The sequence below is a fragment of the Rousettus aegyptiacus genome, unplaced genomic scaffold, assembly GCF_014176215.1.
Source record: "Rousettus aegyptiacus isolate mRouAeg1 unplaced genomic scaffold, mRouAeg1.p scaffold_m13_p_15, whole genome shotgun sequence".
Lineage (NCBI taxonomy): Eukaryota > Metazoa > Chordata > Mammalia > Chiroptera > Pteropodidae > Rousettus > Rousettus aegyptiacus.
Window position 1 is genome coordinate 5456970 of NW_023416290.1, and position 144179 is coordinate 5601148.

General features: G+C 39.6%; 1 protein-coding gene across 4 annotated transcripts; it reads right to left on the reverse strand.

Moving 5' to 3' along the window:
- Window positions 1-5439: 5439 nt before the first annotated feature.
- Window positions 5440-88948, reverse strand: HNF4G (hepatocyte nuclear factor 4 gamma). 4 transcript variants are annotated; one of them, XM_016153683.2, is made up of 10 exons: window positions 88931-88948; window positions 24463-24634; window positions 20905-20999; window positions 18226-18332; window positions 16540-16695; window positions 13404-13491; window positions 11372-11524; window positions 11010-11246; window positions 9949-10071; window positions 5440-6577 (listed from the first exon to the last, which is right to left on the reverse strand). In XM_016153683.2, the coding sequence occupies exons 2-10, from the start codon at window positions 24606-24608 to the stop codon at window positions 6456-6458; spliced, it is 1227 nt and encodes a 408-aa protein (XP_016009169.1). In that variant the 5' UTR covers window positions 24609-24634; window positions 88931-88948; the 3' UTR covers window positions 5440-6455. The 4 variants fall into 4 exon arrangements, with proteins under 4 accessions (XP_016009169.1, XP_016009168.1, XP_016009167.1 ...); XM_016153682.2 differs by lacking the exon at window positions 88931-88948 and adding an exon at window positions 59125-61328 and having other exon boundaries at window positions 24463-24637; XM_016153681.2 differs by lacking the exon at window positions 88931-88948 and adding an exon at window positions 27454-28111.
- Between the last annotated feature and the right edge of the window lie 55231 nt (window positions 88949-144179).

The window sequence follows — 144179 nt, forward strand, 5'->3', positions numbered from 1 at the left end:
CGTATTGCCACGTAAAACTCAAACCCCTGAGCTGTGCCCTAGCTATGCGTTTCAAGTGCATCATCAAGTCTGGAACAAGAATTAACCATTTCCTTGCATATCTACCATTCCATTTTCAGCCAGGCATCTCAAATAGTAATAAAATTATGTATTGAAGTAGATATTGTGTAGCCCATTAGAATTATTATATAAATTTTAAAAGCTTTTTGCTACACAATATACAGATGTTTGTTTGTGTCTAGTCGCATTTATAAAATGGTGGGTAGTATATGCTGCTCTCTACTGCAATGCTTTAATAAAATATGAAAATAGCATTGCCATATTGGAGTATTATATTAAAAAGTAATAAGCAATATGTTTAAGAAGTCCTTGTATATATTCAAGTTATGATCAATACCAGATTATGTGGATCACTTTTTAAAGGAGGGCTATAATCTGAGAATTTATTTAATTGGTTAAAAAATAGATTTATTCATCTAAGCTCTTAAAATTCACAGATGGCATTAATTTACAATAAATAGCCTGAAAATGAACCTCACTATTTTTCACAATGATATTTTAAAGAGAAATTCCTCCAAAAATATGTTCTAAGAAACTAAGGAAAAAGATATGTATGTGTTAGTGTCTAATATCTGCATTATATCATAATTTTAAATTAAACGTCCCAATAAACATAATCAGAAATCACTGATTTTTATCTGTGCTTTCAGTCTTCATTGTACCTTTAATATTAGTTGCTAATTTTCTTTCATGTTTGCTAAGCCCCAGATTCCATTATATACACATTTTATAAACTTTCTCAGTTCACTCTTATGATAGCCTGCCTGATTTTACTGCTAGAATTATCCTTTTGTTAGTTTTTTGATTTGTTTTGTTTTGTTTTCTTTAAAGACAGGGTAATTGACAGTCAGGAAGAAACTGAAAATAACTATACAGCTAATGTAAACAAGCCTGTATTAAAATTCTCCTTAATATCACTTTTATTTTAGAATTGCCAAGATATTTTTATTGTAAAATCTTTTCTGTATATTGGTAAAGAAACGATCGAGGTAATTCTATGGCAACTCTATAGAGTAATACTTTAATTATGCTGCTGAAATACTGACAAGTTTTGTGCCTTGTGATGACATCAGAGTTCATTTCAGATTTTTCTTCTATAGATGAAGGAGTCCAACTCTAGACAAAGGTAATTTCTAAATAAACACCACTACACGCTTTGATTTGTGTTTCTGATCTTATTTATCTGCCAGATACCTGCTCATTAGGTCTTTACAATTATATTTAAATTGAATTATTACACAGAGCAAGGGCACTGATGATTTATAAATACAATAATCAATAACACAACATAATTTTATTTCTGTGTTTTACTGTCATTATGTGAGGGTGAATGAGCTTTGCTAATCTTTCTAAATTATCAGTGTATTAAATCCACGTTATTCCATAGCTTAAAAAAAAAAAAAACAAGCAATATTACAACCATATCTACTAACCTGGCTCTGACCCTAACGTTTAATACATGGAGGAGAATGGCTTGTGTGAATTACATTCTGATTAAATAAACACGAAAGGCCTGATTCAAGAAAAAAACCTCTATGTTTTGATGCAGTTTTTGCCTTAGAAAAATATAATACATTTTGTACTGTAAAATATCTTTTAAACAAAGTTTATATTTTACAATATGAAAAATAAGTTGATGAAATCTGTTGTAAAAATATGAGAAAAAAATTGTGTTAATGTAGATGGGAATTAATGATAATGTTTTACGTACTAAAAATAAGTTGTTTTTAAAATTATTTTTATTTAAAATATGATAAACTGATTATCTCATTAAAATAGTTACCATTATCTAAAAATAATCCATTGGATAATAAGTAAATATATTATTTTTACCTTCAGCACATTTTCTTCTTGAGCTTTACAAACAAACAAACAAAATTCATAGTTGTGACCAATCTCTGGTGTAATTTAGAATTCACTACTAGGAATTCTAGGAAATTTTTGAATCTTAGGAATTCAAAATGTAAACCCGGTATTCACTCTAATCGGCAATAATCAATAGAAAAAATATTGAAATAAATTCTATAAATAGAAACATATACAACCAACAGTGAGACACATGAGGAAGTTCTTGATTTTACCTGAGAAGGCTGTAAAATGTTCACGGAAGGGTGGAGATGACATGTTAATTGGAGTATGAACACACCCGCCAGAAGAAATAGCCTCTGAAAAAAGGAGAAGCTGGAAGTCTGTCAAATGATCGCTTACATTACAGAATCCCTAACTATGGTACCATTTCCTAACTCGCAATCGGATCTGGCCAGCTTTTTCATTTAATTGCTTATTTCTATACGTCTGTCATTCAACACCATCAACACATTTAACACTTTTTTCTCCTAATCAATCAGTCTTCAATGTCTTAATTTACTTGGAAATAAATTAAACTCTCAGAAATGTTTCATATTTTGTGTTTCAATGCAAACATTCTTTATTAGATTTTATAAATTTGACTTCTGAGGATATTGTAATTTAATTCTTAAATCTGATTTTGATAAATTTTATTTTTATTGATATTTGTATGGTTGGTTAACCTCATTTTACAATTGTCTAAGATAGTATATAAATATAAATGAATTTCATATGTTATTTCAGGTTGGATTCCCTAGGAATTGGACTCTGAGATTATCATGTAGGACATTTATTACGGAATGCTCTAAGGATCCGCACTCCAAAAGAGAAGATGGAAGCAAATTTTGATAGAGAAGTTAAGCTGTGATGCAGACTCAACAAAGACCGTAGCTTATCCCATAGTGAGCTCTCAAAGAGGGATGGCTCTTCAGAGTTGTTCGGAGCTGGGGGAAGAGGGCGGGGCAACGAGGCTCCTACATTAACCGGTCCTTGGACACAGCTGCATCCAGGTAGGGGTACGGCAATGGATAAGGCGGTTTTCAAATAAAGGTAAATTCCCAGAGATGCCTGCAAGCTGGGGGTTCTTAGCCAGTTGCATTCCAGCAACTGGAGGAATAAGTTCTTCATTCGTCTAGTGAGTCCCTTTTCTGGGAGAAAGTTAAAAGAGGAAGGTGAGTGGAACAGACTAGAAGGCCCACCAATGAAGCTGGTCTTAAGGCTGTAACAGAAAAGCTCATTCTTCTAGTATCCAATCCAGAGTGTCCTCATCTTTGGCTGAACTGCGGTCTCGGTGGCTTACACCGCGGAATGATCCAGAACTTCTTCCCAGGGCTCTTGATTCTTTGATCACCAAGCTCTTTGCAATTATTTAAATAGTAACTACTAAGTAAAGATACTGATTTATTAAGAAATTGGGAAAATGTGGTGGGGGTTGAGAGTTTGTTTATAGATAAGGTCTAAAATTTTTTAATAATTTTAAAAAATGCGATATAAACATATACTTTCAAACTATAGAGGAAGAGACTACATAAAACGGCTTTCATATTTGAGCATCGTTACCAGTACACAGACTTTGGGGGAGAAGGTGATGGCGGGGTGGAGGGGTGCACGTTTTCACTCATGTACTCGAAGCACAATTGTGTTTTCATGTGATGCACACACGTTACCTTGATAAAAGTAAAAACAAAAAAAGTAGCGGTCTTCTATGAAAATAAGACGCGCTGGTCCTCATAATTTAAGAAAGATTGCAAAGAAGCAGCTATAAATGTGAAGAGGTTATATCAGCAATTAAAACGTCTAGGTTAAAAATCTATACATTGTTGAAGCCAGTGGGAATTATATATCTTTATTTCTCTGAGAAAACCAAAAAGCAAGCAAAACTACATAATTAAAGTACAAATGTGAGGATTCTCCCTTCAATCAGTGTGCAAGTCTATGATCGTTTGGTGATGTGCAAATTAATTTTGCTCTGGCCTCTGAAGACCAGTATTCGTGACCTCTATGCAAATTTAACTAAATGACCACCTAAACAATATTATCAGGATCTCTACAATTATAAAATCATTTTTGAACAGTAATGAAACACCTTATTTCAGTTTTTTTTTTCTCAATTTTTATTTAGAATGAAATAACATGGTATCGCCATTTAGAAATATTTTAATCTCACTATAATTTAACATTAAAAAATCTAGTAATTTTGATTTTTGACAATAAATTTATAAAAATAATCTTACATTTATAAAATGAATCATTATTTCACAATAAATTATTCATTTTTATTACCTGAAAAAAGTTTTGTGCTATATAAAAGCAACAACTTTCCTTATCAATATTTTAAACATATCAGTTCATTTCATCCGTTTTTGGCAGTTAAGTATACAAAATATTATATTACAAAGTCCCTGACCATAGTTATTAAAACAATATTGTTAGTTAATAATTTCTAAAACATAACTGTTTAGCAAATATATGCAGATAAGTTAAAGGGCTTACTAATAATGGATTTGTTTTATATTTTAAAGGGTTTTTTTTAATATCTTCTAAGAGAACAACACAATAAACAGAAATTTGCCAATGATATCGCATTTATAAAAATCAAAAAGATTCTTATTCATGAAATAGAGATGTCAGAGTCAATTTTCAAAAAAAAAAATATAAAGTTAAAAAAACTTTTCTCCTCTCTCGCTCTCTGTCTCTAAGATGTATTTTACAATTGCACAAAGGTGGCAGCTCTTGAAAGAATTTATTGATTCTATTAAATCAATGATAGCCTCTAAGTAATCATTTTCCACTTTAAGAGTTCAATTTCGCTTCAAGAGCCAATAAGTTAGTTAACATTTACTGAACCTTTTTATTTGTAGAGTAAGTTGGGATTATGAAATCAAAATCTTAGAAATTTTGAAAGACCATGAAAAAAATCATGTAAATCGGTCTCTTACAGTGTGGGATACTTTTTTATATCATTGATAATTACTCAACCTGTTGTTGCCTGCTTCAGCTAATAAATTACGTGTCAGAGAGAGAGAGAGAGAGGGAGAGGAAGATGTCACTGGTTCACGAAGTAACTCACTATTAATTGTTTTTAATTAAGCTCCAGCTTTAGACGATATCAGAGTTTAGGGCTCCAGTGAACTGTACTCCTCAGTCTAGAATTAGACATTTAGTATATCCCTGGGTTGCTGGATTTTGGAAAATCTGATAAGTTAGCGATTTAAATTTGTTTTTGTTTTTATTGTAACCTATTTGGTGTATCTTTTATTTTCTTTGATTTGTTTACAAGATTTTTCTAGGGGCAAGACTCTTATTAAAAGCATGAAAGTGGTTTCTTGTCATGTTGCCATAATTTGACACTCACTGCTTTACATGACAATATGTGTTACAAGTCACATGACAGATGGTATTCTATCAACATCCAAATATATATATTTAAAAACCACTGTAAGATGCTCACGTTTTTCATCCCAAATATATAATTACTCTCTTAAAAGGCAACCAGATCTGGGGTTAAATATGCCTCTCCCACTTCTTAGGTTTATGAACTTGGGTTATGTTACTTAAACCCTCTAAGCTAAAGATTTCTTTACTTACAAAGAAAGATAATAATACCTCTCTTACAGGGTTGTTGTGAGGATTAAATGAGGCAATGTGTGCGTGACAGATGGCTAATTTGTCTCTCCATATTTGTCTTCCAGAGTTGTGAAGTTTCAGTTGGCGCGAGGCTTTCTGTCTTCTCTCCCAGCCTCCCTGGGAACTAGCTGTGGGCGTGTGACAAGTTCTAGTCGATGAATGACGACTTCTAGACTGTCTTAGGAGAGAGAAATAAACTTCTCTCTTGGTTGAGCCAGTTTGGAGGGTTTCTTTTTACAGTTTAGCCTGCAACCTATCTGCGAAAACTAACAACTTGTATCTTAACATATATCTTCAAATACAGTCAGATTTGAAAGAACATGCAGTCATCCTTGGAATGGCTATTTATATTTTTCTAAACTTAAAATAGCTATATTTAACTGTGAGCCAAAAGGATGCTCCTTAGCCACTGGATATCCATAAGTGATTCTTCACAGATCTATTCCCTGTTCTACAGTAACTGCTTTATTTTTCTAATTTGCAGATTTAAAATTTATTAAAAGCTTGGCTGACTTCGTATCAATCTGGGATTTCTGATCAACCATTCGCGGGCAAAAAGGAACACTTAGTTCTGCATCACATCACAGTAAAGCAGCTATTTACAGATTTAAATTAACATTAAGACGACAAATGAAAGTAGTACATAAGATTCAACTGCTTTAGGTACAGTACAGGAAAAAACATACTATAGAAACATATTGAAACTCAGATAAACAGTGGTTGCAACTGAAGGTTTTAAACAATAGCAATGACAAACAAAATGAGCATATAAACAAGAAACTAGTTTACCAAAACAGCACCATGAAGAAGCCTTGGCTAAGAGTTTGCCAAAAGTATTATCCTGAGATATTTCGAGACCAGTGATTTTTCACATTTGCGCAGTGCCGTTCAGAAGCAAACGTTCAGAAGCAAACACGTCCTCACAACTGCTTTTGTTTGGAGAGAGACTGGTGTGAAATGACGGACGCTTGGTTTGCTGCTATTTTGTATTGTTCTTGTCCAGAGCCTTGTGGTGGGGAAGGGAGAGGGGTTTCGGGAGTTGCTGAAAAAGAACCAGAGAATTGTATGTGATGGCGACTGTCACCCTGACCTATCCCATGAAGTCCTGTATGACACCGATAGGCATCGTTTTATTTTGGATGTGTTTAAACAATCATACACAAATAGTGATTTGTATAACACCTTATCCGTTCACTGACTTACTGTTGCGGATGCTCTCCCAGCCTACCTCTCCAATAGATTTAAACTGGACTAGATCATGCTTAAAAATCTTACGAGTCCCTTTAAGGTATTTCCTTTCTTAATAGCATGTATAAGCATCTGATTCTCTCACCCAGCAGAAAGAAGTTCGTAAAAAGAATTAACAGAACGCTAGTATTTTTTTCAGCTCTTAGAAAATTTTTGCAATAAAAAATGCACATAAACTAAAATATATTTGATTTGGATTTCACTAACACACATTAGATGACATAAAATATGAAGGTAAAATACTTTCCAAGTGCTTTGCAATCTGTTGTAGTTAAAAGCATCTGAAAAACACTGGCTTTGTCACTTCAAAATTATTGTATTATAATTGAACTTGTCCATCCCTACCCCATCAATGCAGAGAGCATGACTAAGTGATGGATAACAGTTAGAGTCTGAATATTTCACTGTCTAGAAAGTACTTCCTCCTACTGCATACGTTTACCATATTATGAAATAACATAGGAGCTATTCTATAATTTTTAAAAACTTGAAATATTTTAGTACTCACATTTATTATTATTCCACATATTTAGCAGAAATAGAAAATATTTGATGACCAGACTGAAGGATTGCAAACTTTATAGATTTTTTTCCCAAAACAGTTTTTTAAAGTTCTAGAAAAACAATTCTATAAAAAAGTGAAAACGGTCCCTTTTTGCCAGGTTTTCCTTAATATAATAACTTTAGTATTATTAAGTACAAATTGACAATGGCTTAGAAACAAATTTTTAGGTAGTTTAATTAACAAAAGAAGAAATAAACTGCTTTAAAAACTTTTTCTGCATATTGAGGATGGATCTGAAATCAACTCTAAAAGACCAAGACAATACGCATGAACTTTAATTTTGGCCTGAGTTATGTGATAAATGTTTTGCTTTGGAAAAAATATAAACTATTCTAAATGAACACAAGCAAAGCAAAACTTCTCTTTACAAATGATTCTTATAAATATTGTGCTGAAAGCGGAAAATAAAAATGGAAACTGTGATGATGTGATTCTAAAAAGATTAGGGTCAACAGATATGCTTTTAAACTACTAGAAAATTAGCATTTAAAAAGTAAACGGCTCAGGCACCAGTAGAATCGTTAAACTTTCTCTTCATTCGGTGCCTGCAATGCTTACTTAATATGTTGTTAATGTGTTTTATTTTCTGGGTTTATAAATAACTGGTCTCGCAACCCCATGGATTTCAATATGGTATCGCCCTTGCCTCTCTGCTTTGGACAACCTATTAAATGAAAATGGTGACATCTGCTTTGCAAGGATGGTCCCAAAATAATGTCCTTCAAGTGTACCGGGACCCACAGGTTAATGGGCCATACTAGTTCTATAATGCGTGTTCTTTTCTAACAGCTTATTTTCTGCCTCTGTCATACACTCAAAGGACTTTGTGTTTCAGACAAAACGTACGCATAGGTCCGCAATGCTTGGCACTAAAGGACAGATGGGTGGTATTCACTGAATTGTTCCACTGCACCAAACATTTGTGTAAAATGACACTGACGACTTAAGGGCTATTATATATTAAATATGTAATACAGGAATGCATAATAATTCATTGCAATAACTCGAGGCATCTCAGTGAGGTAGCTGGCTTAGTGTTCAGAGGTGAGGTGACAGATTAAAGGTAAACCTGGGAATAAATTCACAGGCAATTAATCCTAGATATTTTGTCAAATAGAGATTCTTATCTCCAGACACTATATAGAGGTAGAATTTGTGTTAACTGCAGTCAGATCCCATTAACTTAGCTGCTAACAACCCCTATTAGTTATGTAATCATTTTAGTTCCAGAGAGTTTTTCCAAGTGGGGTTTGCTGTGCATAATTCTGCTATGCATGGCTTTGCGTTATATAGCGCTGGTCCTGCACAAACATGGTTCAAGCTTCGGTTAGGATGGTAACTCAAGATTAAGAGTGAGTCCTGCGTAAACACAAACTGCACTGCTCACTCTTCGGTCTACAAACCATTACCCAAGTAACAGATGTGTCTTGTGATCAGCCACCAATCACACCGCCTCTCTGTCTGTCCGTGACTGTTCCCGGACATATGTGATTCAATTCACACCCGGACCACAAAGTGTGTAGTTTTAGGCGCCTGTCTCCCAGTGACAAATCCATGTGACATTTTGCAAAAATGGACAAATGAAAGAAAATTTGCTAAAAAAAAAAAAAAAGAAAAAGAAAGATTCAAGTGCAGCAAAGGAAGAAAAAGTGATAATGCTGGGAGCGAAATTCAGGTTGAACAAAACGGAGTTATGGATGGGCATGTGGCCACTGCTGTGCGCCGCGTCTCTGACTATGCGGCCAGGCTTCTTCATGAAGGAACAGCTAGCTGTCAACGAAGTGAGGAAACAAGTCGCGTTGCCGAGAACGAAGATGCCACAGAGGAAATGAAACTGGCAAGAACCTTCACATGGAATGGATTCTTGGAGATATTTCAGGACATGAAAATGAAGAGGATAAACTTTTGGAAGCTGATGTAAACTTCCAAAAGAGTAATGCTCATCCAGGCATGGGACATGCTCGCTTCCTCTTGTAAGTGATAAGAAGGGGTGGAAGGCACTGTTCAAACTACTCTTCTTGATTTTTTTACGAAACACGAAAACGTTACTTCTCGGTGTTTCGAATGTTTTAAATGACAGTGTACAAAACAGATATGAGGATTATTATATTTTTCAACCTTCCTACGCATCTATAATGCATAGTTCAGAGAGTTCTTCATGTTTTGACAAGCATTTTTGTTTATTTCTTACTGAGGTATAACTGACATGTAACATTACATGACAGACATTTTTAAAGGTCACACGCAACCATAATTTCCTGTTGAGTATTAAGATTACTTTGCATGGTTGCAGCATGCACAGCCATTTCTATGGGCTGGCCCTCCCCGGCAAAGCTAGAACCGGCTGCATATTCTCTTAGGCTTCAAACCTACGAAACTGAAAGAGTTAGGCACTCACATCTCCATTTGAGGGAACAAAGGCGTGTCTAAGGAGACTAAGCAATTTGCTGAATATCATAATCTCCCACAGCTGAGTCCTGGAGAAGAAATTTTATCCAAATTTTGCAGTTTTGGGGCACTAATAGATTCTTTCCCTAAATTCCCTCTTTCTCTCAGGTAATTAAGACATATCACGGTTGAGAAGCAGCGTGGATACTTACAGATCTGGTCTGTATGAACCAGTGTTGACATGGGACCTAAAAGTATAGTTTGTCCTGTTAATGGATCTTGAGATAAATGTGGATGCATGGGATGATGGAGATGGCTAACGTCACTGGAAGCACCTACGGAAGATAAAAAGATGCTTGCATTAGTGATATTTAATCCGGGATAGCAATTTCACCTTGGAACGAATGTTCTGATTGACAGCATGGATATTGCTATTTTTGCAAAGTGCTTTTTGGGAATTCAAAAATAAATTAATAGAACCACAGCCATTTTAAGGACAATGTCAGCTTTCACTGTACCTTGACTGGATGAATGTTGTATCATATTATGTTGTATATTAATAATGGACCCTGTGCACTGTTTCCTGGAATAATTGCGTTTGCTGCCTGTTGTCAGGGCGATTCCAAGAATCACTTACCTCAAGTTCATAGTATTTGGGGTCACCCTAATAGCATAAACAACTCTTATTTCAGGAAGATATCATTAGGAACACATTAAGCACCAGAAAACTAAAAATAAAATAAAGTGATTTTACAAGGAAATTTAATCTAGATCAGAACATGGAATAAATGCTTTCTTAACTTATTCCTGACATTTAGCGCAGTAATGAAATCTCATTTTCCCTTTTCATTGTGTTCTGTCAATTCATTATTGCAGGAGCAAAATGTTCATTTTCAAGATGTTTACATTTTAAGATGTTGCAATTCTGACATCCTTGAGCTTTTAAAGGAGTAAAGGCATAGGAAAATACAATGCACTTCAAGGAGTACCAAAAATAGGAAATATATTTCTATTTACCATATTGAAGGGCCTGAAAATTGAGGTTAGAGGGACCGTTTGGAGCTAGACGGTGGAGGCTAGTAAGAATGGGGATTTGATTATGTCCGAATGTTTTGTCCCCAGCCAATGGGGTTTGCAGACTTTCTAAATGTAAAAAAAAAAAAAAAAAAAAATGAGCTCGCTACATCATGGACAATAAAAAATTAGTGTCCAACTTATTTTCAAGCACACAGTGTGATGCTAATAAATGAAGTAGCATCTCAAACATACTCACCGCCCAGTAACATCTCTTGAAGCAGGTTGTCGATTTTGACCATCCCAAAAAGTTTCACGAACTGGATCTGCTCAATCATTTGCCAGGTGACGCTCTGCAGGGTGGGCAGCAGCAGAAGCAGCTCCCCGAACCTCCCGCGCGAGTCATACTGCCGGTCGTTGATGTAGTCCTCCAGGCTCAGCTGCACTTGGAAACGCATGTTCTTAATCTTTACTGGGTCGCTCAGCCCTTTCGCGTCTGATAAAGGAGCAAAGAGGACAATCTAAAAACTGAATCTTGCTAGTGTGACAGGAACTGGTCTAATATTACAAATAGCTTCATGTTCACTATAATTATTTTTTAATGGGGCTTTGGAAACAAACCTGGATCGAAAAATACAATCGCCTTCAAACAAGCGTACTCATTGTCATCAATCTGGATTTCCTGAAACGGTCGAACCAGCTCGTCCAGCACCCGATTGGCCACACGGCTGATCTCGACTTCGCAGCTGTTGCGGTGAATGACATAGTTGTTCCCTAGGGAGGAAAATAATCAGATACGCACCCCAAAATTGTCAGATCTTGTTCAAGTTTTTACAGACCAATGTTTTAAACGACATTCCCTAGCAGAGATCAGAAGAGTACTTCCTCTCTCTCAGTAGGGTCAAGTTAGAAAAGCTTAAGAACACTTAAAAGATCAATACAATTGATAACAGGATCACGTGCATTTTAACAGCCTCAGTTACTGGTAATAACAGTGAAGTACAGCCTAATAATAAGCTAATAATTGACAAGAGAGAAACAAAGTATAATGATTAGCTTTCCGCTATGTCAGTTATCTATTAGTGTCTTACTTATTAATGAGCCTAATATAAAACCTAAAGAATCTTTCTGGCTTACGGTGGATTAAAAAATCACGCTCCTTTAGTGTCTAGGTATATGTAAGTGTAACAACGATTGAGACATGATTTTAACAAGCCTTAGTAGATGAGGCTGACTTTTTAAATACTAGCTCGTGTAATCTCATGTGCTGCCTCGTTAAATAGTAAAATCTCTCTTTCTGGGTTTAAGTAGAGATGGAATGATCGCTGTACAAGGAGGAATTTAAGGGAGTTCAGAAACCAGATAGAGAGCTGGACCATCTAATCCCTAAAGACCATTTTAACTTAAAACATCTCTGACATAATATGATGAACATTTAGTAGCTTCTAATATGTTAAAAAAATTAAAAGCTTATTATAGCTCCTAAACTAACAGCTACGTTGCTATTTTATGGTTTCACAAAAAGCAAAATATTCTGAAATCTTTCACTTCAGGCAAAGACAATCTTCAGTGTAGCAACATGTACAAAATGTAGCCTCGCTCTTATGAAAGGTTAGTTTACCTAATTTTTCATGGTGAAACAATTGAGAACTATTAGCGAAAACATTTTGCTTTTTAGGTATATTGTGTTCAGATCTACAGGGGTCCTATGAAGGCAACAGAGTATTTTCTAGAATTTGAGAGCACCGTCTCTGCAGTGACATTAGGTCACTTAAAGTCCTGGCTCTGTCCTTTACTAGTGCTGTGATCTTAGGGAAACTCTGTCTGCCTCTATTTCTTCACCTGCAAAATGGGCTGAAAATAATACCTCCCCATTGGGAGTACTGTGAGGATTAAATAGGAGTGTTGAAATGCATGTATAGCGCTAAGCGCAATGCCTGCCACATAGTACATCCTCGATAAATTTTAGCTATAATTGTATTATGTTCAACTTATTTCTATTTTGGGACAAAATACCTATCGCATGAATAGAATGAACAACTTAGTCATGGTTTCATACAAGCCAGGGAGAGGTGGAGCTAATAAGCATTATGGGATCTTAACTTCTCAACAGGAAACGTAACTTCATAAGACAAAAGCTTTTCCTGTATCTTGTCCTCCCTCACCCCACTTTCCACTCCACCTGCCATCCTACTTCTGCCTCTCCTAGTGGTGTTATTCAACTATCAAGATGTTTCAGGCACTGTTACCAAATTTTTTAAATGGGATTTTGTAGCATATCATGGGCAATGAGATCACAGGAGATACACGTGTTCCTTAAAAAAGCATAAAATAACATATGTTACAATTATTAAATTAACACAGAGGGAGTGTCCTGATGTTTAAATACACCTCAAGATTATGTCTACTGAGCAACAGCTCTCTTTTATACTTAAATCTAAATACACCCTGAACATTTCAATGTGCTCTGAATTTATCTGCAATCAAAGGAAGGAAAAATAGGGCTTGAGTGAGATATGATCAATTAAATCCAATTTGTGGAGTGAGAGGACCATTTGTCAGTGTCTATGAATGCTTGGTACATACAGAACAGATCCTGTGTAAGAATGACACATGCATAATTTCTTTATAAATTAAAAAAAAAAAAACTTACCCAAAAGCAAAATATCTTTATACACCATGGATCTCTTTGTAGCTCCAAGCAGTAAATGCTCCCCGGCATGAGCTCTCAACAGTGCCACCTTGGTGAAAAATTCCAAATTTAACAATTAAATATGAAATAGGATTAAAAAATGGTATCATATGAATCTGATTAACTTAGTGTTCTTTAAGCCTGGGTCTTTTTTCGGTTTGTTAATAAACTATAACATTCACAGAACGTTGCCATCATTAAGCCTTCAACTTTTTTTGAAACTTAGAATATCGGTAATGTGTTACTATTCAAAATTTCTAAAACTAATAAGTCAATACAAAGTCAGCAAAAACAAACAAAACAAACAACAGAATAATTAAGTGTTTGGAATGAAATATAATCCAGCAAACCCAGAGTTCAAATCTGGCTTGGCCACTTGCTACCTATTTAATCGTTTATGTCTGGGATTCATTTGTTTTCACCAATCAAATGGAGATAGTGATAAAAAACTTCAAAGTGTAGACAAAAGGATTAAATTTAAAAAAAAAAATGTATGTAAACATAACCTCTTACACTCACACCAAACAAATCCAAACAAAGCGAGGACTGCGACAGAGTGAAATGGGCATTAGGGTCTGGAATCCAACACATTCGCCATCAATCCTCTACCTCTTTGCACTTAACTCTCAACTGAGCTTCAATGACAGGAAGCATTTCAGTTTTAACACATCAAAGTCATGGTCCTCTACATCATCATCATCTCAGTAAATGGCACCATCATCCAAAATGCTGGTTTATATCCAAAGCAAGACTCCGTTTTGGTTCTTCTCTCACTGTCTAGCAAACCCTGGTACCGTTTCTCCATTGGTACCACTCAGCTCAAGCCTTTGTCATTCTTCCCCTGGCCTCACACCATATACTCTAAAGACCTAACCGGTGTCCCTGCTTCATTCCCAGTCCCTCTGTCCTAAATCCTCCTTGATGGAGCTTCCAAGACGATATTTGTACATTAATAATCACTTACTACCACTCCTCTGCTAGAAATGTTTCACTGATCTCTTATTGTCTTTAGAATAACATCCAAACTCCTTCTCCAAGGCCTCGTAGGTGACGGCTCAATGCCTTGCCCTCCACGCATGTCTTGGATCTCAGCTTGCAACACCCCTTGCTGACTTTTCTCTAGGCGCATTATTTCTCCCTGCCTCGGGGCCTTGGAACATGCTGCTCCTGTGCCTGAATGCTTTCTCCTCAGATACTTCTATGCATAGTCCTTCGTCATTCAGATCTCAGCAAAAATCTTCTCTGACCCTCCAGTTTAAAGTACCTGGTACCACTCCAGCCCAAGGCATTCTCCAACCACTCATCCCGTTCCACTATATAGAACTTAACCCCACCTAGAATCAACTTACTCATGATCTGTGTATTTTTTTTTTATTGTCTGTCTCTCCAAAACAGAATGCAAACTTTATGAGAAGAGTGACAATCTAAATTTTTACTGCTGAATACTCATGGCTCATAAAATTGAACATTAGCCTTAATAAATGTTTGTTTGATGAATTTACTCAGTGAATTTAACTCATCTAGAGCTCGGTTTAAAAAAAAAAAACTGTTAAACGGAGATTATAAAACATATGCCACAGAGGTCTTGAGAGCATTAAGTAAAATAATAACCTAAAATAACATAACTGACAGCTAATTCCACAGTAATTCCGCAGCGCCTTACCCAGAATAGACACATACCAATCCCCCCGTGGCCATTAATGCTATATCGTTAATATCAAAGTCTGAGTTAGTAAATTAAAACTGGTTTTGACAGGTTACTGGATTTCAATTGCCTAATTTTCAAATCTTTGTCTTCAAACATAAGTCAGCAACTTTTAAAGAGGACTGATAATAAAAATATAAAACTGATAAATAACATAAACCTGCTTATATAGCTTGGGGTGAGACAAGTAGGTTTTAGCAATTTGGCATTATTCACTCTGAAATAACCTTCTGTGCCAAGCTATCTTTACGATATGTCAATAACCGTGACTCATACCAGGAAGGCACTGACGGAACATATTAAGAATAATTTCAGACTTCACAGAATTTTTTTTTCCGTCACCAAGTAAAATGCTCTCCTAGAAATGTAACTAACTTCCTATGATCACTTCTTTTTTCTGGTTGTGTAAATATCTTGTCCTTCTTTGACTTTTATATAATCTTCTACCTTTCCCTTTGAGTGTTTCTTTGTTTTTATGTATCAGTGATAAAGAACACTAGTCAAAGGATGTAAAGATATTCTCTGGGTATAATACATATTGTGGTTTATTCAATGTGGGGAGAATTGGAAAATTTCAAACTATTTGCATCTGCAAAATATTACATACTACTTAGATAGAAGGGTTTAAAATGAACCTGAAACTAATAACCTAATCTTCACAGACTAATTAGGAAATTAAATTTCTTAACTATTAATTAAATGTCTTAATGTATGTGTTATAAAGTATAAAAACACATGAATTAGAAAAAGATCATTACAGCTGAATTTTCTCTATTCCTCTGTACATTTCAGAGCACGATTCTATAGACTTTTTTTTTTTGCCAGACATACACTTTTTATACAGCACTGCTCAATAAAATTGACAATATGAATAGCAAAATTTTATATGTTAATTGCATAAAGTGCCCATAGTGGCACCAACACACCCTGTGTGATTTCTGTCCAGGAGCGGTCTGGCATTTCTGAGGAATTTTACACAGCACCTTCGGTAAACATCAAGACAAAAATAGTGTGCCCCTTGCCTCCCATACCTCTGCCCTGCCAATCTTTTGTCTCATGATGGCAGTTACTTATCTGCTTTTGTCCCACACTTAATCCTTTTAAACTCTAAAAGGAAAATGAAAACAGTGTCTTGCTTGACTTCATACAATCAATACATTTTCAAGACCCCTGAAACAGAAGTTGTGCCTCTTGGTAGAACAAGAAGGTGAACAGACGAGAAAACCAATCTTTTGCTCATCAGATAATTTAACCATTGTCAAATAGTAAATCTATTAGGAATAGTAAATATAGTAAATCCATCACAAATATAATTAAAAGAATGCACAAACATGGCAGAATTTAAAAACATGTTTTTTTTTTTAAAGCGTTCGCAACTTCTGTAACTTCTACCTGATCATCCAGCGGTAACTCGCAGAAGGCGGGGATGTATTTCGCCCACTCCACCAGGACGAGGAGCTGCTGTTTCATGGACTCACAGACCTCGCCGATACTTGCAATTTTCTTAACATTTATGTCAGCGCTTGTGCCCGGGCTTGAGGCTGAGATCTGGCACGAAGAAGAACATTATATTAATTTATCACTTAAAATAGTCCTCCGTGTTCTACGACTGCATAAACACCCCTGAAGCGGGCACGACCGCTGTCTCAGTGTCTTGAAAGATACTACATATTTTTAGATTGAGAAAGAAAATACCTATCAGTTCAAGTTCAGTTGAAAACATTCGCTACGTGGCGAGCACATGCACTGGGAGCAGTATCTTATTTTACTGGCCAAATCTATAGAAAAAGTTACCCGACTTTCAGAGAATTTCATAATTCAAAATGACTCTACAAAGAGATAAAAGAGGATTTACATGAAATATGTTCTGTGATTTTATTACTAATTAAGAAAAATGACATTTCCGTTAAGAGATCCCATCTTTAATATGCTGGAAAGGTTATCCGTGGATAAAGTTTACCAGACTGGGGAGAAAAGACTCAGATGAGAAGCCAGCAGAACCGTTTATGTTCTGCTTTGGATGGGAAGTGCTCCAGAATAAAGTCAAGACATCCACCTTTGACCCAGCCGCACTGAAAAGCCCAACATGTAATGACAATGTTAAGAACTATATACAATTTTGAACCATATAAAAATATAAATGGTGTCAAAATGCTTTTCTGCCGAAAAAAAGAATCACTTCCCAAAAGTTCTTACAATTTTTTTTTTTTAATTTTTGAACATTTATGCATGTGGATGTGTTTTTCTGTAGTATGTGTATTTCCTCTTGAAGCCGTTCTCTAAATGCTTTATAGGACCATCAAGCAATCTTCAAGTACTGATGATGATAATGGTGATATTAACTTCATCATATTACCCTTGTATTACCCTTATCAAAAACGAAAGTAGTTGCACTGAGTCATTATAGGACTGGATTAATAATTAGCTATTTCGTAATTTGCTTTATAAGAGAAAAATATTAACATTTCTAATATGCTAAAATGCTAAAATAAACTGTCTTCAGAAGATTTCTTAAGTGATTTCTTTTTATGTCGATAACTTATGACCCACATTTTTCAACTTTAGAACTGGTAATCTCATTCTAGAAACTTAAGACTCTTTCTTCTGTGTTTTTTGAATTCTGGCTTTCCCCCCCTTCGATACCAGTTTCCCTTCAAAACCAGGTGCCAAGGTGAGTTCTTGAGCCCACAAGTCATTTTCAAGGAAGGATGCTCTGATGTTGGGTCTCAACCAAACTCCCTCAAAACTATTATAACGGATTTCACAGATTCAATTAATAATACAAGAAACTGCCCCCAGAAGGCTGTGCTACACATTAAGTGTTTTAAATCAACCTTGTAAATTTTTTTTTTTAGAATCTTTGACTAAAATGCATGTAATTTTTCCATTTAATAAAGAGGAACTTGTCTGGTAGTCAAAATTAAGTCGACCGTCCGGTTAATATTTTCAAATTAAAACTCCTGAATTTGCCTAAGTGTAGTTTACGGTAGTGATGAGCACATTTGACTGAGCCTGGAGTAGTTCAGCCTCCCGCCTGAGTGGGCGTTTGATTCTGCCGAGCGGGGCGGATGCTGGTACCTGGCGAGACCGAACCTCCGCCTGTGCCAGCGTGTTGATGGAGGGGATGTTGCTGCCATCGAACGTGCTTCTTCTCGTGCTTATTCTATCACGTTCATTTTGGACAGCTAGGGGAGAAAAAAATCACAGTATTAATTGGTCAGTTCTTTTCAATATATGTCAGGATATATATGCTTTGAAGTTAAAAAAAAAAGTCAGTATAAAAAGTGAGAAGGGGTGTTTCTATAAGGACTGTGGCTGAAGATATTTTTCATTTTAAACCACTTTTAAAAGTAGAAAGAGCCAGGCCTGTCACTTGAGCTCATAAAATAGTTAGTGCCTTTTGGGACTTCAAGATGGCGTGCAAGTTAGAAAGTGTCGGGTCAGCCAGTTCAGCCACGCTGTATCTTCCTAAGATGGTTTTCCAGTCTCTCAAAGTTAATAAAACCACAAGATAACTAGAGAAGCGCATCGCCTGCGAGATCGACCAGGTCAAAGATAAGAGGGTATTCACTGTTAGAAGACATGAGTCACAGAGTTTGAAACTTCCATTTTCTTTTTCTTCTAAAACACTAGCAAAAATGGAAAAATTTATTTTACTTATGATTTTAAAATTACAGTCTTATGATCTCTTGTGAAGCAATGTCCTTGGGGAAAGTTTACAAACGTTAATACAGCACAAGAAGCAGCATGCGGGGAATCTCGCCTGAGAAGACTGAGGTTTGAACATTACCGTTTTGGAAAGGTGAAGGGATCTCATGGGTTATGTGAAAGGCTTCTCTGAGAGAACAAGGTCTACTTGTTTCAAACGGGAAAGAAAGAACAATGCGCATCCCCAAATTCCTTTTTGAAAACTAAGGTTTAAATACAGAGAAGTGTGAAATATACTTGTATATTTGTCACATAAATATATAAATGTAAAGCAGATGTCAAAGTTGGATTCAAAACTTAGGAGGTAAAATTATCTCTGTTAATCAACAAGAATGAAAAAAAGGCCTATAAATCCTAATTATTTAAGTTAATGTTCGGTTCTGCTGGAAAGATAAGACATTAAACAGTCAACTTTTTAATGAAATTATTCTTCTATTAAAAAATTCACAAATTTCTACTTCAAAATTTACCCAAAACTTACTATTAGATATTAACTCATTAATTTGGAAGAGAAAATACTTGACTTTTGCCTTTAAGCATGAGTAGTCTTTCGGCTGGAATAAATCATTAGCATTTTACTTAAAATTATGTTTACCGGTAGCTTACTCTCCCCTTCTTTTTTTAAAAAAACTAAATTTGTCATTGATTTTTCAGTTTAAACTGATGAAATACATTTGTGGAGATAAAAAATTAAAATGGAAGCCATGTTTTTATTAATTTACATGATCAATCTTTAGAAAAATGATATTTGTAACCTTATGCTATATTTTTTTTACTTAAACTATGTTTATATACATTTCCATCTAAAAGTAATCTTGATATTATGCTATTATTAAAAGTAAGGGAAATAGAACTACTCTTAAACCCAAAAGTCACTTTCTAATCTATTTAGGAAAAAAAAATAAAGTATTATTCCAACTAGTAGAAGATATAATTCTACTATTTTTGAAAATAATTTTATTTCCTGTAAAACAAAGGATATATAGGAATTGATTTGCTTGTACTTTTGTAAGAAATGGATAAAGATGTCTGACAAAGTGTGTAATTAATCCTATAAACTACAAAATATTCTATTAGAAATCAGACATTTTTAAATAGGAAAGTGCTTCTCCTTTAATTTGGTACTCTCGTTTGCCTTCTTTTCTGAGACAAGCGACTTGAATGAAACTAATGGAGTTTTTGTGTCCTCAAAATATTGAGTGACAAAGAAAAATAGCTATGGTCAAGACAGGCTTAATACATCTTACGTTTCTGTAGCACAGAGATGTGATTTAATATTTTTATAGTTTGTGAAATAGTTCTGAAAAGTATCTCTTTGTACGGGATAGGCATAACTTTGAAGCAAAACTGAAAAGCAAAAGATCTTGTAGTTGCTATTCTCTCCAGGCATTTAAACATATTCAACATACTTGTTTCTAAATTAATCATATCTACAGCGCAGGATCATATAATGAGATTATTTCATACATTCAAAATAAAATTAGAATATCTAGTCTACGTCTCTCAACAGAATGTAAGTTCCCTGAGAGGAAGGCTTATTCTATTATTGGAACCTCCACATCCAGAACAGTGTTTGGGAAGTAGTGATGCCCAATAAATATTTGTAAAATAAATAAATGGATGCATAAAAAGTCAATGATAAGTTAATGTTTAGGAAATAAATAAGGACATTCAGTTGTTATTGACAATAAAAATGTGTTTAAAGACACACTTATAATTTTTCCCTATTAATAGATTTTGCCGCTAATCTATGAAAGGAGAAATTGGAATGTGATATAGACCACACTTCTGCTGCCGGGCACAACCCAGCAGTGCAGAGAACGGTGTGTGGTCTCAGTCGTCACGTGACAACTGCCTGCACTGCTTACTAGCTGCGTTCCAACGTTCTTGGGTAATTCTTACACTTAAGGAACCATAGCATAGATTCCTCATTGAAAAAAAAAAAAAAAACTGAGGAAAACCTGAACTTGCGTGAAAACATGATGACTAAGTGAACATGACAACCTTGATCAGTAATGCTAAGCATCGTATCGTGTTGTACAGTATTACCTTCTTTCTTCATTCCCGCTCTAAAACACTTTCTTAATCGACAGTATCTGCATTGATTCCTTTTGTCCTTGTCCACAACGCATTGACGACTGAACCTATAGTAGCAAAAAAAAAAAAGATGTATTAGTTTACAGAAAATTATTTATGAAAAAAAAGCAAATAAGCAGACGAATAGACTTTAAATATGTATGGCCAAAAATGTCCCAATAGAAAGGAGGTATGAGGACAATTAGCTATGGCTTTTCTGCCTCATGATCAGCATGGGCATGAAAATATAAGCCTTACCTCTTGCGCAGTCTTTATAATAAAATAAAACCAAATGAAATCTCACTTTTGCCCAGTGTCTTGGTCATTTCTATCATGAAAGCCAAACCTAATTTAAAAATCTTTGGCATACAAATTTTAATTGCTTATTGCTAAATGTTTTTGGTGTGCTGGAGAATATATCAGAATGTCATTCCTCTGCATGTTCACGCTTTGCTCATTTGAAATATGCTTCGATTAACTTTAAATGGGCCTCGTATCCAATCAACATACCGAGCTACATGTCAAAGGGCAGTCGAGAACAGCACTAACACTAAGTGTGCACAGTTAGCTACCACCTGCTCCCGCCCGGCCTCCACCGAAATGGCTACGATCAGAAACAAACAAACAAACAAACAAACAAACAAACACAGACAATAACAATTGGTGATGAGGATGTGGAAAAAATAGGAACCCTCATACGTTGCTGGTTATAACAGAAAATGCTTCAGCTGCTTAGGAGGAAGTCCGACAGTTTTTTTAAAAAGTTAAACGCACAGTTACCATGATTCGGCAATCCACCTCTAGATGTAAACCCAAAAGAAATGAAATCATATGTTCATACAAACATTTGTAAACAAATGTCCATAGCAGCATTATTCATAATAGCCAAAAGGTAGGGACAACCCAAATGCCTAGTAGCTAGTGAATAAGCAAACTGAGGTACACCCCACAATGGATAGTTACAGGAAGCGAGTACTGATACCTGCTACGACACGCATGGACCTTTGAAACAGTACTCTAAATGAAAAAAGTCAGACACAAAAGGGCACATATTGCAGAAAATTTAAGATACATCGAATGTCCAGAAGAGGCAAATCTACAGAAATAGGAAGTAGACTAACAGTTGCCTCTCACTAGTTGGAGGGAGTTAGGGGGAAAGACAGTGCGGCTTCTTTACAGTGGTGAAAATATTCCAAACTGATTGTAGTGATGGCTGCACAGCTCTATGGACATATAAAAAAACTAACTGTCCACTTAAAAATAAAAGAGTGCATTCTCTGGATTTAGTCCCGAGCTTGATTTCCAGGTCCACCATTCCATCTCCACAGAACTTGGGAATGCTATTTAACTCCTCCCCACCCCCTTCACCCCTATTAATTTACAATCATTAAGACAGGGAGGACTTGCCATAAAGGGTTAAGACCTTGGGGTAAATATTAATCACATATTAAGCAATAACATCTCTTCGCAATTCTAGCCTAAAATTACCCATATGTATGATGTGTTCCGGATTATTTATAATTGGTTATTAATAATAAGAATAAAAAAACATATTTTGTGATCTATACAGGAAAATATTTCTTCTATAAAACAAAGGTGGCCGCTTAAAATTGAATGATCATAAAACCTACTGGAATGGAGCAGGAAGGTACACGTCGGGGGCAGGGAAGAGCAAGATTCATTGGGAACGCACAGCTGAGACTCAGGAGAGCGGACCCGGTTACCGATAAGCACGACAGAACACGTCCAATTAACACTGAATTTCTACAAAAATGGGGAAACCTTATTAGGCTCCTACTGTGTAGAACATCCTGGTGTAGGGATTAAACGGAGGACTTTTACCTGTCTCCTCTGTTCACAGAACGTATACCTTAATAGAACGCACATGCAAGTTTACGAATAGCCACAATGCATCTCATGATGGGAGAAGCATTGAGCCGGTCATTTAAAGTGCTTTCAGAGAAAACGCCCACCTCCCCTGTGATGGATCAGATAGAGTGGCAATGAAATTTGTAAATCTAACAAAACGGACAAATTTGAGACCAGCACAGCTTGATCTTAACAAAACCTTTAGGCCCCTCAACTGGCATCAGGATCCTAACTTTTTCAAACAGAACATTATGGCCGTTGCCTAATAGCGCAGGACGTAAGGAAGGCTGAGGGGACGGCAGGACCCCCGATGGGAAGGAGGGAGCAGTTAACTGCGCGGGTCCTTGGAGCAGCTTCTAAATTTCCCAAAGTGGCTCTGTGAACGCTCCTTTCCTACTTTTCCCAGGCAGGTGGACATCCTGACAGCCCTTTGCGCTGATATTCTGTGATTCTTGAAACTTTTTGTTGGGCTGAGTTGTTTGGATCATCGTTTTCACACACGTGTACTCCACTTTAAACAGAATGCGTGGCTTAAGTGTCACTTACGTGTTATTTTGTATTTCTTTTAGTTGATAGTTTTGGAAATCTACTTGATCTACTTTTCACCTTTAGAGTGTTGATGCGTATAAAAGCAAGACCCATCTAAATATTATTTTTTGTTTACCGAGAAGGTTTTAAAGTGAATGATTTACACTTTTTGACCTACTAAGCTTTCCTGGAAAAATTACTAGGAACACTAGTTAGATATTTGGGGTTACATGTTAACTTTTTTCGACACCTCTAGAAATGGAATGGGATCATGCTGGAACAGAGTTAAGTTCTTCCCAAATACATATCCTGTTCCTAAAACAACATAGTGTTCCTAAAACCTTACATATTCCTTTCATTGACAGAACAAACACAGATATTTTTCTGTTATAATTAATCACTTTGAATAGCCCATATTTAACATAGATATAATATGCATTTAATAACTGTCATTTGAATATTCAATGTGGAGTTTCTAACTCTAAACTGTGCTGTGTTGCTGACTAGATTTTTTTTTGGAAAACAAACAAACAAACAAACAAAACTGCCTACTAGAAATGTAGGGCACCTACAATGTAAGTAAATAAGTTTTAGATAAAACATTAAATTCAATGGTGAAATTGTGGCATGAGAACTACATTTAAAATCCTAGGGTTGAAAATGTAATTTCATTCATTAGCATCAACACGTTACCAAAATCATCTGCACTATTTTAGAAGAAAAATCAATATGCAGAAAAATGCATGCACTGTGAAATCATCTCAACACAGCTTTAAATATGTCTATTGGTATATGAACATGTGATAAAGCAATAAAGAAACGCAAGGCTGAAAGACAGTAAGTTTCAGACAGTAGTTACCTCTGAGAGAGGTGACAGGAGGTGTCACCACGTTGAGTGTTAAGGATGTGGAGATTTTTATGTGCATTTTATAAGTCTGAATGTTTCATAAAGAGAACCACCTCGTGAATGCGTCCTGCCTACACACCCACACATCGTCACTCGTAATGTAGCTCACAGACTCGGTTCTCAGAGTCACGGAAATGTGAAAGCTCTGAATTTTATTCCCTTCCTTCGGGCACGCCATTTTGAAGCACCTCCAGGGATACCTTTCCTAAAAGGAACATGTCCAGTACCTGCAGGAATAGACGTGACTCTTGCGTATGCTGCGTCTGAAGAAGCCCTTGCACCCGTCACAGCTGGAGGCTCCATAGTGCTTGCCTGTCGCTCGGTCCCCGCAGATGGCACACAGACAGTTGACGCCGTTGTCTGCGGTATTCATACTTGTCGTCTCTGGGGCAGAACTATCTGCTAAAGGAAGAAAAAGAAAAAAGGAGGGTAGCGTCTTTCTGCCTTAAATCGCCCTCCCAAATATCCGTGGGCTTGCGAGGGCCCGTCCCTGGGCTTCAGGGAGGCCCAGGCCACCGCTCTCCGGTTAGTCGCTCGTCGCTTCTGCCAGCGTCCACTCCAATGTCCCCTTTCATGCATCGGACAATCACACTTTGGGGCACTTTAGGCTTGGTCCGCCAACTACGCTCTTTCCCAAAGGCCGCTCACCCTGTCTCATGACACTTAATATCAACCGTGTGATTGAAATCCCCCCGTTGAACTCTAGTCTTGATGTCGCCCATGGCTACTGGTCCGAAATGCCCAGGTACCTAGATGGAATCGATGTATAAAAGCAGCTCTGAGTTCTTCCTCCAGTTCGCCATGCCAGTCGGTGGTGCCACCCCGGGCCCTGGGGACAGTGGCCTGTGAGCAGTCACTGGGTTGTAGCCAACCCAACGGTGAAGTCCACATTGAAAATATTTATCGAATCCATAACTTCTCACGTTTTCACTGTGGCCACCCTTATCCCGCCGGCAATGCCCCTGCAGCCACAGCACCCTACTTTCTTCCCTTCTTTCGCATTGTACCCCTGCAGCTTACGACCCCAAAGCCCCAGAGTGCTCCTGGCCTAAGGAAGTGACATCCGTCAGCCTTCTGCATCAAACATTAGCTATACGTACACCTCGCCTTGGGTGCTGACGCCCTCCCCCCTCCCCCTTCCCACTACATGGCGCTACTGCTACTATTTCTCTGTCCCGGTCACAACTCTCAACAATGTCACCTTTTTTTTTTTTTTTTTTTTTTTTTTTTTGCGCTCGAAGTCTGTTCCCGTCTCAGAGCCTTTATATTTGCTGTTCCTTCTCCCCGGAAGGAAAATTCGTCCTCAGGAATTTCATCCGGCTAGCTCTCTCCAGTTTCTGCTCCAATCTCACATGTTTCTGTGAAAAGTCTTCTGAACACACTTCTAAAAGGTCACCTCCCATCTGCCTTCCAAGTAGAACCTAGAACCTTGCTTATTTTTTTTAAATAACTGCTTCATTGTCTAAAATTATATTCTGTATTAGTTTGCTCACTTGTGATCCATATTTATCCATGAATACAGACTTCATGATGTCAGAAAACTTATCTGTCTTATTCACCCCTCTGCCTTCCAGCTCTAAGAACTATGCCTGGCGTGGAGTAGGCATCTAACATATAGCTTTGAAGTCAGAAGCTTAAAAAGACCTACGAAGATATTTTTACTTAAATATTTCTTAAATGAGTTAATGTTCATTATATCTTTAAAAATCTGTATATACTCAAAATATTGAATATGTAAAATAACATTTAAAATTTTTAATTTATCATAAATTATCTAATGTAAACATAACAGTTCACAATTATATCTCCAATATAACAAAAGATAAAATTAAAGATTGTCATGTCTCAATTACATTCTGTTACTGCACATATATTCTACTTATTAATACTTCTGTGTAGACAGGTATTATCATGTAAAATTTTATAAAGTTTAAAAAAACCTTAAAGAGAATACGCTTAAGGTTAATCATGTGACACTAGAATTTAAATCTAAGAATTTCCCTTTTGTTACACACACAAAATAGATTAGAAACACAGCAATTAGAAGTGTTAAGGATTTGCTGCATGCTGACAGATTATATGGAAATATGAAAAAAATTCAAGTCTTGATTTAAGTTTAATATCATACTTATATAAAATATTATTATATGAAAACAAGTTAAACATCACTTTGGAAACTCAGTTGTTTTAGTAAATATTTATGGTAAACATGTCCCTACTATTTAGCAATCTCGTCTAAAAAAATCATAATTACATTAAGATAAATACTCTATCGAATACCTCTAATCAAATCTAAACATAAGGAATCAAAATAGTGACTTCCTAAAATTTGCACTATTGGTTCATTTTTACTATCTTTGTGCTAAAATGTCAGAATTCACTTCTGACAATTAAAAAAACTTGTCCTACTAATAATGCAGCATCACAGACTATTATGATACTTTGTGTACAGGATCCATTGTAATTCTGAAAACACACACATCATTTCCCAAGGTATACATTATTAGTTTAATTTAGGAGTTCTACCAATTATACCTAATCTTGGACAATATTTTTACTTAAAAAAATAAATTTAAAGTCAATATTGAACTGTATTATATAAAGACATGAATCCTAAACAATTCATCTCATTTAAAGTTAAAATGTTGTCGTAGATAAATACCAAGAGCTTTGTGAGGCTAAACGTTAGTCTGTCGAGTGGGGCTATAACATAAACCTTTATTTCCTTTCATATTTGTGTTCAGTATAAAAACCTGCCTGTAATCTTCAAAGCAGTTTCTCATCACCAGCAATTCAGAGCTGGACTAATAAGAAGAAAAGGTACCGGTAGACCTCTCCCGTGTCCTTTGGAATCTCTGTTCCATACGTCATTTTAAATACTGCATAGGAAATATGCTTTACAGCCCATCTGCTAATATTACTTATTACTGTGATTTCCAGTAAATAAAATCACTGCTGAAACTACTCTTTTTTCCTAACAGGCCCATGACAGAATTCTGAGGTTACTTCATTACACATAACTAGGCTTTTTCTATCTCAAACATAAAATAGACATAACGCAATTAATTTAAATTTTGTGACAAAGTGCAAAAGCTCAGATTTGTGGCCTTGAAAGCAAGACCCGAATTTTCCAGCAATAAAACACGGGGAAGCTCATTCTTACCTCTCCCACGAAACTTACTTATGCTTTTCATATTTCCAAGCAGATGAGAACTCACCATTTGCATTATACAGGATCTGCATAGTTTCAAACTCCAATGTTGTATATGTCGGGTCCAAAACTTCACTGTAATTTGCCATGTCCATGTCCAGTATCGGTTCCGATACCCTCATCATTGATTGAGAAACACACATACAAGTCCACCACCACAGGCCCAGAGTGTGTGGTGGCTGTTTGGCTTTCAATCTGGGAGTGAGAACTCAAAGTTAATTGTAACTGAGTGACTTATGTGCTGTAGTGGGAGGGGCTGCAGAACTGTAAACTCCCTCAGCAGGCCATATTCTGCTTCTTTTTCTTTTATGGCAGACGAAAGCAATTCCTTGTGATAATCTTGGAATGCTTCGTGGAATCACCTTATCTGAAGTGCTTAGTGGACTAACACGATTTCCTAAATTGATTTCCAGTAGACAATAAATGATGTCATTAAGAGGATTAGAAATAGAAAAGAGAATCTCTCAGGTTTTAAACTGTAATTATAACATGATCTATCCCACTTAAGGAGCCGAAATCATATACCGCACATTCTAAAAGGTGGGACTTGATTGTTATAAATTTAATAAGTCAAGACTGTAAGTTAACCCCTAACTTATCAAGGAGTATGAATTAGTAGTTATTAAATAGTCATGGGGATTTAGAGCATAGCATAAGGTAATCTCAAGAAAGAGATTTTTTAAAAAGTCAATGATTTATATTAATCACTGTTACTGTGTAGTTGAACGAAGAAAAACATATGATAAAATACATTTATATATATATTTAAAAAAACCCTGTCAATTTATGAGTCTGTGACCCTTGGATATTTGTAAACTTTCCAACAGCGGAAGTGTAATTGCTAGTATGTCGTAGACATTAGAAAAATAATTGTGACATGAATAAAATTTCATTTCTTTTGACATCTGATGCTTTTTACACTCTAGGTATTACCGGAAATAAAATTACCCAGCGTGTGGGGATCTACACAACACCATCATCAGCCTTCTAATATCTAACATCCATATAGCAAGGGATATCTTTTATGAGTACATGCAACAAGGCACATTTAGAAGAGCGCATTAAATGATTTCATTTTACTTCTGAGAATATGCTTATTGATTTTATTTTATAAGAAAGAACTCCACCCACATTTCATTAAAAAGTCAGAATTTCATTGTCCACATTTTGTTAAAGATTACTATAAAGTAATATTTTTTATTGAATTTCTTAAAATCATAAAACTGGTGAATAACGTATTGTACAAATTATTTTATTTTTCATCTGGGAAGGCTGGTCTCTTAAACTCAAAACCACGTGAAGAACAGCAGAGAAAATAGCAGTGAGTTACGTTAGCAGCAGATTCACTAAATCAGTGATCATCGGAACAGCCTCCCTGCCTTCACATCCTGTAGCACTCTTAATTTGGAAGGATTATGTTTGGGGGATAAATTGTAGGGACTGATTTTCTATAGCGAATGCTCACTGGAATTATTCAGCTTTTGGAGAAGTGAGCAGCAAGCAAATCCAATGGCTTTCATTTGCATGAAGTGGTTCTCATTTGTGGTAAACTGACACAGACGTGTTTCCTGTGTGAACCAATGGGAGTGTCCCAACAGAAGGAGAAGGAAAGAAAAGGTAGAGAACCATTCATTCATAAGACTGCAAAACACTCAGAAAAATGAGGAATCTGGAGTCTCCCGTTTATTCGCAAGGGATATGTTCTAAGATCTCCAGTGGATGCCTGAAATGTGGTTAGTACTGAACCTATATGCACCATGTTTTTCTTACACATATATACCTGTGATAAAGTTTAATTTCTAAATTAGGTGCAGTAAGAGATTACCAACAATAACTAATAAAATAAGACAATTATAACGAGATATAGTAATAAAAGTTATATGAATGGCTTTTGGTCCATTATCAAGTAAGACAAAGGTTACTTGAATACATACAGATCCACTTAGCCTCAGTTTAGTTTTTTTTCTCAAAGAAATTGAAAAATATAGCAGACGTCCTCATTTCTTAAATTTTAGGATTGGTAATTTACTGAACTGATTAAGCCCATAAAATAGAAAATCATAAAAATGGTATATTCATGTTTAATAGTGTATTTGAATTAAATATGTTTAATTGCTACTGTTTCATTGGATAACCAAGAATTTTTGAGTAAGAATCCACTGCTTAAGATTTTTTTATTAATTTTTAAAAATAAATCCCATACAATGCCTTTGATTTCTAGTATTTTTTAAATAGAGAACAAAGTCAAAGCTATCTGTAAAGCAACTGGAATGTAGAAGCCTGTTAGAATTTTATGTTTTTTTCAAAATAGTTTGTATATTTTAATCAATTTATTTTTATCCACTTCCAAAGTGTTTCCCTTGTTTGTTATAAGGAAAAATTTCTTTTAACACTTATGTTTCATTGGATTATGCAATGAACTAAATAATGAAATGAAAGAACACAAATGAATGGCGCTAACACACTAGGTAAGAAACATAAGTGACCCTTGATAACTAAGTGAAGGTGGTCAGATGGGCAGGGGACATCGCAGTGCTATTCGCAACAGCCAAGATGGAAACAATACAAATTTCCATCAGTAAATAACTGGATAAGAAATATGTGGTATATGGTGGAATACTATTCAGCCTTAAAAAGGAGTGAACGACTAATACATGCCACAACATGGCTGAACCTGAAAAGCATCATGCTAAGTAAAATGAGTCCGTCACAGAAAGACAGTACTGCGTAAGTCTCCACATATATGAGAAACCTAAAGTGGTCAAACTCATAAACTCAGAGAGGGGTAGTGGCTGCCAGGAGCCAGAGGGAGGGAGATGGGGGGGTTACTAATCACAGGGCATAAAATTCCAGTTAAGCAAGATGAATACTCTGTGAAAATCGCTGTACAACATTGACCACTCGGCAACAACGTTTTATACACTTCAAAATTTGCCGAAAGGGAAGATCTCGTGTTAAATGATCTTACCAAAACAAAATAAACTAAAAACATATTTATGAAGAACTGAACTCTATCATAGAAAATGTAATCAGGGAAATGTAAAATATAGCAAAAAAACGTGACTGCTATTTAAGGAAGTGAATTCGTACGTTCCACAGAGTCGAGAGCCTGAGTTACTCCAGGGAGTGGGCTAAGTGGGGATTGTTAGCGTTTCTCCTGAATTGATTTTAACATGAGAAAACTGTAGTTAAAAATTAATTTATATTCTATGTCCAATCCCCCCCTCTCTACTTCTAAAATTAATCCGGCTAAATGCAGAATGTTTTCATTTGCTTAAAGGGGAGTAGAGAAGGACAATGAAGAGAACGAGAAAGAAAAAAAAGAAAAGACAAAAAAGAAGAAAATGTCACAGTGAAACAATTTGAGTCATGGCGACTTTTGAATTTTTAACTGTGAATCATAACCAAAGCAAGTGTCACACTCCTTAGTATCTTTGGTGTTTTCTGTTCAATACTGATTGTGAAATTTTCGTAATTTAGTAAATTTGATTTTTAGAAACATGTCCATGGCACAGTTGAACAAAATAAAATTATACAATTGATCTGTATAAACCTTAGATATGTGAAATAATTAAGGTATTTGTTTACAAATTTTCAAATTTAAAACTTTTAAATTTCAAATTTCAAATTCAGTTATTTTCAGAAAGGAAAAATGGATACCACCCAGGAAGTTTTTTCATTATTACTTCAATTACTTTCTTATGAGTAAATTCATTTAGGCAACATTAGACTAAAAATTTAAGTAGGTATAAAAAAAACTGTATTAATTTTATGCCTAGATGACATAGAACCAATTACCCTTCAATAAATGGGACTTAATGTTACTAACCCCTATATTCAACATAAATTTGAGTACTTTTAAGTTCTCTTCTAAAGGTTTCATTGGGAAAAACATCAAACATTCATGCTAATTCTTAAGACAGTAATTTGTAATAAGTAGCATACATATTTTAAAGTGAAATATGTAAATGTTAGCTATGCTCGAAAATATAAATATATATCATAAACTGTGATCTACTGACACTCTCTCTCAATAGAAGTCACTTTGTAGTATCCGTCTGTAAACTGAGCAAGAAGCTACTGCTCCTGCGTGTGATCTCGTGGTTTGCAGGCCAACGCAGACCTTCTCAGGACTAGTCAGGTCAAATACCCTAGGGAGACAGACAGTACTATCTGCAGATAAAAGGTAGATTTTAAATAGCATGACTAGTGTTACTGAAAAATATCTCTCTCAGAGCAATGGTTTTCTAAATCGGGATATAAAATATAATATTTAAATTTCTTTAGAGCAACATAATGAAAAATGAAAACGTAGTGTTTGGGAAAAAAAACTCAATTCACTACTGACTATTTGAGATAGTAAAAACATTTCTTTCTATCTTATCTGCAAGACTATTAAGCCTGTTAAATTGTTCTACACTTTATATTTGATTTAATCATGTCTTCATAGCGTGATTTAAAACAGAAAACAGGCTAATAAAAATCAAGGTTATTTTCCTAAAAGACTTTTTCATGAAAATAATTTGGAACGCTAATATCAATATTAAAACACTTTATTTTAAAGTTACAGTTAATAAAATTTGTTCTTAAATGTATTCCTTAGAGGTTACTTTTCATTACCAAAAATACATACTAATCCCAAAAGCAAATTAGCAGTTTCTCTTGTTCCTGTATTTCTAGTTATAGAAAGAAATGCAAATCCAAAACTAAGAAAGAATAGAAACTGTATTATAATTCAATCAGTTGCTGTTCGGATAGACAAACGGATTACGCAGCACACAGCAGAGATCTAAATGGAACCAAGAAACTACTCTGAATAAAAGTTTAGAGGTGATAGGAGAAATCTGCATATATTTAATTTACCTTCAAGGTCAGTTGCCTTGTGATTTGAAACAGACTCTCCTTTTCAGAAGATAAGGAGCTGATTAGCACTAAATTATTAACTGGAATATAGATATAGTGGTAGGGAAAATTTAAAAAAAAGTCTGGATATGAGGAACATGTTAGGATTCCACAGTCACTATTTCTGCATTTGATTTTACAATGGGCATTATCATCGTTGCCACAGCCAACTCAGCAAAATCAGTCAGAATATTTAAGATTGTGGCGGCTCTCCGATAGGCAAGTTGCTGCATGTTGTAAAATGAAAGGAAGTTACCAGTGTCTATTTCAAATATGGTCTGAAGAGGTGATAATGTTTAATGGAAACAGCAACAGTTTTACTACGTTGAGTGCACTGCCACATTTGAACATTTTGAACAGGTATATTATAGCGACTGCTAAACTTTAGCATCTGGGAACCAAATGCATACATACATGTATACATACTACAGCATGTATACAAAAGTTATTTTTTCTTCATTTCGAAAATGTAGTAATAGATTACATGCACAATCATATACTCAATAACTTCCCGACACCTCTCCTGAAAGTTTTTTCATATGCATAGAAAGAATAACGTATTAATGATATTTAATTTAGATAAAACTAAATAATATTTGTGTTCCATTTAATAAAGGTAGGTATATGGTAATCTCAATTGAAATGTTAAATATTTCACCTCTTCAGAAAAATTTCTTTTTGAAAAAAGCAATGTTGATTACTTTTTCACAAATACGATAATATTTCTTTTAGAAGAAAAATATAAGACAACATTTAATAGCAAACAAATATTAACGTGAACTAAACATTAAGGTAAGGTCATGGTTTTTGGCAATGTGCTAAGTTTCAAAATTAAAGTAACACCAGGTCTGACAACTCAATAATTTGGACTTAGTGCCCAACTTACACACCAGGCTGGGGACTCAAACTCTGCTGCCTATCAGAATCATCTGGGGGAACTTTTAAAGACCCCAAGGTCCAAGTTACATCAGATACCAATTAAATTAGAATGTCTGGGGGTGAGGGTCAGGTATCAACGTTTTAATAACCTTTAGGTGAATCCAGTGTGTGCAGCAAAGTGTAGAAACCACTGCTGTAAGCTCTAAATTATTGATTTTAAACGCTCTATTCATTATTATGTGCCTAGAGCCTAGAATATTGTCTCCACATGGTTGACACTCCACAAATACTTATTGAATGTGTAAATAAAATACATATGCAAATAATTAAGTTCAACAGAATACATTTATGTTGCGTTCATAAGTATATTTTGTATGCGAAACACATTTCTAGTCACTGAGAATTTCTATAAGAACAGAGAAATCCCTGCCCTCATGAAACTTACACTCAAATGATAATAATAATGGCAATAATTTATATTTCTATAAAGAAATGGATAATTGAACCGCTATCCTTCCTCTGAATCCATAAAACCAGACTGAGAAATAGAATTAATGTCTCACATATTTAGACTTTGAAACAGCAAATTTACTGGTTTACAGGTGGACCGAAAGAGTTATAAACCCTCAGGCTCTCTGATTCCTCACGTTCTGTCTGAAGTTACTGTTTTTCCTCTGGCATTTCAGTGGGAAGTGGCTAAAAATTCTGAATTAACAAATATTGGGCTGCTTGCTCTCAGGAGAAGTACAGGGTGAGGTTTCTATGAGCCTCTGGTCACATTTTCATTGGCCAGTCAATGTGCGACCTTGTTTTACGTGGGTTTCTGTTTACAAACCCCTCGTTCAATACACATGTTGTTGACTCGTTAATGTCGAAGCCACGGGGACAGCGCTGTAAGCGGGGAAGCGGGTGTGAGGCGAGTGTTTTTGCTGTAAAGCAGCACAAACCTTCCCGCAATCAACAATACTGGGCTGTATTTCAGTACCACAGATGGGGCCATTTCAAACAGCAAAATCACCAACAAAAAGCATAAAAATGAGGAAAACATGGCACTAAATATGCTGTGACAAGGACACGTGTGTCCAAGCTAAAACAGGAAGGCGGAGGCCACCCGTTTGACCTCAATGGGGACAGTCCCCTCACGCAGCTAAAACTTCGCCACAGCAGATCCACACATGGCTGACCACAAAGCACCTCGAAAACCGATCCGGGGTTAGAAATAAACTTTATAAGTAGGCAAATTCGCAAACGTGGAACCTGAAAATAGTGAGGACCCACTATGCATACATGTATGCATTACTACTCAGGTTTTTGATATGCAATAAAAAGGAAGCTATTCATTGGCTGTGTGACATATTAACTTTATCCTCAAGCAAAGAAAATTTTCTGAGAATTACAGTCTTTTGTAGTCTTTCAAATATATACATATTTTTAAATCTCCTATGCTAATTTGTTAAGTCACTGCCGATCTGTAAAAAGCTACATGAATAGATTTTTGTGATTAGTATTTGGGTTTTAAATATAAAGAAAAAATTGATATATATATATTGACAAATCCATTCTCTTTGTCCATATTTGTTGCATCAAGATCCAAATGTTTATAAGTCATTTTATTTGATATGGGAAACCAAACGATAACTTTTTAGTTCCAGGTCCATAAAAGTAAAAACCTATTTTTAAATCTTTAATTTAAAAACAAAACATAAAAAACTTTCAGCCAGGAATTTCACTGTAATATTGGATTCTGATATTAAGAGGGATGTTTGTTAGGGTGAACACTGTTCCACTCACATAAATTAGGGCAAGTTAATTTTTCAATGATAAATATGTATCATGATAAAAGATATTGTGTACGTCTCACTGTTAACTGTCCAGTTATGGTTAAAAAATAAAATGAAACAGAAAACAAGAGAAGAGAAAAGAAAGAAAAAGAAAAGAAAAAGAGAAAAGAACAATCAGGTTTGAAATATGGACTTCTGGAAAAGTTTAAGCAAGCCATGAACAAATTAAATTTAAATAAATTTGATATTTTTTTGTATCAAAATGCTAGGACTAAAAAAATTGTTTGCTCAAGTGTTAAGAATGAATCAGAATAATTTTTATGGTATAAGTACTATTATCTTAAATTAAAATGAGTAAAAATTAATACTAAGTAGGAAAAACTATACAGTAAAACTTACAGGAGCCGATCTGTTTTTCATAGGGCTTAAGCTTATACAATTTTGAGTGGCCTCTTTAAGAGGAATAAATTACTAGAGACACACTGCCAAGGTCCCATCTAGGGCCCAAAGGAGGCTCGTATAACTGATGCCTCTGAATTTAAGTTTCATTAGCTCCACATCTAATCTACCTCTGACTTACCAAATATGGTAACTGTTCAGATTTTAAATTATATTATCCTAATTCCTCCTTTAGCTGTGTGGCCACTCCCTTTTATTCATCTTCCTTATCTATCCCATAAATGTTCATTATTTAATTTGCTATCCCTCCCCCCACCCCGCCTTTGGAATCTCATACGTTTAAAATTACTATCACTATTTAGAAATGCAATTCCAAATTTTTATTACAGTGATTACTTCACTGCAAAACATAATTTTACATCCTTATTATTGATTAATCCTTTTCCCCCTAAAATGCTTTCATGTCATATAAAGTAAAACTTCTACCCAATAATATAAGTGGGGACCAAAACATTCAATCTTTTTACCGTGAGGTTAATAAAATGACCCAGGTAAGCCAATAGAACTCGTTGGCTTAGAGGTGAATGTCAGGTGGCTCAATTCATCTTCCCAGGTTTTATATAGACAATTAAACTCATTTACCTACAGCAAACCAAAGAGCTTGCTGTTCTGATTTCTCTAAATGTATCATGGTATACAAATATATATATAAAATTGTTGAGAAGATGTATAAGTTCTTAACAATTATAGCAACCAAGTCATACCTATTCACCTTGACCTATTCATTGTTATCCCTACCTATTAATTCCCACAGTGCATTTCCTCATTCAAGGTGAACTCACTTCCTGTGTGGACCACTGCCACAGCCTCCCAGTCTTTTCACTTCCTCCTTCCTCTTCTCCATTCAGGTCATCATGTGTACTCTATTCTGTATATGGGCTACAGTTCCTGAAACACTTATGTTCTAATGCTATCATTCCTACTCCAACAACATAAAAAGCATACAGCTTGTGGACATTAATACATAGAGCAGGGTTTTGAAACTACTCGTGATACAAATTGATCAAGACAACCATTTTAATCAAACAGACTGATCCTGTAATTTCTTGAGTCTTTGCTAAGTCTGAGGGAAATGAGGTTGGGCATGAAATTAGTAAATGTTTTCAATTGACTTAAGTGACCTTTTACTATGTGTTCCAAATTCACAGCGGTTCCTTCCAGAGTTATAATCTTACCTTGTTATTCATATTCCTTATTGTTAATTTTTATAGTGCATATATTACACATACAATTCTATTTAATAAATATATTAATAGAGAGTCGACCTATGTGAATTGCGTGTTCGCAGTAGATCTTTAAAAGGTACTCAGATCTCCGTGCTCAAATTCTAATCTGTGGATACATGGGAGTGTAGAGTTGTGAAACTTTATCAAGCTATACACTTATGATATGTGTACTTTTCTTTATCTATATTATACTTCAATAAAGAGTCTAAAAAATAATCTGCCATAAGATTGTATCTTAAGGAAGTATCACTATTTCTAGCAACTCAAGGTGGCCCATATAAAGTGTCTTCTGTTAAACGTTTTCATTATACGACACACACCAGTACACCAAGGATGTTCTTAGAGAACTAACGATTATTGATATTTCTATAAAAAATATTAAAAAATGAATACAGTTATGTTTTTCTGGTCCGTTATAATCAATGTAAGTGGTAATACAATGTCTTGGTAAGCTTTTCATTAAATTTAATATTCTCTTCAGTTTTACGGACTTAGGGGAGGTTCTAAAAAATTCATTAAATCTCTTTACCCAAAAAAAGTTTCAACAGTTCACCCCTTCCATCTATGTGTGTGAACTCCGCTACCGCACACACCACCTGCTCACGCTCACCAGCTCAACATACACGGAGAAGAGCCACAGACACTCCTCTCCTTCATTCAGTGTTTATCGCTAGGATCCAAAGTGTCGAAACAGTTAGCTTAATATATATTTAGCAATGGGATCCATGTGTTTTGTTAGTATAATTATGGAAAGAAGAAAATGAAATTAATGATTTAAATTTTTTTTGCAGGAAGCGGCCATCGAAGCAGTGGGATTTACTTAGAAAAGGGGCTACTCAGAAAGCCCGTTGGAAAAGGACAGAAATATAATGTTCGAGCTCCTTGATTCTAGAGACTGATCCAGCATTTGGGAAAAACATGAAGGAGAAGAAATTGACCATCCCGTGGATTCAGGGAAGTCACTTTCTATGCCTTTGGGACGTTTGCAGAGAGTGAGGATGCAAAACGTTCTTTCTGGTTCCGAAAGCTTTGCTTTTTCTTTCGCGTCCTCTGTCTTGCGGTGTGCTTATGTTCATTTTGCCCAGCTAATTAAAGGCATACGGCAGCACTTCTGTTCTGTGGGCATGGCATCGTTCCAGCTGCACATTAACTTACACGAAACATCGCTCTTGAAATACCACTTCACCCAAATTAGGCGGCACATTAGGAAAATCATCCAACTATAGCACTAGTCTCAGTGAGGGGTGATTTTTGCCCCCAATGGGACATCTGAAAATGCCCGGAGACACTTTTGGTTGTGACAACGAAGAAAGAGGAGTGGCGATGGTATCTAGTAGGTACAGGCCAGGGATGCTGCAAACATTTTACAAAGACAGAGTACTCACGCAGAGCAAGTTACCTGGGTCACAGGCCAACAGTGCTGAGGTCGAGAAACCTTGACCTACAGTATGGTAAACCTCAGTCATGTGTCCTCATTGAAAATTCAATGTATTTTAAATGACAGTCAATAGTGGTAATACGTTTACGTGTTCTGAAAATTATAAGAGCCGACTATGATAATATGCTCGAGCCTTTTGGAAATTAGATACAAGTGTTTAATCATTAGGCATTTATTTATTTAAAAGTTATTATAAAACAAATGTTCGTATAAACATATTCTGGTATACCTGAAGCTATTTAGACACAATATCTTAAATATCATCATAACCCCAATATCTCCTCAGTCAGGCAGTAATATGCACATAAAATGTTTGATAATTCATGAACTAACATATTAGCATAACAATTGTAATTCCTCTGGGCAAAATGTTGTACGGAGATATCTAACAAATACAGTTTTTTGTTTGTTTGTTTGTTTGTTTGTTGACTGAAAAAGAGCTTTATAGTCTCCAAAGTGAATTATGGTAACAAAGTACTGGTGAGGAAAACATAGGACAGTATAAGATACGGAGTGAACTATATATACAACAGACATTTCAAAAGACAACTTTCATTCAAAAGATAATGACTACATTTGTTAATGTCATTAATACTACACTCATAATACACACTTTGAATGTTCTGTTTGTATGCTTCCGCAACGGGACTTTCAGCCCTATAGTCACCTCTACTCAGCTCTTTATGTGAGATCTTTTCTGTTTTAGCTGTCAGTTCTTACCCTGTTAAGGTTGGCAACCTTGTCTTCTCTCATGATTGCAATTATATATATATAATTCATATATAGTATTCATAAATCTAATTCATATATCTAATTCATATATATACACGTTAATAAACATATGCTGATATATAGATATAGATAGGAAAAGCAATAGAAAAAGAGACAGAGACAAAGAGATATTGAAAACTATAAGACATACATGAAAGAAATTGAAGACATGCTCATAGACTGGAAGTATTAAGATCGTTAAAATGTTCATATTATCCAAAGCAACCTACAGATTCAATGCAATCTCTATCAAAATTCCAATGGCATTTTTCACAGAAATAGAATGAAGAACTCTAAAATTTGCATGGAACCATGAAAGACCCAGAACAGCCAAAGCAAGCCTGAGAAGGAAGAACAAGGCTGGAGGCATCATGCTCCCTGATTTCAAACTACATTGCAAATCTACAGTAATCAAAACAATATGGTTTTGGCATAAACACAGACACGTAGATCAACAGAACAGAGAGCCCGGAAATAAACACAGGCATAAATATGTGGTCAATTAATTTATGACAAAGCAGCAGGGGACATACAACGGGGAAAGCGCAACGTGTGAGCCAGTTCCATCACGAAGTCTAAGCTTGGAATTGGAAAGGAGGTCAAAGGCAATGATAATCTAGTAATCAAGACATTTGCTATCTTGTGGGAATTAAGGGATAGAATAATGAGGCAGCTTTGTTAATTATTTTCTCTGATGAGGTTACCTATTTTCCCCATGTATATTTAAATATTAATCAGAGATTCACTTTAGTACAGTATTATTCAAAAGGATAAAATGAGAGAAGAGTTCAAGTAGAAGATAAACAGTCACTTAAAATGGGAAAAAGTTCCCCACTTATTAAACTTAGTATTTAATGATTACCAAAGCTGCTTGTAAGTTTTATGATAGATTTTATTCTTGCTATCTTGTAAACTGAACTTTATGTTTATGAAAATATTTTAGTATTTGTTTGAATTTTTCAAATTCAGATTCTTGTAAAAATCATTAAATCCTATATTTTTAGACCTACTATTTAACTTGTAGGCTATACAGTTTTTAGTAGAGCAGAAGATTAGTATACTGTAGTAGAGAAAACAAAAACCGTACTTGTCTATAACATAAGGATGATCTGAAATTACTTACATAATCACTTGTAGAAGCACCCCCAGGTTTTTAATACATAAAACACTTTCATTTTTATTGAGAGAAAAATTACTAAACTAATCAATTTTAAAAGCGCAATTTTAGCTTCCAGAATGTTAAACTCTGGGGATGGATTTTCCTAATTAAAAAATAAATAAATAAAATGAGTGGCGTTAGTTATTACAGACTGCCAAGGGTCATGCCACTTAAATCATTGAGTAGTAAGTGAGTTAATAATTCAGAGTCCATGTATCTACAAAATGTTTAAAATGTAACTACGAGTTACATGGATTCATCAGATTCTTCCTCAGATGATTTTTAAACTAGATGAAAAAGTGGCAAGAATCTTCAAATATGTATGTTTACAACTTTTGTATCATTACTTTTTACAATTCCTGCATTCTAGAGCTTGCAAGACAGGACAGTAAAATTGACTCAAAAGACTACAAGATAAAAACAATGTTCTTACATACTTTGTTTTAACCCTGTGCACATTTTGGTGAAAGAATATAATTTTAAGACACTGAGTTGTAGGGGCTCCAAACTTTTGAAACCTTTGTACTGTTTATATTATGCTGGAAAAAAGGTTAAAGAATGAAATAGAGAAGCCAGCTCACGGTGGACCATAAACAACCCCAAATTCATCTGGAAATTCCAAACATGTGTTTGGAGGCGGGAAATGTGTAGCATGAATCAGAAAGGCACAGCCGGCCTGGATCTGTGAGACATTGCAGGCTAATGCTTCACCTGCCGCTGAAGAAACAGAGGTTAAGCAATTAAGGAAAGTTCACCAAGTTAGCAGAAGAATCGGGTTTAGAAATCAGTAACTACACCAAACGTTTAGCAGGTAAAAGTAGTACCCACTCTCAAAAACTAACCTATTTTCAGAGAACATTAGCACAGAAAAACAAAGCAAACTTCTCGAAGCCTAAACCCTGAAAAACTACTGATAAGACCTTCTGAAAAGAAAATTTCTCAGTGATAGTCAGAGGAAGTGTTAAGAGTTGAATATATTCCAGATTCTAGTAGAAATTTCTCTAAAAGCCTACATTCGTGGGCGGAATTATGAAATATCTACACTCTTTTCCCTCACGAACTAACAAATATAATAAGTAAAATTTAAAATACAACATGATAGAAGTCAGTCTCGAACTAGCTTCCATAATTCATAATTCATTGTAGAAGATCCCAGAGTTACTTATGTATAAGTAATGAGACCATGTTAATTTGTAATAAAAACATCAAGAACCTAGTAAGCAAATCGTCATCAGCAGAACATAAATATACAATTTAAACAAAGGAAAGTATCAATAGAAACTAACATATGGGAATGTCATAGTCCAGATTTGGTAATAATCAAAAGATATAATCATAAAATATAATTTTATGCTTAGTAAATGAGTTTATTTTATAAATAACATTATATGCTGCAGATAGCCTATATCATTTGTACAAAGCTGATAACAATGTAAATTGTTCTCTCCCTAAATGTGTATTTTATGTGTATATATACATGTATGTGTACGTATTTGTATCTATTAAGTGCTATTTACACGCTTATAACTTTTGGCCTAGTGAATCTTCTTGAGATTTAATAACCAGAACTTTAAAAGCAGAAATACTATTGTTTAATATAAAGGTCAAAGCTATATTTTCTTTTTCCTTTCCTGATCATGCCCAGAATTTTACTGGCTTTTAGGATTACAGAGACAACGTATTCTGAAAAAAATCTACAATGTCTTTAGAGCATCTGGAACTTTGTGTTGCCTGCCTTTCGACCAGTTGTCATCCATAGCGAAGAATTATAGCTTGTGATGGTGTGATCTGTCCATATGTGGCACACTCCCGCGGACACACCCAGAGCTGTCAGCAATTCTTTGCGCTATGACTAAGGAACTCCACCCTTGTGTGTCCCATTCAAAAATTCATTGCAAAATTCAAGACCTTAAGAGTTTCTATAGGCGCAACAGCAATCAGTTGTAACATAAAAGAAACAATCGTCAAACTCCGAAGTATTAAAAGAAAGGAATTACAGTACACACAAGGACTGTAGCACGTCTGCTTCTCCTGGCCCCATGAAGAGGAGGCTCCGACCTAGAGCAGCAGCCACTGAAAGAATATCTTGACAGCATCTCTCACTGGAAGGCAAAAACTCTGTACGTTACGACTACTGTTAGAAATAAAAATATTATAGCATTTAATAGATGATTACTCTTTGCCAGACCCTGGATTATGTTACGTTTCATCTTATTTAATACTTGCAGTAGCTCTGTAGGTGACCACCATTTTTATCTTTATTTTCCAAAGAGAAAACTGAGGCTTAGAGAGTTTGAGTAATTGACTACAATGCAACTGACAATACCCAACACAAACGTAGGGCTATCTGATGTTTAACTCTGTACTCTTAACCAATGCCCTCCTTATCACAGAAAATTTCTTTAACTATTTGAGAATTATTTACCTACAAAGTCTTCCACGAGGAAAGTAATCTCCCTTTCTCTGGAGGTCCCCGATTGCCCATCATAGTGCAATCACTGGTATTTTTGAGTTATTTTGTATCTGTCTAGAGAAAACCTATCCATGTAAAACTTGTATGTGGTTAAGTGTGTTTGTGCACTTTTAAAATACAAATAAATCATAATATACAACATTTCCCATGAAAGTCTTTGCTTGACAATGTATCCAGAATACATTTCCTTATCCTCATAGAATGGGTGACCACTCTCTGACAGACAGTTAGGTTGTCTCCAGGGGTTGGCTTTTACAGACAATGTTACCATGAACATCTTGCACAGGTCCCTGTGAGTCTTTCTAGAGACAGTATCCCTGAATCAACAGGCATAGGCTATTTTTTTGTTCCTTTTTGAGAGATAAGGTCAAATGACATCAAAATGATAATAATTTACACATACACTAACACTATATGGTAATAGAATACCTGTTTTCCTATAACCTCATCAATGCCAAATATTAACAGGCATTTTTATTTTTGCTAAACTGAACAGTAGAAATATCACATTGTTATTTACACTGTATTTTTAAAAAATATTTTAGAGACCAGGCATTTTATGTTTAAAAGTTTATTTTTTCCTTTGAGGTACATGCTAATACTGGTTGCTACTTTATTGGATCATAAAAGCTCTTCATATGTTAAAATTAATATTTATCTTAAATATGTTATAAATTTCCATTTGTCCTGAGATTTGTTTTTAATTTCACATAGTCAAATTTTATTATCGGTTGTGTCCATATATTTTACTCTGTTTATACAGGTATTCTCACTAGGATAAGAGAAAAAATAGTCTGTTGATCTCTCTCATTCTTTCTTAAAACTTTTATACTATTATTTTATATTTAAAACTTACTTTATCTGGGATATATTTTGACAATATATGAAGTATGAGTAGAATTTTAATTTTTTTCTCTGATTTAATATTGGTCTATCACCTACGCATATGTATTGAAGAACTTATCTTTTAGCAATCATTTGATATAGTCCCCATGTGAAAAAAAAAAAGTGTGTTTAGACTCTGTCTCATCTTACCATGTACCAAATAGTACTAATTCTTAATTATTATAGTTTTATGTTTTAAAATCTGACAGTATCTATTATTCTTCCAGAACGAGATATTTAATTATAAATACGTATTTAACTATATTGTAAATATACATGTAACTCTATACATAAACAGTAAATATATATTTATTTATAATTCAGTGGCTTTAATAACGCTCAAACGACGGGACGACCAGCATTGCTCACTTCGGAACGTTTCCACCGCCCCCTGAAAAACCCACACTCCCAGCTGGCCTCTAAGCATCGCCCATCTGCGTTTTTCCTCGATGAGATTTCCCCATCCTGCATCTTTCATACGGATGGAATTATACAACGTTGTGCGTGTGTATGTGTGCACGTCTTGTCCCTTTCCCTCAGCATAACGTTTTCGTGATTCAGCCATGTTACGGCAATTACCAGTACTTCACTCCTTTTATGGTTGAACAATATTCTGTCGCATAGGCATATCTTGTTTATCCATTCATCGGCTGATGGAAATTTGGATTGGTTCTACCTTTTGCCCATTACGAATAATGCTGCTATGAACGGTGGTATAAAATTATTTTGTGTGAACATATATTTTCAATTCTCTTGGGTATACCCTGATAGCAGAATTGTTGGATCATACAGCAACTCTATGTTTAACTTTTTGAGAAACTGCCAGACTTTCCCCCTAGGTAGCTGCAACAATTTTCCATTCCATCCAGCAACGTGTATGAGGTTTCGACTTTTCCGCATCCTTCCCAAATTGTCACAGTAGGTGCGAAGTCTTATCTCATTGTTGTTCTAAATTGTATTCCCCATACATACATATATCTTCCTTGCAGAAATACCTATTCAAATCCCTTGCCCACTTGTAATTTGGTTATGTATCGTTATTATTGTAAAGTAAAAGTTATTTTTATATTCTGGATACTAGACCCTTATCAGATATGTAATTTGAAAATTTTATCTCCCATTCTATGGGTTGTCTCCTCACTTTCTTGATAGTGTTTTTTGAAGTTCAAAGATGTTTAACTTTGGTAAACCCCCAAATTACCTTTTTTGTTGTTGGTTATGCTTTTTCTGTCATATCTGAAATTCGACTGCCTAATCCTAGGTTATGTGAGATAAAGCTATGTTTTCTTCTAAGATTTTTATAGTTTTGGCTCTGACAGGCCATTGATCATTCTGAGTTCACTTTTGTTCGCAGTGTTAGGCAAGGATCCATAGTATGAGACAATATGTTTCTCTTGTGTGCCTTTTTTTAGAGTTGTGTATTAGTACTCTGACATAAAGGATTATATGATAGAATTTAAGGATTCTGTGTGGTTCCCAAATATCCTGGTGTTTGCCTGCAGTATTAACACTTTCAATTTCTTTTTTTAATTTCCAGCAAGGTCTCTATTAATCTGTATATTATATTAATCATATTATAGTATGTTTTCAAAGTCTGTATATTTCTTGAAAAATTTATAACTGAAAATGAAGACACCAAGATAATATTAAACATCATTTAAGTTTAGTTTCCAAATTGATTTGACATATCACAGCCTAACAATCTCTCTTCAATAAAAAAAAAATTTTCCCAAAGAATCCTATGAATAAATTCAAATGTAGAATAACAAAAGCTAGTAACACAGAAATATCTGTAGAGATTCTTTCAGTACTGTAAAGAAAATGAGAATATCTAGGAACGATCAGAGAGCATCCAGGATGAAAACAGACTTGATAATAGGAATTAAGATGAAATAAAGATTTTCTGCCCTGAATTTAGAATGATGTGCTCCTCTTCGATAGCTATGGGAGAAAACACTATCTTTTCTGCGTTGAGTTATTTATTAGCTATATCATTCACTGAGATTTACACCTCTTTTAACTTCTCTATTATGCCCAGCGGTTAGGACTTCCTTCTACACAAAGTCGGACGTGATACCTGCTGCATGAGTAAGTTTTAACAACACCCAAACACAAACACATTTCTTTCTGCCAGTAGAGAGAACAGACTTTGTTTTAAAACAGCTCTTCTATGTATCCGAGGACCTTTGGATACACAAATACACAGCTCTGTTCGGGTCCTGGTTATTAAACCCTTCTCACCCACATGGCATTGTCACTCCCAGTCAACTCTAGTGGGAAGCGAGCAAAAAGACGTGGGTGTTACTGAGCCACGCTCGTCCGAATCAGAGTCACTGGAGCCCAGGATGTGTACTTGCCATGACAACCAATCACGAACAGCCAACGAGGCGTTCGGTTATAACCGATTGAATAAAGTTCTTTATTTGCTTTTGCACTTTCTGTCAGCTCTTGTCCAGTGGGGCACTCCTAACCCTTCCATTTTGGCACTGTCCAACTAGACCTGATTTCTGCTCAAATAAACTCGTAAACGTTTGAATATGTCTCAGTTGATCTTCTAACAAAATACCTGGCATAGATATATTGGTGTTTTTACACATGTTTTATGATTCACATATATGCGAATGTATTGTGCGTGTGAGTGTCTATATACACATACAACTTAATCACATTCCAATCTGTTTCCTCATGCGTCTCTGGCAGACAGTCAGTCTGCAGGTCGCCACCTGCTTTTAGTGTCGAAACAACCTTGTTCTGAGAACCGCCCACTCTGAGCTTCAGAAAGAGAACAGGCAGGGACTGCTCAGGATGGGTGGTTCCTCTCTCACGTTTCCTCCACGGAGATCCGCCTCATGGCGTATCACTCAAAGCTGGAAATGTCTTTCTGACCTTCCTCATGTGCTTCCTCTGAGGACAAAGTGAGCCACTGCGTGAGGTCAGCTGGGACTGAAAGAAAATTAGCGGACATCAGTGCAACTTGGGACCGATCACGTGACCTCACGCAGGCTTTGGTTCTCTACAAGATGAGGATAATAAGGCTCATCTCTGAAAACCGTGTTAAGGAATAAATGAGATAAATTTATGTGAAAGCTTTACGTGATCTATGAAGTCACGTGGTAAAAGTTGGTTATTATTAGGTGTGAGTGGCGCATATATGTAAAATGTTGCACAAACGTAGAAGGTTACCACGAAGCTCTAATTTAGTGCTAGAATGTGCACTTTACCTGAAAATACACTCTGTTTTCACCAGCTTCGCAGTTCTCCTTTTAGTCTTTCATTGTGTGGCTACCAAAGGGACAGTAAAAGAATCGTCCTTTCGGCTGGATGGCGAGTTTTACAGAAAACGCTTCTTTAGCCTGATAGGATGATACCTAATCTCAGAGGCTAGTGAGAGCGATTCAGATTTTCAATGCCGAAACGGTTTAGAAAGGGAAGAAACAAGTAGGTGCGAATAACAGGGAGAGATTGTGGGGGGCAGGACGTGGTACCTCATCCGGGCCTTGAAATACTGGACGGACGTTTAGAAACAAGAAGACTATGAAAACAGGTAAAGAGAACTCATTTTAAAGACAATTTCCCTTAGCAGGCAGAGAAAAAGTGAAACAAGGTTATATGTGTGTGTACACACACACGCACATACACACACACACACACACACACACACACACACACACACACATTGGCATAAAGCAGCAGACAAGAAGATGTTTGCACTGGAGCAGACCTTGCCCGGAGAGGAAGCACTGAAAAGGGCTTGACGTGTAAGGCCTTGATGGCCTCGCTGGCTAAAGCTACTTGCTGGACTTCGGTCATGTCTTGTCACCGACTTGCTGGCTTCCTCTACTTATAAGTCTTCGTAATGGACCTAAACCTTTGTCTTCTACCAGATTTGAATTTCCTTTTTCATTGAGAATTACAGTGATCTGAGAAATATGTTTTTGTGCTCCTCAAATGTCTGTTATTAGAAAAAATTTCCTATGAGATGCTCTGGTTTTAACACTTGATTATTAACTGCTTATTATTCTCCTTATTCTCAACATGTAATAATTGACATTATATAAAAATATAATCATAAAACTAAATCTTTTAGTAAAAATATACATCATTAATGTCTCTATATTATCACATTCTTCCAATAACCTTTTGGGTAGGTAGTTTATTATTATTATCATTTCTTTTTATAGATGGAAAAAAAAACCCTGCTCTTTGCAAGGACTAAGTTGCTTTTCTCAAGTCACAGAGGTCATAAATGGCAGCAATGGGATTTTCAAACTATAAGGGGCACTCCGCTAACCCTGGCCCTGATTCACAAAGCATGTATGGGTCCTGAGCTGATCTGTGTAGACAGCCAGGGGCGGGGGGATGTCAGAGGGGGAGAAATTCATATTACGAGGCTCGGACCTATTCCTGTCGCGTAGTTTCCTATGTGTGTGTAGTTGCAGCGAGCTAAAAGTAGGCAGCCGCAATCTTCGAAGTGCCCGTTTACTGGCCATGAAGCGCATTTTTATTATCTAAATTATAAACATTAAAAAAGCATATGGTTCACAAAATAAAAGAAAATTTAAGGGAGGAGAATAATTCAGGAAAGAAATTTGTAGTTTTTTTTCCAGAACAATGACTCTGCTACATCAGTACGAGTGAATTAAATTCTGTTCTGATAAACAATTTTTATTAATACACACTGTTTGCTCCATCATTAAACACATGTCCTTCAAGCACTTGAAACTTTTTAGTTTGAAAACGTGCTGATTAATTGGAACTGCCAGCCTGTCTAGCACACAGTCCAGAGGACATGCATATAAGCCTCCGTGACATGTTGTAAGCAGTCCATCAGAAATAAGGACAGCAAAAGCACGATCATGTGATGGGTCAAACAGATCATATCTGCAAAGTGAAACAGGCAAGAAAGGCCGTGGTCAGTAGACATGCTGAGACATTTCGTTGCATAGGAGACCTCAGCAATCACAAGCAAGACAGGATGAATGAAAAGAGGTCTTTACCAGGCTTCCAAGTGATAAATGATCTACAAGGTAGTTTGGAAGCCTCAGCGGCGGCCACTCACAACGCTGTGGTGGCGAAAGGAGTCTGTATTTGTAGAGAAGAGTAGAATCGACACAAAGAGTAAGCTGTCGGTTTTTCCTATACTGTCAATATCTCGGACAGGCTGCCTTCACTGGTGCTTCTGCGGAAACAATTTCCAAAAGTATACTAGTGAGTGACAAGCAGCATGGATTAAACGGTTTACTTTAATCCCCTAACTGCGAGTTCAAAGACCAATAGCCCAAAAGGAATCCTAGAGGGCCTGAGGACAAAGCAACCTATAATAACAGTGGGATTTCGGAATGGTTTATACTTAAGAAAACCCTAGCGCCACAGCCAGTTCCATCCAGAACAAGAAAAACGAGAAGTGGCCACGACAGACTTAGACTATCTGGCTACCAGGAGGATCATTCACCATATTGAGAGATCTGATTATAGAGATTTATTGGTCAACTTTCCCGTTTGTAAGTCATCAGATAAAATGGTGATTTGATCTTGGAACACCAATGAGCAGTCTTAACTCCCTTTTCATTTGGAACTAAGTGATAAAGATCTAGTAAAAACTTTTCAAGTGTGTCTTGTAAAAACACAGTTTCAGCACTAATAATTAGACGTAAGAAGTACTTATCTCGTTAAATCAGAAGGTAATAAAATTACATTGACTGTAAGCTCAGAGCAACAGGCAGGCTCAGGGACAGTGCAGCAGAAAATCGTGCCGTTTGGAGCCATCGGGGGAGGTTAGCAAAGCTGACTCCCCACCTCCATTGCTATGCGACCTCGATCTTTTAAATGAGAAGATGAGTTCAGTTTATCTCTAGCCCCTTCCCACAACAACGAGTCTACAATTACAAACTTTAATCGTTGTTCTCCCTCTGCAGTCAGTTGATCATCTGTGAGATGTTGAGGTGTGTGAACATTTGTCCTTTAATCGAAAAGCACTAAAACTATTGGAACAAAGATATATACACAAGAATAAGTTTATTTTTACAGTTAAGATTCTGCCCACTTACTTGATATATAACTTTGGCCAATTTTTTCAAAGATTTAGTTTCTCTATCCACAATATTTAAAAAATGGTCCCCTACTTCATAAATTATTTGTGGGGTCTCAATGATTCTGCATGAAAAGTTCTCAGCACAGTGCTTTACATTCATTCATTCATTCATTCATCATTTCTTCAACGAATGTTCATTCTATGTCCCAGTTTCGCTGCCAGGCAGTGAGCAAACAAGGTTGACACAGTTACTGCTCGAATAGAGCTTACAGTCTATTGAGGAAGGCAGACCTTCACAGCGTGCCATAAGGTGGTGGATTATAATCACTGTAAGTATCGCAAAGGAAAATTAGGGTGTTGCAAGAACATATAACTAACCGGGGGACATACCTGGGCTGAAGTGACCCTGAGGATCAGCAAATGCTGTGGTGAGAAAGTAACCTTTAATCTGGAACCTGAAGGAACAGCAGCCAGGCTCGGAGGTGGGCCCAGAGAATCCCCGAGAGGGCCCCGAGACAGGCAACAGCTTTACGCGCGGGAGTGATCGGGCTCAAAACTCAGAGATGTTGCCATAACTGTGATCATACGCATCACATGTATGTATGTCCTGCTCTTTTCAAGCACCATTATCCTGTGAGCATTCTTCCACGTTGTTAAAAAACACGATTTGTAATGGCTGTTGAATGCTCATCACAATAATACACTTTACCATGCTCCAATTTCATCATTTGGTATGATTCTAATTTCTATTTTAAGATATGCTGAGATGAAAATGTAGATTTATTTGAGATTACTTTGTCATAACGACATATTGGGTCAAGGAAAACAAATATTATCAATTTTCCAAAATTTCATATCACTAAAAGAGTAAAAATTTACATTCTGGCCATTGAGTCTTTCTTAACTTTATGTTTGAGTCTTTAATAATATCTGTAATAACAATGATAATACAATGAGGTATTTTATATGGAAGTGTCATCTGTATAGCAAATTGTACTAAGAGGTTATTCATTAATGATGTTAATTATCATTGACCAAGTATATTAACACAGAGATAATAGTTCTAAGCAAATATAACTAATAATATGTATTCCTATCTCACAATTAGCCTGTTTAATCCTGGAGTGGATTTTATTATGATACTTTTTTAAGGAAATTATCTGGTATAGACTTAGTTTTTAAAATATCTGCTTTGTATTTAAATACTATCGTTTTCTTAGTTTTAAAGAGCATAGAACTCTCATTAAATAAGCCCACTTTCAGATCAATGACATTGAACCTCAGTGAAAAGTTACACAGGCCCTATGCTTTTTAGGGGGAAAGAAGATGAGTAACCTGAACAATTTAGACTGTGAGCCTCTTGGTGAGAAGCAGGGGGCAGTGTAACAAAGGCTGAGGACGGAAAGGGCAGACTTAGGAGTCTGAGAAGGAAGCAGAAACTGCCCTGGGCAGAACAGGTGGATGGTTGTTTTTGAAGGAGAGAAGACTCTCTGCTTTTTAGCTAAAAGAACCGTCAAAAAGAAAAGGTTCTGAGTAGCACAGAGAACTCTGGGACATCAAAACCACTTACACAACTCCGTTTGTGTGGGAAAGAGAAAGTAACTTCTGAACTGCCATTAAAATAAAATTAGGGAAATTTTTTTTGTCTGAGCTATTTGAAATAAATGAATCGATATTTACATCAAAACTTGTTAGAAACGGTCGATTTCATATTTATTTGAATAAAATGTAACATGATAAGCAATCGATTTCCTCATAATTGAAAAGCTATCACTTTATCATGAACATGTCATTCCAAACTTTATTTTCAGATGCCTGTGCAAGTTCAGTTCACATGTCATTATGTCCAGAGGTGTCCAATCCTCGCTCCCGATCGCCCAGTCACTACTGAATACTGTTATTTAATCATAAGCAGAATAAGCGATTCGATTAAAAATTTAACTAGAATATAAAAAGTTAATTGGGAATTACTTCGAACAGGAACCAATAATAAGATGATGGTTTAAATCTGTTATAGAGACTGTTCTGTTATACAGAGAATTAAAATATAAGTATTTCAAGTTTTGTTTGTATAGTTTAAAAATCAAACATGTTTCAGATGGGAATAAGGAAGTGTGATCACCTGCAGAGGAAATTTTTTTAAATATAAATGTGTCAGTATTCTAGTATATTCTGGTGTATTTAGTGAGCACTAAAGGAATAGCAACTACAAGAAAAAAGGCTCTAATATAAATTATCTTTCAAGATTAACACAAGAAGTTCACATTAAAGGCCTCCCAAATCTCCAGATGAGACTTGATTTTCTAAGCGCCCGGCTAATCTGTCTCTTACATCACTATAGAACTGAGAAGTGGTCCCTAACTTCCCACTTGTCCTGCAAGATGTTTCAATTGTGCCGCGAAGCATCAATATGTATTCCTGTCTTATGAGGTTAAGAGCAAAAGATTTTGCCCTTGAAGATGACCCACTTACAATGAGAGCATCTTGAGGACAATGTCACACTGCTTCTGATATTATTTGGTTTTTATTTCTGAATGCTTCCAAGAGTTAAAAACTTATCACACAAAAAATTGGATGTCTCAATTTGTATTGAAATAGAGTAGTGATATTGATTGTAAATTTCCTTGTGGAAAGTCTCTAGGACCCTCCTTAAGACTGTGTCCCCTGTTGAATAAATACGTGTGCTCCTGGGAGTGAGTGCCATGGCCCTGCCATTATCTTCCATTCATGCCCCTATCTCACTAGCCTTTGTAGGAATCGGAAGTGGCAACTCTTTACGTACCTATAACCGTAACAGAATGAAGAACAGGTAAGTGCCTCATTAACAAGACTAACGTACTATTATTAAAATTCCAAGAAAGGAGAGTTTTTTCCTGGCTTCATAAGTCTATTTATCACAGAAATGGCCACAGTGTTGGGCCTCAAAAAACAAGTAGAGCTGGGACTGGTAAAAACGGACAGATGAGCGTTCCGTGAAAATTCTGGAGTTCAAGGGGTCATTCGTGTGTCTGATTCTAGCACAGGAATTTGGAAAGAAGAAATGGATGCTAAAATGTTACAGGTGGAAGGAATTCCAGGGGTCATCTAGTCCAGGGTTTTTCAAAGCTTTACCTTATGGAAGCGCTTTCACAGTAGATTTCAAGCATACTACCAATACGTAACATACAAAGTCGGAGCTATTCAGGAGATCGAAGCACTCCCAGTTTGTAAGATTTGGCAGAGCTCTGCTTGAAAACGCATGACCTAATCCCATCCTCTGACGAGAACACGAGTCTCAGGGCAATGAAGTTACTGACTCAAGGTCATTGGAGACCCAGAGTCCTTTACTTACTTGCAGAAATACGTGCAATACCACGAATCACTTCATCTATATTTTCCAGCAAGGTTCAGGAGAAATACGGTAAAATGATTCAGATAGCAAACTTCAATATGAAGAAATTAATAATGGTAGCTGAATTTTGTTTCATTTTAAATGTTATCTTGGTTTTACTGATAAAGATGATTTTTAATGTACAAATGAAAATCAGAAGACATGTAGTTGCTTATCAAAATGCTGTCACGCTGTAAGAGTTGACACTTTCATCATTCGACATACAAAGTTCCATCAAGACTACAGATGTATAATCAAAATGCTGCGTCCTGCCCCATGGAGTGAAGATGATTTTCCCCAAATTGGAATTTCATTTCACTGTGCCGATTGGATATTTTTCAGTTAGCCTATTAAACCTTTGTGTTATAATTAATTCTTGTTATTTTTTTATTATTTAATAATAAACTAAAAATGTCCTTATAGATCACAAAAATAAGCAAATTATTAACTATTAGGCAATTAAGTATGTATTCAATAAGAATTACATTGTTTTTCATTGTATGGGATTTTTCAAAAATAAAACTTTTTATACACTCCGAAATCTAAAATTTAGGAATTGAAAAGAATATTATTTTCATTTTTTTCAACTTATTATGAAATATTCCTTTACATCCATGGTAGTTAAACGAATAGAGACCATTCGTCTTATTGCCTCTCGTTATCCAGTTTCCAGTAAACAAAACGTTCACTCAACAAATAGTCACACACAGCATATTTCTTTATACGAAACACACACGCACACTAAAAAATACTCAAAACAAGTGACACGCCTCATTAGTGACGCAGCTCTGGTGTCATTTTCTAGGCTGGGTTTATCTCTATTTACTGTGCCGTAAGCGTATAGTTAACTCTAAAGACAGTCTCCCCAAGTTCAACTTCTGGCTCCATCCCATACTAGCTTTGTGACTTCAGTGAAACATACCTAAATTCTTTTTGCCTCAACTACCCTATATTTCAAAATGAAATAATATCTACATATCACTGAGGAGTAAATATGTTAATAGATGTGAACTGCTTAACGTAGTGACAGGCGTTTGTAAAATACTCGATAAATAAGAGTTATTATTAGTTTAAAACGATAAACAGATGAAGGATTCACACACATTCTTTTTTCAAAGGTAGAAGAAAATCCAGATAGTTTTATATTCCACTGGACTATAAAACTAAAAATAATGTTTTTTTTTTTAAACCATCTTAAATAATTGCTTAAATCATCATAAATGATAGATCCTTGCTTTCCTGGAGGGAGAAAAACTTCTGAATTTCTGACAACACTTGAAATTTTATCTTCAGGGTACTGGAGAAGTGCGTACCCACAGAGGAGCTGCTAAAACACAGACCTCTCCTAAGGACAGAGAGCTCCATTCCATGCAATCTGCACTCGAAAATTGCATTAGTAGCAAAATATGCAAGCCATAAAAGATCTGACTTGCATCGAATGCTGCCCATTTTTTAGGTGCATGAGTCTGCTGACTGTGCAAAGAGAATCATTTCTATTTCTCCAGGTAAAGCAATCATTTACCTTCACTAGCATGCAAAGCTAGGGAATATAATCTAAGAGGCCAATCTATTCTTTTAAATTTAATTTAATCTTTTAATTAAAGTATAGTTGACATTCAATATTATGTTAGTTTCAGGAGCACAACATAGTGATTCTCCATTAAGATACCTTACGATCATAGCCAGAAGTCTAATAACCGTCTCAGGGGTGACTTAGAGAGTTACGTTTGAAAGAAGAATACAGTTGCTTAAGAGATACTGAGGGCCGGTTCTATGCCAGGCATTTTGCAAAGCTGTTTTCTCATTTAAGCCCAACCAGATCCTCTATGGTGATGTGGGACTGGCCCCAGTTTTATAGATGAGAAATCTGAGACTTAAAAAGGTACAGTAACTTGAGCAGAGAAAAGTACTACCGAGAAGACCAAGATTCTAACCTAAATTTATCTTACACAAGTGCATTCTCAGCTCACTGCATCATGTGTGGGAACTCCAGAGGCTAACGAGTCCCTTTCTCTGATGTTTAGAGTGGACTCATAGTTCTTGTGTTCTCAGACCAGCATCCAGCTCTTCCTTTGTTATAAATTTTACTGTTTTCACTGTAAGAAAAACATTTGTTTAAAAAATTCTACTGTATAAGACCGGATTTTGGAATCCACATAATTTCTATTATGTTTTAGGACTATAGAATGCCTGCGGAAGCACTATTAAAGCTCTCACATCCAAGATTTCCCTTAAAAGGTTCTCACCCTTCTGTGCCCAGAATCATCAAAATAAATAGATGTAAGCTCATGAATCATAACTTGATTTAGTAATTTTAATAATGGAGCAAAAGGTAATAATAATAATAAAAAACGCAAGGTCTAGCAGAATAATGAGCCCTGGATATTGGTTTCATTTCACATGGACATAAATTCTATTTAGAATATTTACGTATTCAAAAAATAGTATGTAAATATCCTACCACTCTCTCTACAAGACACTCTCTCATGTCCGCATCCGTTGGCTTTCTGCTCCCTGCTCACGTGTTTCTAACCTTGGTCACGTAGAAATGAACTGTTCTTCAGCTTCCGTACACATAAAGAGACTTGAAGGATTTGCTTCTAAATATACAGAGTTCAACAGGCAATGGTATTTCTTTCTCTGGAGTGTGATTTTAATAAATATTTTATCGCTAAAAGTCCACGGTCCAAAAAATTAACCTGAGCATCCTTTCAAAATTTAGAGGTGGGTTTTTACTCAGGGGAACCCATGCATATATTAAGTCAAACAGTTTCCTTCTTAATTTTATGATAAGGTACAAAATAAACCAAAATATTGAAGACACTAGAAGCTAAACCAGCAAATGCTACCAACTGCAGTGAAGGCGCTATCAGTAAAGCTGACAAGACATTGATGAAACAAGCAGATTAGGGGGTCTAATCAATTCTAAAGCGAAATACTACGTCTTTAATTTTCTTTTGCAATAGGTAAGTGAGCCAAATCATTCACCACTACATTAAATAAAACTTTCATGCTTCGTTTTCAAACTAAATCTACTCGCGACTATTGGGAGTCTTAACACTTAGGTGGGCGGCCCTGACTCCTCACTCCTGAGGCTTCCTTCTGTGGAACTGCAGGTGTCTTTGGACTTCACCCGACTTCACCCGACCCAGTTGTTTACCTGGCTCTAGAGGAGGGGAAGGGACTTACCTGGCTGGCAAATTGGGGAAGACTAAACTGGGACTCACGGCCACACCCAGGCCTGTCTCCCTCGGGAAGCAGCTGCCTGCAAGTTCCCGCAGAAGGTTCCACAGAAAAAGAGGCCTACTTTCTGAATTCTCAGTAAACTATGGCATGAAGAAATTACAGTATATGCAAACACAAAACGAAGACAAATTTTCAAAATTGTGCTTCATTACGTTCTCTCTTCACAAATGCTAAAACATGCAACCGTGTTAATTCAGCCAAGAACTTCATCCCAACGAGTGTAAAAGGCAACCTCAGTCTGACAGTGACATTGACAGTACGACGTGCACTCGAACGCAGAAGTTAGACAATTTGCATTAGAAATCGAAAGTCAAAAATTCACATGCGAGTTGCCGGTTACATGCACCTAACATATGATATTTACTTCCTCCTCTGTGATATCGATCGTAGTCCTATGGTTTACTGTAAATGAAAGAATAAGATTCGGAACTGGGCATTTTCTTCTTAGCACTTTAAAATGAAAACAACAAATGAATAAATTTTTAAAAACCTCACTGAAGCTGTGGGTTTCCAGTGCCATCAATATGACTGATCCATGAGCCATAAGTGGGTCATAAAATGAGAAAGCTCAATAAAATAATCATAACCTCGCATGTTTGTTTAGTTCTGAGACTTAATGATGGACCTTTGTACCTGGCCGTGCCTAGATACAGTTTCGTTACACTCGCACGCACACACGCACAAACACACAAACACACACACACACACATGTTTATGCCTGCGCTTGGTCTCTTCCTTATGTAAACTCATAAACGTGTGTTCATGGGACATGTCTAATGCTGTCAGAACTCCCCTTTAATAAACAACAAAGAGCCATTATTTTTCTTTTCCAAATAAATAACGTAAGCAATGGCCTTTTTATTTAAATTATAATTATTTATAATTCTTGACCTATGAAATTCTTCTGAATGGCAGACAAACCGAAATCAGAAAGAAACGGTCAACTTATGGAAACACATTTCAACCGTTTTTAATGATATTTCTAGCTTTAGAACTTGTGTCATCATTATTAAGTTCATTTTAAGTAGCTTTACGGACATTTTGGATTTCAAAAATCCAAAATTTCCATAAAATACTCATCTTCTTTCTAACTTTTTAACTTACATGTAACATGGAGAATGCTCAAAGTTATATAATATCTCATGTGACATTAGTGTATTCGACAAATTTACCCTTCCTAGGCAAACTCTTTAGAACGTTGATGTCTTTGAGTCATCTCTTGGCTACGTCTCCGGGCTTGTCTATCGACCCTCCCTAGCCAACCGCAGAGATTGACTCCTCCTTATCTTATCGAAAACCTTCTTCTAACTCTATTACCCGACTTTTTGAGTTAATTTTTCCTCCTCAGATAGCAGTTCTAAGAATTGTTTGCTATGTGGGCTCCATTTCGCCATCACCCACTCATCCTTTTTCCCCTCTTTCTGCCACGGTCATGCCAAGAAACTTTTTCTCCACCAGCTGTCACCGGTCAAGACCACAGCTTCTCCAGCCTGTGCTGCCTCGCTCACAGAGACCCCTGTCCACTGTCCCCAGCTCCAGCACAACGTATCCTCTCCTGACGGATTGATCTTTTTACAACGTAGTTTGGTTAAATCTTTTTACTTACAGGATGGAGACAGGAGAGGGTAAAGAGAAATCCTAGTAATTCCTGAATAGCTGAAAAATCAAATGGAACGCTCCTTCTTTGGTTAAACTTTATCTTGATCTCTCTATTCTTTCACTTTGATTCAGCAAAACTGTTAAAGTCACTATTCTCCCACAAATTATCCCAGGTCTGCCTCAAACTTGACTATTCCTTTTGTCTAAAAACCGTGACCTACAGTGAGACATGCATGTTAAATTGTGACCAAGTATCCATGTGAGCCTAATTATACATGTGTTTTATGTCAGTATCACTTATGAGTCTAAACAATTTTCATGTGTTAAAGAGAAAATCGCAGGCCCAAAATAGTGTCACTTGTGCCAAAAATCCATAACAGCAAACCTAGATTTAATACCTGATCTAATCACAGTTCAACTTCTCCCGGAAATATAATCATAATCAACCAGTCTGGAATTTTCTGATCCAGCACCAGTGAGGTCATCTGTCACGTGGGCCCTCTTCATCACCGGGCCCCCAATACACGCATGCGTGCGCGCGCGCGCGCACACACACACACACACACACACACACACTTTCTCTCTCTCTCTATTTCTCTCTCTCTCTCCCTCCCTCTCTCTGTCTCTTCATCTCCTGCCTCTCTGTTTCTCTGTCTGTCTCTGTCTCTCTCGCTCTCTCCATAGAAAGAAGAGGCAGTCTGCATGATAAAAACCCTTCCAGGTCCTTCCCCACAAAAAAATGTCTCAGCCCCAAAATAATCCCTCATTTTCTTTTGGTAATGTCTCCCTTCTTCCTAAAAAAGCCTCAATTCTACACAACCTCTACGACTGCCCTTCTAGTCACTAGATTCATGAATCACTTAACAAAGTCAATTAGATCTTCAAATTTACTTCATTGAAACTTGTTTTTGAACACGTTATGACACTTTGTAACTTTTTATATGTAAATCGTTATCCATTAAAATTATTTCATAAACCAATAACGAAGAGAAACCCATAGTTTAAACGCCCTGACCTAAATTATCAAAATCCTTGCACTTTTTTCTAAACTTGATTTGATTATATACTTAAGCCATTCATTCATTCGTATTATGAAAAAAGATGAGTGATAACCCCCATTGCAAGTCAGGCATTTCTCTGTGTACTTGGGATAAAATGCCGAGGCACAAACGAGTCCACGTCCTCCTGGAGTTCACAGTGCTCGTCCCTAAAAGACAAAGATCACCCAGCTCCTCTGCTCTTGAAGTCTTTACCTATTCCGGCCATTTCACAGGTTGATCATACTACTGTATACGTCTCATCTTCTATTTCTCAATTCCATCTCCACAAACAGAGTGTAACATCCTTCAGGAGAGGAATCTTAACCAGACGTGCGTGTACTCTGTGCCTTCACTTAGCAAGGGGAACGACAGGGTAAAGGCCAAAAACAACTGAGTTCCATCCGGAGCTCAACACTTACCAGCTCTGCAAGCTCAGGCCAGTCACTCGACGTCTTTCAAATTCAGCTTCCTCATCTGCAAAATGAGAGGGATCGACTGCATCAGCGGTTTTCAAATCCTATTGCACAAAGTTTTTAGGATTTGGAGGAGGTTCCGAAGCATGACAGTAAGTGGTCTTCACTCAGAAGTGGGAGACAGAGGCTTAGGTCCCCTTCTGCAGGGTCGATTGGAGCTTACGATTTTGTTAGGAAAAAAAAAAAAAAGAAGAGTCTCGAGGCTAAGAAAATTTGTTAATGACTAAATCTCAAGATTCTGCAATCGCATGCTCCATCTTTCTCTGCCATATGAGATTGAGGTGGAGAAAAAACAATAAGGTAGGAAGAGGGAGGAAAGAGGTCTAGAAGGAGGACGGGAGGACAAAGAAAAACTATTTTTAACAGAGCATACATTATACTATGTTTCAAGAACTGTGTTTAGGATCAGTGTATATGTTACCTTATTTTTTCTATTCAGCGACTCACACGATGGATTATTGGGCCATTTTTCATGAGGGAAATGAAGTTCAGAAAGGTTAGATAACTTCATCAAATGCCCAAGTAAGAAGCAGTGAGGCTTCTGTTACCTTTCCATTATCCCAAGCTTCCTTTAAAAGATGCTAACGTGGATATTATATTTATTTTGTTTTGTTTTCATTTTCCTCATTTTTGACAGACTTAATCCTCATCACTTTGAGAAGTATACTTCAGCACTATTCTTATTTGCCAATTAGGAAACCAAGATTCAGAGCAAGGAAAGTGATCTGCCCAATGACAACGTAACCCAATGGGGCAAAGATGGAAAAAAAATATCTAAATTCATATTCCGTGCTCTTTCCATATACCAAATTGCCTTCTTTAAGAGCACAGAGAAACAATAAGAGGTGAGGAGGCAGAAGGTATGGAATGGGTGGGGAATTATAATAATTCCATTGCTTATTTAAGAGGACTAGTGAGTCAAATGAGATCATTTAGTGGAAAGCACCTTGAAAAATCTGAACTACTCAATCAATACAAGTTGTTACTATTAACTAATTTAACGGTGTGCACTGAAGATGACATTTTATATTTTTGTAAAATTCCATGCGGTAATTGCAAATAGAAAAGAGCTATACAATGAATTCACTGCTTAGACGTACTCTAGAAAGTCATATGAAAAGGAGGACAATCTGACTCTCTTGAGATTACGCTACAGGAGTTGGTTACTTACGCCTGCTCTCTGTTCATGATATACAGTCCCCGACTGGCAGTAGAATAATTCAAATATTCAATTTTTCTTGGATTTCATCACAAACTCAATCAAAAGGATGAAAGTCAGTATTTCAATATCCTTGCACCCTGTGAGGAATAATAGCGTGCTCTACTACCCGGACTCTTCAAGCATTTTTTATTTTGATTGTCTCCCCATTACGGTGAGAGGCTGTCAGAACTTTACTGGGAAGATCATCCAAACAAACGAGAACATTATTAAGGGTCCAGCAGCGCAGTAACTCACTGAATGTATGAGTGATTAAAAGCCACACAGTTGTGACAAGGGCCATAAGGAGATCAGACAAAGGAGTTATATGTCTTTAAAAGAAGAAATGTAAAAAAAAAAAAAAAAAAAAGGAAGACTAGAATGATTTAACCCCTTGAGTCCTTTACTGGTACGAATGAAGGCTGCAACATCATTTGATCAATATTCAAAGCCTTCTGTGACTAGATTCCTTACGGCAAATAATTTCCAAAGGACAAAACAGTGGAAAACAGGATTAACACTGAATTACAGCATAACTATTGCCTTGTCATGGTGCCGGCATCCCAAAAATCGATGTTTAACATAACAAGAAGCCCCGACATTGGTAAAATCCTACCACTTTCAGAATTTATCATTGACTATAGTTACATTTTTTTGGTGCACTGAATCATTTGGGCTCAGAAATATACTCCCATTTCATCTAATATTCAAAAAACTATTAATTAAATGCTACCCATTTGCCAGGCTTTCCACTGTTCACTGAAAACAGGATATAAACTGAGAACAGATGCTCCTTGGAGAAATGAGCAATGTGGGGTAAAAGAGAAATGGCTTAATTTTTACATAAAAAAAGTAATTGGAAAAAAAATGCCTACACCATATTGTTAAATAAACCGACCTTTAAAAAAAAATTATGCCTAAATGTTAACAGTATTCTCTCAAGCAGATATTACTCACTATCGACTTTACTTTCTTCTTTATATATGTTATCTGGTTTTTATAAAGACTTTTGAATAATTTTATAACCAAAAGTAAGGAATCCAAGAAAGAAATTCTTTAATGGATATTTAGGTAGAGTCCCAAGAGGACCCCAGAAGATCACTGAGTCTGTGAGTCTGCCAAGGCTTGAGGGCACAGGTGAAGTCCGAATGGCTCTGCAAGGTGATTTGATGGTTACTAAGAGGAGGAAGAGCAGATGACAGCCCAGCAGTGAGAGAGTCATCTAGAAGAGCAAAAAGGTTTGAAGTCAGCATTCCATAGAGCTTGAGCGGTGGATGGGGCAGAGCGGGAGGAAGCCGGATACTCCCTAGCAGAGAAAGCCCCGAGGCCAAGGTGTAAAGGGCATTGGATGCCATCCTAAAGGCATCGGATTTTATCCCGCAGTTTGAGGGAGCCAGGGCCCTACCAGAGGTGTTTAAAAAAAAAAAAAAACTGTGGCTTTCTATAAAATTATAATCTACTTGTTAAACTATATACAGATATATGCAGAAAACCCCAAATTGAAGATGTCAGTAGAGGGATAGATAACGTTCATGAATTATATAATCTCATAAATCGATGTTTTCAACACTTTGCAAAGTAATCAATGAAGTTATAGTATTTCCAATAAAAACCCAAGCTTGATTTTTAGTAAATATTAATAAGCTCATTCTAAACATCCATATGATATTCAGAAGAGTAAGAATAGCCAAGACCATCTGAAGAAAATATTTTATTTGCTTTTATGCATGTATTGTATATTTTATAGTTTAAAAAATAATATAAATAATTATAGAACTGGAAAGAGATCTTAGAGATTAAATATCTAATAAGCAAAACATAAAATGTACCAAAAGCCTAAAAAACAAGCAATGAAAATATTTATTATGTAAAGAGCAAAAGTGGAAAATGACTAAAAATAATAAAAGAGACAAAGAAAACTAATCTAGGAGGTCCAACTAATAGAAATGAGAATGAGAAAATAAAAACAAGGAAATGACAAAGAAAAAATCATCAAAGAAAAAAACTATAAAATATCTCCAAACTACAGTGAAATATAAGTTTCAAAACTGAACAGGCCCCAAGACAATAAGGGAAAAAAGGCCCACACTCATATCCTTTTGAAATGTTGTGATACTGCACACTGTGAGCTTTTTAAGAATATGTAGAGCTCCATGGAGGAAGTTTCCAGGGGGAAAAAATCTGAGACAGCATAAGCTTTAGAAGGGGAAAAAAATGAGGATAAGGTAACAGCAAATTTAATGCAGGAAACAAAAAGAAACACAATTTGAAATTTCAGGATAAAAGCAAACCTGCATTAAAAGCCGAGGCCAAGATATAAAGCAGATGTAAATATGAAATGACTTCAAGCAAACTGAGTTAAAAAATAAGCAAAAACAAAGGACATTCTTTGTAACATAGTGACCTTCTGCTCCCCGCAAGCATGTCTTAGGTTTCCTAAGGCAGACCTGTCTCAAAGAATACAGCACACCACGCGACTCAGCACTAGACAATATTTGTGAAACGCCAACATTGTTTATAAGTTTCCAACTTTTAGAGTCAACGTATTAAAAAAAAAAAAAGAAGACTTGGTGGTGGTTATAAAAAGAATGTAAATATGTAAATACAAGCAAGCTCGACGACACAGAAATAAAAGTTTATTGACCAAAAGTAAGCCAAAGGAGGAAGGAAACATTCAGAAAATGAGTATGAATATTAATAACTTGTCTTAGAAAGTAAAGAAGACAGATCTGTCGAAAAAGAGAAATGAACTTGTAACTGCGTTATTTCGAGTTCGTGAATGTCATCAATACAAGAACAAAACTAAAGACAGTGTCAAAAACTAAAAGGAAGGGCAGGGAAAGTTGGGGAGAGAAGCGGAACTGGTCCTCAGCTTCCACGGCAGGAGCCGAGGATCTCATTTTAAAGTTGACGAGAATGTGATCGAGAATTACAGAGAAGCATTTTGAAGAAAAAGAATTAAAAACCAGCAGTTGATAGTTGCTCCCAAAAATCTGACGAGAGTGAAGAAATGATAAGGCAGAGATGGTACCTTTCATTACAGCTCTCCTATAACATAAAATTGTGAATTGTTTGAAAAACAAATTCTAAAAGAATGACACAGGATCCATTTTGCATAAAACAACTAGTTGTACACTTATAAGATCAATGAACAACAAAGAAACCATGACTTAATAAACTAAGTACCTAAAATAGAATGAGAAAAAGCTAACGAATTAATTCAAATGCTCAAATTTAATCCTGTAAGAAAAAAAAACAAGCAAGCAGGCATTGAATACCAGAGAGGAAAAAAAGAAAGAATATTGCGAATAAAGATACGGCCTATGGAATGTTTAACATATTTAGAAAATAAACGGTTTTTGCAAGTTTATTATCAGACAGTATTTGTGACATGTGAATGCAACATGTAATATTTTAACTGCCCGCTCTTTGTGATTTTCTAAAAATGAGGAAGAAGGAACAAGCATTTATTGAACATCAGTAATATGTGTTTAAGTATGTTTTCATTTGTTCTAAGGAATAAATTTTGGTATAATTTGCCACTATATCAATGCTAAAGAAATAGCCCTAAGAGATTCATGAGTTTAGGAAATGGTGGAGTAAAAATTTTTTTGGATTCAAACTACTTCTATTATATTATACTACTACAATCATTTTTGTGATCACTAGACCAATATTATAATCCACAAGATCAATGGTCACAAAAATAATTATAGTAGTATAATCATTTTATACTATTTTATATTTTATAATATAGTTACAGGAGACCAATAATTTGATTCAAATTAAGTCAAAATATTAATTTAAAAATATAATACTATACTATGTTTACCACTTAGCTTTGGTTGTAGGAAAAAAAAAAATAGCCTCCCAAAGGTGTCCTAACCCGTGGAAGCTGTGACTATGCTACCTTTAATGGCAAAAGTGACCGTGAAGACATGATAAAGTTAAGAATCTTAACATGGGGAAATCATCCTGGATAATCTGGGTGGGCCCAATGCAATCAAAAGGATCTGTAAAAGATGGAACAGGAAGTCCGAAGAGTCGGAAGAGGACATAGGATGACAGAGAGGGACAGGATTGTTAGCTTTGAAGGTGGAAGAAGGGGCCATGGACCAGGGAGTGGAGGACGCGGGACAGGCTGGGGATGGCTTCTCCCTCAGGTCTCCAGAGGACTACAGCTCTGCCGACACCCTGAATTTAACCCAGTGAGACTTTTTTGGACTTGTGACCTCCAGTGCTATAAAATAATAAGTCCGTGTTACTTCAAGCCTCTCAGTTCGTAGGAATCTAACATAGAATCTGCCTCAGAACCAGAAAGATCTGGGCTCAAGTCTTGTTTCTGCTATGTGCTTTTGAGCAAGATTCCTGATCTCAATGAGCCTGTGCTTTCTTTATCTGCAACTGTGAAATTATAAAAACATCTATTTGAGGAAGTGTGATCATTTGTCTACAGTTAGAGTTCATTAAAGGGTAGATATTATTATCGAGCCCCAAATGCAGAAGAAAATGAAAACAAAACTTGTAAGAAAAAGAAGGTTAAGATTGTGTTTTGCTTCCAAACCCCTCAAAGTTCACGAGCCAGTGATTCTTCATAACGTACTGGCTACAAGTTGAAATATGAAGGTGCAAAATGGCTCCAATATTGAAACCACTTCATGATTTGAGCTCATTCTCTCCACTTCTTTAATATCCAGCGTCTTTGGGGAAGAGGCAATATCCTTGACTGGCTATAAATTTATGAGTGTAGTTGCTTTTATGGCCCTGAATGTAATAGAACCTAAGTAAATACTGATAAGTTCTCTATTCTTCTGAGATGTTTCCACCCACAGAATATTGTCCCATCACTGGAAATCCCCACAGTTTTGATAAGAACTAAGGCAAGAACTCTTTTATATATAACACTTGTCAATTAGAATCAGAACAGCATTCATCATTTTCATTGGAAAGGCTGTGTGGTTTTTTTTCTTTAAAGAAAAAAAAAACCTACTTGAAGTCTGTACAATGAAATTTTACCCTTATTGTCTTCTGAGAACCTTTGGCTGGTTTGGGAAGCTACTGTTGGCTTTCAAGCTTATTTTTCTCAAACACTCTTTAACATGGTTTGCGTTTATAGATTAAGTGGTAAACTCAATTAAAGGAGATAAATATTTTCTGTCACCACAGTCTCCCCACATAAGTGGACTGTTTTTGAAAAGCGATGTCTACCTTTCGGCACAGGGCCAGGCACTGTCTCATTAACTAGGTCCGTAGGGAATGAGATTAGCTCTTTCAGACCACTTAGCTAGCAGTCATTTTCAGGAATTTTCTGTGTATCTAGAGAGATTTTTTTTTCCCCTTCAGATGCCATGTATTGATCTGGGCTTTCCACGCACAGGGTCATGGCATGGCATGAGTCACTCAGTACCTAGGAGGCCACACAAGCAGGCGGAGGCCACACGAACATTTTATCTCAAGGAGAAGCACGATCACTCCAAAGAGCGTGACATGGGACAAAGGAAAAATACTTCACTGCATAACTCCATCCTTTTCGCCGGGTACGGCTTCTCGTTAAAATGTGCCTCACTTCAAACCATGTTGTTTTAAGTTGACTCTTGAGGGAACCATTACTGATACTGACCAAAAGAAGATCATGTAGCTCTTCCTGTGGTCCTTTCGCTTTGGCCTGAGCAAGCTTTTGCTTTGGGTGTTTCTCATCTGGCACATGATGATGAGTTGCAGACATCATCAAATGGAAAAGTCCCTGCATCTGAAGCTAGTAGATGCTCATTGAATACTTACAGAGTTTCATATACGAATATGACTATTTACATATAGTATGTGCACGCACACTTACAGATAAGCTCACGGTCCAAAAACGGGGAGCTTTTCTAGACTACTAGCACTCTGAACACAAGTGCCTATCCACGCTCACATCACACCATCAGTGTCTGGGTCACTCCAATAGACAGGAGGTGTGATGGACAGAATGTCTGTGTCCCACCCTGCTTCCAATTCTTATGTTTTAACCCTAATCCCAACGTGATGGTGTTGGAAGGTGGGGCCTTTGGCAGGTGACTAGCTCATGAGGGTGGGGCCCTCATGAATGGCATCAGTGACCTATGAAGAGACCAGAGAATTACCTAGTTCTCCTCCTGCTTGTGAGGACACTCGAGACATCAGCTATTTGCAACCCAGAAGAAGGCTCTCGCCAGAACCTGACCACGCTGGCGCCGTGATCCTGGACTTCTGGCCTCCAGGTCTATGAAAAATAAATTGCTGTCTAAGCCACTCAGTCTGTGGTAATTTGCTAGAGCAGTCTGGAGTAAGATGGACGTTTGAATAAACATGCGTATGATTAAATGCATAAATGAACAAACACTTCCTGAATGAACACATACATGAATTAGTTACTCCTTTTACACAATGACATAGCAGAGTTTACCTCTCTGCTAATATGAAGCCAAAGTACACATCCACTTATAAACACAGCTACACGAGCGATATTACGAAGTCAGGACCTGAATATTTTATTATCTAGGATCTTATCACCTGACAAATCAACTACCTGATTTTATGTTGCTATCGATTTCCAGATCATATTTTATATAGTTTGTTTAGCACAGAGAAATCAGAATAGTTTTCTACATAATGAGAAAAATTCGGGTACAAGTTTAAAATTCTGCAGGTAACTAAGCTCCTTATTCTACACAGGTCACAGTGATCTCTCCCACCGAAGAACTCATGACACTTAAAGGATATCACACTGACAAGGGATGTAGTCATACATGCTACAAGACACGTTTGGTATTATTATTTAGCCTGCGTTCTAATCAATTTTATATGTATTACTTATCTAACTACTATGAAGCTTCTTCCTATTAGGGAATCTGAGTTCTCTTTATATAATTCCGTCCTGCTTGGAGGGTGCAAAAGATAGATCGATAAATGGATGGTATCTAGATAGACATCGAGACATCCACCTAGGTAGACAGAGACAAAGATAGATATAGATAGACAGACATTTGTTAATGAATGTCAAATAAACGTAGTTATGATAAGTGAATTAAAAATGGGAAAAATAAAAAATGTGTAGTATTTCATATTGTTGTATTCTGAATATAATTATAATAGCTTGTTCGTAACCTCCACCGCCTTAGTTACAAACTACTACTTTCCCTTCAAAACATACGTTTTAAGATAATCATCTTTTTTTCATTAATATATCCATTAAGTAGTAAAGTATCAGAAAGTCATTCGGAAAAAGAAAATAGAGCAAGAATCATCATTATTCTCTTTAGCTTTTGCTTTTGATTTCAAAACATACGTGAGATAAATACTGTGTCCTTTGACTCGATTAGGATGTCGAAGCAACGTGAACCCCGCCCCCGGAAGGCCGACCTGTGAGCGTGTGAATGCACGTGTGTCTGTATTTTGGTAAGGATAACCACTCTGTCAGTCTGCACACTGCACTCATCATAAACCCATTTTGATAATTCTCCCAGAAGGATAACCTAATTTCCACAGCAATAATAGCCAAGTTTTTACTTTCGTCAAATTTTTGACTCTCTATTGAGCAACACTGCCCTATCAGCTACCTGACCCATGGTCACTTTCCGATCACTTAAGTAGTCATCTTATTTGAGGCTCTGGAATCCAGCCCGGTGAGGATGCTCAGGGCCCAGCACCTCAGGTGTGTTATCTCCTACCTCGCCAACATCGCTTTTCAATCACCTTTCAGCTATAGGGGCTCCTTCCCACACCCCCTCCCAGCAAACTGGGCACTGACTCCATCAGGTCCTAGAGCCTGCCACCTCACCTCCAGGGGGCTCAGTCCTATACCACGGCAATGCTCACATGAGGACCTGTCCCTTTGCTGAGCAAGACCTAAGCGGCCGTCGGGCCCAAATTATCCCGAGTAAAACCTAGGAAAATGGCGTTAGCCACACAGACCCGGGTTTTAACTCTGGCTCTGCTACTTGTTATCTCATTCTGAATGACTTCAGTTTCATTTAGAAAACAGTCCTAGAAAAATTTACCTCAGTGCTACGGAGAGGGCAGGCCTAAGGTGTATGGCTTACAGTGGGCACGAACCTGCCTCCCATCTTAAGGCCAAGATGGGGTCATATAAAGCTACTTGACAGATCATGGGGACCCGCTTGTACTAAAAGTGGGCAGGGGGTCAGGGGGCTAATGCACATCTTCACCTCACTTTCTCACAGGTACCTAAGAGATATGGCTCTTCCTCAGGAAAACCGAGTCCCTTGGGTTCCCTCACGAGGGGCCTATAGGACAGTCTAGCACCAGAATATGGAGCTGTGGGATGTGTTCTGAATTCTCCAGCTATTTGGTAAATGACTACACTATTTAATTAGTCAATGGCACTATTCTGGATATGTCAAAGACTTGGCAAATATTTAAACTCATTAAACTCATTTATTCTACACGGCTTTGCTGTAGAGTGTTAATTGTATCATCTTCAGAAGATCGGGAATAGATACAGTTACCGTACTAGTAAAAACTATATTTCTTATACTTTCTAAGGAAATAGCAGAGTCAATTATTTCTGATCCACTTTTTAATAAAAGAAATTAGGCCTAAAAATAGCCCAGATAAGAAACAACATCAAATATAAATTTGAAATGAAAACTAAATAATCTAATAAAACAAAGAAAGAATTACATTTTTCAAGGGACTATGCTTTCTGGAATATGAAATAGGAAATTTAAAAAAAATCAGGTATACAAATCAGCAAACACTTATATCATCCCTATAAATCTCTTCTTGACTAACCATCCTTAAATATTTTAAATCTTAGGTGCCCAATGCATTAAAAATTAACTCTGTACTTTTTTATTTATTTCTTCAGCCATAATACAAGTATTACACAATTTTGAATGATTCACATGAGATCTTATACAGAGAATGAGATCTCAGAAGTGAAGAAAATGAGCTTTTTAAATACATGAGGCTCTGAACAGGTTTATAAAATTTTGTGTACTTCTGGACAAGCAGGTCTCACAGAAGGAACTATAAAATAGCTCCCATATCCACTTTGTTAATTATGTTCATAAGGTGGTAAAGTTCATACAATTCATAGTAACCAGCTGTTTAAAATACCTAGTTCTGTCCAGTTACTAGTCTATTCGATGAAGACTTTTATTTTTTGCTTTTGTTTTGGTTTTGTTTGGTTAGTTTTTTAAAGGCGATCTGATTAAATCGGTCTTCATACAGAAAATATGCACACTGCAACTACTAATATTTTAAAAGCAGCAGAAGTAACTTATAAAGGAAGTTGTGTTAACAGTGCATTATAGTTATTTTAAAAACATCTTTTCAACATCCTACTGGAAAATATAGAGGTAGTTATCATTTCTATGAGCTTTTTAAAGTGATTTCACTAATCCAATGACATTGTGGATGTGTCTACGAAAATCCAACACAGAACTTAAATAATTTATCAAGACAAATGTTAGTAGAACATTTTCTTTAATTACATGCACATTTCAGTTTGCTATACTTTAATCTGAATTATCCAGAAAAATTATAGCTCTCCATGTTCATGCATAACAGGAAACACTAGGTCGTAACAATTGATTTAATTGTTCTCTGGAGCATTTAATTGTTCTCTGAACGTTACTCACCACATTGATTCTCATTGTTGGGTATGTGTGTAACTAAAGATATCAACATTTTATGAAACATTTTAAAATTATTAATCCCTTCCTATCCATCCAGAAGCAATGTGACTACCTAAAAATAAATAAAATATCTCTGAATCGAGACAGATAAAGAGCTTTATGAAATATAACATCAAGTTTAAAAATGTCCATAAATGGGAGGTGAACACACAGTGTAAGTATATATGTGCCTTACTGTCAAAGTGTACAGCGGAAACTTATTGGATTTCGTTAACCAACGTCACCATAAAAAATTAATTAATTAGTTAAAAAGGATACCAAAAAAAATAAAATAAAAATAAAAAAGTTCATAAATATTATGTTCTCAAAAACTATATTATGTGTCCTCAGAAAGAGTACAGTATTCATTTCTTAGGAAGTCAATTTCTCCCCAAAACTCAGAGTTAGTGTTTTATTGCTTTGGGGTTTGATACACCTACTTCGGAAGATGAATTATTTGGTTAGTTTTTGATGGAACAGAAAAATGCATTTAAGGAATGTGTTATTTGCACAAAAGCAATAGTGTGGGAGCCATAGGGAGAGAGGGGCACAAAAAACTTACATTTCATTTTTCACATACGATTGACATTCTTATGTCATTCCTTCCAAAACGTTAACATTTATAGTCATATACATATATTAGGAGTTTTCTAAACATCCTGATTCTTAATAGTAGCATTTTCTTACACGATTCCTGTCAGTCAAACAAACAAACAAACAAACAGAAAAACAAGTGTTTAGTGATGCCATAGACCAGGTGCCCTTCTAAGCACTGGGGATAAAGCAGTGGATAGAGCAGTGGATAAAGAGGACAAAGTCCCTGCCTTCGTGGACCTCATTCTTGCGAGCCAGACAGGCACCGTAAAAATATATAGCAGAAAGTCAGAGACTGCTAAGTACAAGGAAGAGAAATGAAAGGAGATGGGACGGGGGCGTGGCTCCGGGCCGTTTCTGACGTGGCTGATCAAAGAAGCCTCCCCAAGGACTCGCCACGTGGGAAGAGCGCGGGCGAGTAACTGGGGAGACAGAGCTCAGCAGCAGCAGCACCGGCATAGCAGCGATCTCCATGTTTTCTGGAAGCTTCCGGTCGGCCAGTGTGACTGCAGGACAAGGGAGCGAGCAGCTGCAGTTCTTAGGAGGTACTAGGAGATGTACTAGATGGTTTACGTCCTCAGCGCCATTCTATGCGATATATGTTATTTTCCTCATTTTGCAAAACAAAACATACAACATTGCGAGCAGAAATATGAAATAACTCGCCCACTATTGAGGCTGTTCAAGGACCTAACTGCAGGAGGCCCGGGTCAACGTCACTGGTGCCCACGCGACTCTGCTTCCAGCCAGAAACAGCACAGACGCCACCCACCACCCTGCGTCACGGGCCGGGCGGCAGGTCGGAGAACGGCCTGGTATGGAGAACCGAGAGTCCAGGCTAAATTGGCCTGGCACTATTGCCACCCAGCTGGGTGACGGTGGGCACACTTAATCTCTTCAAATTTACTTAATGGAATAATTCGTTTCCTCAGTAATTCATCCTGCATATCTATTTCAATATAGACTAAGCAATGTGATCAAGAATTATAACACATGAGAATCAACCGTGCCTGCAAGAATTCCTCATTCTAGTGGAAAGCGAACCTATGGGCATAGCCTTCGAGATAATCAAAATCCAATAAACAGGTAGCAAAAGTGCCATGGAAACATAAAGTCGGGAACAATACTGTCCGGCCATCAGTTTTCTTTAAAATTAGGGAATGAAGTGGCGTGATCACACTGGGCCTTCCTCACCTCCAATATTATTTTATTCCAAGTGTCAGTCACTGAGTAACTTCTATGCAGCCCGTGAGAAATCAATGTTGTATAAATTCCCATCATAAAGTCTAATACTTTTTTTTGGCAGACATAAGGCTACACTAGCTTCCTCCTCCTCTCCTTCCTATAATGATCCCTGTAATTCTAAATTATTTTTCTAATAAGTCACATATTCAAAAATCTTCGCAGGCCATGAAATTGTTCATTAATAACAATAGTAATATATAAAAAGAATTTAACTTAAGGATATAAGCACTGGCTAGTATCCAAAAATGAAACATGTGCATAAGGAAACTTGACACGGACTCCATTTTCTTCTAACATTTTCAAAATAAAGTCAGGTTTTCACAGTATGATTTTAGAGGAAATAAACTCAAACTCAGACTCCTAGAACCGGTGACAGGCATCTTCCCTAACAAAAACTGTAGATACTTTGCATTCACAAATTTAGCTTTTGAGGATTTGCATAAGCCCAGGAATAAGAAAGGGCTTGACTTCTGATAAGTTATATGCTGAGACTCACAAAATGAAACTCTAGATAAGTGACTAAACTGTAGAAGGTCACTGACCTAGAGGGTGAACTGAGCTGACCCCGGCAACTGCATTTTGAAGCAGCTTTGTCTTTCTCTCTGAAGTATGACATCCCTCTTGCGGAATTAAACACGTATTTCTCAACTACAGTACTGAAAAAATAAAGAGAACATGCAGAATTCTAAGAAATGACAATTTTAGATGAATTAGTAAATAAAATGCTGAATGTCAGCTTGGATCTATGACATAAACTTACCAATGTTACATATGGAAACAAGAAAAATCAGTTTCCACAGTCTCCGCCCTCTTCAAAATGGAATAATATATCATACGAATGAAACTTTATAATGTCACTGTTCCAACAGAGGCTATCACTAAAATCAAATATTGTTCCAACATACATGCTTTGTTAACAGGGGTTTGTGATTACTTCCTAATTATTGAATAACAAATCTTACATGTGACCATTAATATTAAATTTGACTGGTTATATAATTAACCCTTGTTACAGTGATCAAGTATCCAGGTTCGCACAAGGGAGTGACAGATTTTTACTGTTGCCCAATCACAATTAATAATAGCAACCACTGAGGTCTCAAAAGTTTTCTAGCTTGGACAATAAATTATATGTGGAATATTACCACCTGTCTCAAAATTTAAAATAGCGTGATAAAGAATAACTAAATTTATTATCAGAGGACATAAAAGGAAAAAAGTTAGAATTCACATATTTTGAAATAATATTTGGTGAGTCATTGTGAATGCTTTGTGTGGACTGATGTACGCTAATTTCAACTAAAATTGGAAGCTCAATTAAATAAGCTGAAATCTTATTGGTGCTGTGACAGAAACTAAAATGAATAGGACGTCAGAGATATGCTCTTTCTGAGCAGAAATTAAAACTAAAAGAAAAATAAGGTGGCCTATCAACAGGCATTTAGGACCAAAAGCTAGCCGCATAGAAATATAGAAGCAGCCACACAGAAGAACATTCGTATGCTAGATAAATCCGATCATTATTTAAGTGAGTAACATGCCTACATAAAATGGAATCTATCAAAATTTACCTGATTTAATCAGTTTTTCTAAAAATGTTCATTCTTGATTAACCATATTAACTATTATAAGTAATACTAAAAAACTACAGGCTTGACTGTTAGTTGTTTTAAAGTATCATGATATTTGAATGTGAACGAAATGTATTCCATCACATAGCCCCCCAATCCTACAATATTTGCCATCTGCCCTTTACAAAAAAAAAGTGTCCAATGCTACCCTAGGAAATGGCAAAGCAACAAGATAGAAATGACCCGAGTTCTCATCTGACCACGTGAAACACAAATATCACCCAACCGACACCAGAGACTTGGACGGCATCTGTGGGAAAGGAACAGACTTCTGTCTTATCCAGGCAACTCTTTGGGACCATTTGCTACAAGCAGGATACTTTTCATCCTAATGGCCCAAGAAAACTGAGTTTTTATAAAATCATGCTACTTAAGTTTGTCATTTTCATTGAAGTTTGATAAATTTTTTTGAATTCATGGGTTCTTTGTATGGTAGGGGTTTAAACCTAAGTCTGTAATGTTTATGGAAAACAATGTCCAGAGGTGGTGTTCGATTTTTATGTTATGTTTATATATAATTTTACAATATTGACTTCCTCTTACAGATTCTCATTGATTTACATTTATCAAGTTTTCCTTGTTCCAAGATCAGATGGATATTTGTTCTTTTTCTGGGTGTTGTATTATCTTTATATTTCATTCATAATTTTTCATTCTAAATGGCATCCATACGGCAGTACTTTTCGAATAGCTTCTCCATCAGTGTATTATAATAACATATATGATAACTATATGTTCAGATTTATATCATATAATCATGTATTATAAATTTATAAACATTCATATCTGTTTCATAGCTTTTATATTGTTCTATTGCTGTATTCCTTTTTTCTTAGATCAGTGTGGTAACACTTTAATTATTATAGCTGTAGAATTCAATCAATATTCAGTGCAGAAGGTCGCCCTTGTTCATTTACATTTAGTTTCTAACTTTAGAGGGAGTAGGGAATGAGAGGGGGATGCTTTTTAAAATTTTACTTTGTCAAGTCGTAAATCTAAAATAAATTTATTTAATTAAGTAATCACAACTACAGAGAAAGAGTAACAGATAAATATTCATAACACAGGTGAAAAAATACACTATAATATTTTGTGTACCACATGCTCTCATTTTCAAAAGCGAACTTGCAAAAATATCTAATTCACAGAATTCTTCACTGGAGTGGGGCTAAGAAATAATTTTTGTCCACTAATGTATAACACTAGACTTTTAATATGTTCTCTCATATAGTTTCTGAAATAATTCTAATAAGTTCTTAATACTATTTTTATTTTCATTTTAGTTACTGGAAAAGTGGATAAATAATGCAATTAAGTGATCTGATTAAAACCCTGAGGTCACTAAGTAGCAGACCCTGAGATTCACCACCCCTAATCTCTGTCGTGATTTTCCGTTATGGTGACCGGAGTGTTTGTCCTCTGATGGGACTGACCAATTCAGTGAATGTGGACATTTTATACCTTTTTTATCCCAAAACACCCTAAGAACAAGGTTTTTTATGTTGTCATGATCGGATCCCTATATTGAAACTCAGTGTAAAATAATGGCCTGTCTCCCATGGGCCTTAATTTTTGAATTTTATTTTGTTTATCATCTTTGTGATCGGAAGTAGACCAAATACATCTACTCACGTGGACTCGAAGCTCCATAATCCTGGGTCTTCCCTGTCAATAATGTCTTCCTCGTTACATCTTTTTACAAGTCTTTCAGAAAAGTCCTTTTTTTCTAAGTCCTGCAAATTTGTAATTTTAGCAATTGTACTACAAAACCTCTGATGTATATAAAATATAAATAAGTTTATATATAAAATAAAATTTAATACTTTTTCAGTTAATTATAATAATGAAATGAAGGCCGTGGGTAACTTTCCTTGATTGAATCCTTACTTCTAGAGTAAATTAATATCCTATGCTAACAATTCCATATATTTCTTTGACTTTTACCACATATCTAGGATTTAATGACAACAAAGTGCCATTTAGTTGTTTCTGTTTGGGTCTCTATGTAAATGAGAATAGTATCATAATGTAGTCTTCTTTGACTTTTTTTTTCACTGAACATTGTAGAAGTGATTTATATACTCTTTGCTTTATAAGAAATCATCATGTGGACATACCACAACAAATTTATCCATTCCACTACCGATTGACATTTGCGGTACTTCCGGTTTTTGCTTTTACAAAGAGTGCTGCTGTAAATTTCTGGTGTATGTTTCCAGGCGCATACATCAACACGTGGTTTGTGGACCCAAGCCAGTTCACAGACCATTTGTTATAAGTACAGGGTAAGGACAGAAACGGAGGGTCATCATTTAGGAGCCTTAATAGTCTTTGGACTTTGCTGCACTATCCAAGCTCACAATCACTGAACTCATTTCGTTTAACAGGGCTTCCCCAGTTTGATGATGTAAATTCAACTGGTGAGTCACAAAACAACAAAAACCACGTGCGACTACACGTGATAGGACCACATGATTGTTTCAAGATTAGATTGGTAACCGTAATACAGAAGTGAATAAATACCGGATAAAATGAACACAAACAGATTTTATAAATATCTGTACGTTATGCGAATCGACTACATCATGTCGCCTGCCGCGCTGTCTCATGGTGCCCCATAATTCTCATTCAATAAGCCTAGAATCATGGTAATCACTGAATGAATGTACCTTTACTCTATCTGAAAGCTCTACGAATACAAGGATGTTACCTAACATACTGATGTCTCCAAAGAACAGTTTACTTTATTTTTAATTGTGAAGTATAGAAGAAAGGGAAGCGCGTACAAGATAAATATTACTGAGTGAAACTCTGAGAAACACGACGCAAGTGAAGAAGAGAACACTGTGCGCGAAGCCCCATCGAGCCTCCCTAACCGCACGGCCACCTGCCAGGTACGCACCAAAAGCGTTAATGTGAGATTCCGATCATTATCCCCCTTCTTCCCTGGGGATAATATCCATGTATTATGTAAAAAGCATGTTGATTTTTTTAGTTTTTGAAATTAAATAAAGGGAAACATATTCAATATATTCTTCTGTGATTTGTTTCGTTCACTCGATTTTGTTTCTAAGACTCAGCCACGTCGAAAGTGAGCTCCTAGTTCATTCATTCCTACTACAGTATACTACCCCATTGTATGAAAGAAAGTACTGCTGTGTCTGTTTACCACTGACGACATTGGGGCTGCCTGATTTCTGCTCTCGGTGTTGCTGCATCTGACTCTTCATGTACACGTGCAAGAGCGCGACAGAACAATCAGCTAGGAAAACAACCGCTGGCCCGAGGCGCTGCTCACATCTTCGAAGTTCATCACAATTAGTAAAGTATAAATTATTTTCTATACTATGCATTTATAGGAGTATTGTTAAATTTTCGTTTATTTCCTACTTTTTTCTCAATATAGCCCTACTGTTATCTAAATCAAACTTAAAAAAAATTACCTATTTCTTTAATATAGTCATTCATTCAACAAATATGTATCGGGGCACCCATTAGGTAGGTATCAGGTACTATGTGAGAAGCTAAACTATTCTTAACTTTTTATAACCTCACAGCGACGGTTATTTAGCGTCTGAATGCTTCCTCGATGCTCAACACCGCCGCTCACTCACTGGTCTTCAGAAGGTTTTAGGAACCAGAGCGAGAGCGCGAGGGAAAACGTGCCTGCCATGCGGGACATTGAAGTGTCCTCAAGCAATCACTCATCGCCTCGCTCTCGTGTGATAACAAACACCTTTAAATCGTCACTCGAAACATGTTTTTTCAAAAGTAAAATCACTTAAATAATAATGTGAAAAAAGAACACACAGATTCTAAATGTTTAAAGCGGACTTGTGTCTTGCTTTAAAAATAAGTCATCGCATTTCTCTCTCACGCTATCCTGACCCCCTGGCCTGGAAATGCCTCTGGACGATGGAGTTTTAATAAGTGACTTTAATACTCCAAAGCATTCAAACAAACATTAACACAGTTGGATCAGTGTCAGGAACTTCCACAGACTTACACAATCACTTTCACTTCCCATTCACTCTTTTTACTTTATATCCTTTTATCTTCCAATACATAAAAATTGCAAAAATGGAAAAACTGCAACTCCACGATACTACTAAGCTTCAAATCGTGGCTATAATTTGGGTGTCCCAGAGAGAAAACATTTATTGCTGTCACACCCTAACAAATAAAAGCTGCTTAATGACTATGCAGGAAAGCCTGTGTAGGCGGAATTTTCTGTGCTCACTTCCTGGTTCAGAGGCATTAGAGAGAATATAAAAGAATCACCTGAATCATTTAAAGGACATTTGGTCATAAGGTGAGCAGAAGATTTAATTTACAAGAACAGCTATGAAAATAGCTCGGTTCTTTAAAACTTATTGTTCTCATTACCTGCCTTAAATAAAAAATATGTTTTCAAAATCATGCTCATTAATACATGGTAAAGCTCAAGATTTGTGTTTGGGGTGTTCATGGGTGCTGTGCTTACCTAAACTATTTACATGAACTCTACATGAAACTTAGTGCCAAGGTGTAGCTTCACTGGGCTCGTTAACATAAATAAACACCTACCTGTCAGTTGACAGTGTGAAGTAATCACAAAGTGCCTTGGGGAACATAACAAGACAAGTGAACATAACAAGACTAGGACGACTTGACAGCATGGGCGAAACCCACGAATGGAAGTAAAGGTGTTTATAGCCAAATAGTAATAATGGTCAAATGTCAACTATATCTCAGTAACAAACAGTGATAATAATAAAAGTTTAACCATTTAGGAACATATTTGTGTGAACTAATAGTTACATAGTTTCATTTACAACAAATTCACACAGAAAGAAAGGGCATTATTGAAGGCAGATGGAACTTAAGTTTCACCATAAATGAGTTTTTAGACTTAACTCTGTTACCGCCTTCCTAAGTTACTTATTCTCTCTCTTTTATATGATGGATACAATATTCTTAGCAATTTACAATATTGAATATTTCTACTGGTATTTTAAATAGATTTTAAACCTTAACAGAGAAAATACTCGCTAAACATATGTATCTTCTATAATCCAGTAATTCGACTCGGGAATATAGTCAGCAGAAATGAGGACTCAGGTCCAACAAAAGACAGTAAGACATGTTCGAGGCAGCTTTATTTGTAATAGTCCCAAACATGAAAGTAACTCAAATGTCTTTCTACAATAGAGTTGGTAAATTAATTATTATATATTCATCCAACGTCAAACAACAATGAAGGAGAACAAGCTACTAATACATACACAAACACAGTCAAATAGGCAAATTTAACTTGTGTCAGAGTAGGAGCCCAATAGTATTTTGGGGGGAACTGGTAATACTCTATTTTAGGTGGCAATGGTTACATTTTACATGTGCAAAATTTGGGGTATATGGTTAAAAATAGCTACAACTCAATGAAAAAAATTCTTCAGTTAAAAACAAACATCAGTATGTATCAAAAGCTAGAAAAGACTAACTCATTGACTTACTAATTTAACTCTAGAAATTAATATTAGAGAAATAATGTTTTTAAAAGCTATATTCATGCACAGACATCCATTACAAAATTATGACTAGGAAACAATTAAAATAACCTGTACAACAACAGGAAAATGGTTAAGTAGGTTGTGTTATTTCAATTTACTGAAAATTTTATGTGATATTACAAAGATAATTTGTAAAATTACTCTTAAAAGAAAAAATTTTAAATCAATAATCAGTGAAAAATTCCAAAAATTAAGTGAATAAACGTAAAACAGAGGCATGCCCACAAACACACATATAAAAGAGACTGGGCAAAAATGTACAGAAAGGAAGCATGTTTGGACCAAATAGTGGGTAATTTAATTTTTATTTAAGAAAATTCCTCAAACGTTGTTATAATTCTGCTCTGATCATTAAGCACAGGTATAAATATATTGAGAGTTTCAAGAACTAATTAATATGAAATATGACTAAAGGGAAGATCTAACAAAAAGAAGAGGGGTTATACTTTTGGACAAAGTCCATGGCATAAAAGAAACATGGGGAAAGCCAAGAGCTCTGAATTATGTGAAGTGAAAAACTTCTAGATGAAAAATTCAAATAGATGTGTATTGGGGTATAAACTCATAGAACAGGAGGTCAAGGAAGGATGTATCATGCTTTAAAAGGACAAGTTAAGGCAGCTAAACCTCATAGAGGAGAATAAAATGTAGCAGCTAAGTGTTCTAGAATATCATTGCTGCTAACTAGCTGAGTAACCTCTATCTGTAAATAATAATAATAATAATAATAATAATAATAATAATAAAAAGCCATTGGGTTATTTCGAGGACTAAATTAGGTAATGCAGGTAAAGCATTTAGAGGAATGCCTGCCAATAGTAAGTGCTCAGTAAATACTACCTAATGCAACAAGAAAATAAAAGCTTGCAGAGAATGTAAAGAGGAAAGATTATTTCACTTGATTTTTTCCCTAAGTTTAGCCTTTTAAAAAATTTTAACATCATTACTTTATACTTAGTTTGACAATATTTATCACATCACTCAGAAATTTAACATTAATTTTCCCCAGTATTCATAAAGGCCTGGTTCACACCATTGCAACTTTGTGGAAATTCCATGCGATGTAGTAGTTGTTATAAACATTATTCTTCTATCTAAATAGTTGTATTTATTTCCACATGAGCGTCAAAGCTGGTTTTAAGAGTTGGAACTTGGTGGTGGTATAATGGCCAGAAAAGCTGACATATGACATGGGTGAAGAATGTTGGATTTTGGTTGAGCATTCACTCAACAGAGCGGCTATTCCCGCCTCAGGAAAAGCCTATCGTCTTGACCTCGACCTTCCTCCCCACTCCTCAAAGCAAAACAGGTAAGACACAAGGCAGAGTCACCAGGGAGCTGTGTCCCCTCACCTCAGGGGCATTTAACGATCTCTCGATTTCTCGTTCTGAAATTCGTCACTTGGTTTTCTCGTTCCTCCCCCTCTCTTGCTCCTTTTTTCTCCAAATGAAACGCAATACCATAATGAATGGAGAGGTAACCTCTTCCCTCCACTACTGACTGCCCAGCCTGCAAACCAAGAAATAAACAAAAACGGTGGTTTCCAGGGTGGGCATCACCAGCCACGGCAGAAGAGGAACGGTGGCGCTCAGGCCCCCCGGATGAGCGCTGTGCTGAGTGCGGGTGGGCGAGCTACGCGGGTCCCGGCAGTGAGCTGGAAAAGCGGCTGTCGGCCCCACCGCCGCTGACCTCCTGAATCAAAAACAAAACCTCCCGGGCGAGGCCCAGGGACCCGCACATCACTTACGGATGCCACGTCCCTGGAAACCGCCTCACTCGTAAACAAGCAGCGGGTCTAGCGACACTATCCACTCGCCCATGTAAACTAACCCTTCAACCCTGTTTATCTTCAGACATAATTAAGAGAGACAGGATAGGTTTCTCGTTCTCATAAATGTGAAAAAAATATATATATGTTTTCCTATAAATTTATTAAAACGTCTTTGAAAATGGTATGGTGATGTAGCTCATCTAAAAAATGAATTCGGAGTTAGAGTGTCACAAAATTAAATCGAAAATCATCCCAGACCATGAGAGTGGGATAGATTGAGTCTCATCGGAATAATGTTTAGATCTGCACTGACCCACGAGGGAGCCACTAGCCGTATGTGGCTTCTGAGAGCCTGAACTGTGACGAGTATGAATTTGAGAAGTGCTACAAGCGTAAAAAATGCACCAGTTTCTGAAGGCTTACTATGCAAGACAAGGTAAACAGCCCATCAATAATGTTTATGTTTATATTAATTATACATTGAAATGATTATACTTTGGATATACTGGATTAAATAAACAGATTATTAAAATTACTTTCCCTCGTTCTTGTCTACTTGCAAGGTGGATAGCTTAAATCTCAAAAAAAGGGACTCGTGGGGCTGATTATCTTCCTATTGCAAAAGTGATGCTTTAGAGTCCTAAATTAGCAGTTAGTGATAATTAGGTCTTAATCCAAACCAAAAAAAAAATATATGAAATATAAGTTTTCGAGTTATGTATAGAATAAAGAACGTGTCAGTCATCTTTTCTTACTTTATTAAATATTTAGCAGCCTGATTTCCTTTCTCCTTTGATCCCTGGTCTTTTGTCCTGTTCCTCTCTGCTATGTCCCCTCGCCGCCTTCCCCCACCCAGCTCCTGCCGCTGAGACCTCCCAGCCAGCTGGTCCAGTGTGATTATCTTCAATCGACAATAATGTGCAAGAGGCAATTCACAAATCACAGGAAACTCCTTGAAACCCTCTCTGTGGAAGTGACATTTAGACTGAGACCCAAAGGCAGAAGATACTCATGTGATGCTGACATGGGAGAAAGTGTTTGAAGGGGTATCAAACGCAAAGGAGAATGGCCTTCGGATGATAAATTATGGCTTTTTTTGCAGAACTAAGACAACTTGGATGTGGCTAGAACCTAGGGAGTCAGGGCTGGGTGCAAGAGGTAAGAGTTAGAGAGACGAGGGCGAGGCCAGAGCACCCAATGCCTCAGAGGCCAGGATAGAGTCGGCTTGATTCCTGGTGCAGTGGGAAACCTCCTGGGAGGGTTCAAGCGGGCGGACAACATGCCTTCATTCACGTGTAAAGGAGATCGCCCTCGAAGAGGACAGTTCGGAGACCGGAGCAGTGCGCAGACTGCTGCAGTCGCCCGGGCGCGTGCAGCTATCGCGGCTGGGGTCACGACGCAGCGGCGGCGGCGGCGAGGACAACGGGAAACGCCACGCGGCTCATCTGAAGGAAATACTGAGAGACCTCCATCTCCCTGACGAATCGGACTGGTGTGTAAGGAAAAGACAGACACGAAAGGCAACCCCTGGCTATTGCGGAAAAAAAAAAAAAAAATTTAAAAATATCTGTTTCCAATATCATAAAAAGAAGTTAACCATCTTTGAGGAAAAAAAGATATTTCCATTTACTAAGCAACTGCCAGGTCTCAGAAAATCATGCTGAGATTTCGTTGTCCAATTTAAGATTCTTGGGAACCCTAGGAAAGTAGGTAGTATTATCCTAGAGCAAAGATGGCCAAATCTAAGCTCAGAGAAGTTACATTACTTACCAAGAGTCACAGTAGCTCAGTCTACCAGTCCCCTCTGCCTTAAATGCTTACACGTGGCACACCACACCAATGCTGATCATTCTCTCTAAATCAATGAACTACCATTCCTAAGCTATGTATTGCAAGATGACTAAAGACAGGACACAGCCAACCTTTCACAATTTTAAAACAGGCTCACGGGAGTGAGCACACCGTTCCAAAGGCCCATGATTTACAATCACATTGTTAGTAAGATTAAAGTGTTTGTAAGAGTGAATCAGGGAGTTTTCACTGCCCTCAGAGTTGTTAGGATTCTACTTGAGAATCTCCGAAACAATCTGTTTAATGCTTGACTTCAAATGCAGAAACTGCCCTTTGTGCCTCGAAGGCCTGTGTGTGGGTCTCTCTCTCTCCACCAGGGGAGAGAGGATGCAGTCATGGACAGCATCCCTCAGAACCAGTCTGACATTTTCGCACTTTCGCCATCAGCTTGAATGGGGCTTTGCTGTATGTCTCCTTCTCCTTAATTCAAGAGATACACAGTTTAGCAGTCTCTGAGTTACTATATATATTCCTGGGTACATTCAACATGTCTTACTCAAACTTCGTTAGGCTTCAGCTCAACTTGGCATTGCTCTTTAACGTCTGATGGTCTCGATGACTCAGACAAATGTACCTGCAGAACTTGCCTCGACTGCGACTTAATCAAAACACTGCACCTTTTAATCAAAGGCCGACATGGGGAAATGGTAGGATGTACACACGTAGCAGACAGTAGAAATAATTATTTTAAATAACAGAACTATCTCTCGATTATTCATGGAATATTCTTCTTTCTGTGTATTATGCAATGACAGCAGATGATATCCTGAAGCCACAACAATTTTTGCCATTTGTCCTAGCCAAAAAGATTGGTCAAAAGGATGTATGCATTATGCCGACAGCCAAGGGTGATGGGGGCGAGTGTTAGAGCATGGGGCAGGAGGAGCTTTGCAGAGGTCAACATAAATGATTTTAGTTTTGGCCGAGTTGATGTATAGCATAAAACAAATATATACTTGAACCATAGGAAGATTTTAACACGTAAGATTGTAACGACACTAAACCACTTTATAGTTACCCTGCTTTTAGGAGCTGAATTGTGCCTCCCTTCCCCTCTGCCCCAAACTTTCTACACTGCGGTCCTAAGCACAAGGAGCTCAGAATGCGGCGGTATTTGGCAATAGGGCCTTCAGAGAGTAATTACAGTAAAATGAGGTCATGTGGGTGGGCCCGAACCTACAAAGACTGGTGTCCTTAAAAGAAGAGATTAGGATACAGACACTCACAGAGGGACCACAAGGAGAAGAGTCCAGGAGGAGGTGGCCATTTACAAGCCATGCCTTTCGAATCGTAAGCCTTGCTTCCCAAAAAGTTTCATTATTAAATTAAGAAACTTTTTCAATGAATTCCTATCCATGACTCCTGAAGAGAAGACAGCAATATATACACATTTGTAATTAACTCAATATCCAAAATGTTTCGATTCATTGGGTTAAAGTAGGTAAAAATTATCAAACTTGATACCATAAGCATCAAGTTTTATTTCATCAAACATGCAACTATTATGAGTTTTATTCCTGATTTGATAAATTAGTTTCAATTAAAAGATCCAGTTCAGTGTTTTACAATCTATTCTAACCTCTCAGAAGGCAAACTACCACATTGTTTATACATGAAATATCAGATAAGTTATTTTATCCTAATAGATACTCAAGCGAGTCCAGTGAAATCATTCACATGCTTTATATAAATAACTGACAGCACACACACACAAAAAATTAGAAAAATAAAATTATCTTATTTCATTTTAAAAGATATCGTGAAAACTGAAATGAGATTAATTGAGTAACGCCTTTATACTGAAGTTATTAGAAGAGGAAGCTACATGCTCAGGAGCTGAACGGCCTCAGTGAGCACCGAACGCTCGCACTGACTAATGGTCTCAACTCGGCGTTTAACCTCTGTGCCTTGGTTTGCTCATCTGCACAATGGAGCTGGTAGCAGTTTATATCTTAGAGAGTTAGTGTAAGGATCAAACGATTTATGTGAAGCGCCGAGTGCCTAGCACACACGAAGCACTTAATAAATGTTAACTAGTCATGGTAGTCAGAGATAGCAATAGGAGCAGTGTGTGTATATATGTTTATGTACATATGTGCGTATATACACATGTGTATGTGTATATATATACATGTATGTGTGTGCATAAAACCCACAGAAAGAGATGGATATATAAAAATACTAACTTAATAAAGAAGACTCAAGTGAGCGATCTCAGTATTTATTAAGTGCATCTGCCTCGTGCCAGCCTCTGTGCTGGGCACTTTAAATGCCATCTGATCAAAGTCCCACGACACGCCATACCCATGAGCGAGGCGGGCTCAGGTCAGTTGGCTGACGTGGCCAAGTCCCTACAGGTATGAATCACATTTTTTGACTCCAATGCCTCTTCCATTGCCTCAAACTAAGTAATATCAACTTGATGAGAAAGATTTTGCAAATGTTTTAAAAGACGCTCTTGTAATCCGGGGTAATGTGAGAAAATCGCAGATCCCCCTCTAAATTTGTACAAAGACACTGCATAACACTCACCAGCTCTAAAGTGATTTTGAAACGATCGCACAAAAGATATACAATGAATGAATCTCGATATAATTCGCAGTAGAATACGGTACGATGCCGTGAATGTGAAATTCTGGAAAATGTGAACTCATTTGCAGGGGCAGAAAGCTGAGCAGGAGTTGTCTCCGGAGAGGAGGGCCGGGGTGGGGTCCACACAGGAGCCCGAGGGAACTGTCGCTCTGACATCACTGCCTTCGCCTTGGTGACGTTTCCAAAGTACGGACCCGTGACAAAACTTTTTGAATTGTGTTTAAAACACGTGCGGTTTATTGCACGTCAATCGTACGTCCAAAAAAAAAATTTTTTTTTTAAGAATATAAGCACTGACACATACAATGAGGTGGCTGAATTTCAAAGTTATTATGCTCAATGAAAAAAAAGACACAAAAGGCTACACCCTCTACGATTCTGTTTATATGTCATTCTACAAAAGACAGTGCCGGGGAGAAACCGCGTGGGCGGTGGCCTGGGGCGCGGCGGAGGGGCGGAGGGGCTGGCGGATGAAGGGCGTGGGGACGCTTGCTGGGGGTGAGAACACGTGCTCGGTCCTCGTGTGGTGACGCTCGCACACCTGCACACATCTGTCAGACTCACCGACGTGGATTTTACTCAATGCAAATCAGACCTCAATATAATGAGCTCGGTGCCATTATATCTCCATATCAATACATTATAACACCGCTGAATTAAAAATAAAGAATTCATATGTCATCTCTCGTGTAACCCTCTGCTAGGTTTCTAGACTCTTTCTCCAGTACTCAGCATTTGTACTTCTCACAGTGAGTAATAATTATTTTATTCATATCCCCAATCAGACATGAAAACCTTGAGAGAATTGCTTCTCATCATCCCCAATTCAGAATGTAGTTCTTGAAAATTAGGTCCCCAACAAATGCTTTAATTCTATTATTGGTATTTCACGATCCTTCTCCGTTACAATTACTTATTCATTCAGTGAACAAATCCTCATTCAACTTCAGCTAAAAGCCCAACCAAAGAATTGGGCGGGAATAATAAAATCCGTGCCCTCAGGGGGCTAACAGTTAAGCCTGTGAGAACAATCATCAGTCATGTGACCACAATGTGCGATGAAGTCGGTAAGTATCACGACAGAGAAAGGACAAGATACAATTAAATTGTTCCCCTGGGTCAGGAGATCAGGAAAGATTTCAAAGGTGACATGTGAGCAAAGACCTGCAGGATAAGTGGCAGTTGGCTAGAATGATGGAGCAAAGAGATGGAGGTGGTGGCGGCCGATGTTCCAAACAGCAGAAGCGGCACTTTTGCCAGCACAAAGCATTTGAGGAACTGAAAGAGATTCATTCCAGCTGAAGGTTTAAGTGAGGGATCTCAGGCAGGGAACGGTGGAGCTTGGAGTAGAAGTTACGACCAAGTCATGTGGAGCCCAGTGATGTGAAGACACTTGGGCTTCGTGATAACGGTGGTAAGCGGTTAGGAGGTTGTTGTAAATGGAGGAAAAAAGAAAATGTGGTGCTTTTTACAAGCTCAGAATAAGACAGTATTTTGAAATACACCTAATTCCTTTTCTACGTTATTATATTTTTAAAGCCAAATTCTCAAACTCTCCAAGTCAGATATTCCAGGACTGGTTTATATAATTTCCAAATATTAAACTCCAACAGTGAAAAATCCGATTTGCGACATTCGGATGGGCGACATCCTAATCACGTCATTACGGTCTAGTGACGGCAGGAGCATGGTCGGCATGCTGTGGGGACTCAGGAAGGATCCTGGCGATATTTTTCAAATTTAAAGTGAAAACCTCCTGAAGCCAGCAATTCTCCTCTGAGAACCAATATTCCGCAGGACCCCTGCAAAGGTAATGTCCACGTATATTCATGGCATCACTGCTTGTAACGATAAGAAACTGGAAAGTCCACCTGGATATTCTCGGGAATACTGGCTGGCCACATTGGGTAGATACACTGAACAAAAAAAATGAATCTTCATATAGTGACAGAGAAATATTTGAAAGCGTCTAAATAAAAATAAATTTTAGAATGCTGGTCTATGAACCATTACCCAATTGTTTGAAACAGTTAAAGAAAAATCCCTGTGGTTATAAACATGGAGTGACTCAAACCCCATCACCTGTGCAGTGGACCAGGGAAGAGGTTCACTTTACTATAATTTTCGTGTTGCCTTATAAGCAAGTAGTACTTTTTTAGAATTCATAGAAATAACAGAAATTTTCAAAAGAAACAGGGAACTCAAAAATAAATAATTATTATTTGCATGCAGGTGCTAAGGAAAATTAGCCACCCCCAAAGTTAATTCACGCTGCCCATGTGCTTCTAATCACCATCTCCAGAATAAGCAGCTTTGTGACATGTTGACAGACACACTTCAGAAGGGTTGCGCTGCCTTCACCGTGCACGCTGAGAAAAATTCCTCACCTGCAGGCCTATGAGTGGAGCTGAGAAGAAATGGAAGGAGAACCGATTTCCATTCCACTTCGAAAAGTGAAAAATGAGTAGTTACCACCGCCCTCCACCTCTGTCCCCCAAATGGTAGCGGGGAGCTGCCCAACCCCACACTGGGCCACTTCAAAGGCACAGTAACAAGACTTGACTGATAGCGGTGCACAGACGATGAAAGCAGAGGGAGGTGTGGCGAGAGGGTGGGGACAGTGGGATCATCACGCAAAAATGGGGAGAGCCGGAGAGGAAGACTGTTTTAATGGGGAACAACTGCTGGTGAAGAGAGAGAACGTGTAAGTGAGATGAGCAGAAAAGCGGGAGGAAGTAACACAACAAAAACAGGAAACGACGCTCAGCGAGGTGCTGCGTTGTTTCAGGACCTCCCACTAAGGCAGGCCTCTGTGCCCCACAGTCTGGCCCCCTGTCATCTGAGGACTGGCTGGAGACGGCGTGGTGGAGGGCAGCCGCTGACGGTTCCGGGCAAGCCTTGGAAGCTCTGAGTACCTACCAGGTGTGAAGTCGAAGACCTTATCACATGCTGGCTCATCCCGTTAGACCTGGGACGATGACTGCTTAACGAGCACGTTGTTTAAAGCAGCTTCCAAAAGACATTTCTTCTCAGAGGAAGCTAAGTGGTTTAATTCGATATATATATATCAAATTACATATACATATATATGTATATGTATATATGTGTATATATGTGTATATGTGTATATGTGTGTATATATGTGTATATATATACACATATATACACACATATATATGTGTATATACACACACACACATTTATGTACACGTAAGTGAATATATCTATAGTTTTATGTAGTTTTGTAAATATGTATATACATTTAGGTTTTCGTATAGCCTCCCCAGCCACAGGAGACGCCCGCTCCGACAGAAGCTGCGACGAAGCGCAGGCCTTGGGGTGATGCCCCAGGACCCAGGCCCCGGCCACAAAAACTCGGTGGTCCGCAGACATCCAGACGCCCTAGCCTCGCCCCGGGGCACAGAAGACGCCAGCGAAGCCCGGCTGAGACCGGGCAACCACGTGACCCGCCGCCACACGCCAAAGCTTTTCCCTCCCGAGCAAACCCGACTTCTGCTGCTCGCAGCCCGGCCGCGCGGCGCGCATGCCCCGCGGCGCTTCCTTCGTCCCTGCGCCCCGGCCGCGGGAGGCCTCGGGGGGCCTCGGGGGGCCTCGGGCGGGGCGCGTCCCGCGCGGGCGCCCCCACCCCCTGCGCCACTCACCTGCGCGCGGCGGCTCCCGCGTGGCACTCAGCGGCGCGGCGGCCGCCGCATCTCGGGGGCGCGGGTCCCCCGCGCGCCCCGCGGCCGCGTCGCGGGCTGCAGCTCGCGTCTCCGGCCCGGGAAGGCGCCGCGGCGGGCGGCGGGCGAGCGGCCGGGCGCGCCGGGCGGGGAGGCCCGGGCCGTGCGGGGTGTTTGTTTGTTTGTTCCCCCCGATCCCTCGCAGAGCCCTCGGACCATATGCCGCGCGGCGAGAATATGGGCTTTGCCCAATGGCGACAAGACAGCGGCCTGACTCTCACGGCCGGATCGATTTACTAAACAAACTGAGACGTGGGTGGGGACGTTAAACAGTAACCAGCAGCCGGGATGGAACCGAAAGCGGCGGGGCCGGGCGGCCGGCGGCCCAGCCCCGGCCTCCGCGACCGCGGGGCCTCCCAGGGGTCGCGAGGCGACGACCGCCACGCGCCCCGCGCCCGAAGGTCCCCGCCAGGGCGAGGCGCCGCGCGGCCCGACCACCGCGCTCGCCGCTCCCCCGCCCCCGCGGGGCCCGCGCCCGGTGCCGCCCGCGACCTGGAGCCCAGCGCGGTCCCCGAGACGCGGCCCCGGCGCCTCCCCCGCCCGGGGCGCGCTGCGACCGGAGCGGGGCCCGCCCTGGGGCCGTGCGTCTGGGTGAGCGCGGGCTGCCGACCCCAGGACGCACCCAGGGCTCCAAGCCAGTGAGGTCCGGCAAAGGGCCGCAAGGGGCACTAAAGGGGATTAAACAGGTTACTAGGCGCAGCGCTGCGGCCGCGACCACTTCATGACAGCGCACCCGGGCCCCTGGGGTTCACTTCTGCCGCGACGCTCGTGGCCGCCTTGCTCTCCGAGAGTGTGCTCCGGGAAGAAGAGGGAGACCGGTTCCCCATCGCGGCCCAGGGAGCCACCTGAGGCCCCGGGCGTTGGGCACCCCTGGCCGCACGCGTCCTCTCTCGCTCCCAAATCCCCGGCACCTTCTCGTTTGGAGAAACGATGCTCAGACTCTTCGCGTTGGGCTGCCCACCTGGGTCAGGCTTTTTGTTAACCAAGCAATATGGTCCGAAGCTGTGGCTCTACAAAACATCTCAACAATTTTACTTCGTGGTTTCGGGAATGGATGACTTTAGGTCAAACAATTACCTTCACCAGATAGACGGTTTTTCTTTCCAACCTGGGGATTGGCGGTTACTTTAAGGCTGTAATAAACAATGCCGGGGAGATCAAAGGACGAGGTTCTTTTTGTTTGTTTGTTTCTTCTTTCTTTTTCTTTTCAGATCGGGTTTGCTAAACTTTGTTTCCTCCTTCTGAATCTCTTGCCGAAAGGCTCTTTTAAAAACAAGTACTTGGTTCTTTTAGAAATCAGAACAAAGAGATCACAAACTATTTTCTTTGAATCGACCTTCTTGAGCAAAACACAGTCTTCGGGTGCTCGGCGCCACGTGGTCCGCACACGGTGTCCCGAAAGCGGCCTCAGTCCGCGTCGGGAACTGTCCACACGGAGCTGAGGCGGAAGCGTAAGAATTAACGGGTCGTGTTGATTACGCAAATCTTTCACAGCTGTATTTTTAAGGATCAGCTGTGCACATTCTCTAAATATATGTCCTGATACGTGGACAGTGAAGGTTGTCCTATCACATGCCCAAATGTAAGAATACAGTTCCCATGAAACGCCGAAAGCCTGAGGACGGATTCTGGGTCCCCTTTTCGCGGAAGCTTTAACGCCACCTGACACCTGCTCTCCCACCAGATGCTGCAATTCAACGGTTCGTTTCACCGTTAACCCGTGATGTCAGTGGGTTCGGTTTCGCACGATGAATGCCTCATCGCCGGGCGGTAGAGACGCTGATCTACGAGGAAAAGATCAACACGTGTTCTGCGTTCAGAACCATTTCGACACCACAGATACACAGAACCTTCGTCGGGGAAATGGATCACCACGAGGATTTTGACTAACGACGGCCGTACCTTCGAGGAAGTAGTTAAATTCTATTGAGGCTTAGCTATTATGTCAAAGGAGCGCCGGATTTGTCGAATTCAGGAAAATCTCCACGAGTTTACGTCACCCTACCCACCCCGCGGGGCACGCGGCACGAAGGGAGTGGCTTCCACCGGCTAGATAAACAAACGAGCGGCGTTAAGAGGAAATAGCCGGGCTGCGGCTTGGCAGTTTTTACTAGGTCGGCCAGTGCCCGGTGACCACTTTCCACGGCGTCCCGTACACACTGCTCCCGAGGCTAATTCATTGCGCGTCTCCACGGCACGAGGCTGGGACTCCGGGAACGAGGAGCGCCGTGCGCGCCTGGCCCCTGCCGCGTGGGGCTGCGGCGAGCGGACCGCGCGGTGGAAAGACGTCGGGATAATCCGAGGGGGGGGGGTCCTCGGGACCTACGAAGTTCTGTTTCAATGGCTGGCGTTCAGGCGGAACCATACGCAGACGCACTTACGTCGCAGCTGGCCTTTCCACCTAACTAGAAAACGTGGCATCGGCAAAACGCCCTCGACTTCACTCGCCTGTGACGTGTCCCTTTTAGCCTGTGATTTCCTCTCCGCTTCGACCGCCTTTTTCGCATCATTTTTTCCCTCCCCTTCCCAGCGCCAGCAGAGCGTCTTGACGGGACTCGAGGTTCTTCCACGGGCGGGGCCGATGCTGTCGGTGACCAGCCGTGGCCTCGGGTCGCCCCGGGGGTGGGGCGGGCGCGCGGAACCTCGAGGGAAAAGGTCTCCCGACTTCGGCGTCCAGGACGGCGTGCGCGACGGCAGTGCCACGTCCCTCGCCCTGTCCCCGAAGCCGTCCCCAGCCGCGAGCGGCACCCGCCCTCGGCCTGCGCCGGCGCGCCGCCTCTGCGCACCTGCGGGGCTCGGGGACCTGGCGTCGCGGTCGCCTGTGCCGCTGGGCGCGCGCGCCTTGACCACGCGCGAGGAATCAATAATAACAGGGAAGAAAAACTCATGCGGTTCTCCACCTGCCGGTCCTTTCTGGATTTGGGTAAAGCCCAGGGACCCCGTCCACGCCCCTCGGGTGTAAAGGGCCTCGGGCGGGAAGCGGCGCCGGGGACGCGGGTGAAATCCAGAGCCTGGAGCTGCGCTGAGCGCGTCCCCAGCTCAAGCGCTGGGGCTGTGTTTGACCCGGGGGGCGAAGCCGCCCGGGGACAGCGGCCTCCGCCGGAATTTCAAAAACCCCCTGGAGGCCGCTGGAGGCTTTCTGCGTCGGGAGCGCAGACCCGGGTCCAGGCCCCGCGGCTGCGGGCGGGGGAAGGGCTCCGCCAGCTGGGTGGGGCGGCGGCGGGGCGGGAACGGCCCGCGGGCTCCCCGGCCTAGAGCGCGGGCCGGGCGCTTGCGCTCCCTAGCGCTGCCCAAAGCGGGGCGCAGACCGCCGCGCTTCGGGGCTGCGGGCTCCGGCCCCTGGGAAGGGGAAGGGGAAGGGGCCGCCGAGCCAGCGCGTCTCCGCAGACCCTTTACAGAGCTACCAGCAAGGTCTGCCCCTCGGAGCCCGGGGCTTTGGTACCCTCGTCTGCCAAAAGTGTGGCCTGATCTGCCACACTTGTCACGCGGCGTCCACCTTTAATGCCTTGAATTTCACGTGGATGAACACATGGTGGAAGAACAGGCATCGTGGAAATAGATCCCTTCACTGCGCGGGAGGGATTGACTGGTGACCCCCCCCCATGCTCCCTCCCTCTCCCCACCCCACCCCGCCCGCAGCACCAACACCATGTAGATCCCTTAAAGCGATATCCAGACCCTTGTCGGTATCTTTGGGGCAGTCAGGGGCTTAAAAACACTTGTGAAAAGCTGCAGGCATGGCCCTCAGGACTAGGCACTCTGCTGGCCACACACTGACCTGTATAAAAATTAGTCTTTATGCCCAAGTCACAGATCAGGAACACCCAGAGTAAGCCCATGAGAATGAGGCCACAGCAATGTCCCCAAACTATGTTACTTAGCAATATAAATGTAAAGCTAAGATTGCAAATTGAGCGTTCAAATTGAAATTGCTTAGCGTATGTTATGCATCTGGCCTACACACACACACACACACACACACACACACACACACGGAACATTCGGTAATTCTCAATGTCAACGTTAAGGTTCTTGTGCCAAAAAAGCAAACTGCTGGGCTGGATTTCTTTCCCCCCATCCCCCTCTCTTTGTAGATTTCCTGCTGAAGTATTGATTGTCGAGGTCTATGCAAGATTTGCAAACTTTTACAGTCGTTTATGGTGCATGCAATAAAAAAAGAGGTGATATGAGCATGCTAGTTCAAGGTATAATGCAAAGATGTATTTGGTGCCCTTGGCAACTATCTGTGGGACCTGTTTGTCTTTGCGGAGCACGCCCTTCTCCGCAATGAACCCCTCTGTAACAAAGACTGACCCTTTACATTGCAGAGCCGCGGCCCCTCAATGCAGAGGCACAAGTGTTCAAACCAGAAAATTCAGTTTGTTCAACCTCATTTGAAATCAGGAGGAAAAAACATTCTAATCCAAACTGCAGAGAAAAATAAAAGAAACAGAACCTTTTTAAAGTTTCCTACTTCCCTACTATCTCCTATCATAAAGAGAACAAAAAAAAAAAAAAGGAAATTGATTACCAAGTTACAGTGTAATCTCTAACTGCTCCTGGCATAACAGGGAGCCACAGGACCTTCCACTGTGAGAAAACAAAAGGACTGAGATTTCACAGAGACAACGCACCATTTCAGATCATACGTTCTCAAAGGGGAAGAAATACTATCTTTGACCTTTTACAGGAAAACACATGGCTAGTTAAGTACAGGTTTGTTGCTAGATTTTTTTTAAAAAAAAAAAAACAACAATATTTCAATAAAGAAAATACGCAAGCAGGCTGTTGTTTTAGTCTGTAATTGTAGACAGGACCAAAAGCCTTATGAGAAACCCTATACCCCTTTACCAGTTTTACAAGTTCTTCTTCTTCTTTTTTTTTTTTAAGGTTATGTGTAGGAGATTGAGAGGGAAGAATGAGAAAGAGACTCATACCTAAAATTTCCTACTTTGAACCAAATCGGTTTTCTCATCTAGTGCTGCAAGTAAGAATAGCCCACACATCGCTTCCGAAAGGCGTTCAGAATCCTACACCTGCCATCTAGTGGGCATGAGAGAAAATGCTGATTCTAGACGTCCTTAAAAGACTGGGTCTTTAGCTGTTTTCTTATTTACAAACCAAGATGAGCTTAAGAAATGAAAAAGAAAGCGTAGCTTTAAAGCTAAAGGAAAGGAAATAAACAGTTACATCAGGGAATTTATGACATAATCATTCAATTTTACTCCATTTATTTTTGTTTTTAATAATTACGGTTACTGATCTTTGCTGAGATGATCAATTTATCCTTATACTCGTTCTTCTGCATATATAATCTTCACATTGATTTTATGCCGTTTGTTTTCTTTTGGATTAAACTCATTATCAGTTTTGGAACCAGTTATTATTCAAATTTTTTAAAATTTTAAAGGAGCTAATAAGCGTCCATTTCCTATCTGGACTCTTAAAATAGCCACAAAAAGCCATCCTCCATTTTTCAAGACAGAGAGAGAAAAGAAAGGAAGAAAAAAGAGAAACAGAGACTATGGAGTTAATTATACACCTACTTTTGATGCCTTGTTATAAATATCATCCTCCAAAAACTGACTTCATCAAATATCAAAAAACAAATAGGTTAAAATCTGCTTGATTATGGCAACTCAAACTACATTTCCTTGAAGTTCAATTATAAAGTATTGAGCATATTGATGAATGAAATAGTCATCAAAAAATCATCACCATATTTTAATGATAGCTGACTTTTGGGGGGGTTTGCTTACAATGTGCCAGGCATTGTTTTAAGGACTTTCAGTCAGTTAGTACATTGAGTATTTAAAGAAACCTTAGGAGATTTGTATTTTTAATACCATTTCATAAGTAGAGAAGCTGAGGATTAGAATTATGGAGCTAGTAAGTGTAGAAAAAAGAGGCAAAAAGTGACCATTGCAATTCATGTCATGGGATGAAATAGAGGTGAGATATATCCACAAGAAACATTTGTTTGAATGTTTGAATCTGGTCTGCAAAATATCAGACATCCAAATAAAAACCAGTTAATTTCCACTCATTGTAAAAATCAAGTACTAAGAAAAATATACAGTCATAAGTAAATACATTCATTTACCTCATCTGTTTAGTATGATTTTTTGGCAGATATCAGGCAAACTATTACTATAGATTTGTCCTGCAGTCTTTGCCCACTTGTATTTTAATTTCAAGTAACTAAAATGCTAAGTCAAACGGTCCTTGAAAAGCCCTCCAAAATACTGCTGTAGATTAATCCCTGAACCGAAGGGGCCCATCAGCTCAATTATCTTGCCGCCTTGCTTCATTCTAAATTCAAATGTCATTTCCTAAACAACATGCACATACATTCTGAACATATTTTTATCTTCTCTGATTATACAAGATATTATTCTCTTTTCAGGGCAGCCAGCTGATAAATCTGAGCTAGTTCAAGAGATAAATCATCACAATTAAACATATTCAAATTCTCTCTATATTGCTATGCCATGAGAACAAGTTTTCACTTCTAGAAGCACATTGATAATTTCAGAAACTATAGGGAAATAATCAGTTTTTGACCTAAGGTTTTTTTGTTTTTGTTTTTTTTTTCATCTATAACATTTGAAATATTAATCATGAAGTGGCACTGTATTATGTAGGTATGAATTTAAGAGCAGTGAATGCTTGCAAAAGCGGACAGCAGCTGAGTGAGGATTTCTGCCACGGTCGAATCCTGACAAGTGATGTCACCAGTTCGGCCTGCCTGATCTCGCACACACCTCCAGTCGAGACCAGATGTCAGATAAAAGCCCCCAACTACAGCAGTTAGGCCCTCTGTATCTCCCTGTGTCCACGTAGAACCAAGTGCATCTTCCCTTCTCAGGAGGAAATACTGACGCTCTCACCGGAAGCGACTCCCGATTAAGGTAAATCCCTCCACCTGTGTTCTTGATCCCACCCTTCCTTCCTATGCCTGGCCTTGTTCTATCTATTACTTCTTTTTCTTGTATTTTCAAACCTTCCCTCTCCAGTGGCTTCCACCCTGCAGGCTATAAGAATGTTCAAGTCTTACCAACAAACTAAAAAATATATGTATTTTTTAAAGCACCTGAATTTGTTCTCCCTACCCCGTCTCCTTCTGCTGTTACCCTATTTTTTGTCCTTTGCAGCCAAGAGTCAAGAGCCGAGGCAATTCCCAGTCTCTGTGGCAACGCCTCCATCCCTCCTCTGCCTACCCAGAGCTTTCCTCGTTTCCTCCCCAAACTCTGCTCTTGGGAAGGGCCTCAGTGGCATACTGGTTGGCGATCCAAAGAGCCCAGGTCCGGCTCTTGTATTAATTAAGTCTATGTCTAACCCTCTTAAATGGTAGTTGATCCGGATTTCTCACCACTTTGCTCTAACCATCCTGTAAACACTGATATTCTCTACGCATCTCCTCTTAGACATTTTCCTTCTCGCTCTGTGTGCTCTTCGTGGGTGATCCTGGGAACACGAATAACGTTCCCCACCACAGTGCTGGCTGTTGCTTCCTTAAATTATATTCAGACTCAGACCCTTCTCTTAAGTATCAGAACTGCAGGAGCTTGGCATGCCAGCCGCCTTCTAAACAATGTCTCTCTTCACATGCACTTCAAGTTCAATATTTCTGACATCCACCTGTTAGCTTCCTCCTTCCTCTTCTTTTTAGATTAATTAATGGCACCATGATTCACCAGGCACCTAATCCAGCAACACAGGAGCCGTCAGCAACTCCACTTTTTCCATTACCCTGAGTGAGTATTTCAGTTCATCTGCGCCCGTGGGGTAAAGGAAGGGTTTTATTTTTCTCACATGACGAAAAGTCTGCAGGGAAGTAGTTCCCACCCAGTAGGGCAGATAAGCAGTGCTGTCAGGGTTCAAGCTCTTTCTGCCTCTGTCCCGTACCCTTTGTGTGGGATTCTCATCCCGGGCACAGGATGCTTCCTTTATTTTGTTTGCATTCCAGGCAGGAATGGGAAGGAAGAGCTAAGGGCCGAAGGAGCGTGCCTACGGTTGCAGTCACCTCCCTTTGGACTCCATCACTCTCAAACGCCAATCAGCAATTCATGTTTATGCCGCGTCGGCCAGAACTGAATCACAAAATTGCCGTTTGCAACTACGCATAATAGGAAGGCATCGTAGGTAGCCAGGTATATTTGGGGTCTTATTAATAAGAACATATTAGTAAATTGGATTTTGCTGTATAACAAGCTGCCTCAAAACTCAGTGGTTTAAGACAACAATTATTATGTCCCGCGGGTCTTCGTGGGGGCAGCTCTGAATGGCTCGGCTGAGGCTGGATGATGTGCAATGTCGTCATGCTCAGGTCTGGGCCCTCAGCTGAGATGGCTGGGCTTCCCTCTCTCCCCACATGACTTCTCCTCCTCCAGGAAGTGAAGGCTTCTTCCCATGGTGGTCTTGGGCTTCCCAGAGGCAAGAGAAGGCAAGCCTCAATGCACTAGCACTTTTTAAGCGTCTGTTTATCTGACGTTTGTCAATGTCCCCTCGGTCAGAACATGCACGTGGCCAAGCCAAGATTCGAGGGGTGGGGAGAGAGATTTTACTTCCCGATGGGAGGTGCCACAGTTACAATGCTTACAAAGATGGGAGAAACTTATGGCCATTTCTTCCCAATCTATTACATTAAGAAAGGTCAGGAGAATAGGTGTTGGGTGGGCGACAGCTGTGACTCCCTAATCGCATGTATTTAACCCTATTTAACCTGTCAGCGTATTCTTTAATAATACTTAAAAGAGAAAAGTCTGTCCATTCTAAGCACCCCCTTAACTTTCTAATTCCCTGGCTCCGATCCTTAATTAACTTTTCACATCCAGGATTGTTAAACTTTCTTGGGTTTGAATCACTTTGAAAATCTGATCAAAAGTATGGACTATTTGTGTCCCATCGAAATTCACAGATTGAAGCCCTCACCCCCAGTGTGACGGCATCTGGAGATGGGAACTCTAAGGACACAGCAAATAAGATTAAAGGAGGTCAGAAGGGCGGGGCCCTGCCCCAAAAGGGTTGATGTCCTTATGTCCTCATGGGATGAGACACTGTTCTCACGCGGCATTTGTTGATGAGAACAGAGCAAGAATTTGGTCGTCTCGTAAGCGAGGAAAGGAGCTCTCGCCAGAAACAAAGTTTGCCGACACCTCGAAACAAAGTTTGGATCCCAGTCCCATTAATGAAATGAGAGGCTGGCTCTGTTCCTGCCTCCGGGTGCTTGACACGGAACACTCCGAAGCCCCTTTCCTCACCAATGAGCTGGGCTTCTCAGCGTGTAGACAGAGGCGTGTGTTCACGGGCAAAGAGGTAACCTCGTCAGCATTCAGGATGAGCGCTACTGGAAGGACGGACACACAGACGTGCTGGTGAACGTAACTGCTGGGAAGGGGCGGGGAGGACAGGTATTTAACTCCTAACCAAGCAGGGGAAGACAGAGGAGCAAACACCTTCTCCTCTTCGAGGGTCGCTTCTTCATCTCGTTGATGGTTTCTCTCGCTGTGCAAAAGCTTATTAGTTTGATGTAGCCCTGCTTGTTTATTTTTGCTTCTGTGACCCTTGTCTTTGGAGTCAGATCCAAAAATTATCACCAATATAGTCAAGGAGCTCACCGCTTATGTTTTCTTCTAGTTTTATGATTTCAAGTCTTACACTCGAGTCTTTAATTTGTGTGCATGTTGTAAGGTAGTAGCCTACTTTCATTCTTTTGCATGTGGCTGTCCAGTTAGCCCAGCGACATTTATTGAAAAGACTGTCTTTTCTCCCCTGTACATTCTTCCCTCCAGTGTCATAAATTAATTGACAATATGTTCATAGGTTTAGTTTTGAGCCCTCTGTTCTACACCCTTGATCTGTGTGTTGGTTTTTATGCCAATACCATACTTTTTAAATTATTATTACTTTAGCTGGGTAAGCTACTTTGAAATCAGGGAGCATGAGGCCTCTAACTTTATTCTTCTTTCTCGAGATTGCTTTGGCTTTTCAAGTTCTTTTGTAGTTCCATACAAATTTTAGAATATTTTTGTTCTATTTCTCTGAAAAAAAGCCATTGGAATCTTGCTAGAGATTGCATTAAATCTATAAATCTTTGGGTAGTATGAATATTTTAGCAATACTGATTCTTCTAATCCATGCGCATGGATTATTTTTCCATTTATTCGTGTCTTCTTCAATTGCTTTCAACAATGTTTTGTAGTTTTCAGTAAACAGGTCTTTCGATTACTTGGTTAAATGTTTTCTGAGGTATTTTATCATTTTTGGTGCAATTCTAAATAGGATCATTTTCTTAATTTGTCTTTCTGATAGTTCATTGTTCACGTATAAAAATGCAACGGTATTTTGCATATTGATTTTGCATCCTGCAACTTTACTATATTCGCTTTTTATGTCTAATAGTTTTTAGTGGAGCTTTTAGGATTTTGCAAACATAAAATCATGTTGTCCACAAATAGAGACCATTTTACTTCTTCCTTTTCAATCTGGATGCCTTTTATGCCTTTTGTTTGCCTAATTGCTCTGGGCAGGACCTACTGCCCCTGCTACCTTGAAAAGAAGTGGCGGGAGTGGGGTCATCTTTGTTTCGTTCCTGATTTTAGAGGAAAAGCTTTTGAGTTTTCATCACTGTGATGTTAGCTTCGAGTCTGTCATATATGGACTTTATTATATCGAGGTGCTTTCCTTCGATACCCATTTTATTGAGAGTTTTTAAAACAACTGAATGCCGTATCTTTTCAAATGCTTTTTCCTGTATCTATTGATATGATCATCTGAATTGCTTCCTTCGTTTTGTTTATGTGGTGCATCATGCTGATTGATTTGCAGGTGTGGAACTTTCATTGCATCCCCAGAATCAACCCCACTAGACCACGGCATATGATGCTTTTACTGTGCTGTGGAACTTGGTTTGCTAATATGTCGCTGAGGATTTGTGTAACTGTGTTTGTCAGGGAGACTGGCCTGTAGCTTTCTTTTTTTGTTGTGTCCTTGCTTGGTTTTGGTTATCAGGGAGATGTTGGCTTTCTAAAATAAGTCTGAAAGCATTACTTCCTCTTTAATATTTTGGAAGAATTTTAAAAGGACAGATATTAAATCTTCTTGGAATGTTTGGTAGAATTCACCTGTGAAGCCATCTGGTCTTGGGTTTTCATTTGTTGGGAGGTTTCAATCTGTTCACCATTCACTGGTGTATTTGGATTTTCTATTTCCTCCTTATTCAGTCTTGGAAGGCTGTACATTTCTAGAAACAGATCCATTTCTTCTAGGTTGTCAAATTTGCTGGTGTATAATTGTTCATAACACTCTCTTATGATCCTCTATATTTCTTAGGTATTAATTATAAATTCTCCTCTTTCATTTCTGATTTTATTTGAGCCCTCTCTCTTTTTTCTTGGGTCTAGCTAAAGGTTTGCCAATTTGTTTATCTTTCCAAAAAAAAAAAAAAGACAGCTCTTGGTTTCATTGATCTTTTCCGTTGTCTTTTAATCTCTATTTCACTTATTTCCACTCTGATCTTTATGATTTCCTTCCCCTTGCTAACTTGGCATTTTGTTCTTTTTCTAGGTTCTTTAGGGCACCACAGGGGGCTTCTGGGGCTCTCTCTGGGGATGGAGGCGCAGGTGGGCACCGTTTTTGCTCGCTCTCGCCATCTACCTTGCTATCACTGGCAGGTGCACCCCCGTCCTCTGCTCCCCCAAGGCCCTGCTGAAGCCGGTGGGTGCTCACAGTCCATACCACGTTTGCAGATTGAACACCTGGAGGGTCTTGCATTTCTGGGCCCCTTGGGATCAGAACAATGGGAGAGACAGTGCTTGGCAGGCTACCGTCCCCAGGGCAGGGTGCAGACAGCAGACAGAAACATGTCCCAGTGAAGGGCGTCCAGGAAGTGTTTGGTAAGCTGTTGGTTATAGCCACTGGGCAGATTCCACACCGAGCTACCCAGAGCGCCAGGAAACACGTTCAGAAAGCAGATGTTACAAACAACGTTTGGCTCTTGGCTATATTTGACGAGATAATACAAGAAAAAGATGATTTTTTAAAAAACTGATTTACATGTAGAAGTGAACAGGAACAGAAAAATCGAGGAGACTTATTAAAATATGTCCTAACCTGGCAGCGAGGCCGTCGTCCCGGCCGGCAGAGGAAGGAGAGGTAACCCGTGTATTTCCAGGCCGGGACATTTAATTGCTGCACATGCGTTTTCCCCTCTAGAAGGGCGGCGGCAGGGCTCCTGCGGCCCGGGGCCTGAAGCGAGGACTTCCGAGCAGAGAGCGGCTGGCGACACGCGAAGTGTCCCGCGTGGACACGGAGTAAACGCGGCTTCAAGTCCTAAGAAGTTCACCCTCTGAGCATGACTCGGCCTAGAGGTTTTTGAACACATCGTGCGTGAGAATTTCCTGCAAGGTTTGTTAAAGCGGACTGGGGGCCTCGCCCTGTGACCTTCCGCCTGGGCAGGCAGGTCCGGGGTGCTGCCCGATAACGCGCATGTCCGAGAAGTTCCCCGGGGACGCTGACGCCTGCTGTCCACTCTCGGAGAACCGGATCTAACCGACCCTGGCCTACGCCAGTATCAACTCTAATACGCTTCTGCGGCCTGTGTCGCTATGAGCATGACATAGTTTAAGGACAAGCATAATAGAGGTCACTGTTCTGCACAATGGGCCATCTAGTCAGCTCCTAAACAATCGGAAAATTGCTTTTCTCATCAACGGAAATGGAGAATATTCCCATGTGTGCTCTAAAGAGCAGACAATATACTGACTCAGCAGTCAAGGTATATTCAGGGAAAGACAATACTTTGGGACCACGCGAATAAAAAAGAAAGCGTTAATAGCTATGTCAGCACTGAGAGAGCAGAATCTACTCCCGTTAGTTCAAGGGTGAGTTGATTTAGTACAGCGTAGTAAATAGCTAATAAAAATGTTAAGAAAGGCGAAGAAACACGTGTTAGGGACCTTGTCTGTCCTGCTCACTGCCGTCTCTGCTCTCGGCAAGTAACTGGTCCTGAACACGTAGTTTTGATTGAACAAGGCCAGGAATTCGCCTCACTCTGCTCTCTGCGCCTCATTGTCAGCAAACGCGTGTGGGTGATATTTGGGTGTAACCGACAACTGCTCAGCATGAAGTTTTTTGACTGAGGTCACTCGTATTCACTCTGTGTCTGTGAGGGTGAGAGGCGAGTTACGACGGGCTCCTGGGTGTCCTTGTAAAGTCACTCACATGTGAGCTGAGAGATACGTGGATGACTTTACAGCAGCGGTCCATTGCTGGGTTTATCTGGAGCCACCCGGCAGAGCCACCAAATAAGCCATGTCTTAAAACTGGTGTATTTTTGCCAAACTGTACCCTTCAAATAGATTACTGTCAATTACGCATCAATGAAGCTGATTCAAAAAGTACAAAAAATACTGGCCTTTTTGGTTTTTCAGGGAGATCCTGAAAATTAAGTGGAAGTAAAGAACTAATCAGATACTAGTAAAAGAGGTTTCTATTCATCCTACAAAAATCTCGTAATAAAATTTTTTCTGTTCTGGTAGCTGAGTCTCTGTGGCCTAATCTCCTTCTCCCCTCTGTAATTCTTGTGATCATATGATACTTCACTTAACGAAGGACAAAGTCAAATGTAAGCTTGTATTCAGGAGTAAAGTAGAACAGCTATTTTTATAGCTGAACATTAATTTAAAAAAAAAAAAAAAAAAAAAAAACTCTAGCAACCAGGTATTGGAAACGTAAATCATTAAGGGGGAAAGAGTTAAAAGCAGTATCGTTGTTATTAGGTCCATTTTTAAGCGGCACTAAACCAATAAATGTGGGAAAGCACACATTTGCTTAATCCTCTTTATTCAGGTGAGTAAGCCTGTTCATGGAAGTGTCACGTCCTACCAAGCGCTGTCCTTGTATCAGGCGCTATTCAGTACAGATATCTGCTCGTTTCTCTGTTAACATCGCTAGAGCATAAATTGGTAATTGTGTGGTAACTATGCAATTAACTCATGTCACCACTGTACCTTTTCATTAGCGTCACTAAGAGTAGCATTACCCTCTCGGTGACCTCAGCATAAGTGATAACATCCTTAGCTGTTAAAGTGAAAAAAAAAATTAAGTGACTTCAGTCCTGCGCAGGGTGACGGAGTGACAGCCCTGGAGACGGAAGCCCTTCTCATCGCACGGGGCACAGACAGTGAAAAAGCAAGAGCCTCTCCAAGCCGCCTCATTAGTGCCGCTCACCTCTTTTCCCCAAGAACAGAAGGTGCCTCACTTCCTCCTGTCCTTGCTGAGATGACTTGCAAAGTTACCCATCGAGTCTGCGATCTTCCCCGGGAAGGTTAGTGGCCGTGATCGCCCTCCCACTGTCCCTGGGCCACTTGTCCCCTTTCCGGAAGGGACTCTTGCTAACGAATACACCTGGCGTGTCCGTCCCGAAAGCACGACTTTGGGAATCCTTGTGGCTTCTCATTTATTAAGAGTCTACTTGAGATATAAACAAAAACTATTAAGCGTTAAATTCCTTTCACAGAAAACTCCTTCTGACATTTAACTTGGTCAGGTTTTTGCTCTTTAGGTTTGTGTTCTTGCTGAAAATCACATTGAAAACTATAAATTCAATGGTGTAGCCTTTCTTGAACGATAAACGTTGAACAAGGAAACATATTGGAGAATGGCGGGTATCTTACTGATTAAAAGCAGGGGCTCGAAAATCAGAATCACCTGGATTCGGGTCCAGGTGCTCACACTGCATTTCACAGGCGCGTAGGTGTTAGACAATGCTCCCCTGAGGGGCACTCTTTTATCTGAGAGACGAAAGAGAATTCGAGTCACCAGGCCCAGAGGACAACGGGTCTGGACAGAGAGACTGGAAACTGGCATGTGAAAAGGCCTTATCGTGGGGGGCTGCTCAGCACACCCATGGTTTCTAAGCAAATGTGTGTCTATGTGTGTGTGTGTGTGTGTGTGTGTGTGTGGTGTGCGAATGTGAACAGGGAGAAGTGGGGAATGTCGTAGGACTTGAATAAAATTTGTGCTTTTGACAAATTATGCCAGTTGCATTATAGTTTACAGAGAGGACAAGAATCTACGTGGCAGATCAGTTCAAAGGCTATTTCAAGATTTCAGGCAAGAAATGTGAGCAGTCTTTCCGACAGCGTCGGCAGTGGAGACGGCGAGGCGGCTGCAGCCTCCAGAGCTATTTAGGAGGCAAACCGATGGGACAGGTGTTGGGCAGGGAGCGAGGGAGGGCCATGGGGATGCCAGGTTTCGGCTCATAGAACTGGATGGTTCTTTACTCACACGAAGGATGCTAAAGAAAAACAGGTTTGTGTGAGAAGGCCTGAAATTCATCAAGGTGATCTTGAGATCGCTAAGAGTAGACCACAAGCCCAAGGCACCTTGCACCCACTGTTTTTAGTAACTTGTCTCCACTTTGCCCCTTCCCACCCATTTTCCATAGTGAGGTCAGAGTCATCTTACAAAAACCCAGATTAGATTACACTTTTCCGGAGCTTAAAATCCTGAAATGATTTCTTGCTGCACTTGATTTAAAAAAATAATAATAAAAAAGACTCTTAAAAGCCTGCCTGCCCAGGTCCCTGCTGCTTCTGCTGGCGTTAGATTATTATTCGTTACACCTCCTCTACACGAGCCTTTCAGCGTCTCGAAAGCATCATGGTCCGCAGCCCACATGCTCCGCCACCTCAGCTTATCTGTCTTCCACTCATCCTTCGGTTATCAGCTCAGACTCCTTCAAGAAAGTCCTTTCTTTGATATGTTCTCCTAGCCCTTCAACTTTTCTTTGAAGGTCTTTACGAAAGCTTTTCTTTGGGTTGGTAGGATATCATGGTTTAGCAAAAAAAAAAAAAAAAGAATTTTGCTGATTGGATTAAGTTCAGGGCCCCGAAATGGGGAGATAATCCTGGATTCTGACTTGGTAGAAAGTCATGGGTCCCAAAAGTGGATAAACTTTTCTAGCTGTGGTCAGAGGGGTGGTGACAGAAGCAGGATCAAGGAGATTCTGCATCGCCGATGGACGAAGAGGGACAAAAGGCAAGAGTGTCGGCGGCCTCGAGAAGCTGGAAAGGAACCTGGCCCTGGTGCCCTCGATGCCGGCCCAGTGAGGCGGTGCGAGCCTTCTGCCCTGCTGAACTACAAGAAGATAAACGTGCGCTGTGGTAACACATTACAGCGAGAGCAGGACACCCGCACAGGTGCAATTCTGAATCACGTTGTATGACAACTGACCCCAGGTATGTTTCCAGTCCATAGGTTTCTAATTTAGGAATCACACTGTTTTACCATGATGCCGAGTCTCATGAAAATATAGTATTTCGAAACAGCAATACGAACAAAAAGATCTTCGATTCTGACCTTGACTGAATTCACAGTAGCATTCCTGACATCAAATGTTTCACTTCAGGACAAGTAAAACCTTCGAAGCTCTACATCGATCCCATTAACTGTACGAAGAATGTTTTCTTTTCTTTTTAACTATTTCAATCTGCAATTGGTTGACTTCACGGATATAGGCCCAGCGGGCAGATACAGAAAATATAATTATACCCTGCCATTTTATCCAAAGAATTTAAGGTAAACTCTAAGAGTATCCAAACCGTTCTGGCCTGAATGGTGTAAGAAGAGAAACATCTGGCCCCCTGATTATCTTGACGATATCTTTGCAGGAGCGAGCAGAGGACCCATTCTTTCCTCTCCGCGGATTATACACTTCTGGCGGCATAGAGTCACCCGTCTGTTGAGGGCTCAGGACTCTGACATTAACCTTCATTTTTCCAGACATCAAGGAAGATAGTAAAGACCTGACATCTATAACAGGACACGTCAGAATGCATCTTTAGCAGACATTACGCCTTTTTCATGAACTACCTTCACAGCACGAACAAGATCTGTCCTGACGGAAGTTCTGAAGCCCCCTTTCTGCGTCTTCACTAGCCACAAACATTAGCTAAAAGAGTGTGTGTTCAGAGGTATGGTCAGTACTACAAAGATTTAAGGAGACGTAGAAGGCATGTCCCTTTCGGTAGAAAAATCTAGAACCTAACTGACATAGCCTAGACATATTTACAAGGCCCGACTAAGGAAAGAAACATTCCATTATTCTGTGATTTCAAAGGAATGACCACATTTCTACTTCGTGGCCGTACAAAAACAAGTAAGCAGAGCAGGGTGGGTGTAAGGGGAGGCTGGAATTCCACAGATCGCCAGGATTGAAAGGGAGGGGCAGAGCCTGTGCCTGGAGTGAGGGCTAAGGTTTGGGGAGACAGAGGAAAGAAAAGCAATTCTGACTCAGCCACCAACACACATGTATTTTCCTCTTCTCTGTCACTGATTGATATAAACTGTTTCAATTCAATATTCTTACATCATCATGCCCAGAGCTCACCTTTTCTGGATGATATCAGAACATCCTCACCTCCAACTCCTCCCCCCCCCCAACACACACACGTTTGGGGCCTACTTCCCAGAACCCTGAGGGTTCCGGCAGGGGAAGATGGCCGGCCAGGCCAGGTCTTCAGCACCAGCCTAGCTCGTCCTCCAGCCAACGAGAGGGGCACATCTGACAGTGTCATGCCCTCTGGTCGTGATGTCCAAGAGGCGGAGATGGGACCCGAACTGGAACGAGCAGAGTCCTCCCTTCCTTGAACTTATACGTTGCAGCTGAAACAGCTCTTTCCTCCGGGATCATAAGCTGTTAAGATATAAACCCAGACAAGTTCCCCACTGCACATAGGTACCTGGGTCGGAAATGCAAAAAGAGAAGTCTGGACTAGCGATGGCGGTGGATACGCAGAGAGCGCTGGGGAGAAGAATTAAGACGGAGTGTTAATGCCGTTTGAATTCCAGACTCCAGCTTATGCTACTGAAACACACCCCACGCCTGTCTTTCTACGGTTTGGTTATTCTCAGTTGGACTTCTATTACTTGCACCTGAAAATTTCCTAAGACAGGATTCAAGATACGTCAGAGTTATAGAACGAGATGGCATACGTAACAAAATTATATAATTAAAAGTCGGTAAATGTTCATAGAAATGATAGACATGTGTTAGACCAAGTGATAAAAGGAGGATTCATGGAGTGCTGAATCCTAATCGGGATTCTGAACGGGAGAAGAGTTCTGATTGGTAAAGAGGAAAGAAAAAATTCTCTCTATATGTAAGTGCTTAACCAAAGATGTTGAGATGGAAAGACTATCTGAAATACACACACACACACACACACACACACACACACACACACTTCAACTACACACGTAATCTTTGACTAAGAAGTGTTCGTTCATTTTGTCATATTACCTGAAAATCCATTAATTTGAGATAATAAGTCTTTTAAAAATACTCAGGCTTTCGGAAGGTTATTAATCTTTGTACTACAGTATAAATTAATGTGATTACATAAATTCCTCTTACGATACAACTGACATCAATTAAGTTGAAGGAATGGGTGTTTTTCAGAAAGAGGCAAGAAGCCAAGAAAAACCATAACATTCTTGACGAAGAAAAAGAAGGGAGAATTCACCCCAACAATTATCAACACTTATGCTAAAGCTGCATTAATCGAGAGTGAAGGATTTGTACAGCAATGGAAAAATAAGCGCTCACACCTGGCATTATCCATTGAGTTAAACATAGTCATCTTTTTAAACTTTGGATAAACTGAATTCTCTCCATTGTTTTATTACACTTCACTTCCTTGATTGAATCAACATTATGTTGTGTTTATTATGGATGCAGATAAATGGCACTCTTCTTAGGACGTAGAGTGAATGCGAGAGACTCTCGCTTCCATGGTAACAACAAAAAACACTAACAAAATAAAAATCACGATTTTCTATGCCACGAGCAAAGCACAGTGGCCATGAGGAAGGTTCAACGAATTCGAAACAGAATAAGCCCCCCACGTGAGCAGAGAACCATGGTGCCAGCTCCCATTACTGGGAAGAAGAGTGGACAGAGAGAAGGCCAGCCAAAGGAGGAGAATAAGAAGTAATCATTTAGGCCTTAGACTACAGGGTGGACTGGAGACATGAAATAGAATCTGAAACAAGTCGCCCTGACAATTCTCTCCTGTCCTTTCCCAGTGCAAACCTGAATTTTACCCCACCCCTCACACACACACACACACACACACACACACACACACACACACAGTGGCTGGACTTTATTGAAATTAAAAACTTCTGCTGCATAAAAGACATGTTCAAGAGAATGAGAAGATAAGCCGCAGATGTGAGAAACTATTTGCAAAAGAATCATTTGATAAAGGACTATTATGGAAAAAATACAAAGAATCCTGAAAACTCAACAATAAGAAATCAAATACCCAATTAAAAAATGGACCAGAGACCTTAATGGACACGTCACCAGGGAAGATGCACAGATGGCATGTATGCACGTGATAAAATGCTCCACGTCATACGTCATCGGGGAAATGCCCATTAAAACAACAACGAGATACTACGACAGAACTATTAGAATAGCCAAAATCAAACTGACAACATTAAATGCCGACACGGATGTGGAGCGAAGGAAACATTTATTTATTATTATGCTGATGGGGATAAAAAATGGTGCAACCACTTTGGAAGGCAGTTGAGCAGTTTCTCACAAAACTAAACATGCTCTTACATAGGATCCAGCAATTGCAACTTCCAAAGAAGCTGAAAACTTATGTCCAGACAAAACCCTGCACACAGATGTTTACAGCAGCTTTATTCATAACTGTCTAAATTTGGAAGCAACTGAGATGCCCTTCAGTTGGAGAGGTAACAAGCTGGTATACATTCAGACAGTAGAACAGTATTCAGCTCTAAAAAGCAATGAACTATCAAGCCACGAACAACTGAGTGAAAGAAGCCAGTCTGAAAAGGCTACATAGGATATGATTCCAACCATTCCAGAAGAGACAAAACCGGAGAGTCAGGTCAGCGGTTGCCAGTGGTGAGGGCGGGGAGTCGGGGGGCGAATGTGTAAAGCACAGAGGATTTTTAGGGTGATGAAAATACTCAGTATGATACTATAACGATGGATACACGTCATCACACGCTTGTGGGAACTCACAGAACGTACAACGCCAGGAGTGAACCCTGACATAAACTACAGACTTGGGGTGATCATGAAGCGTCAGTGCAGGTACGTCAATTACGACGAACACCGCGCTCTGTTGGGGGTGCTGATCGCGGGGAGGAGATGCACGTGCGTGGGCAAGGGGTACACAGGAAGTCCCTGTGCCTTCCTCTCACGATTTTACCATGAGCATTTTATCAATTGCCGTAAAAATAGTCCTTAAAAAATAATGTTTCCATATTTTTCTCAGCTTGAAGAGAACAAATTTGCACTTAGAAGTCAGGAATTGAGGAAACAAATCTTGATCATTTTAGTTCTTTTACTTCTACCCTAATGATTTTAAAAGTCCTGAGTTTTAATGAGAACCTATTTGCATTAACATTTCTAGACTGAAATGCTGAAATTGAAAAATAAGCGTTGATTGTTTTAATGTTTTCTTTGGTCATCAGATTGACTGTCTTCTGAAACGACATCTTTACCTAACTAAAACTTTGTATATTGCTTCTATAAGCTTTATTGACTGAAAAATTCACTGTTCATAAAATTGGCAATGAACTCTTACAGGATGAAAATATTACACATTTAAAAATCAATTCTAAGCAGGCTCTTCACCTGGGTGATATGTGTAGACAAGCCTCTGTACTAAAGCGAATGTTAAGTCAAATCTCATATGCAATAATGCAACAAAGGCCTAGCAAAATGCTCTGTTACCAATAACAGCATTGTGTTATGCAAACGCATTGCTAACCTCACACACCTGCCTTCTGAAAAACGCTTACATTTGAATATATGAACGTAAGAATACTGTCGCCCTTTGGGAAAAATATACCACATGGACTATTTTTCATAGCTTTTAATGTATATTTCTTTCCTTTTCTTTTTTTTTTACACAGACATGTAGCAAAAAAACAATCCCCTTGCAAATTTACACATTTGTTTTGTCTCTGCCAACAAAACCTCACTAAGAGTATCTATGACATTTTTCATTTCATTGTGGCCATATTGGATTGTAAACTTTGTTTTTATTTTACTGCTTAGAAACAGCTACATTGGAAAGAAACCCTTTAGAACTAACTATATAATTTTTTTCTAATTTTTTATAGGTTAGTGAAATTTAACAATGTTAGCATATGCTTATGTATTATTAATCAGATACTGTTTATGTTATTTATAAAACTTGAGCTATGCTTTTCATATGATTACAAAGCTTGGCATTTAATAATATATATATAATTTTATGTTTGTGTATATATATAATATATATATATATTGGTTAAATATATGTAGTGGTTAAAAGGTCCTATATATGTATGAATAATACATATGGGTATTTATACAAAGATTACCCATAATTATCCAACTTTAAGTGCTTACTCTATGTGGGGCTGATATTTTAGAAAAGCTGTTATCTCGAAAATGTAATGAAAACATGATTTACAATAAATAGCAAAAGGAAATTATATATTTACTAGTATCGGAATGGGAAAAGCTTATACTTTACAGAAAAATATAAAAGCAAACCTAAATAAAAATATTTTAGATAATCTTTAGAGTCATGCAAATATTAACTTAGTATAAGAATTATTTCTCTAATATACCAGTGTTTAAATAAAAGTGATGGGAAGATTTAGATGTATTTCCCTAAATAGCCACCAGATGGCTATATGGGCCCTTTCTTGATTTTGAATATTAGTTTTGGGGATTCCCCCCTCCCCTACAAAAGTAAAGATTTAAGCAATTCCTAACATAATTTTTCAAGAGCTTTGAAATAACTGAAGTGTGATGATATAATGGATATAAATCCCGTGATGTGTGTATTATTGTTTCTTCTGATTTTAGTATAAGAATTCAAGACAAATATGAATTTGAAAGGATTCAAATATGATGAATTCCAAATAGCAGAACTTTAAATATTTAAATATTTTGCTGTCTTCCAGTCTAAAGTCTTGATTTTACATGTTAGTATCTTGAGATCTAAAAGATATGCATTTTCCATCTTTTGGGCTTTATTTTCACTTGCGAAGTAAAGCCTAATTCAAATGTGCGATTGGAAAAAGGACAGAAAATTACTGTAAAAGGGCAATAAAAAATAATAGGTTTACTCCTTTAAATTATTCATAAAATTATATTTAGCCAAGTGCTGAAATTTTCCCTTTGCTTTTATTTTGTCAGTACATTTACAGAAAAAATTGGCAAAATAAAAGAAAGTCTAAAACATTTTTTAAATGATTAAATCTTACCAGGATGTTTTGCTCTGGAACACAATTGTCCTAAAAATAACTAGTTTTATCCCGACATAAAAATAACTAAAAGAAGGGAATGCAATTCAGTCAAGTATCAGTATTTAACACAATCAATTCTTAAAAAGTGTTTTATGATATTCCTTAATTTAGCACATCTTTATTTTCCAAAAATAACATTCGTTTGATAGAATTTTTCTGAACTATTCCCAAAACGTTTTCATTAGTTTTGCTTATGGTTTTGGGAATATCTTTACATTTCTATAAAACTGTGTTTAACATTGTAACCAACGATCCTGAAATGACTTGGCATGACTGACGTTTACCCTCCTTTCTGTGAGAGAGCAGAGTTGAGCATGCTCGCAGTTATGAGATTTTACTCGGAACAAACAAGTTGCCTTGTCCCTCAGGAACGGTGACTGTTTGCCTGGGACTGTTAATACTACCTTGCTACAGATCCACAGCAAAGAACGGACGCAGAGCTTGGGGGTGCCAAGAAATGTCTGGGGGCTGCCACTTCAGCAGGGGCCGAATATACACGTTAAAATGCGGTATGGTTTAATTTCCATATCCCATCTCATCTTGCTGTCAAACACCCTTTCTCATTGACTGAGATGAGGAAGAGCAAAACCAAAGAAAACCTTAATCTCGGTACGCCAATATTTATTCTTGCTGTTAGTGACGTTGAGACGGCCATTTCAAATTTCTTCGCATCTAGAAGGGTCTTCGCTCTCCCTTTTCTTTATCAAAAAGTTATGATACAAAGGGCACCTATCCTCCTGCTTGCGGGGAAAAGTTTTCTGGCTGTCCTACTGTTTTCTCAGTCTACGGCGATGTCCTTGGTACTTTCGCAACCCTGAGTACCCTGCGATAGTGCCACTGTACATCCTGGCCCACCAGGCTTCTCACGGCCTCTGTGCCCCGCAGCTAAGCCCTGGGCAATCTCTACGGCGCGCCACACAGGCGGTGGGGAACTGGCCCGCGCTGCTCGGAGACTGGAAATCTCCGTCACAGCTTTGCTGAATCATGATGTCGTGAGGAGCCCGTGATGCTGTCTCCTCTCGGCTTTCCAAACGCGACGCCAAGCACGAAGAATGTCCCTGCGTTCAGCTTCTCCGTCGCCTTCCAGAAAGTCCTCTCTCCTCTTTCAGGGCTGAGTGGTTCAAAGAAGGGAAAGCTGTTTACGCATCTTGACACCATCTCCTCCAAGTCCTCCTACCTCGCCCCGAGACCAAGGAATTGTTCTTGTTCCTTAGAATTGCGAGAACTTTTCTTACATTATTCCATCCTCTCTTCTATCTATGGTTTTATAGGAAAACCCTATGCTCAGACTCTCAAGCTTTGCTCTACCTTTGCAATGGGAAGGTTTGCGAACTGAAAAAATGTTTTTCTTTCTCCTTCCTTTACTCTCTCTCTCTCTCTCTCTCTCTCTCTCTCTCTCTCTCTCTCTCCATCTCTCTTTCCTTTCCTTTTTTTTTCAAATAATTTTTTCTTTCAACAAAGCCTAATGGTCAAAACTTTCATTTCTCTATGAAAGTATATTTTAAAAGTATAAGACTCAAAGTTCAGGAATAAACACTTTGAGACGTAAAGAATTGATCAAATCAATAGGGAGATATGGAAAACCAGAATCTGTAGTGGGGGAAAAGACTGGTTCACTATCTCACATGTACTGTTACTGGTTCATCATTAAGACTAAGTGGTAAAAATTCTCGCACTCCGTCAGCGTGTTCCTGGTATTTCGCCGTAATTCTCAGCAATAAGCGCTGAAGTGGGATAAAATTTGCATGTGAATGCCACGGACTTCGCTGCCGGCCCACCTGGCAGGCCGTCTCACGGTCTCGCGTAAACGCTCACTCATACGCTCACGCACATGTCCATTCATTCATCAACTGCCAGGTGAGGAGGAAAAAGAACAGCAAAAACCACCACCCGACCCCACTTTGGTACCGCGCCGCGGTGTTTAACGACATTTCCAAGACGTTGAAAGAGGAAAATCGGGGCGTCGGTTTAATGGTTAATTTTCTCATGATGCAGTTAACTTGAGAGAATCCTCTGAGAAAGAAATTGGGTCTGCTGCACTTGTCGTTCCTCTTATGGTCGAAAAAAAAAAGAGAGAGAGCATAATAAAAAGACATGATTTTGACCTCGTGTCGGCCTAGTTTGGCAGCTCTAATTAAATAATGACTGTACCCAATATCTTACAGAATAAATCCCTTTTATAACAAATGCCCTTTTGATGGAGAAACCGCACTGTTTGTGCGCCACAGAGAAATTTTAAGGCTTATTTTGGGTTCATGCCAGGGTAGACAGAGGCTGAAGCTCCTTGTCCTTTCCTTTTTGCCAAGGAATCGGACTAGATCTATTCCGCATCTGGCTCTTACAAATTTATTCTACTGTAAATTTTATGCGGTTTTCAAGGACAAAATCCCATCCAGTGACATTCTGGAACAAAAAAGGAAGATTCTGGATTTATGGTTGTGTGGTGACTAGATTTTAACAATCTGTAGAGGAAGAAGCCTTATTGTGAGGGAAGCCAAATTTAAAACTGAAATGTTCCAAAAAGTTGTCAACAGTTCATTTAAGGAAACATTAAAGAAACATCTTACTCTTGAAATTTAATTTTGACCCAGTTTATAAAAGTTGTAAACTCAGAGTATTTCTGCTTTAGTTAAGGAAGATTTTTTTTTGGAAACCTGAGTTTATCTCTATAATTTAATGTATAGAACTATACATTTTTAGATGTATTAATATATCAAATGTATTAAATGTGACTATGTTAAAGGTAAGTTTGTTTGGATAGGAATTTCAAACTCGGTAGTTTCTAAAACTTTTACAGTGATAAAAAGGAATAGAAGAAATTTCAACAATCACCAAAAAACCCTTTTGAAAAATGCAGACTCTAATCTTTCGAGCATCTTTCATTTTCTTGTGATAATTAAAAGCAAAAAAATGGGCAGTTTATAGGTGTGCTCCTTGCCACAATAAACACTTCGATGTCACCAGTGAGTGTTTATAAATTAAGCTCACGAGATGTTAGCAGCCCCTCACGTGGTACTCTGTTTAATAACGTCATATACTATCCCCAAGCCCTTTATAATTGACAAAACTACTTCATGCGTTTTATCTTATTTGGTCTTCTTATGATGTTGTAGGCAGGCTGGCCTTTTTAAGTAAATCACAAGAATTAAGTACCAACTAAACAGTAGAAAAACCAGGATACACCCAAATACAGGATTTCTGATTTCAAAATTTTTTTGCAAGTACTTAATTTTCCCTTTGTTAGAAACACATCACTCTTATTTACGAATGTGTCTTTTTTCTTTCTACTCAATGTTACACCACCAAGAGGCCACATCGGTGTGAAGAGTTTAGCTGTTTTTAATGTGCCTCTTCTTGGCCCTTAACCACTCCCATTCATCTCCAATTAGTCTCTCCCACGAATGTCATCTCTAGGTATAGAAGGTAGGAAATGTATCTCGAAGATTTTTGGTTTCCGTTCTGCATGCAAGGAGCTTAGAAGTCACCATTCCATCCTAAAAATAAGGAAAAAGCTAAACAGACTGAAAAAGTAACAACTCATCTTGATCCATAAGAGGATGGAGGACACGGGGCAAACACTGGGGAGACGGACAAGTGGACAAGGGGAGCCACGGCCTGTGGGAGTCGCCAGCAGAAGCTGCCACCTGCGACAGTGCAGCGGGAAGAAAATAACAACCTGCAGTTGACAAATTGCTGGAGGCTCGATCGGGACAACTCTTACAGTTAGAATCTCTGGGGGGCCCAGCTGGGTAAAGGGGATCACATCTTTGTGAGCTTTAACTATACTGGAGCCTGACCAGGTTCATGGTGGTTATCAGAGAACAATCCACCCACCCCCCACCCCAACTCGCTTTAGGATAGGGGAGGGAAAGAGGAATCATTTGGTTACTTGCCAGAGCACTAAGTTCTTAGCAGTCTCTGCCCTTAGGGGAGACTAGTCAGCCTGAGCCTAACCCTCTGAGATGTTTTCAGAGCCTGACTGCCTGGGGGAAGGGATGGTCCCAATTCCAGCCCACTCCAGCCACCCTATTTTCCTAAGGGGTGTGTGGGGAGGGGCAAGGGGGGGGGGGGGGGGGGGGGTAGGGAGTCAGCGACAGAGCAACAGGTAAACTTTAGAATAGAATCTAAAAGATTAAGACTATTAAAAATAATTATATTATATCAAAGAAGGAATGACGGATTAAAGGGAAAAAATTTAAAAAGACAAAAGTAGAAAGATAATTTTGCTTTAAAAGTGAAAATATTATGTAAAGAACAAAGTAGTTTAAAAGTACCACATACAGACTCTCCAATGCTAACTCAGAGCATGACCTTCCCATGAATTTCACTGTCGTAAGCAATATTTTGAAAAACATAAATGTCTATTTCTCTTTTCCTTTATAGGTGACCTTCGTCTTGGCAAGCCTGAGGTGTTCGTCCACCCACCTGGCAGAGGTAAGTAGAAACAGAGGAGCATTATAGCTCCTGAGGAAGGAATGCAATTATGGTCGGCTTTTGAAATGGAAAACAGAATTCTCCAGCTAGACTGCTACCTAGAAGGAGGATTTCTCCGTGTCTTTTTCTCCCCTCCCGGTTTAGCAGTCAGTAGGGAAACCAGAAGATCACAGCTCCCCGAGTGGCCCACAGGGTGGAGAATTTGCATCTTTTGTCCCTGACAGCTGGGCTAGTTCCAGGCAGTTAAGAGGGTGTGACAAGAAAGAAGAGAGGAAATCCCCACCTGAGTGTCTGGCCTCAGGAAAGGCAAGACAGAGACGCGGGAGAGGAAAGAAGACATTTCTCCTCTTTATCCTGACGTCCTGACACAGAGTCCTGTGCTGGGTACGGTGAAGGACGTCATGCAAGCAGAGATCTTGTCCTAGCTTCTTGTGTGGGTCCTAGGAAGAGGCCATATTTCAGGCTTCTTCCAGCACAGGTCGGGGACTAGCTGTTCAGTTCCTGAAAGAGAGTGAATTCCTCCCAGGACTGTTTTAATGACCAGGTCAGAGTAGCACTTAGCTAGATTGGCCTTTTTTCCTTCCACTGGCAAGTGGGGTGGAAGGGAAGGAAGAAAGCCCAATTACTCAGAAACTAAATGAAAGATATTCTATTAATGTTCTGCATATTTGAATACTGAAGTGGGATTCTGGTCGACCCAGAAGACTGGCCAAGGTGGTCAGACATCACCTGGGAGAGAAGGGAACAGAAAGAACCCGGTCAGATAAGGAGGGAGGGATGTTCCTGTTAAACTGACTGAGTGGGGTTCTTGCTAAAACTGAATTTTCAAGGAAACGCAAAGAGGGGCCCAGGAGAGCTTCCCCGGGGCCTGACTCCTCTGGTCAAGCGAAGAATCTTTGTCAGAAACCTATATTCATACATATATATTACAATTACGGAATTACTACACTGTTCTACTTCCAACACTGAAATGAAACTAAAGTTCTAAGAGATTAATGCCTTCTGTCGGAAGAATTTTCTTTCAGTATGATACCCTTAAGCGACACACAAGTCATAATAACAAAATGTCTTCAGTACGTCTTAATTTTAAAGTTACTCTATTTCAGTTGTTTTTATTTTCCTGTAGTCATAAAGAATTGAGGACAAAGACAATACTGTTTTCTACAGTTTTATTTTTTTCCAGATTGGGGGATCTTATACTTCAGGAAACAAAATAAAATTTTCTCTTAGTAGTTTTAATATGATTTCCCTTACAAGTCTCCAGATCAAGTCTGAAAAAATCTCTGTAAAAAATAATAAAGCCAAAAGCATTTTACACTTATGGAAGTTTCCATAAAAAATTACCAGAGTCAATTTGATTCGAGATATTGAGGGTGCAAGGGGAGAAAACATCTGAGATTGTAAATTATACTGGAGAAAAGTTACAATGGAGAAAATTCTGGTTTTCTAAATATACGAAAATAAAATAAAGACCTACGATGCGGAATTGGGAAGAATTCCGGGAATGAAGGAGGCTGTTCCCACGTTCCTTTGTGGAGCATCGCTTTTCACGTGGCAGGTATTTAAAGCGTGTTTCCTGAATGCATCCGTCATCCCTGAGAACACCTGGAAAGGCCGGCCCGACGCATCCACCTGGAGACGCGTCCACCTGGAGACGGGGCCGCGGCACCTCTGAACGGAGCAGCGGTTCCATTTCCTCCGGGTCACTCACTGCCCTTCACCTTCGTCCCGGCTTCCCCGGGAACGTCTTCAGCCGGGCGGACGATCTGAGATGATCTGACCGCGGACGGCTCCGTGTCGCAGAGGGGCCGACGCAGGGGTCCGGCCCCCCGCAACTGCTCGTGGCCTCGCCCCCCGCTGGGCTGCGCGTTCAGTTCTGGAGTCTGGATTTCAAAGTATCTGCCAACAACAAATTGACAGTACAACAGGCCTTTGGATTTTTTCCTTCTTAAGTTATATTTTTTTGTATGTACTAGTTATATTTTTTAAAGAATTTTCACTCTTCTCAAAATGTATCCTAAATGAAATTATTTGAGGCCACATAGAAGGAAGTCAGCGACAAGATGGTCATACGTATTCTATTTTATTTTGGCTCCTGTTTTTCCTCAGGAATAGTTCCTGATACAGTTATGTATGAATTATTGTACTGAAATTTTAATTAGGATGTCTTCCCTGATTGCCTCCATTTGTTAATTGGAGACGGTCTATAGTTTGGGGTAGAAAACAAAACAAAACAAAAAACTGTTCTGAATTCTAGCGCTCTTCTGTAAAAGCTGGGGCTCGGGCAAGTCAACAGACCTCCCTGAGTTTTTGTTTCCTTATTTCTATGATGAGAATGATGTGATTAAAGGAGGCATCGTGTCCAGGGACTTTGAGTCTCTATTTAGACCAGTGTCACCCTCTCCAGCTGCTCGCTTCTAACTGGGAGAATGCGGGCTGCTCTTTCTTATTCTGTCACCAGCTCACGGCTCGGTTCTCAGGAATTACGCGCCGTCGACTAATTCCAGGATCCCACCTAAGACTACCAGAAAACTTATTTTAAATGAATCGCTGCTATCACTGGGCTCTTAGTTCTTTTAATAAAACGCTGTCCTCAGGCCAACTTCTAGGCATGAGGAAACTGGTTTGGCTTTATACAGCTTATACTGAGACGTGGCATCGGAATCCTCTTTGTGATTTTCTTGCTTTATGGCCAGACTAAAAATCCATTCCTTTTAGATTTTACCTAATTTTCCTAGAAGACCACGAACTTGTTTAAAGGAGTTAGGGTGCACCCTAAAGCTGCTGAACTTGACCACTAAACCTGAAGTCAGAGAATGGCCCGGAAGAGCCGCCTGCACTGACCTCGGAAGCCACTCTGCTGTCTTTCCTCCTGTCGCTGCTCTGGGGCAGAGGTCTCAGTCTGAGCGTACCTTTTCTTGCTCTTGGATTTTGGATGAATAAGGTCAGATGCACGTGAACAGCCAATATCATGGACTGAGTACTCAAACCAAGAACCAGGAAAACCTGGACACGGCCCTGGCGGCGGGAATCGGGACTCGTCCAGACGCCTGCGCCCAGCAGTGGGAGCTGCAGTCCACGTCCTGACACTCGTGATGTGTTCAACAGCCCTCGGCGAAACAGACCTACCAACCCTGCAGTTAGTTTTCAGTACTGATCCAGTTCACCTGTGGCCATGTAGCCAGTACTTGGGAAAACATCTCCCTGGGGATGGGAGTTCAGGGTCACAGAATATTTAAAAACAAAAATGATGAATTTCCATAGGCTTTTGTTTCAACAGTCTTGATATTGAACTAATTCTGATTTTGATTCTAACAGCTATTTTGGAATATAACAGAAAGTCTGCTATGTGCGTATTAAAATGGCTGGTGAGACATAAAGTTTGTTCTGCTCATTCAAATATAAACTGTGCCCCCATTACGGCTGGCCGCTGTAGTAAGCGTTGGGGATGTAATGAATGAATCGCCATAAGAAAAAAAAAAAAAAAAGACAGACTGCCCACATGCAGCATGTTTTCTGGTGACGGGGCGTCTGTGGTCCAACAGAGATGCACTTAGCATCTGTGTGTCTCAGAAGAGCATCGAAGACCTTTGAGAAGGCTGGCTGACCTTCTTGATTGAAATCCAAGTCATTATGATCATTCCCAATATATTACAGGTTTCATTTAAAAACGTATTATGAATTCAATACCCTTGTATATGTTTTATTCTTTTTCTAGCCATTCATACTTTAAACATTTATGAAAACTTTTCTTGTGACAATGAGCTTAACCGTCATTTATTTTCAAAGGATGCTTCATGTGTAGAGTGCAGGAGAGTTTGATGAGCACGTCGGCGTTTACCCTATAGACCCTATTACATCCTGGTAGCACATCTTTCTGAACTTTAAAACACGGTGAGACAATATTAGGCAACATTACAGGTCATACAGCAGGCAATCCGATAAGTAAACATGTTCAGTAGTCGAAACCAAATCAAGGCGAATCTTGCATACCTGTACGATGTGGCATGCTATTTCCGATTCCTCCATTGATTTTTTTTTTAAAAAAGGTACTTTTAAAAGTATTGTGGGGCTGGATCACAGATTATGTTTTTGAAGAGTGTGTTATTTTTCAATTTATAGACTATTGTTAATGAAAAACTGTGGCTGACGGATTAATAGTATAAATATGCCATTTTGGAAATGGTTGGACTCAGAATAACTAATAAGTGAGAGTACAGCAATTTCGAAAATGTAGTTTTTATAATGATTTTTAAAAATGTGTAAATTATTTAATACTGCTTCCCATGAACAGTTCTTAATTTCACCCCTTAAAAATTGAATACTCTATGTGTAAAATAACGAATTACATTTTATTTCTTAAATATTATTTTTAAGAAGTTGAAATGATATAAATGAGAAAATCACATGTTAGCAGCACATTTAAAATACCAGAGATCTCAGAATTTAGTGCCCTAAAATACTCAGGATTTAATATAAAAAGAAATGAAAAAACATTGATAAAGAACCCACAGATTTATCCAGATGCAAACAACTCATATTCTCGCATACCAACATTACATTAATCTACTCACATACTCTATCTACACAGACCTCAGGAGCTCAAGGACGTCAAGGCTTGTAAAGGGTTTAAAATCTTTGTGTGAAAACAACCCCGATCAGCATATAATCACAGAAATCGAACACTTGGATTAATGACTCAAAAACAAGTGACTTTAACAGGCTGGTGTTCTTGGCCTCGTCCCTTGAGTTTTACAGAATCACAGGCGAACTGAGGGGTGAGGGAGGGGATACCAAGACCTGCGAACAAACACGAATGAACATGAGCCGCTACACGGAACACAGCGCACACAGCAGCTGACTGCGTCACTCCGAGGTCACGGCTCTCGGCGTGCCCTCCGGACCGCTCACAGCAGAGGCTCACAGCAGACGGCCTTCTTCCTCAGCGTGACCTCGGTCACCACCCCAGAAGTCTGGCTCCATCTCCACTCTGCTCAGTCCCCACTGCCTGGTGCCAGGCCTGGTCCCCGCTCTGCTCGCAGGCCAGAGATCTGCCTTGTCCCCTGAGCGCGATGGTGGTGTGCGCTGCCCCACGCTGCCAGGTGATGGCTCTCATGATTAACACGGCTGCGAATGTGACATGAAGCTGGACCTCCCCGTCCGCACACCCTGCCTTCCTCAAAACCCTAAGCAAATGACGCTCCGACCTCTCTCCTGCCTCTCCATGTCCTGCTTGTCCAGGCCTAGAGCGAGCTCAGATCCACACACGGGCCTGTTCCACAGCCGCCCTCGGATCGCTGCCATTTTTTCGGTTCGGCGACCATGCTGGCTGATGGACGCAGGTCTCCCTCCTCTGACGCCGCGCCCGCTGGGTGAGGCGCCACGTGGGCGCCCTGCGCGGCGACACGGAGCAGCGCAGCTCCGCGGGGCCCTCTCTGCGGTCCCCGTGCCACCGCGGGACGCCTGTCCCTTCGCCTCTGGCCAGGCGGCACCATCAGGTGGCATAACTCCCCACGTCATTCGGCGGTTGTCTGCAGCTCTCCTCTTAACCCTGAAACAAGAATTTTACCTTCGCTTTTCTGTTTGTCCTCCAGTCCCAGGGGAAGATAAGTGGTTTGTTTGTTTGTTTGTTTGTTTAATTTATTTTTATCTTAACGATGCTACTTATGCTCACAGTCAGTTGCCTCCTTTGCCTTGGCACTTGGGTCCCCAAAACTGTCAACTTCTTGTTCTGTATCACCCCTCAACCTAAAAATAGTCTCACGTTCTCGTCTTAAAAAATTACTTTTTCTTTCCATGTGTTTCTGTGCATTCAAGGCACAGCATCTCGGGGCGGGGCACAGTATCACCCTCCTGGCTCCCACTCACTCCTCAGGCTTTTAAAACATGGTTTCCATATCCCGTTAACACTACCTCTTCACAGTTGCCAGTGACCACGCAAATGACCAAAGCCACCAACCTTATTTTTCGTTCATGCTTCATTCCCGTTCTTTAGCAGCTAATATTGTCCGGCACCCAGTGCTTTGCAGAATCTCATTCAGCCCTAAGTCATTCACCTAACAACATCTGTTGAGGCCCAGCGTGCGGCCGACCCGGTCCAGGTGCTGTGGTCACACAGGTGAGCATGACAGACTCCAAACCTGCCTTCGCGGAGCAGATGTTGGTTCCGGAGACGAGTTACCATTTCCACCTTCGTATTTGTTCCACACCAGAGACCCTGACGCGGCCACCTGGCGCCCGGCCCCTCAGAGGTGTGGGTTCACTCCGCGGGGCTCGTCTTCGGAATTCCTGAGGAACCGGCACCACCTGGACAGCACCTCTCCTTAGAGGCGGTGGCCGCAGCCCCAGGGGAACCCTGCTCCCAGTCGTTCCCGTTTGTTCCATTAGCCCTACTGCTGCTGCTTGAAATTGCTGTCGCTGTGAAATTTCCATTTTGTTCGTGTTTTTTGCCTTTGTGGTCCTCCAGTACTGATTTGACCAATTTCCTATATTAAAGTCACTCAATTAAAATAACTGGTGTAATCACTTTTCCTGACCAGACCCTGACCGACACATTTCCTTAGTTTCCTTCTTACACCAAACATTTAGCTGAAAATATTTCATGGGCCTTTCTTCATACTGAATCTTTAAGAGATTCTTGTTTTATATATATATTTTTTACTCAAATAAAAACTCACTTCGAACCAACTAAACTAGGATCCGAGAGCCTGAAATATTCAAGACACTGCGCTAGATTGAAATTATGTCATCGTCTTACTTATTTCACATAGATGGTTCGATTTTCTCATTCACACGCCGGCAGAGCAAAAACGGGCTCCGTTCTAAGGATCATCTTCGTGCCGATGCACTTCAGAGCCCGCGGCTTTTGCTACCTCCTCCCTCCACGCCTCCTCTCGACCAGGCTGTTTGCAGGAGGAGGGAACGGGATGGAGAACTGGAAAGGGGACTGTTAACTTGTGAAAAGGAAGCAACAGCAGTTCCAGAATTGGACGAGGAAAATTTGCAGGCCCAGACGGCAAAAAGAAAGGAGGTTAAAACTGAGACGTCGGCAACATTATGCAGAAGGAACACTGGCACTCGCTAGAAGCTTCGAAAATCTAATGCCAGTTGAAAGGCAGTGGGTACACTGGGCCTTTTAGGAAGTAGAGCAGACACGTATCACACCCTTTGTTTGAGATGAATGAACGCTCGAGCTGCTAGATTTCAACGAACTGAAAGATCCATTATTTGTGGAATGCGTTTAAGAATTCCTAAGAGTGCTGGATCAACAGGATCTGGCATAACTTATTATATTCCAGCTGACAGAGTGAAGAATAAAGACAATTCTGTATAAGGGTCACATGAAAAAGGAAGTCATGTGTAAAAGAAATTGGATCTTATTTTTTCCTGATCTCTAGCCAAACATTCAGTTAAGAAGTGAACTTTTCTTCCAGCAAAGAAATGTGCTCGCCAGGAATGTGGAGGTGAGCTATCTTATGCCAGGCCAAACTGGGAATGAATTATAAAGCGAAACTTTATAATTTTTGGGGGGAAACCAGGTCGACTAAAGATCTGATGCAAAATATTAAAAGAAATTGAGTTCAGGAAGATCTGGATTCTAACTTAATCTCAGAGGGAATTCAAGAACTTTGTGGTTTCCTTCTTTTTGTGAATCAAAATTGATAGCTCTTTATTTGTAGTAAGAAAATCACGTGTTTCTGAAGTTTGTATGTTTTGTGGGGGTTTTAAATCATTATTTCATTTAAACGGCAGCAGATGGTGCATTTAATTTATGACAGTTCTATGTGTCAGGTGGAACAATGCTATCGTTTGGATGTTTCTGTAGCATCATCAACAATTGTATTGGTGCAAGTCAGCATCACAGGGAAAAAATTATCAAAGATGGTGATCAAGCACAATGGTGCTATTCATTGATGCCAGCAGTAAAAATTACAGAAAAAAAAATATATTCATAATATGAATGCGGAACAATGCGAAGTAATTTTACGTTTCTTAAATGAAACGAATAAAGGGAAAAAAATCCAGCTATGCTCAAAGAAGGATACAATCACTGTCATTCGATACTTGTTTGTAATAGTCATTCATTTGTGATTGGCTGGCACTAAATTCTCTTGAAACAAGTAAAGCATTTCTGGTAAGAGTATAAGCTAAGGCAGACAATATATTTTTAAAATATTTAAAAACATAAAGAATTTTACAGTATAATTTATAAAAATAAAAACGCAGTGTTGTTTGACCAACATAATGTGTGAAAAATAATTATTGCTCCTTTCCCCCACATTTTGTGAAGTGAGGACGCTAATATCAGTCTATCGTTAGACTAGTTTTTATAAAATTGTTGCACCACATTTCATTGCATGAAATTATTGTATAAATCTAGGCTTTAATAAGAAAGGATGGGTGTTAGCTTATAAACCAATCTTTAGTATAAATTTTAGATTAATTTTTCAGTGTACAAAGTTTGCATCTCTATAGCAGAAGACAAAGGTCCTCTAGTATACTTCCCTCAAAACTACATGCCAATCAGCATTTTGTAAGTACTTTTTGTGCAAAGTAACACAAATGCAGATGAAATGCCATTAGAACTGTTTCTTGATCTCAAGAATATTTGGATGCAGTAGAACTTTGTTTAAAACAATGATTGTCAAAAACCACAACGGCATACCTTGACTCCAGTAAGAGAAAATAAAAGCTGGACCATTTTCAGGGTTTCTTCCACTTGGTATTTTGGAAGTTTCTGTTGGTTCTTCTGGTTAAAGTGCTCATGATATTTGAGGTGAGAGTGTGAATAGAAAGGTACTAAGAAATTATAACAGAGATGGAAACCATTCAGCAATGTTTACTCAAAAACACCATATGCAAAATGTCATAAAATTGGGAATTAAATTATAGCCAATAACTAGTATGTATGAAAATCTAATAGGAAAGTGGCACAGAAGGAAGCCGATTAACTAGTATAGGAGTTCAGAGACTAACAAAAGTTTGTATTTCCTGAAAGAAACAGGGAAGGAGAGATAAACGAGAGGTGTGGTTGGTAGGACAAGGTCTAAGTGGCCCCTGCCTCTGACACTCAACGCCCTTATGCAACCATGTCCCCTGAGGGACGCTCGCCGACGGGCAGAATGCTCCACAGGTGACCGGATGTTACCAAATGACACCAGCTTCCATCTCTGTCAGATCTCTCCTGCTCTGACCCTCGCTTGCCCTGTTGGAAGCTGCACTGTGTAGCGGCAGGGGACTGAGGCCGCCTCCAATCGAAAGCCAGTGAGAACATCAGGTGTCAGTCAACAGTCCACAGGGGGCTCAATCCTGCCAACAAGCACACGAGTGAGCTGGTATGTGGCTTCTCTTCCCAGCTGAGCCCTGAGAGACCTGAACCCTGGTCAATGCTCTGATTGCAGGTTAGTGAGCGACACTAACTAAGACTGAGGCGTCCATCTAAATCACGCCCGGACTCCCGATGCAAGAAACTGTGGGATAATAAATGTTAGTTGTTTTAAGCTGCTAAGCTTTGGAGTAATTTCGTCATATAACCATAAGTAACTACTGTAAGAGCCATGAAAAAGAGAAGAAAAATTCAGGTAAGCGGACTTTAGGAAAAGAAGAGATATTAAGATGAATTCCTAGTGGAAGAAATAGCATAAGAAATGCATAGAGCTAGGATATGTCATGGTGTATTTGGAAAATAGCAATTATTTGCATTTTGGGGAGTAAAATGTACATGCAGATTTTGTAGAGTTTAGAATTTCAATGCAGATGGTCCAGAAAGTCAAAGTTAGAATTATGTTTTATCTAACAGAATTAGATACACGAGGGGAACAAAGCGGAACTCTAGGACGTCTTCTGGGAGTAACGTGTAAGATGAATTAAAAGGAAAGACTTACAAAATGTACCACTGAAAGACTACGTAATAGTACAGGAAAAAAGTAATGGAACAAAGATGTGGGAGATTAAGATAAAGGAAGAATTGACAGGATTTTTTTAAAAAATCAACTGACTATTTGGGAGTCTTGAGGAAAGAGATAAGATGCCTATAATGGATTAAATCTCGGAATACAGGGAAGATAGTGAAGCAACGTGTGAGAAATACGAACTTCAGGAGGAGAAGCATCATTAGAGATGAAAAGGACAAGTTTTGTTTTCTGACCTTTCAAGGCGAGATAGCAATGACACGCTGTGGCTGGTGACCCTTTTAAGACAGAACGTTCGTGCAGGGTTATATTTAAGGGTGTGTGAAAAGGTCCCAGTCAGAATTTAGACAGAACTTGAAAAAGACCCACATCGAGGACCTGAATGAAAATGGATAAAAGACCCAGAGTGAAAAGGGCATGACTGGAAAAAAGCGGTCGGTACGAACCCAGATGCAGACAAGTTCTGACACAAACAGGACATCAAAACCAGGTGTTTTAGGCCCAAAACAATGCAATGCCAAATTTCTCAGCCGTTCAAAAAGAAAATGCAGAAAAGCTGCCACATAATCCCTACATTTTGAGAATCTGCACGCGGGCTTTTGTTAATTTTTATTGTGTCTTTCACAACAAACCAATTATAATAAACATAAGTAGCGAACTAAGTTACTTGTCACATCCTTTTCTTTTTTTAAAAGGAAGTATCTTTAAAAGATAATTACATAGATTTTTAGAGTCCTTTATGGTAAATAAACTTTAAATATCAGCTCTAGATTTATGTATTTACTTAAGAAATGTGTATCTCCCATATCCTATATGTAAAAGTGTTGGGGCATCACAGTATATAAGATAAATATAATTCTCACCCACGGGGAGCTTACATTTTGACAGTTTCTGAGAAAATTATGAGGCTTAACTGTATGCTCCCCTGTGAAGGGCATGCAGCCAGCTGCAGCAAACTGTGCCAGGGCTCACTCCGGCATGAGAGCCACTTGAATGCCCTGTATTTGTCGGGGTGGGGGGGAAGACCGTGGATGCTTTTAAATCCACTGGGCGTTATTCACCTGCCGGCTGCCCTCGGAGTTGCCCGTGTCCGTCCCGCACTTCCTGTCCCACTGCCTACTTCATGCACTGCTGGTTTTGGTCCAGGCTCAGGTTCTTCTTGGTACCACGGAGATGTCGCATCCCACTCACAGGATTCCCTCCTCCCCCTACCCCTCTGCAGTCCCTGGGACACAGGAATGCACATGTGACTGATCAAGTTAAGAGGGGCGCCGTGATCGTGGTCAGGGAGGGGCGGGCGCAGTCAGAGATGGAGGAGGCCGCACCAAGGCAGCCTTTAGCATTCCCAGTTAAGTAAGAGCCGACTACGTTGTTACTGATGCCCTTGTACATGCAGATTCGAGGCGTGATGGCGGCCCCCGTCCCCCGGGGCTAATCCCACCTGAAATGTTCTCATCTGTATATAAGCGAAGCAAAGTCTGTCATATTTACATTTAGTGACACATACAAGCATTTACAATAATATGTAACACAAGGAAACACTCGATAAATATTGCTGAATGAGTAAATATGTGGGTTACAGTTACATCCAATTTTTCTAAAGTTATGTGTATCGCTGTCATTTCTTTCTTTTTCTGATGCACACACATGCACATTCAGATACACAAAACCCAGATACACTTTAACGTTCAGAGACAACACAGTGTCAATATAGAAGAAGGAAGATATTTTCCTGTCTTATATTCTAGAAGAATATTTCCTCTCATGATGAAATTACATATTTATATTACTAAACAGCACAGAGGTACTTCTTTTTAGTGAAAATTGTCACAAAACTTTCTCTTTTAAAAGACGGCTCTGGAAAAAAACAAAGTATCTTGGTAGGCTCATGGTATGAAATGATTTTTCAGAAAATGACATGTCCAGAATTATGAATTTTACTCCTGCTCAAGAATATTTTATAATCCCCCCGACAAAGAGTTTTCGATTCTTACTTGTCTTGAAAGGAAGAGACATTATATTAATGAATCGCCATGGTATGTTTGCTCTCAGATGCATACACTGAAGCCTTAATTCCCAACACGGTCTCATCTGGGGTCGGGACCGGTGGGAGGTAATTAGCTTAGACGAGGTCACGAGGGTGGGTGCCCAGAAAGAGGAGGAAGAGCCCAGAGCTCTCCGCTTCGTCCTCTCTGCCACATGAAGACACAGCAAGGCATTTACCTGCAAGCAGGGAAGACCTCGCCAGCAGGGGACCTGCATGCGGATACTTTGGCCATGGACCTCCTGGCCCCGAGAACTATAAGAGATAAAAGCTAAGCCACCCAGTCTGTGGTACTTCGCGTTACAAACCCAAGCCGACTAAGGCAATGGTGTGTTCTATTTACTTAAATGTATCCCAATGTTATTGTTGGTTGGATGATACCTAAGTACACATTTATGCTACTCTAAATTATGCATTTGTAAAAGAGGTCAAGTGGAATTTTGCTTTTGGAACATATATCTTTTTCTTGTGAAGGTTGGTGTAACTATATATTGGCAGTGATCCAGTTGTTTTTCCATGGAGCCTGGTGATATTTGAAAACTCCTTTAATATGATAAACATAATGTAACATCTCCATAATAACTATACTGTAATTACGTGACTGAACAAAACAAATTGATATTTAATGTACTTAATGATAATTTATCATACGATATTTTGTTTATTTTTCAGAATACCTTATGAGAACTTTAAGACATGAGATTGAGAATAGCTGAATGATGCTGACGAAAATCCCCATGAATTGATACTTTCTTCTCTTTTATGGGAATTCTTTAAGAATCTTACATGACAATGCAGGTGAATAGCAAGAAAGGGATTTTATTAAACTAGTCATTTCTTTGCAAATATACAATTACAGAAAGTGTGAATTCCTATTTCTAAAAATGTATAGAAAAAGAAGAGATCACATTATCAATGTCACCTATCCAAGTACAGGATTACTTTTCCCATGAATTTGTATGGAGACACTTGGCTTTGATTTTCATGTCAAATATTTTAGGTTAATTTATACTTCCTTATATTAGACCACGCTGAGCTAAAAAGCTCTATACATTTAATTAATATAATCACTGCTTTTAAGAAATGTATGTACTGAAATGATTTAAAGTGCTTTGTTTTATCTGAGTTCAGTTAATGTGTGTCGTGATCTCTGTTGTCCGGTTAACTTGGTTTGTTAAAAGGCGATATACGAGAATAGGTCCTAAGTTTCTTTCACGTACGGACCGATCCCTTTATTCGACTCTATAGCTCCACACCACAGCTCAACCACTGCCGGCAAGGCCAACAGTCAATCAATCAGCTAACAGAGCCTTACTGAAGACTCGCTGCCATGTGTCCAGAATCGTGGAAGCTTCCATAGGCCTGAACACAACACACTGCTTAATGAACTCATGCCAAGAGGGACAAAGAAGGCAAGGGGTAAAGCAAAAGAGTAGATTTAGGAGGATTAAGAACTTCACTACGACTGGGATAAATGTTCAAATCCATGAGTCAGAAATTCCATCTCTTTGAAATGACAGATCATCATCTTTTACAGGTAATTCTACCCAAGTGGTAAACATCTGCACTTGATAATGATCAGCACTAAATGCAGCACAGCACTGGAAAATTTCCAGAAAATTGGGAAATGGGTGGAACTGGTTCGATCGGGAAATTTTTTTTCCATCCCTACTCTGCTGCTTCCACATGCACGTAAGAGCTGCTACAGTTATAATCTTAGATAATGATAATGGTATTAATGTTTATTCTCGCTGCTGCAGTCCACAATGCATTTCAGAAAAAAGGAACAGCGATGATAAGAAAAAACCTATGAGCTCCTCTCTCTCTCTCTCTCTCTCTCTCTCTCTCTCTCTCTCTCTCTCTCTCTCTGGCTCCTAAGTAATCACCTTTCCCCATCTGAAACAAATTAACTCCCGGGGAGGAGATGTTCCAAGGGCTTTCACGTACCCGTTTCCAAGGAAACAGCTTCTTTTGTCCATATGAGTCCTGCAGTTCAGACAGTAGATTGCTTAGAATCATCAGACAAGAGTCTGGAGAAGCCAACGAGTTTCCATGTGCTTTAGTGTTAAAATCGAACTAATGATCGCACCGTCATCAGCACTGGATCACCATTTCTTTTTAAGTCTCGGTCTACTGTGGGGGGTTGTGGCAAATGCCATAGGTGGAGTTTCAAAAGGCTATTACAATGTGGGGTTTACTCGTAAAATGGCTTCGAGAGGGACGTCCTCAACCATCCTCCAGTCCTGTGGAGCCCTCTACTGGAAAGCTCCGTGTAGCAAACTCAGAAGGGTCTTCTGATTTTCAAAATGCATCAAAGTGTGAATTATTACGTTGGTAAATATTTAACTCTTTCTTATGAATTATGTGCATTTCAACTGTTCCAAGTTACCCTATCTAAACAGTTTCTCTTAACTTGTTTGCTGTTATATCCTGTTTGGAGAAAACAGTGCCGTTAAAGACACTTGGGGAGAGTGGCTCTGGATCCCGAGGAGTTTCTGGTTCCTGCTCCCGGTCCCTAGCGCGGCGAGGTTCCTGCTCGGGGGCCCCGGCTGACACCTGTGGCCCTCGTGTCCCACCCCCGTTCTCAAACTAGATTGAATGGGCTGCAGCTACTTTCAACCAAAAATATTTGCACTTTGGCAAGTATTCGCGTCCATCCATTCTCTTCCTCTCAAATTTCAATAAAGTCATATCTTCGTGGGGTTTTTTGTTTCTTTGTTTGATCCTAGGTGAGTCCCTCGATCAGCGCTCAGGACGCACCCAGCTCTACTCGCCTCCCCGGCCATTGGCCATCAGCGCCATCTCCCCCAAGTCTGCAGCCCCCCGTTCTCTTTCTTTCCACTTGGAACACAAACACCTTCGCTACACTCCAACCTTGAGAAACAACACATCTTCCTTCGACTCTTGCTTCTCTCAAATGTCACCCTACTGTCACAATTCCACTCACCAGAAAATCGTTTCTCCTCCACTGCCAAACTTCTGAGAAAAGCAATCCCATCTCACAGTCTCCAGTTATTTATCTCCTGTTCATAGCTCAGTCACGGCAATGTGCTTTCTGCTGTTAATGCTCTGCGTTGACAACTTTTAATACTTAAATTTTCTCACATATTACAGCACTTAAATAGGTTAACTCCCTCCTCTCTTTTTAAACCAGCTCTTTCCTTTGTTCCTGACATTCTTTGTACACATTCCTCCTCGTGAAGCCAATCCTTACATACTTTGATGCCACAAAGTTATAACCGTGGAACTCAGACCTCTCTTCTAAGCTCTGGTCATACCCATAAATACACACACTCATACACACACATATGTGCATACATATATGGCACATTTATATACATACATATTTTTGGCATACAAATCAGAAATCTCAAAGTCATCATCAAGCTGCAATTCCAAATTGATATAAAGTCTTCTTAATTGGTCTCTCTCTCTCTTTACTGTCATTCTCCTCCAAGCCAGGATTTTAACTGTTGGCAAAACGGTCTTTACAAAATGAATATTTAATCACCTGTGCTGCTAACAGTAGCGGGTTTGGAACAAGAGTACAAATGAAGGCTCACATACCACATGTCTAAATATTTACAAGTGACAGCTAATGTAACAAACTGCTAATTAAAATCAATAATATCCTTTTACCTTAAAAATATATATTTTTAAGAACAAAATCATAATATATCACAAAGTTACATTTTACGCAATTGATGTTTAGCAAATTATCAGATAACAATAATTGTTACCACCCATGTCTAAAATTTCTGATGTTGTAGTGATAATATTTGCATAAGTAATACAACAAGAGTATACATAATTCAGTAGCCAATATTTATTTTTGAATAAATTTTTTCTCAACTGCATTTTAGCAAAATCACAAATTATATTCTTACCAAAACTTTCTCGTAAATTGTATTCTGTTAATAATGATATCAAATTAGAAAGCTTTTCTTGAATTGCTGTAGCTCCTAAATAGCTTTTTATTAATTGCAATTTGGAGAAACTCTGCTGAGACAGTGGCGTTTGGGACTATCAATAAAATTCTTAAAGAAATACTTAAATCAGAGAGGAACACATTTTACATGTAATATTCAAACTCTAAAGTGGGGCTACATATGATAAATTATTATTATTGCAGTAAATATTACAAACTATCTTAATTTTATTATATAAATCAATAGTGATCATATGACTTTATGATTTCTCTTAAAGCGAAATCTAAATCTACGCATAAATAAGGACTCCAATGTCACTTTCTCCAGAAGACTGAGAAGTCAAAGCGTAATAAAGACCGGGAACCTGACCTGGCTTTACAGTTGTGCCTCAGGGGTTCCAGGGGTCGGGCCACCGGTATCCGGGTGACCTGCAGGTCTACACTAGAGCTCTGGAAATGGTCAGCTCCAGATCTTTCCATCTGGGATTCAGAGCACAGCATTAGGGAATTCGGACTCATGGATGGTCGTCCTGGCAAGGAGGCGTCCTGTCCATCAGGAACTCAGCCCTCGGTTTATGAAGGACAGGAGCCGGTCTCAGGGAGGAGGACGGGGAAGCAAAGGCAGCGCAGGGAGGCCCACGACCGCCCACAAACGTTGACTGTGTGCCGTATGCCAGAGACTACGTGAGCGGCGGGGTTCGGTCTGAACTCCAGGCCCGAGTGGGAACCGCGCTGCTGGCCCAGATGCAGGTGGCGGGGGGCAGCGCTGGGAGCTGAAGCACGCACGCCCCGGCCACCCCGACCGGTAACACTGGTCCCTGGGCCTTGCTTGCAAAGGGGCCAACGGATAGGGCGGGAGCTCAGCAGATGCCTGAGAGGCCCTGGGTTCGGGGCGCAGGAACCCGCCTTGGACAGTTTCGTCTCTCCCGTTGCACGGGGCTGAGCACAGCGGGAAGGGCGTTGGGCGGCCCAGGTGTACGGAGCTGGGCGCTGCGAAGTCCCTGGAAACGACGCAGGGGCCCTGCGAGCGGCCGCGTCAGCACTTCAGTCTGGGTCGGGTTCTGAATCCCGTGCTTTTAGCACTTTCAAACATATCCAGCATCGTCTTTTTAACGGAATAAATGTCTAAACGTACAGAGTAAAGTGCAGTGAACTATGTTCCCACTAAGTTCTTTCTCAGCAGTTTTCATCATAAATGTGTGACACGTTTCTACCAGCGCAGGAAGGGGGGACATTTCACCATCAACGTGTCAACACAGACTGTAAGCGAACGGTCACTTCAGGCTCACCTCCCGAAACCCTGCAGGCCGGGGCGGGAGGCTGTGTATCACGGCCTCCGTGTTCTCTGCGTAGAGAGGAAAATGCAGCACGTTGGGGTCAAGCAATTTGTCCAAGGTCACCTAGCAAGTCGGTGAAACTCACACTCTTCCAATATGCTTTCCACCAGACCATGTTAGATCTGAAAGGCCACGGGTACGCACTTGTTTCCAAGTCTGAATTGCACTTTGGAGTGAGGAACCAGGTGACTAATGGAGAAACGGTGTTTGGATGCCACGCTGTTGAGCTTGGAAGAAACAGCCCCGTTTCAGCCAGTGGCCGAACCTGAGGGAAGACGTAATGTCCCGAAGCCAAGTGCCGCCGCCTATGTGAGGAGACGTGCTGCTTGGCGTGGGCACCGAGGATGGAAACATCTGTTAGGACGGGGCTCCCCCGGCACCAGGGGGCTGCGGAAAGGGGGACCCGGCTCGTTTCGCGAGAACACACCGCAGCGCAGGGACGAGCTGCCGTGTTATAAAAACCACTGGACTCATTGAGTGGCATCGTGGGAGGCGCATGGCGCTTTCCACTCTGCACAGTAGGTACTTAAATGTCAGCAGACGAGTCCGCCAAGTCCTTGCAGTTCTGTGGTTGTGGAAATGTTTAATTAGCCTTATTGACACTCCATCATCCAACCTGCAAAGGCTGGACCTCCAAACGGCGAATTTACAGAGCGACACACACACACACACACACACACACACACACACACACACACACGCATTTATAAAGACATATATGTAAATATCTTTATGAAGCACAATAATGGAAACAAACTTTCTGTTTTTACTTCTTGATCCAAGTGCATTTTTCTAGTCTGTTTGATTGGATTAGCATGTCAGCCTGTTTTAGGAGAATCCTAAATAATCGATCGGTGTAAAGGGGTGAAGGTCACGAGAAAGTCACACCTCTTTCCCTGCTTGCTGTCCTGTTCCTCACTCAAGCCCGTACCACCTGCTTCGTGAGCCCAGGGCACTGAGCCATGACTGCACTGATGTAAAATGCATCCTTTGCTAAATCCCCCCCACAAGACGTTATGTACTGTTGGGGACCTGGTCCGTGTCCCAGCGTCAGAGTGTGGCACTTGTGCTCCAGTGAAGAGCAAGAAGGAGGAGGAATACTGAGCTTCTTCGGAGTTAGATTTTGTTAGTAAGTTTGAAATAAAGTACAGTGATGTCTGTCTTTTTAAACAATGTACATTTGCCCATTAAGTAAAGCAAATGGACTCCAAACTTAAAAGAGAAATTACTTCTGTATTTTCACATGATTATCAACTTCTATTTTCATGGAAGATTGAGAGATGATTCATGGATTCATTTGTATTTGTGGTCAAATCGAGGAAATTATAGTTTTTACTGAACCTCAAGGCAACTACTAGGGCCCATTAAAATGGGACATGCACATACATGGGAAGGGAATGAGAACAGACGGAAATGTCCTCATTAAGCTCCTGGCTGACAGTGACACACTCTGACACGGCAGTAAGGTCACGTGACGCAGACTTACACAGACAGATGTGCACAGGCGCACGCATGTGAGAACAAGCGTGTCCTGGGGCGGAGGGCTGGGGATCCAGAAGGAGCTCTGTCCTCAGGATCACTCGGTGCTGACCCTTATCCCCATCGCCGCCCAGTGAGGACAAGGCCTTTTCGGTGCCATGCTTGCTCCAAAACCTGAACAAGCTCAGAACAAATGTTTCCCTGCACAGGAGCACTCAGTTTATTACGTGCATTCTTTCATGACAGCGGTGCAAGCCCGCAGTACGAGAGGACGACACAGTGGCAAGTACTGAACTTTCGGGATGTGGTGAGACCTTGCCTCCGTGAGATGGTGACTGGCAGTCGATGCCCCCATCAAGGACTCTAGGGACTAAAGGAAGCGCCCTTGATTCTGATTAGATTCTGTTTTCTTGGCCAAATGAATCTTACTGCGCTCTGCCCCTCCTCAGAGATGCTGTACGCATCAAAGCTGAGGCGCACAGGTCAACATCTGCAGGTAGGTTGCATATGATGTTAAATGAGAAAGTGCAGAAGAATCTCACCATAAACAAAAACAACCCCCATCATATATACATACATACATATATATATACATTTCAGCATAACAGCATAAAGTTAACAAATGAAGAGAACTGGTGCTTTAACTAAAATTTCTAGACTGATTCACCTTATAAGGTATTTTCACTCCCATCCAAACTATGAGGTCATTTTTATTGTCATCGCTTTACAGATGAGAAAACCAAAGCTCTGAAAGTCAACCGATCTGCCATAAATAAACGGCTTACGAAGGTGACCAGAGGGGACTTGAAATCAGGTTTACTGACACTGCATCCCACGGCCTCTCCAATATGGTGGACTTATTATTCTCTCTTACAGCTCTACTTCCGGCTGCACAATATGGTGTTCATAATGCGCATTAGTCACGATACTTCTGCTAGGAGACAGACAGCCACAGCAGTGGTTTAAAAGACTGGCGAAAACTTAGTCACACGGTGACACGTGACTGCGAGGCAGGTTTTGAAATGCAGCCTTCGCTCTGGGGGCCATGTGCCATGGTCAGTAACAGGTTCATAAAAAAGAAAGAGGTATAGATGCATTCTCTGCCATATAACGGGAAATAATTTTAGATTCTTGTAATGGTGCCCTAAGAGTCTTCATTTGTGTGTTTAAAACTATTTCCAATAAAAGCTCTTAAAGACAAAAAGACAATAAGATTTCAAACTCTACTTAAGAATTAAATTATTTTCAGTGATAATTTCAACACAGGATATTTTTAATCCCTTGGAGCTTACTTTAATAGGGTTTTACTTGTATATTCCATGAGTTTAATGGGTAGAAGTTTATTTATACCATCTATTTTAATTTTTTATACAGTGTTTAGTTGAAACCCATGTACGTTTGAAATTTAATAATTTTAGTGCTGCTCAATGCGTTGATGAGAAGAAAACAAAACCGATAACGGCAATTTTATGTCCCAGAAGCACATCAATAAACTGGCATTAGAACAAGGAGAGGAGGGGGAGGGGAAAATAAAAAAATAAAATGTTAAAAAATAAATAAATGCATAGAAAGAAAGAAAAAGGAGGTAAAATGGCTCTTTGTTCATTAATTTGAATAGCTAAATGGTTATGCTCTTAGAATATCTCTAGATCATTGGAAAACATTTATGATCGGAAAAGAAAGCCTTGTCAATGGGCCATAACCCACTTAAATGGACAGACATTCTTTCTGGATTCCTACATTTTTTTTTTCAACACAAAATATAAAGAAGCAGAATAGCATCCTGATGCCAACGTTTAAGATGTTTTCTATGTCTCCATGTCGCTCCTGTCTCCACATGAGATTAGTTAGAAAACAGATTTAATTTTCGGGTAATAAATTCCTCTGAATTATACATTTTCTGGTTTTCATTTAGGCACAGGTAAGCGCGCGCTCTCTCTCTCTCTCTCTCTCCCTCTCTCTGGCTTGCTGTGTGTGTGTGTGTGTGTGTGTGTGTGTGTGTGTGCGCACGCGCGTCTTCTGTTTAGTGTCAATTCAATATCTTATTTTTAAAGCATCACTTTAACATGAAACTACAAGGATTTTCTGATTCAGGCCCTGGGCAAGAGTCTGAGGGACCAAGTTTCTTGAGGCTCAAGACTGATGTTAAGATTTTTATCGAAAAAATTCTTTTCAGTTCTAGTATTTCCTCTTACAGATTTAGCAGCTATCATGATTACATCAGAATGTATATATTTTAATTTCTTCTAATGATTCTCTTTCCCAATGCATCTGGCTTGATTATGTATGGTAGAGTGATACTGAATATAACTGTCAAATAGACTAAAAATAGAGCGGATGCAGGCATTAGTTGATTTGTAATTTGAGCTTTGAATCTAAGAGATACTATTGGAATGTTTTGTTTTATTAATATAAGTTTATTTGAGGCCCATGTGTCCTTTTATAGGCTCACTCAATCTCTAGAGTAGTCAAGGTTAGAGAGAAGAGGCAGCTTGGCTTGGTCTCTAGTTGGATAGAATAGGAAAAGAGGTAAAGAGGAAGAGAAAACTGTAAGGGTTCCAGGTCCCTAGCACCTCGGAAATGAACCAAAGGAAAAAATTTGACCAATTTCTCACTCTCAAATATTCTCATTCCTCTCTCTCTCCGCCCCCCCCCCCAACTCTCCCATCTCTCTCTTTCTCCCACACACACACACTGACACACATATTAACTCAAGAACACAGTAAGTCATCTATTCAGTATCTCAGATCCTGATTAAGTGGACTACAGCCAGAAGTAGCAAATGGAGCTCTACATTACAAAAAGTCCAGAAATGAAAGATCAACCAAAGGAGAAGAGGCAAAGGCTACTTATTCAGAGTTTATTATAGCAAGGGAGTCAGACATCATCACTTGTGGGTTTGGCAGATTCAACAGCAGTTGGCAATATTAAAAAAGAAAAAGAAGAGAAGCCTTCTGGTATACCCTGAGTGGCAGGTGTTGGCAGAGAGAAACTGTAGACAGGCTAACTAGAAGTGGGTGTCATATGTGATTGGTTAGGGGACATAATTGCTTTCTGTGGTCAGTAGTTAGTTGAAGCTGGGACAAAAATTATGGAAGCCTTCAGTTATTATTCAAGTCTAGTCTTTTGGGTCTGATTGTTATCTGGCTCAGATTGTTCTAGAGGTCACAGTCTGACTTCCTGTATGTGTGACCTGAGGGTAGCAGGCTCAGTTCTTGGGCTGGTTACGGTGGATAATGGAACAGTTCTGCTGGGCCGGTTGCTGCAGGTTACGGGTCAGCATTCTGTCTGATACATGGTCTGACCACTGTCCATTTGCATATTTGGTCTCACTATATGGGAAGCAAATGAACATATAGCAGCTTTTAAAAGATGAACAAACAGTACGTATCTATACATCTATTGATGAAGTTAAATGAATTGTCTCTAAATAATCTTTTTAAAACAATCATTATCACGTCTTCGAATTCTGTTGACTTCTAGAATCTCAGTGAATTACTTATGGAATGAAAATACGTTCTGGTCCCCGCCGAGATTATTCTCATTCGGCGATAATGACCTTTGAGGGTAAGCCACTCAGATTATTGGGGGTGATATGACGATGCATTGGTCACGTAAGTACCGGGCTCAGACCAGTGTTCACTGGCTTCCACCCCCATTCCTACTCTGCTCCAATGTGGTTTCTCCACTGCAATGTCAGTACATATAGAATCTAGAGTGAAGGCAGAGCTCACTGAACCATGGCCTTATCCAGACACTTCACCGATTTATTGCTGCTCCGAGGATAAAGGATGAGATCACGAACATGGCCAACGCCATCCTTAAATGGCTTGGCCTTACCCCCCTCCCAGCTCCTCTTCATCCCCATCCTCCCACCCCTTTTGTGTTCCCATTACTCTGGGGACGGCCCTTTGGGATGGCCATGGTGTTCGCGCCATATAACACTTTCCTGCATTTTTCTCAATTCCCGAAACATTTCCCCATCTCACTCCTGCCATCATTTTGGTTAGTTAACTTAGCATCATACTACAGATGTCAGCTCAGGCTTTGACCTTTTTCTACCTTACATTTGCCTTTTAGCATCATGTATACTTTTGTCTTAACATTTATCAGTTGTTATTAAGAATCAAACCGATAAATGTTATGTCTGTCTTCCCCGCCGGAAGGAAGCTTTAGACAGAAGGGGACCATTATAGTTTCAACATCATTTTGAATTAGATGCCTAACACAGTGCCGGACACCTAAAAAACACTCAATGAATGTCTGCTGAATGAAAGAATCAATTAATGGGTGTTAAAAATACACATGGAAGAAAAATACGGCCATTGATCTGAAGGAGCACACTGTCTAGACAGGAGTTAAAATAAATCAGACACAAATAATGCAAAGTGATCTACAAAGCAGTATGAAATAATCACAGAGGAAGGAACAATTCACTGCGAGAGTACAGTCAGTTTCTCCAACAAGGTGCTCCTTGAGTGGGGTTTCGGGAGGAGCTTTTCCAGAAACTAAGAAAGATGTGATATTCTCTTATCTATGATTCCTTAATATAGACCTTATACATAAAATATGTATTTGTACTTTCTGGATAGGCAAATAGTCCTGATTACCCATAATAGTGTCCCTCTGTTCACTGGGCATGATGATTTATGTCTGAGTCATAGCTGTATAAAATATTTTGAAAAGAAATAATGACATTTCTTTTGAAAAGGATTAAGCAGCTATTTCTTTTGCTATTCTTAGTATAAATTAAAAAAGAGGAAAGGGAAAAAAAACCTTTTCATAATGCTAATAAATCAAGTTATTCAAAGCTATTCTTTGATGAATAGAGAAATATTGAACTAGGCAAAGTGAGATTTGAAAATGAAGACTCTGGTTATGAGACGGGGCTTTATTAGGAAGTTTTTCCTACAGCGCTCGGTCACCTTTGCTGTTCTCAGTTCAAGAGGAAAAAACAACACCCTGTAAGTCACTGCTGAAAATATAAACTTTCCTTACTCCCAAAATGGCTCTGCTTTGAAGAGCTGTATATTTAAAAGCCAAGAGTCTCACACTCTTAAACGGCCTTGCTTTTGCAAATGGTCATATTTATAACAAAGATTCGCTTGCCCCAAATGTTAAATATGTCTAAAGCCTTTAGGAATCCATATATTTTAGGTAATTCTATGCCCAACTACGAGCCTAACTAACACACAGTATCTCTTTTTATATGGTACGAGCATATAAAGTATAACATTTCTTGATCCACAGATTTGCTCCTGAGGAAAAAAAAACAACAAAATCCTTTAATATTGCAATGATGTATTCCCGTTTATACCTGAAGGAATGCAATGTAATGAGCTGCCTTTAAATTTTTACTTATAGGCAAATTATAATAAATTCCTAATCACATCTGAATAGTCAACAAATTTTGTCAACAGTTCTACCTAATTAAACTTCAGCTGCGTCACAGAGAGACTAGTGTGTGCGACCTCACTGGAAACATGGGGGCAGGTGCTGAAATCCAGTTACACTGCACGGGCCTAACGTTTGAGGTTTTTCATACATGTACATCCCTAATATTCTCGTCATGGAAATGGGAGAAGGATCGATGACAATCGTTTTTAGCAAGGAAGCCCAGCGGTCTCTCTCTGGTGTGCTAATCAAGAGTACAGACGCTGAAGCTTCAGCGGCTCAAGCCCAGCGGGTCGGTGCCTCTTTGGTTCCTTTTAATGCCTGGTCACAGATTAACCTTGACCAGGTTTGCTGTGCTGATAAATGTCACTCTATTCACGGAGAATATCAAAATCCTTGCCGTTTACTTTCGATATAAGTTTTGACTAGGCTATATATTGAACGAAAGAAAATAAAGCACAAAACCTTTCTAGAGGGATACATTTTTGAATAAAAGCTTAACGCCCTTGGTGTCGCTTTTTAGGTCTGTCTCAGAGCCAAGTTAGGAGACTGTGTGTAAATACGTGACCCATGTAAGGAAGATACATCTGGATCTAAATCTATGTGTCATATGTTTTAATGGCCACATTCATTTCTACTGCACCAACTGTTGATTGGGTACTCAGTGAAATGAAGTAGAATGATTAATTTTTGCATTTTTCCATATCTTGCATTACTGACTTTTGGAAAGGTTACTTTAAAAAAAAAATGGACTCATTCACCCACACAAGTGTCACTCCTGGTGTTGGACTGCTAGACTTGCGTGTATTTGCCGAGTACATGACCTATTTTTTGTGTTTTGTTTCGAGGCACCCGGAGCGGGAACACCCACGCGGCGGGCTGACCTGACCTGACTCCCTGCCCAGGCCGCGGGCGAAGTTTCCTCACCGTTCCCTACGAACATTAGGTGCAGAATGAGGCGATCTGCGGCGATGAGCCCCCCACGCCGTTTCCCAAACTCGTGTAAAGTCCTTCAAATCCTGTTCTGCTTTCGTGATTAATAGCCACCCACAGCAGCCTCCTTGTTTGTTCATTTCTCATCTCTTCTTTTTCTGTTTCATATTCTGTAGTGCCAGCTGTGAAGTCAGAGGCGGAGTCGAATTACCGGGGGCTCATTTTCTTTAACTTGGAGATAAATTTTGGCTATTTACATCAAGGAATAATTGAAACTATAGAGAAGATAAAGGAAAAAATTTTCTTAGCTGTGATGAGATACCTTTTATGATTCGTTAGGCATACATTAAGTATATGTAGTACAGTATTTTTTAATTTAATTTTTAAATCAAAATTAAATGTGCATACAGTTAAAAAGACAATAATTCTAAAAGGCTTATCGGGAAAAACAGGCTCATTTTCTCATTTTCCGAATCACATTTCCAGTTTATTGGCTAATAGCCAAGAATCTATAAAGAGTCGCCATATTCTTATGACCTAGTCGCTCTGATGCCACAAGAAACACACTTCTTAATCCTATGTGCTGAGCAGATTTATCTTCGCCTTCTTCATTCAAAGTGCGGCCGGCCGCCCATCACGGCGCTTTCTGGACCGAGCGCGGTCCTGTCGCGTGGGACTGCGACCCGCGAGCCAGGCCGCCTGCCTGGCGTCCTCTGAGAGCTGCCGCGGGAAGGGCCTGCTGGGCTGCGGGGTTAGACGGACCCTCAGGGGACGTAGCGGTGGCGGGGGGTGCGAGGCACGGCAGCGCCTCTGCACGTACCGCAGCATCTCCCTGCCCCGTGCACTTGAACATCCCAGTTCCCGTCTATGAGCGTCTGCTGGACTTTCCTCCCCGACAGAATGCTATTTTTGCATAGTGCATACCACGATGGGCATTTTAGATCTCAAAATAATTCTGCATCTCTCTGTAATAATAAAAGTGAGTTTCACTAAAGCACAACAGGACAAGAATTGCTTGTCAAAGAGACTAACTGGGGATTTCAATCAAAAAACATCTAACCTCAAATCTCAGTGGTTACCCCTGGGAGGCAGTAATGGGCTTTTGGCCAAAGCGTCAGCCAGTGTGGTTGGAGCTGCTGACACCAGGTCATTTGAGCATCGCCCAGGTCACAGGACCCCAAAGTATCCATTGGGTAACGGCTCTGTGACTGTCCGGGACAGGCTGCTGCTGTTCAAAGCCCCACTCAAATTCAGCTTTGCTTTCGCTCTGGTAACATGGTAAGGGGGGCTAATTTTATGAAACAAAACAAACAATTCATTTTTGTTTTAGTTTTTGAGCTGGCAGAGACGGCAGCTCGTCTGGTTAGTCTGAGGAGTGTCGCTAAGTGTCTCTGGCTCTGGGACTGTCATATGTACTCTCGAATCTGTATTTTAGCTGGTTAATTAGTCTTGATCTTTGGATCAAGATCAACATGATATCATCAACAGAATGTATAACAGGGCATTCACCTCAATCAAATCAAAGCCTCTTCTCGACAGGTTGTTGCAATAAGCAGGAGAATCAGAACATCCCTGTTGGGAGCTCCGTAAACCTGTGTCGGATTCTGTCCAACATGAACGCTTCAAGATTTTGACTTTCTTCCATAACCAAAATAAAACAATAAGCCGTTAGCGGAAACAGACCACCAAGCCCTCTTAGCTCGCTGCAGGCTGGAGCTGTCAGCACCCTCCCGGGCACGGCTGAGGCCGGAGGAGGAGTCCCTTTATCACAGTTAGTCTGCGGTTAACCTCCAGGATTCGCCAACGTCCCTCAGAAGTCATACTGGATTATTAAAAAGGGTGATGATATATTTGTGTCTAACATACCCTTAATCAATCAGAAATTTACTGACGCCCCCAGGCATGCTACGTTGCCATGGTTACGAATGCTATCATTTAGCACATCCGGGGGTACGGTGATTGGAAGGGTTTCCGTCCAGCACGTCCGAAACTACGGAGCAGATTCTCGCAGCACCCCTCCCCCCGCCATGCAGGGAAGAGCTGCCCACCCCCCCCCCACCCCCACCCCCGTCCAGTGCTGCCTCACGCCTCCCAGTAACACATTCTGGTAGACCGGATACACGACCGTAAAAAATCTGCTCACACATTTCTACTGTGAGCCATGTTTACAGCAGACAATTCACCACATCTCTATAACTTAACTATTGCCTTTTTACTTTTTACTTTTTATTAGTTGGTTTAGATACGACAATACACCACGAGCCTGTGTAGAACGATTCCAATCAAACTTCTTTGTCACACTCATGACATTTCACCTGCACCCACGCAAATGGCCACAAATACACTGCTACAAAAGGCCCCACCATCTGCCTGGGACCAACCTCACGTGATGCTCTTCAACTCACACTGTTTTACTCAGTGCTGGGTATAAGGAAGCTTTTTCTCCTTCCCTTTCCTTCCTTTCTTCCTTCTTTCCTTCCTTCCTTCCTTCCTTCCTTCCTTCCTTCCTTCCTTCCTTCCTTCCTTCCTTCAGATCACCATAAGATTTTTAGAAATTCATCATGGCTAGGATAAACTGAACAAATACTTTTATAATTTTTGCACTTTGTGGAACAGCTGGACCACATAACCTCTTCAGCAATCTGTGAAAATGTTAGCAGTTAGTCCAACACGTCCTTTTCAACGGCGTTTTTTGTTATCCACCTGCCCTGTGTAATTGTCCTGGGGTTTGAACATCCCTTTTAATCTTAACATTCCTTACAGTTCCATGACTGTCACTAATCTTCTTTCCCCATCAGTTGACTCCGGGAGGGCCGGGGCCCGTGGGTCTGCCACAGCGCCCCTCACCTGCTTTTCCCTTCCCACGGGGTCGCACCAGAACCCCAAGCATCTGAGCCCCACTTACCGCATCGATCACTTCTCGGGTAAAAGCCTGAGAAAGGGAGCGTGCTCCATCACGATGCGACCGACAGGGAGGCGTCTGCTCTTCCACATTTCGGCATCCTCGGGATCACTCGACTGAGCACGTAAAGGCGACTGCGCTATGCAATCGGTCGATGCTCAGGGCATTTTTTACACAGCTGGCCTTCTGACCAGTCAACGGACCAGGGTGTCCGCAGCTCTGCAAAACGTGCTCCGCCTGAGCTCTCTGAACCTTCCCAGGTCCGGGGTGTCTCTTGATCCTGCCTTGCCCTTCACCACGCCCAAAGCCTGCAAGTCTTTTGAGGCATTGTCAGCGAGGTGGGGTAACATTAGCATAAAAAAAAAAATACCTGTTCTACTCCCTCCTTTCCTTATGTCCCCACCCATGCGGACACGGTCAGGGCGGGCGTCCCCGCAGACCAGCAGCCTC

Excerpts from the sequence above, each read along its gene's own strand:
- HNF4G (XM_016153680.2), bottom strand. The coding sequence starts at position 27,589 with ATGTGTGTTTCTCAATCAATGATGAGGGTATCGGAACCGATACTGGAC. Across the intron at positions 18,333-20,904 it reads AGCGGGAATGAAGAAAGAAG|CTGTCCAAAATGAACGTGAT; the intron begins GTAATACTGTAC and ends TTTCTCCCCTAG. Across the intron at positions 13,492-16,539 it reads AGTTACCGCTGGATGATCAG|GTGGCACTGTTGAGAGCTCA; the intron begins GTAGAAGTTACA and ends TTTTTCACCAAG.